This window comes from Eleutherodactylus coqui, chromosome 13 (assembly GCF_035609145.1).
Source record: "Eleutherodactylus coqui strain aEleCoq1 chromosome 13, aEleCoq1.hap1, whole genome shotgun sequence".
Classification (NCBI taxonomy): Eukaryota; Metazoa; Chordata; class Amphibia; order Anura; family Eleutherodactylidae; genus Eleutherodactylus; species Eleutherodactylus coqui.
In genome coordinates, this window is record NC_089849.1 from 32,738,212 (window position 1) to 32,858,328 (window position 120,117).

Consider the following 120,117-nt stretch of genomic DNA (forward strand, 5'->3'; position numbering starts at 1 on the left):
CTTGAATGCCCTACCAACAATGTCTGGGTGTGTTCCTGATGGAACAGAGGATGGTGTCCTGGAGATCTCCTCCCAGACTTGGATCAGGGCATCAGTGCGCTACCGGGCAGTTTGTGGCACTATTTGGTGGCGGGTGGGGAACATGAGGGCCAGTCAATAGCAGCAATACCTTCATCATCCATGAATTGCCTACACACTCTGGCCCAGGGGCATAAGCAAAGGCTTAGGGGTCCTGGTGCGAAGGTTTGGCTCAGGCCTCCCACCTGTACCGGCACCCATACCTAAACCGTGCTGCTTACAGCTGAACAACGAATTTACATACATGATCTAGCCCCGTGACATAAGCTTTTAAAACAGGACTTCTTGAATGTTCAAATGGGCTTATGAGCTGTCAGGCCTATGTGGGGGGGGGGGGGGTTTCTGAGGCTAGGCCTCGTACCCCTGCTGTGGTTTTAGCCCCAATCAGTGGGGCAACTTCGCTTGTGGCCGCCCAATGCGAATGTCACACAGGAACCGTGACAAGGAATGACACGTCAATTCTTTTTTTTCCACAGTACGGATTTCAAAATCTGCACCAAATAAACGGCGGCACGGATTTTCATAGCATTCGACAGAATGCTAAAAAGTTGCAGATTTCGTCGCGTAATCCATGCCCAGATTTGTTGCAAAATTCTGGCGTGTGAATGAGGCGCTAAATATTTTCCACACGCAAATCTATTAAGTAAAATCCGCAGCGAATGCACACCCTTACAACTCTGGTGCCACGTCAGGCCCTCGGCACCTTCATTCTACTGATCAATAGCAGTCCGTTTGTTAATAGTCACGCTTTGTTGAACTAAGGCTGGTTTCACACGGGCGATAAACTTGCGCAAGATTTGTCCTTTGCGAGACTCACAAATCTCGTGTGAATATGAACCCCATTCTTTTGAATGGAGTCCTATACATATGCGGTGCAGGAAAAAAATCATGGCATGACCTATGTTTTCGTGTTCCTTGGAAGCCATCGCCCATTGTATGTAATGGACCAGTAAAAGACATTGCACGCCGTGCAAGGTTTCCCACAATCACTTCGGGGGAGTAGTGATCCTCCGGCGCAGCTCGCAGCCATGGCAGAGGATTGCAGCGTGTCTCGCATTGTTCTTAACGGGGAGACCTTGCATCACACCACGTGCTTCTAGTATGTGGTGCGATCCTGCCGCTGGCCCCATTAAAACAATAGACGATGTGAGGGCACACCCAAAGATAGGACGTGCCGCGATATGTTTCACTCAGGTGTATGATCCCATTCTGTTCATATTCATCCAAGATTTGTGCGTCTCGCAACGTACGAATCTCGCACAATTTTTTCGGCCATTGTAAAGCTGCCTAAAGCATAGTACTAAGCATATGTGTACTGTCTGTATAGTATCTACATTCTATAACCGTATGTATAACCGTGCTGATGTGCAATTGTCATCACCCCAGAAGGTCACTCTCACACATGCCATCAGGAAAACGTCGTGACTTCACTTTCGTTTTCAGACGCAGGTTCCTGCGTCCGACAGTGTCTTACCGCACCCCATCATTGTGAGAAGGTGTGCTAAACAAGGTAATATAGAAAAGACAGTGCTTGAAAATCACGTTAGAAAAATACGCAAAAGTCGTATGTGAAAAGAACCCATTATTGTAAATGCCTTAACTTACATGTGCGAGAACGAAAAATCACAGCATGTCCTACTATACAGGAATCACCCATTAGTTCCTATGAGAGCGGGAAAAAAAAAAAAAAATCACATCACACTTGTAAACGCGACTGATATCACACTTACCTGTGTACAGGGGCATAACTAAAGGCTCAGGGGCCCAGGTGCAAAAGTTCAGCTTGGGCCCCCCACCCCAGCCTTCCCCATGCACATACATAAACCGTGCTGCATACAGCTGCAAAACGAATTTCTAGCCCCTTGGCATAATCTTTGCAAACATGACTCATTTCCTGCACTACATGAAATGTGCTTGTAGCCCCTTAGGCCACTCTCACACACCGCTTTTTACCACTATTAGCGCAGCGTCTCGAGCGACGTGCTAGCCGCAGTAAAAAGCTCCCATTGATTTTAACCCTTTCCAATCCACTGTCTGATGTGTAAAGACATTCTGACTGAAGGTTGCGCAGCTTCCGATGTCCGAAGACATCTGACAGGGTATTCTTACTGTATATTACTGGCCGCTCTGTTGTCAGGGGCCTCTCCAATGTTCAATACCGCAGTACTGTCTCTAGCCAGCAGATGGCGCCATTGTATAATGGCAGAGAGAGAAAACCTCCTAGGAAACACAGAATTCAAAATTGGATTGCAAATGGTTAATGGGGATACTCAGACCTGAGCTCGAATGCAGGGTTTCTAACTGTGCGATTTTCAAGAGCTGTCTGTTCTATTTTTGCGTTTTTACGTTTTTTAACGCACCTCCTCACCCATCACAATGATGGGGTGCATTAAAAAGTGCTGTCAAACACTGTACCATGCGCTCAAAAACGCTCCTCGAAATTGCGGTTGAAATGCCATGATTTCAAGCTACTTTTGAACCAGAATTACAAAAAAAAAACAAAACACATTATAAAACTGCATACAGTATTCAAAGACCACATGCGTTTTAAAGAAACTGCATACACTAGAAAAAACACGTGTTTTAATGCGTTTTTTTAATTGTGTGTAAAGGGAGATGTATAACTCATAGCAGGAGTGGAGTAGGAGTAGAGTAATTGATAGATGGGGGAGTGCACTGCCGGCCGGACCAATCATGAGGACTGCACACCGGGGAAATCTGCAGTCTGTAATTGGCTGCCGGCTCCCCAGGTAACAGCCCTCCCCACCCCCAGCATCACCCAAAACCGGCAATCTGTTCCGGGATAGGCAGGATTCACAACCAAGGGACCGCACTCTATGACGTTTATACGCCCTTATAGAGTATAACAAGCGATGCCATCTTGGCACTACCCTTTTAAAGAAAGAGAACATACAAGTTTTGGGAATATATTTTATTCTTTGTATAAAATAATCTCTCAGATATTATAATATCCAGTTCTGCAAAGCATCATATTGCCACTAAAACATTTCTCTTACAAAAGAGAGATAACAAAATGATACAAAAATGACGGATTTCAATTTATTCAAACTCATTCCAGATTCGAAAATGTCCTATTTTGTTGCAATCAGTTTAAAAATACTCCGCTTCCTCACATTCATAATTAAAAGGGGTTTATTCTCCAAGTCAATATATTAATTATATCTAAATATATTATTTTTAAAGCTTATTTACATATTTATTTAAAAAGCAAAGCACATTAGACTTAAAGGAACATTCCAGACTAAACAGAGTTATGCATAGCGGAGGGCAGGAGTGGGCGGAGCCTGATACAGGGCTTCTCTTTGGTGTTTTCTTGTCTCCTTGTATCATGCTCCACCCCCTTAGACCTTGCACTAGACATAACACAGTATATGTTTTGCCCGGTATTCCTTTAAAAATGAAGAAAAAAAAAAGCGGAAAAATTAGCTAAAATATAGAATAAGAAGTTGATAAAACAAAAAACAATGCCGCTTTCATAAACAGCGCCACTCTTGCCCATGGTCATGCCTGGTATTGCAGCACAGACCTCATTCATTTCCATGGCCTTGAGCTACGATACTAGAACGTCTAAAGACAAGACTGACACTCTTTCAGGAAGAAAGCAGCCATGTTTTCCTAATTTCATAAGGCTTCTTTAAGTTAAAGCAGTCTCAATAGAAAAGTAAAAGAGGAATAGAAAATTTGTAAAAATCTAATAAAACTGCAGATTTTTTTTTTTTAGTCACATTGAAATACAGTGCAAAGTTAAAAACAGATATTAAAAAAATTCACATTCAGAAAGTAGGTTGCATAGCTATGGAAGGAGAATGCCTTGAGGTTCTCAATACTTGTAGTACATGATCCCATGGGTTCTTTAAAAAAAATGGTCCTTTAGCAAAAGACTTTTCTTAAAATATGCTCTATATGATGGCAGCGTTATGTAGGTTCCTCCATATTTCTACACGTAGGGCTGAGTTAAATGGGCATCTGAACTTCGTTGTAGACATCTTGACCTTCTTCTTCCAGACTGACATTAGAGTCATCTGCATCCAGCTGAAAAGATATTAAGGGTTCAGTATGAGACCAGTACTAGTAGATACAAATATGGGTGTACATAAAGGCAAGGGAGTCCCATACCAACGTCTACAATGAGGCCTCATTGTGGTGCTAGTAACACCACCAACCTCTTGGGAAAGGAGGACTTGGTTCTTATCTGCCCCATGTCTTTTCCAGGACCCTTAGCTTAATTCCCTGCACCTCGCTTGCCACCACTGAAGGGTCTGTAGAGACGATCCATACACAGCTTCTCATCACCCAATAAAAGCCAGTCTGGTTCGGACCCTTTTTCTAGAGACCCCCAAGTCACCCACATGGGCTAAGTTTCATGGCCATGCTTAAACTATGGTTGAAGACCTAGAAAGTCCAGTTAGGTTAGAGTTACTCAGTTGCGTACCTATCTACGCAGCTTCCTCTCCATAGTGTAGCCTGTTGAGTCCTACTCCCTCACTACCCATCGCATTATTGAAAATTGGCACTCCTTGTTAAAGCTCATTGAGGACTAAGACACCCGGCCTTTACTAAAGGACTGAAGTTAAACAAGCTGCACTAAAATTTGCTTCACTGGTTGTTGGTTGTGCCTTCAAGAGATTGCTACATTGTTGTACTTGTAACTGTGTGTTACTACACTATGCACCCGTTATTTTCTGGAGCTTTATAGATTGTTCGAAGTGTTTTAACTCTGGTGGAAGAATATAAAAAGTTAAGTGCAGAAATGCAAAGACCTGGCTTCATCTCTCCTACCAGAGCTATAGGCCGCCAGGACATGAGGAATTCAACTTCTAAGATGAAGGCAAGGCTGCGCATGCATGGCTAAGGACTGAGCAGAACTTCCACCAGCTCGCCTCCCAAGGAATCCCATGCACATCCTGAATCAGTGCCTGAGGCGCCGTTCCACCAACATGAAGGTGGGATCCAATTCTGTGCGGTTGTAGCCAGCAACCATCTATCCCCCACTACCAAGTGGCAGTTGCTTCTATTTAAAAGATGCATACAAGCTCTTCACCCCAAAACTAGTGGCACTGTAAAAAGTATTCTTCATGACATAGGAGGCCTACATAAGCATCACAAGTATAAGCACACTATATGATTTGTGTTTAAAAATGGTAGAGGTTCAATAGATTTTGCTTATTATAGGACGTCGTCTTCAGTACTTACACATTTGAGCTCCAGGCTTGTGAAGATGTGAGGCAGGATGAACCTCCGGACTGGCACAGTGAGGATGAGGACAAATGGAAGAGCCAAAGAGGCAGGAGTGAACATGATAGCAAACAGAGCGATCAGGCAGATCATCTGCACCAGAGTGAATATATGCATACGCCAAGTCTTAACCTGCAGAGAAACATAAAGCCCATCATTTCTACTGCCTATACAATAGCCCGGTGCTCGGCATTACTATACTGATAGTGGTGGTGCTGCTGGGATCTCGACAAATTGCAGCCTATTACTAGGGTGCAACTTTTGCCAGTTTATTGATGAGGGACCCTTCTAATAAGAAGGAATGTAAAAAGAGAGGATAACCACTTTAACCCCTTAGCACCACAGGATAAATATGTGCAGTCCAGATGCGCAGGGTTAATATGGCATGGGCTCGGGAGCAGAGCCCACTCCATACACAGCAGGTGTCAACTGTCTTTAACAGCCGACAACCGGCCACGACAACCGTGGCATTAAAATGGCTCAATCAGATGTCCCAAACGGCCCCACTGTGATGAGATCACGAGGTGCTGTTAGGGTATTACGGCAGCTTGAGACCTTCTAGTGCTGCTATGTATTTCTACCTATTAAGACAGGCCACAGGCAGGTCTTAGCACAATTCCAGCAGAAATAATGAAGTACTGCAGTGCATGGTATAAGCAATCAAACGATCACAAGTTCAAGTCCCTTTAGGAAACTATAAAAAAAATTAAATTCAATATATGTGAAAGTTTTTTTTTTTAATGTAAAAAATAAAAGGACAGTAAAAGTAAAAGAAAATCTCTTTTCAAGCACATTTATAATAAAAATATAAAAACAAAAAAAATCCCAAAACATATTTGCTATTGCTACATCCATAAAAGTGTGATCTATCAAAATACTACATTATTTATCTTACGCGGCTACACAACTCCAGAATTGCACTTTTTTTGTTCAACCAGTTACCAAGAAAAAGTTTAGTAATAAGCATTTAAAAAGTCATGTATCCCAAAATGGTGCCACAAGTTGTTCCTCAAGAAACGAGCCCTCCACAACCCCATTGACGAAAAGATTTAAAAAAAAAAAGTTATGGCGGCAAAAAAAAAAACAACATAATTTTGATGTCATTGTAATGACACTAACCCACAGGATAAAGTTTTGTCATTTTTACCCGAATACATATATGCTGTAAAAATAAGACACCCCCTCCCCCCAAAAAAATTTGCTTTTTTTTCCATTTCATTCCACATAGAAATTTTAATAGTTTTCAGTACATTAAATAGTACCGCTCGTCCCACAGAAAAATACCGCCTACTCCCACAAAAAACAAGCTACAAAAAACAGAAAAATAAAAGAGTTATGATATTTTTGAAAGTGGGGAGGAAAAACCAAAAATGTAAAAAAATAGATGGCAGCATCCCCTTAAGGGATTATCCCAAGTTTTAAGGTATCCCCTATCCACATATCCTCCCCCCCCCCCCATATGAATAAGGTAACGGTCAAGCATGCCCACTATTGCTTCACTATGGTATTGTTATGTGCTGTACCCCGCTCTCTGGCAGCCTCAAAGATGAAAAGAGTGGCTGCACAATGCTTTGCCACTGATCCATTCATATAGAGGGACACAGGACTCAGCGATTGGACCCCCCACTGATCAGACACATATCCTCTACCCTGTGTATAGAGTAAAAGTTAAAATCATGGGACAACCCCTTTATTTTGCTTCAATGTTCCATTCACTATGAATGATGTCCAACCAGCTTTATTTTTAATCATCGCCTCCGTTCCCATTTCACGTCACGCTCCTCCCTTCATCTACTACCATGACCAATTCCAATCTCACGATTAGCCATGGCTAGAAGTGTAGCATGAAGATCCTGAGCTCCAATGCAAAAATCTGCAACAAAGCCCCAAAATACTATGAGACCTTCCACTAGAGAAACCTTCCAGCATCACTCACCCGTGTTACATAGGCTTCCTTAGGATGATATTTCGGTGGCATCAAGGCTAATAGGACGCGGTCGTACAGCTGAATTCCATTTAGTGAGGTGACACCCATGTAGAGGAAAATACCAAACAAGACAGCCAATGGAATGAGGGACAGAACTGGCTCCATGAATATGGAGGCACCTATAGAAAAAAAATACATATAGTTGAGAATTCCCTAGTGTGGCGACACTATCACAGCTCATTGGATATCACATTCATATATACTATCCTACCATATGTAATTGGACACCTGAGCAAGAATTAAAAGTAGTAATTATTTCTGTATGTTAATACTTAGTGGGGCTCCTCTGGCCCTAATGACATTGGATAATGTTCGTGGCATACTTTCAACTAATGTCTGATACAATTCGGCTAGTATCTCCCTCCATTCATCCTGCAAACGTCTGGTGAGTTCTCTCAAAGAAGATGTGTTGGCCCATCTACAATGGTGCAAGGAGCATAGTTATTTGACAGTTGAGTAATGGAAGAACATTCTATAAAGTGACGAATCACACTACCCCATCATCAAATGAGATGGACTACCTGGGTGTGGAGGATGCCTACAGAACAGCTTTGGCCTTAGTATGTTGTGTCAACAGTTAAGTACACAGGAGGTTCTGTTATGGTCTGGGGATATTTTATGTGGCATGGTCTCGGTCTGTTGCTTGTAGTGGCAAGAACCATGAACACGGAGGTGTAATTTGACCTTCTAGACAGTAATGTGCTGCCAACGATGTGACAATGCTCTGGGAATGGTCAGCCATACTTCCAACGGGACAACGCGCCTTGTGACAAATCCAACACTGTGTTACAATGGTTTGAGGCTATGGATGTTCCATGATTGGACCGGCTGCACAGAGTCCGACCTGAACCCTACTGAGCCTCTTTGGGATGAACTGGAACGTCGTGTTAGAAAATATGAACAGCGTCCATCATCTTTGAGAGAGCTCACCAAACATTTGCAGGATGAAAGAAGGGAAATACTGGCTGAAGTATATCAGACTTTAGTAGAAAATATGCCACAGAGAGTATCCAATGGCATTAGGCCCCAGTATAATTACTACTTTTGATTCTTGCTCAGGTGTCCTCTTACTTCTGGTAGCATATTGTATGATGCTGGTCTCACAATGTAGTATGGGATTTGGGGGGCAACAAGTTTGATATTTTTCTGAAGTGCTGGTGCCATCTTTCATACAAAAGTTATTTTCGTGTTCTATTACATTATGCAATTCTATATATGTAAATATGGCCTTCTTCCTCCATGCGCCTCATGCTCCATTTGTCCTTCCTTTCAAGGTCTGACTCATTTTTCTACATCCCTTCCCCCATCCCTGTCGCTGTAGATCCTCTATATCTGAATACCCCTAGGGTCAATGTCGGTTCATCTTGTTTGTTGTCAGAGGCGATGGAATGTGAGGACAGTAGGTCACACTTTGTAGCTATGGGCGGGATGTGATTTATGACATTATGAGGATGGTACAGAAAGCATGTCCGCAGTAACCCTATAAGAGAGTATAGAATATGTACAAGTTTTCCCGTTTGTACACAAGATTACACATTTCCATCATAGGCTTGCAGCTATGTACATAATGCAGGTCATTGATATCAAAACTGTCTTGGCAGCCAATCAGAATAATTCCACCATCCTAATCTAGGTATAGGATTATAGTGGCAACCATGACAGAGTTGTACCTAAACTTTTTTTACTTGAGGCTAAGATTTAGATTGCTGCCCTAGCCCTGTATCTAGATAACCTGGTCAAGGCTGAGCAGCTTGTTGGCACACCTCAACATCCAGCACCCGGGTCATGGGCTCCCAATGCTCAACCTTTGATGGTAAGGATACTTAGCAAGCTCAAAGGATTTCTAGTTGGCTGTAAAATCCCAGGCCCAACTCTGGGAAACCCGTTATAGCAGATCATTAAACAAAAGAATGGGAAAGGTCCACCAGAGTGAGAACTCGATGATATCCATACTCACACGGCACGCTGTGCCCCCCTGCTATTGGGGCCGCAGTCAAGCACTGCCATTCTGCATGCTCTACACGACATGCATGTTCCACTATTCGGTCACTCCTGTTTGCCTCTACTCTTAAACGGCCAGGGCGTGCTCCCTAAACATGTCCTCCACCAATTCCTATTCAGATCGCACTTTATTAGGCATCCTCACCATATGGAGGATGCTTAAGCAATCAGTCCCATCAGCCATTGTGGTAAAGCCTCAGTTTGTACATTCCAGTTCTGACCTTTGCCTGTGGTCCTGTCCTCCGCTGTGTATTCTGGACTTCGTTATTGCCTACTGTCTGGACCTTGTTCTTGCACCTATGCTGCCAGCCCTAACCATAGCCAGTTCTTTAGATGCGCACCTGTTCACACCATTAGGTACTGCATCTGGGCTATGTGTAGTGTTAGCAGCCACACTACCGGGACTATCTCATCTGGAGGAGTCAAGGCTAAAAACCAAGGTTCCCCCAAGTGCTGCCTACTCTGATAGAACTAACTCAAACCGGTGTGTGGCAAGACGGATCCACACCAGTCTGCTAATGTGTACACTACAAGGGTGCGTTCATACATGCAGGTTTTGTTCAGGTTTTTTCAATGTGGTTTTAGAAGCCAAAACCAGGTGAGGATCATAAAAGGAGAGAAAGAATAAAGGATGGATACAACTTCTCTCCTCTTGGATTCACTCCTGGTTTTGGCCTCAAAAGCTGGATGAAAAAAAAAACGCACCCTTATAGAGCAAATGGAAAGTCATTATCTCTTTGAGACAACCCATTAAATGTTACTATCACATGAGGTATCCACCCATCTTATAGTGAAAAACATTGCCTGAGCATTGCCTCACACGGGGTGGGTGGTAGCTATAGATGGTGCAGAGGTGGTAGTTGCACCTGTGTCCTGGTGCCCGAGGAGGTCCAAATGCTCCTCTGCCACATAAGACACCAGCATTATAAATGACACATGTAGGTGGGGGTGCTGTTACACACTTTGCATTTTTTGGCAAAGCAGCTTCAAGTTATACTTCTGATTTCAGCAAAACTGAGCAGAATACCTAAATATATAAAACATTATATAGTCTTATACATACCTACAAGTATAGCCACCAACAGACCACTCACTCGCTGTTCAATAACGCGCTCTATTTGAGGTTTTGTTCCCTTGGACATGACAGTAAGAGCATTGGCATGGCTGACTGTACGGACTGTGGTTGCACTGAGCCAGGGCATTCCAAACATTGCAGCAATCCCTCCCATGCCCACAATCAACAAAAGGTCCAAGTGGAATCCAGAACCTTTCACAGCTTTTCTTTCTGGTTTGCTGACGATCAGCCTGGAAGACAACCATAAGTCTGGATCTGAACATGTGCAATATATATGAAAAACATGGAAATTTACTCATGTGACACAAACCATAGATTCCTCCAAAGGTCCCCATACACCTTCCACAATTGTCAGATGAGCGCTCATTCATCCGACGGCGGTTTCCATCAGCTCCCACATACACATAAGCATTTGGTTTGGGACAAACGTTCATGTGTTTAAGGAGCCAAGAGAAGGTTCGTCACCACCATACACATTAGGGTGCTTTTACATGGGACGCAGAAGCCCAACAGGTCGTCCCAGCAATGATAATCCCTGTGCTTTTACAAAGGAATCATCATCGCTAGTGACTGGAGTGGGCAGTGGATCATTTTGGCCTGCCCGCCTCCATTCATAGTAAACAGGCAGTTGTTGATAGATGAACGACAGCCTGTTTACACGGGCCGATCGGTCATAAATGCAGAAACTGGACGACGAATTAATCTATAGTTTATCGGTCAGTCGTGCGTGCATTTAGACTGAACGATAATTGTTCAGATTCTTGCGGATTGTGGGAATCTGAATGATTTATTGGCCTGTGTAAAAGGGCACTTGGAGGGTCATCTGGATTTGCAGTTATTGGAAGTTCAGATGACTAATGTGTATGGGGTCTTAAAAGGACGAGCAACTAATCTGTAGACCGCTGCTTCAGGGTTGTTGCCCCTCATCACTACACAGCAAGAGAACTGGTTGACTAAATGAGATGCAAATTAGGAAGGGAGTACTTGTTCTCATTGAAGAGACACAGTGGGTAATAGAAACTTAATTTCAGGCAATGCTCCATGGGAAAAAGTGTGCAAAATAGCTCATCTGAGGCCTGAAAACAATCTGACCTCAGATGAGTTCCTCTTCCGTTTGGAGGGTGTCTCTGGTTTGAACCAGTTTGCATGGATTTATGTAAATATAATGAAATAGTTCTACAAGTAGTTACACTTACGTGGTAATCTGAGATTCCATAAAGATCAGAATAAAGACCAGCAATGCTGGGACTGCAGAGGCAAACATCATCCAGATAGGGAAAGGATTGGTGTCTGGCTGTAGGCCCATGGGTGAGATGAACCAACTACGGTTTGAAGGAAGGGAGACACTAAAACCTTTGGGGAGGACAAGTTTCTGGAAATTGATGGAATATGCGCAATTAGTGTTTATAAAGAAGTTATCTTAGTATAGTACCTATAGTATGTTAATAGGAATATACAGACCTTTGTGTATGTATCCTTGATAAAAAAGTCAGCTGTCACCATGATGAGAATTGCTATGGGGACACCAAAATCCCCAATGATACGACGGAGCTGTACAGAAAATATTACAGGTTAGGGGTGGAATGCATGTACAATGACTTCCATCTTGCAAATGTTAACCATAAGAAACTTTTTACTGCCGACTTACACAATCAGTACCCACCGCTGCCTTATTTTATATGAAAAACATGCTAATTAGCTCATATCAGCCAAACCAGAGACTCCTCCAAAAGGAAAAGCAACCCATCTGTAGACAGCCGATTTAGGGTTCTCGCCTCTCATCAATACAGAGCTGGGTACTCGCTACCTAGATCAGAAGCTTTAGATGCAACTCAGGGGTGCTGGTTCTCATTAAAGAGACCTAGTGGTTGTATGGAGACTTATTTTTTGCAAGCAATGCTTCATGGGTAAAATGTATACAAATTACCCCTATAGTATATAGAAGGGCTGCTATTCCTTTGAAGAAGTCTCTGCTTTGGTAGATATGCTAATTTGCATAATCCCCCCCCCCCCCCATGAAGCATTGCTGGAAAACAAGTCCTCATACACCCACTGGGTCTCTTCAATGAGAACCAATGGACTGACATCCACCCCCCCCCCCTTATATGGAAAACAAAATATCCTATCTATAGGCACAAACAATGGGGCATATTTAGTCTTGTAATGTCAGATTTCTGGTGTATGCCATAGTTTCAGCACTGAAAATCTGCGGCATTTACAGCAGCAGCAAAGTGGTTGAGATTTTGAAAATCTCAACCACATCTTGCAGAAACAAAATCCGTAGAAAATCCATGCCGAAACTGACCTACAGAGCCAATTTGCATCTGCAGCATGTCAATTATAGCAGCGGATTGGCGGTGCGGATTCAGTCTTTTCAAATGAGGGGGTGAATTCCACACCAAATCCCATGCTAAAATCCACACCACATTTTAGAATGTCCGCTGTAGACATTCCACAGCATATTCCGCCCTGTGTGAACATAGCCGTATATTTGTGTACTTTTCTGTCCCATAAAAAAAACAACGCTCGAGGTGTACCCTTTTTTTTACGTTACAGTCAATAGAAAACATAAAGCAGTACATATCAGAACAAATACATTTTTTTCTTATTTGAGAACAAAAAGTGTTCAACTACAAAACTTGATACAAATTAAAAATGTACATGCATGCTTAAAAATGAACGTTTGTATCCATCTTTTCATGTGTTTAATGTATTCGCTAAATGTGCATTAACCCTTTCCAATCCAATTTGTATCCTGATTTTCCTAGGTGGCTTACTCTTTCCTAGGGGGCTTACTCATTATACAACGGCGCTATCTGCTGGCTAAAGCCAGTACTGCATGAGGTGCCACGTTGGATAGGCTCCGACAGCAGAGAGGCTGGCAATATACAGTAAGAGAACCCAGACAGACGTCTTCCAACATCGGAGCTGTACAGCCTTAAATCATAATGTCTTCAGAGGTCAGACAGTGGATTGCAAAGGGTTAAAAACGAGATGTGAACAGCCCCTTACAAAAGAGTTAAAATCAAGTAGCGCCATACTCTCTTGTATCAGAATGGTCGATTTTCCCCAGTTTCCAGAGATCAGCCCATTATGGTTTTTTATCTATGGGACTCCTGAGTCGTGTTCACACGGGGCGGATTTGCTGCTGATTTTCTGCACAGAAAGTCTGCAGTATTTACAGTAGCAGGAATGTGAATGAGATTTTCAAAATCTTGTCCACACGCTATGAAAAGAAAATGTAAAAATCAGCTGCAGGAATGGACCTGGGTGTGGAGTTTAAAAGCTCACCCCTGCTCACTCCCGCAACTCTCACCTCTCTCCCCCGCCGGCACCCGAATCTTTAGAGACGAGCGGGCAGGTACTCGCATAAGGCACTACTCGCTCATTTCTAATTTCAATAAGTTTGTTCCCACTTTTTTTGCGTGCGAGTGTGCATGTTTTACTGTTGTGCGCATTTGCACAGCTAAGGTCCCCATGGAAGGGAGGCGGGTGTAAACGCACGCACAATGCGCAACAGGATGCACAATTCCATGAGAAAAAGAACACATTTGGAACTCATTAGGCTAAATAGCCATTTAAATCGGAGAATGGTTGTGTCTGGTGTGCAAAAAAAAACCATGCCCTGTGAGCGCAAAAAGTACATTAAAATACGCCGATATATGCACTGGGTCATGTGCAAAAACGCGTATACGTGCTTGAAGCCACCCTAAATTTGCAGCGTGTCAGTTTTAGCAGCAAATCAGCAGCGCGGATTCTAACTGTTCAAATGAGGGGCTAGAATTCCGCTTCTAAAACCATGTAAAAAATCCACCCCAAATGCTGCAGACTTTGCACTGCGGATCTGCTGCAGAATGTTCGCTGCGGACACTCTGCAGCAAATTCTGCCCCATGTGAACACAGGCTTATGTTTTTCCCTTTTATTTTAAGATCTTACATACTGAGCCTCATTTATCAAAACGGTTTAAAAGAAAAACTATGTTGCCCATAGCAACAAATGGTCGCTATGGGGAACAGTCAGTTTTGATAAAGGAGGCCCAGAACATGTTTTATACAATCCTACGGCAGAACAACTTTACCTTGCCAGGAAAAAAGCTGCTGTTCTTGAATTGACGCAGGAAATAGGCGATAAAGAAAGCTCCCGACATCAGCACCAGTGACAGCAGAGCCGTGTTTGGCTGGGGATAGTTTGCATCAAGCACAATTGATTCATTGTAGGTAGCCTTGAGAGGATGCGCTATGAAAATCTGAGAAGAACAATGAAAATCATCAATGCAATACACACTCTTAAAAGGGGTTGTCAGTAACAAATACCCCATTAGGGAGAGAAAGCTCCCATTCAAGACCCTCTTCTATTAGTCAAAACAGGAGCAGCTACTATACGCTATGGAGATACCCTTATAGTAGGGTGGTTTCACACCCACGCTCGGGGTTCTGCTATCCTGCTCCATTCGGGTAGCAGGAAAGGGGGAATCTGCGTGCCCAAACGGCTCCGTCAGAAGACAGAACCAAGCAGCACAGAATGGACCACATTAAAGGGGTTGTCCCGCGCCGAAACGGGTTTTTTTTTTTTAAACCCCCTCCCTCCCCCCGTTCGGCGCGAGACAACCCCGCTGCAGGGGTTAAAAAAACAACCCGCACAGCGCTTACCTGAATCCCGGCGGTCCGGCGTCTTCATACTCACCTGCTGAAGATGGCCGCCGGGATCCTCTGTCTCCATGGACCGCAGGGCTTCTGTGCGGTCCATTGCCGATTCCAGCCTCCTGATTGGCTGGAATCGGCACGTGACAGGGCGGAGCTACACGGAGCTACACGGAGCCCCATTCAGAAAAGAAGAAGACCCGGACTGCGCAAGCGCGGCTAATTTGGCCATCGGAGGGCGAAAATTAGTCGGCACCATGGAGACGAGGACGCCAGCAACGGAGCAGGTAAGTATAAAACTTTTTATAACTTCTGTATGGCTCATAATTAATGCACAATGTACATTACAAAGTGCATTAATATGGCCATACAGAAGTGTATAGACCCACTTGCTGCCTCGGGACAACCCCTTTAACTATAACAGGGTCCGTTCGGTTTCCAATCAGCTGCCGAGCTTTAAGATGGAAGAAAAAGTGATGAATGCAGCGCTTTTTCTTCTGTTATATTGAGCCGAATCTGCAGCGGAACCTCCGACTGGAGCTTCCAACACATATGTGAAACCACCCTTGGATGGACAACTCATTCGTTTCAATTGAAACTGTGCAATGCTTCATTTCACCTGTGGTGGCGCTGCAGGAGAATTGAACACTCACTGTCAGGCTTAACAATAGATTACTGCTGATCTGTGGGGGCCCCTGTGATCAGTTCAGTGGGGAACCTTGTAACAAAAAGTGATAGTCCAGAAATGAAACAAGCCGTTTATTTTTCAGGATTACATATTAAAACCTAATGTTAAAGTCACAGATACACTTATCCTCATAGGAAGTTCTTAAAGGGATATTTTGGGCACTTAATAGTTGATCGGTGGTGGTCCACCACTTGGGATCCACGCCAATCAGTTGATCCTCTGGCCGCTGTCAGTGCAGCCGAGTCGGGCATCCACATCATTGGTCAAAGCTAAAAGTGTAATAGACGGCCATTGAAATACATGGGAGCAATACTTTCTATTACACTTCCGGCTAGGATCCAGAAGTGAAATAGAAGGCATCACTCTCATTGATTTCAAAGAGAGTGAAGCCGTCTATTACACGTCTGGCTTTGACCACTGATACTGACAGTGGGCTGGAGAATAAGCCAATAGACTGGAATCCCAAGCGATGGACTCCACCGATTGACCATTGATGACCTATCCTCAGGTTAGGTAATCAATAGTAAATGCCATGAATACCCCTTTAATTATATAAGATATGCCAGAATATGGAAAACTTACAATAGTGTGGAAGTTTAGAAAAGAAATAGGTCTTCTTCACCTCCATCTGAGACATCAGAAGAAAAGAGCTTTGATTGAGAGACAGAGCTGAGTACGGCTTGGTCCATATTGCAGAACGATCAACACTCATGTTTTCTGTTGCAGCAAACTGCCTCCTAGTATAGGCTCCTGACTCTTAAGGTGCCCATATAGCTTTAACAACTGTTGGATGAACTAGTGTTTGTTCAATAGCGGTTTCCCCCAGGAACCCCATACACATAAATGTTCATCTCGGCCGAGTGTTCGTGTGTTTAGGGAGGTAAGCTGAAGCTAGACTGCTCTGACAGCAGCTTATCTTTCATGAAACAAAAGGATTAAAAGTCATCACCCCTAATCCTTCATTCTCTGGCATCATCTGTTGGGAGAAAGTCAAGTGGCCTCCATACACATTGGAGAGTCATCCAGCCCCCCCATTGTCGGTGAGTTTAGGCAACTAATCTCTAATATGCATTGGGGCTTTGAAGATGTTGAATTTACTTTGCAGGCCAATCATCGAACTAGTAATTAATGGTCAAACAGTCATTATCCAGTCTATGCCAACATGTAATTATTTCAGACAATAACAATTAGTTCAACTGGTCTGAAAGTTTGTAGAACTACTCTTGATTTGCTTTGGCTTGCCATCGTCTTTCATGCTTACCTTGGCCAAATTAGCAAATGTTTCATAGATAAAGATAAGTGAGATAAGAAAAGCAAAGATCTCCTGCGTGAATCGGGATATGAATCGAACCAGGAAGCTTCCTTCGAAGGCCACCACTATGATGACGATTAAAATCAACCAGAATCCAATCCATACACGTGCCACGATGTATTCTATGTCTTGGGTGTCACAGAACTGAAAGACAAGATAGTAAAGCTTTCTGTATAAAGGATGATATACACACACGTGTTTGGTAGGTATGTAGAGGATTTATAGTGTTGGCAGGTCGAAGAATATGACACCGAGAGATGGTGAAACCGGATCTGCTAGTTTTATTTTTGGCAACAGGTATTACTTTCTCAGTGCGAACGACAAGTGAAATCAGAACCTTCTGCAACGGAGTGTTACAAGGAGATATTTGTATTTACGAAAATATTAAACTTGGATCACAATTTAGATCCAGTGGATTACTTTTCAATACTAAACTACAGTAACACAGATCAGCTACAACATATAGACCAATTTGCGTTGAAGGAAGCATCACTCTAGCTATAATGATGGCCAGCTCTAACAGAAAAGAGAAATACAGTAATGTCTATGTTTTTCGCATTTCACAAACACCAGAAATTAGTAGAAAGGGTCCAAAGACTTGTCTAATTTCCTTCACTATCAAGGAGGCTGCATACTATTTAAAGGGGTATTCCAGTTGTATCAAGGGGATAACTAGCTGATCAGTGGTATTCCGACCTCTTGGACCTACACCAATCCTGAGAGTGGGGGTCTGGTCAGTCCTCAAATAAATAGAGTGGTGGCCTGTAGTATTTATTGATACTATTTTGGGTGTATATAACTCGTTTCCCCGAAAATAAGTCCTGTCCTAAAAATAAGCCCTATTCAGATTTTTCAGGATTTTTGGGGATGCTTGAAATGTAAGCTTTGCCCCGAAAATAAGCCCTAGTGGCATTACATATAGTAAAAAAGGCATACTTACCTAGCAGGCTACGTCCGGGTCCTCCTGCTGCTGTCTGGGTCCTGCAGTCCTCTTTCACCCACAGAAAATCACTTTCTGGTTATGGGATTCATAAATCCCACCTCCAGGAAGCGATGGCTCCGATTGGCTGAGCAGTGCTCGAGAACAAATCAATTAAGTGCTTGACGAACCAATGCGATGGCTGTGACTTGTTCATCCAGCGCTGAATTGATTGGTTCTTTGACTGATGCTCAGCCAATCACAGCCATCGTGTTGTGGAGACAGGATTTATGAATTGGCCAATCAATGCCACGGCTTAGCACGTCGGAGCTCCAGAGAGCAGCCTGCTAGTTAAGTATAATAAGACATCCCTGAAAATAAGACCTAGCACCTCTTTTGGGGCAAAAATTAATATAAGATAAAGTCTTGTTTCTGGAGAAACGAGGTATGAATTTTTGATTGCTTTTTATTCTATTTATTTTTTCTTGGAGTCAGAGTGACCAAAAAAAAAAGTGCAATTCTGGTATTGCATTTTTTTACAGCATTTTCCACGCAGGATTAATAATGTAATATTTTTTTTTTGGGGGGGGGGGGGCTTTTATAGAAGCAGAGATAATATTTTTTATTTTTTTTATGTGCTTCATAGGGAAGTCTATTTTTATTAAACTTCTTTTACATTTTCTTGTAATACTTCAATCGCTTATATAGTATAATGTAATACTATAGTATTGCATTATAATATATTCTGACTGGTGTTCTACTAAGCCAGCATTCCTAATACAGTAGGTGATCATTCATGGCAGCACTGGGGGTTTTCAGAAGGTCCCAGACTGCCATGAGACTGGTACGGCACCCTGTGATGTCATCACGGCGGGTTGGAGTTTGATTAATCAGAATCTTGATCACTACATTTAAATGCCACTGTAAGAATTGATTGCGAGATTTAAAGGGTAAACAGCCACAATTGGAGTTATCTCCGATCGTGACTATTGCAGTCAAGTGTTGGCTGTCAAAGATGGCCACCACCCAGTGTATGGAGCGGGCTATGCTCCCAAGCCGAGATATAAAAGTTTCAAGGATGTGTATTACAACTTACATTAAAAAAAGCATCTTCAAATACAAGGAGAGGTCCAGAAAATCCAAGAATGAGCAGAGGTTGAGCACCTATGATAGCAAAGAGAAAGCCTTGGGCGCATGTGGAGACCATCAGTTCGGGGACCCCCATCCAGTTCTGAGTCTTCTGAGCTAATATAGAAGTAAAGTGCATGTTAGAATTTGGTTGTTGTCTGAAATAGTCTGTGTACTCAAAAGCCTATACTGCTGGTTGGCCTTGTAGAGAAGCTCCAAACTACTTGAGGTTATAGAGGTTTTCTGCTTTGGACAACTGCTGTTCATAGGTCTTGTTAGTGTGTATAAATGTAATTGAGATGGTCCCCCTCTCTTTAGATTAGACAGACCGGAAAACACCTGCAACTCAAGCTAAGTACATAGCACCTCTATGCATTACATGGTCAGCCTGTGGACTACAACAGGCACCATGTAATACTTCATTACTCCTGTAGAGGCACTGTAGGGTAATTGTACATTTGCAACAGGGTATCTTTTTAACTAAGAATTAAACGCTTAATGACCTGTACATTCTTAAGGTGCTTTTAGAGGGAACGATTCTGTTCAAAAATCATTCAAAGTGAACGATAATCATTCGGTCTAAACACGAGCCAACGACTGAACAACAAGCGATAATCGTTTATTTTTCACTCTTCATTCATTTTATGCAGGCATAAAAATCATCGTTGGCTCGTTCATTTATCATTTGGTTTAAATACCAATCATTCAGCAGTTCTCATTCACTAATACAGAAAATGTGAAAGATTGAACGATTGTGAATGATTTCTCATTTGAACGAGCCAATGATGTATCAGCCTGTCTAAACCTACTGCACACGCGAATGAGCTAACGATGACATCATTCGCTCATTCAAACGACAAATTGGCTTGTCTAAAAGCACCCTTAATCTACAATATCTACTTTGCAATAACGGGTTCCTGATGTTGGTAGATACTTACCCATCAGACCACCAAATGTGATAGCAGGTGAGAGGGCAGCAAAGTAGATGAAGATGACAGCGGCCAGGCACTGTGCGTCAAGAGCATCTTTGTAATCGCTCAAATACTTAGAGTAACGTCTTTTTGCGTCACGCACAAGGCCTCCAAATGGCTTGCCGGTTCTTTGTAAAGGATCTTCAGGTGGTTCTGCTTTTGATTGTTCATCTATGAAATACAGTAAATGATAGATCAATAATAGACAACTTAAACCTCCTCCATTGGAAAGGTGACATGTATCCTCTGCTTAAAATAACACAACCCAGAAATGAAGAAGAAAAGTTTGCCACCATCTTTACAATAGACTGGCCAACTTAATTCATCACTTAGAAGGGAATTAGACATGTAGTAATGTCATATCTGCAATATGGGGCCCTTACCTTTGTGTCCATCTGGCGCCTCCTTGATTTCTTGATACCTCTTCCTCAGTAGGTTCTGTTGGACTGGTAGCAGCTCTTTAAGCAACTTCTCATTGGTAGAATCATTAGGAGGCAAGACTATACAACAGTCCAAGAACTCATCGAGGGATTTCAAGATCTCTTGGCGTCCACCAGCCAAGTACATGTCCGTTCGAAAGATCTAAGGAATCACAATTAGGAAACCAAGATCAGCAATGAGGAATAACTTGTACTTATCATGACCCAAACCAATTCATAGGGACAAGCGCAAGATATATATCTCATGTGTAGTATTACTTACTCTTTCAGCCATCATGCTGGACACTGCCTTTCCAATTTCTTGGTAGCTCTTGTAGCTCTCTTTAGGACCAATGATAAGGAAGAGGAACCTGATGGGCAGAGAAACCTCAAGGACTGACTCCAGGAGAACGGCTTCTTTCAGGCGTACAAAACCAAGAGTGGGAGTCTCCAAGAAATTAGCGCTACCTGGAGAGTGGAAGATAGTGAGAGAAGATTGGATAACTAACATGGAATGTTGGAAGGGTCCACAGAATAAGAATATTAGGAGAAGTATGGATTATAGGAACCTTGAAGAAGGAATGCTAATGTACAAATGGAAGGGGGTGAGGAAGAGAAAATCCACAATTAACCATATAATATACAAAAGTAGAAATGTCTACACATTCTAAAAGAAACCATCTAGATAGTTGTACTTACCCACCAGAACCAGAGAAGCTTCTGCATTTTCTGGTACTCGGTCTGAAAAATTTCCTTTGTGTGGTTCCTATTGAGTTTGAGGGTGCAAAGCAAACAATACATTCATCATAGAAAAAAAACACATAATACAAAACCACTATAATTTAACAAGAATGAAGAAGAATCAATGAGACAAAATACTACTGCCTACAACAGATTATATAATATGGAGGTCTGGAGGCACGTACATTACCTAGAGGCATATAATGTAAGCTGATGATAGAGTGGGTTCAGTGGCATATACAGAAGAGAGAAGTCTCCATTGTAGTACCAGCTTTTGCTAATCAAGACAGAATGTCCTAGAGATTCTTTCCCCCTCACAACCCTTTTTATGACTCTTGAGCCCATAGCCACCCAAAAGAATCCTCTGCTACATAAGACGACACCACCTGGCATATGGTCAATAGGGGGAATGATTACAGATGCTACATTGCAGCCCATGAGCTTCAATTTAAACCTTAGATTTAGGTGACCTTTTCTTACCTGTTCAGAAAGTGCCTTCATCTCTATTTGATGTAGAAGAGGTTGTCCACCTTCGGCGTCTTTATGTGATCGATCTTCACCTGGGTGGCTGTAATAATAAAGACTCCTGTTATCACTTATATATTCCTTTGAGCTTTATTTATACTTTAATGTTAATTAAGAAAACTATATTTAGGGGACTTTCTAGAGGTCATGGTTGGGAGATTCCATCAGCAGTCAGATATTTGACTTTAAATCAAGAGTTTGAGTTGAGTAGGACCATTATCTATTCCTTATGTCCAATATTTTAAGACCCTCCATGAAACACTGAGAAATTGCAATAGGAAAACGGTCCATTGTTACCTGTGTTGCAATAGAAGAGCCCTTAAGAGCTCTTCTCTATTGTCGGCTTTGACATGCCCTTCATAAATCAGCTGGTCAATGAGTTGGCTAGAGATTCCAGGTAAAGTTCTTTCGGCGAGGTCAAGAATCACAGTTCCTACAAATAAAGAAATGGTTAAGAGAGAGTACAATTCATTGTAGTCCAAAATTCTTCAGTGCTAGATAGGTCCTTACCATTTTTCACGGCCCGACGTAGCTCCAGAAGACTAGTGAAGGTGAGGTAGGAGAGATGAGGTTTCCCCCATTGCTTTTTATCATCCTGGAAGTCTTCTTCTGCCTTGAGCCAACGAGATGTCTCCACCCAGTGTAGTTCATTGGTATGGTCCATGAGCAACTCGTGTAACTCTACGTAGGTCTGATGGAAAGAGGAAGTCGAAAAGTTGGAGCATTCTGTATATAAAAAGGACTATACTAGTCAAAGATGCAAAGAAACTGGGGAGTCATGAAGTGAGGATAGATGGGCAACCAAGCAGTCATAGTAATATCATTTACCAAATTAGAGGTACAGCCCAGGAAATGACCTCAATGAATGCAGGTTTAAAAGAATTACAAAAAAACGTCCTAAAGAAGCTCTACGAAAACTGACGAGAAAAGTTGGAAGGACCAAGAATGAAGTTACGGACCCTTGTCTTATACATTGCAAACTTGTAGTTGCATCCACCTACAGATGTAGTAATGCTGATCTAGTCATTTGGCACAGCAGATTTTTTTTGCTATCAGGGGGTTTAATCTGTAGTTTTCCACAGCACATAAAGGAAACCTAATGGATTGTCGAAAAGTGCATAAAACATAAATTCGGCTCTGCTATATCTGAATTTTAAGACCTATAGGGCATTACACTAAGTTGTGGGCGATGCGTTCAGTGACTGTTTATTGTACACAGACTACATACCAAGCTTTTATAGCTGTATATAGACAATATATAGATAACTACTATAAACATCCCCATCAACTGTGTATATATAAACATGAATTGTCTATAAAAAGTCATTATGGCACACGCCGCACACACTTTAGCATTGAACTCCTTCCCCTCCAACTTGTCATGCATAGCTTACCCATAAAACCTTGAGGATCACGATAGGGTAATGGGGAAGAAGATCTCTCTCTCGCTTAATCCGGGAAACATTGTTAGGAAAGCCACCGCTTTAATGCAAGATTTCAAAAGTAGTGTTCGAAAAAGGAGGGAGGGGGCTGTTAAGTGTGCATGGATATTCTGGCCAAACCTGCTAAACCTGGCTAAAATGTGTGATAGTACAGGTGTGTTTGAGGTCAGAAACATAGTCATTCACTATGAAATTGCAAAATCATTGGTTGTCCACTTGGTACAATCGCTTTTTGTTAGAAAGGTCCCCCAAAATAAGCTGAACACATAGTCTCCTGCTGCCAAGACCCCCAGGGATCAGCAAGGGAACACAGTAGCAAGTGTTTAGCTTCCCTGCAGTGCCTCCATGGGAGAAATGAAGTATTGCATAATGCCTATTGAAAGCTTGCCGGGTCCGCCAGAGAGAGGAGCATTGATTTCTGCTCTGACTAAGGCCGCATGTTCAAGGGGGGGTGTCAGATTCCGTGTGCGGGAGCCCACAACGGAATTCGACCCTGTGCCCAGCTGGCATCCGCGTGTACCTGTATTTTCTTCTTTTCTGTACTGTGGATGTTCCACACGGCCCGCCATCGAACATGCGCAGTACAGATTTTTTTCAAACTCCTGCTTTTACCACGGAATCCATGGCCCATCCTTCAATGGAAGCCGTGCATGCAAAATACGCAGAAAAATGAAGCATACTGTGATTTTTAACCGCAATTGGTTTCTGCTTGTGTGCATGAAGAATTATTTTTGCATTGCATGCTATGGTCCCCGCTCTGAGTTCCACAAATCAAATCCGCCCGTGTGTATTTACCCTAACAGGCATTTCACTGCTTTAAAATTATACCGTGTTTCCCCGAAAATAAGACAGTGTCTTATTTTAATTTTTGTTCAAAAAGGTTGAACTTTTTTACATGTCTGGCTGCCTGGACACTATTTAAATTAACTTTTTTAATTAACTGTTAGCCCGGCTTAATTTTGGAGTAGGGCTTATATTTCAAGCATCCTAAAAAGCCTGAAAAATCATTTTGCATCCTCAAAAATTCTGGAAAATCACGCTATGTCTTATTTTCAGGGTATGTCTTATTTTCAGGGAAACGGGGTAGTTGGAAATGTGCTTTCAAAGTGAGGCAGCTCCTTTAACGGGTTGTACCAGGATCAAAAGTTATCCTCTTTCCACAAGATAGATCATGGGGCTCTCACCCCATGCTGATCATGAAGGGGTCTCACCACTTAGACTCCCATTGATTTCTACAATGCAAGTTCTGTGTCCCCCCTGCCTGTCACTGCAAGGTTGCTTCAAGCCCGCAGTGATGTCAGAATGAATGGAGGGCTAGCCAAACATACACTGCCACTGCTTTATTCATTTCAATGGGGCTGATGGAAAAACCTCGGCGATTGCCAATCGGCTATCTCCTGCAGTCCCACTGAAATTGAATGGAGCACCAGTGTGCTTGCATGACCGTCGCTCCATTCAGTCTCCTCCTCACTGCGGGGAATACAGCGACCCCACAGTGAGGAAAATGTGGGATATGAGAACCCCATTCTAAAAATCGGTGGGGGTCTCAGCAGTGAGTTTCCCACTAATCAGCAACTTATCTCCTATCCTGGTACAGCCTCTCTAAGGCTGGGACTACACCTAGACTTTATTTTTCCTATGGAGTAATCAAAACCTTAAAGGGGGTTTTACCAGAATGTCAAGTTATCCTCTACCACGGGATAGGGAATAACCTGCTGATCGGTGGAGGTCTCACCCGCTAAAGGGTATTTCTGTCACTCCCATTGCAATAAATGGAGGGAACGACCCCATGATGTGGCAACCACATGTGGCTGAAACCCTACCCACTCATGGCAACATGATCTTGTCACAACATGTAGTTACCGCATTGTCTAGTCGTACCTTTAGAGACTTGCTTGACTGCGACAATTTTGAAGTCATTTTTAAGCTACTCGATGTATATAGACAGAGATATCACAGCAAGGGATAAAAAGTCTAGCCCTAGCCTAAGGCTACTACCACACGGACGAATTTAAAGTGGCGCTCAATATTCTCAGGCGTAACTCGCATCGGACATCACATGTGTATCTACGCTAAGGAGCATGACGAGGTGACATGGGGAAATTGATATAATGACAAAATGGTCACATCCCATTCATCTAGGGCATTTCTACGTAGGACCAACCTGTCCCTTGGAAAGTTGGGTGACAAATATGGCGGCCATTACTGTACTGTCATTCAAACTTCCCAGGCTGCTGAATTTTTGGCTATCTCTCGATCTCATGTGCTAGCATAACTCGGCAGATTTGCCATTCAGCATAGTAGGAAATCTGAGTAACATCTTTTCTGGGAGCTGTAAAGCTGTGTTCATGTCTGCATAGGAATCTCCAATGTAGTCCTGTCCTAAAGTCTTGGGCAAAGTAGCACAGTATGCTGCATTATTCTGACCATGACAGTGCTGAACAGCATAACAGAAGCCAGAACGTCGCCATTATAGTCAATAGGGTCCATCCGTCATAGGACAGATCCAACTTTCTGTGATGGAACAGGACAACGAAAACCCAAATGCAGATGTGAACTCAGCCTTACTTGCAGTCATTCAGTTTTGCAAGAAACAGTTGTAAAATTCCATCAAACTATGTTTCTTTTACTACTTGATAGAAAAGGACGACTCAAGGACGTGTATCTACTGGAGAAGTTATTTTTATCGTACAGGGAGCTCTAAGGACGGGGGTGATGACATATCTGCTGCCCTCTATGAAAGTGTTGAATGTTCTTATTACAGGGACTATGGGGCACAAGCAGCACCCCATTTGTCTATGGGTTGAGTCTGCTATTGCAGCTCAGCCTCATTTATGTAAATGCTGCAATGCCAGACCCAGCCTGTGCACTAGGGTGGCGCTGTTATATATTTATTTTACATATGCACCTGAAAGATCAGGATAAATATTACAGATCTCTCCATCTACTTGTGTCACAGTGCAAACAATAGTGGAAGGATATATTGATCATTCCAGCACAGGCTATAATGATGTGAATGTAAGGACTTGCGCTAATTTGTATGATTGCCATAGGGTCTGATGGAAAGATGCACCAGAAATTGCACCAAAATCATAGCATATGCCAAAGGTTGGCACAACGGAACGAAGCATGCACACTGGGCACTTGTTGACTAGTTGATGCTCTGACCATAAAAAGGGCAATTTTCTGCTGCGCAGTGAGCTGAGATGATGCAGGGTCAAAGGACTAAGCAAGCTGAGGACAATGCTGCCTAATGCTAAGGAGAAGCAGCATCACAATGGCTGATGGAGGGCAATGCTGATGGTAGGAAAAGGAGATAGTGAATGGGCAATTGGGACTTTATCCAGTAGCAGAAGTACTGACTAACTTTGGTCAGTACCAGCTGGGAAGCACAGCGCAGCAAACTGTAAGTGGGGCCAGCCTCTGAGAAGGCTATGCATGTGCACAAAGTCAGGGAGTTCTAATAAACAGCCAGCAGGTCTGCTGCAACATCCAATGACTGTACTAGGAAGATCGAACTGTTAAGAGACCAGTTTTCGTCACTCAAGTCCCCGAGGATCATCATTGTATTAGTGAGTCGAGAACGCTCATTATTTCAGGACAGAGAGGTTCTGCTGGGAGAAAATAGAGCGACTTCTGTGTTATGTTTTGTAACCTGTATTCCTGTTAGATTATACTGAGATTAGGACAGGGTTATTGACATTGCTCATAAGGCTTTTCTGCGTTATAGTTATCGGCATAAAGTGTCTATATAAGTAAAGGTGAAAATGATCTCTGTTTTCAGTAAACACTTTACACTCTATTTACTGCATCGTATCTTGGTACTTCCACCACCCTCCCTCAGTCTGTGACATGAACATGGCCTAAAGGGTTAATTTCATGTGAAATTACCCAACACGGGGCACTGACCTTTTCCCCTTAGCATATTTATCTGGCATGAGATCAGGTTTGCTGTAGAACAGTGGCCTAATGAATGTAAACTGTTTAGCCAGTAACTCTAGGGTTGTCCACATGGTGCCCATTGCGCTATATTTCTCTAAACTACAATCAAAGGGACCTAATATTTCATTGCTTCAACAAGTTAAAGGGGTTTTCCCAGACGCAAACACTATTGATGACCCATCCTCAGGATCGACCACTCAACAATCTGAACAATCAGCTGAGTGGGCGCATGGTGATAGTGCTGCTACATACAAGATTTGGAGTGGAAGCAACTGCTCTGGCCCCTGTGTAGTGGCCAGCGCTTGTAACTGCAGGCTGGTGTCTCATTGAAATCAATGTAAGCGGCACTTGGAATTGCAATCACCGGCCACTAAGCGGGGATTGGAGCAGCTCTTTCCAATCCGACCACTATGTGTAATGACACTGACAGCATGTGCCTGCTCGGCTGATTGGACAGGGTTCAGAGCGACGGACCACAGCCGATAGGATTGGTCGTCAATACTTTAAGGCTAGATATTGATTGTGCATGTGCCACATTAGGAGCCACCAGTATTATATATAGTGCAGATATAGATGGGAGGAGGGGGTGGGGGCTTTGACAGATTTGGCTTTGGGGCTAAATGTTGACCTCAGCCAAAACTTGTTTCTACCACAAATTTTTTTGTTATATTTCCTGCTAAAGGCTGAAATCAATATGGAAGAGGGTTGGAGGGGGGGACTATTAAGACAACCCCTATTGTATAGTTGTCCAAGTGTCTGCACTCCCAGTGGTGTGGAGTTTATTTACCACTATACAGGGCCTTGCATTGGTGCCAAATTTAGGGAGAGAGGAGTTTTAAATCTTACTATATACCCCCTTCCCCCCCATAAAGGGCCATTTGCATCACGTTTATATCTACATCCTGACTTAGAACTAAAATGAAGAGCAAAGCTACAAGATATGGTCTCCGTTTCAGCAGGTTTCCGGCATTTGTGCCAGACAGAATAGAGATTTTGACTGTTCAGCACAACTGCCAGAAACTTAGTATAATGAGACCTCATTGGACTTTGTTGGACAAATGCAAGTCTGTAGTTTCATTCAGGATTTCGTTTCAATCTCGAAAAAGTAGATGTAGGTGTGGTGCGAGAGGCTACCAAGGCAGTATCACAATTACACAGATCACTGCCTCCAGCAAATGTAACATACTGTAAATGAGGCTAGCCTCAATCTGACAATAGGTATGCACAACAAGGAAAGGATTAAAGCCGGTTTGTTAGCACAGCTGCTATAGGAGATAGGGCTCCAATTGCAGACACAAACATCATACAAGTTTCTGATGCTCAAACCCGGGTTATGAATTGTGTTATTTAAAGGGACATTATACGTGAATACAGGAAGCAGTTTTTCTAAGGGACTGTATTGGAGTGTTAACCCCTAATGGTAGGCTTTGTCGCTGTGCCATATATTCCATCAGTGGACATTGTATGCTTATAATAGTCAAGGTTTATTGATCTTGTTCTTCTGGAATTATTCTACATTGCGCAGAAAGTATTATCAGGATCTAGTTAGCCGTAGTTCGCGACAGGTGATTCTAATTAAAAAAGGTTTAATGGCGTAGCCATTATTGCTATACTATTATTGTTAATTTCTATTTCTGTGTTAGTCTCTAAATATTGTAAACTTTGGTTACTCCGTCTGCTGCATCGTATCCTGAATCCTGCGCCGCATCACTATCCGTGACACAAGGTCACACTCACCTCCTACTGCTGTAACCCTTCTGATGGAACATAAGCTGCAACTTGAAAAGAGTTTTCAGGGACGTTGCTATTGATAACCTGTCCATTGAGTAGGTGTTCAACATCAGATCAGTGGGGATCCTACTCCACACACCCATGCTGATTAGCTGTTTGAAATGGCAGCGGTACTTGGCCGAGCACTATGGCCTCTTCCTTGGCCTGTGACGTCATGTACTGTCCACTGATGTAGGACAAATACCCTGAAACAGCTGTCTGTGCATGGAGTCTGGCTTTGCTTTTAATTCGCAGTCATTGTTACAAGGCTTGTATAAAGAGTCTAACTTTGGCTTGAAGGAATGCTGCCTTCTAATAGGTGGCACTGTAGAGGTATTATTCCATCTCCTTTATTGTCATGTTCATCAGTTATACTACCTTTCTGTTGCTCAGTCCCATTCAAGTGAATTGGACTGAGCTGCAATACCAGGCGCTGCCACTATGCAATTTACGACACAGCCTGGCGTACGAAGAGACCAAAGAACTAATCTGAATGCTGCAGCCGCTACAAACATTTGTTCAGCATGGGTGTCAGGATTAGGACCCCCGTCGATCTGATATTGATGCCCTACCCTAAGGCCTATAGACTTTAATGGGCGATTTTGGTCCATAAATACATATAAAAATAGTACATCACTGGATCATTTTTAGTTGACCTTGAACTTTTCTGTGCTCAGCCACAACTTTGGTGAAGGCAACTCAGTAGGTTAACCTGCAGTCCTATGGAGAAAGAACTATTCTCAAACCATCACTTGATTTGTTCCCAATGACAAACTCAGCTCTACTGCATCTCTACATTTCTACCAGAAAAAGTGACTTCTCTGGCGAAGAGCATTAACCCTTTCATAACTCAAATACTGTTGGCACCCATAGAAGTCAGGCAGCTAGCTCCGGTTCTTGACTGCAGATGAATGACTCTGCAAGGAGCTGTTTTATCTATAAACACAAGATGCCATTCCTGCACGCACCCTTCAAAGGTATCAAGGAGGGATGACTGAAAGGTTACAGTAATGTACAGAAGCATTACATGACAGTACAGATCGTATTGGCTATTACAATGAGATTACTATCGCAGATATACTGTAGCAGAGCAGAGTTTGGTAAATTATAAAATTCATACTTTCTGCAGCCACCACTAGGGAGAGCTGAGAAGCTTTTTGCTTAGCATTTTATAAATAGTATCCTTTGCTCCCCCCTAGTGGTAGCAGAAGATAGCCAGAATCTTGTCATTTAACTCTGTCAATGCAGGCCATTTGGGGCTCTATATTTTATATCAAAAGATGAATCCGCTCAGATTGCTGGACCTTTGCATGTTAAATATAATTGCAATCAATGGTGGACATTCACTTTAAAGGGGTTGTCCAGTTGAAAACTATTGGAATAGGCCATAAATAATAGATTAGCAGGGGTCTCCAGCTGGGACCCCCCGCTGATCAGGTGTTAGCCAGGGTGGTGCACTCATGTACTGAACTGATTTTTGCAGGAAGCAGACACCTCCATCACAACCAAAAGTTCCTACTAAAGTAAATGGAGACTTTGCCTGTAATACCAAGGCAGACCACTGCTATGGGAATGGAGCAATCTGCTTCCTGCAGAAATCAGTTCAGTGCATTGGCTTGTTGAACAGCTGATCCGTGTAGACTCCTGCCCATATACTATTGATAGCCTAATTCAAAGATAGTCTGGTTTACAAGTGGACAACCCCTTTAAGTTACAGACACAGTTATAGGTATCTACTGTAAGGGGATGCAGTTTTCTAAGCGTCTTACCTCGTCCACTCCACACTTGGGTGGGATGTTAGATGCAGCCTCAGGAGGGAAGAGATGGTCGGTAATGTCAGAGACTAAAAGAGACAGTTATATGATTATAGACATTTGCATCAAGACTATGAACAATCAAAGCCATATATAAAGCAATACACAAAATAGCATGTTGGAAACAGTAGTCCCACTGCCTTATGGGAGGTTAGCCATCAAGGTGACCTTTATGTATAATGGGCAATAAATGAAGGACTAGGACCCTCACCTGTTGGAAGAACAAGGGTCCAAAGACACTCTTGGCTGTATTCTTAAAGGGGCTATTTTCCCCAGGCTCTCCCATATACACACAAACATTTAGCTCGGATGAGTCTTTTGGGTGCTTAATGAGGTGGCGGATTATCTAACGGAGAACAAAAGGGTCCAGAACTGAAATTCAACATTCCCGATCCTTCTTTCTCCTGACATTATATGTCTGGAGCAAAGTTGAGCAACCTCCAATACATTAGAGAGTCATCTGACTGCTATTATTGGCAGGTTCGGATGACCAAAGACTCCACCATAGCTAATCACCTCTCTAGCTTATTTTACCGCTCTATGCGGCTGCCATGGCTTGCAAAGTGGGCATTATGGGATCAACGTTCTCCCAAAGGCATTCTGCCTTGACTTTGTAAAGTTGGAAGACCCCTTCAAAAAGACTTTCAGCCTATAAGCTCGGCTTAGAGACTCAAAGTAGCTGACCTACTGAGTCCGGGAATGTAGGTTTTATACTTACCTTCCCCATCGTTTCCCTATTATCAGCTCTCAAACCCGCTGCTGCAGTGCAATGAGTGGTGAACTAGATAGTCTTCCCATTCTAAATGTAGTGCACTGAGCAGCAGCTTTCAGTGCTGACACTGGGGGAAGGTAAGTACAATCTACATCTAGCCTATAAACTTAGCTTATATGGTTCAAAGTAGCTAACAGTCTCCTTAAAAGGGTCTTCCAACTTTACAGTCTCTTTAAAGCATTTTCCCCACTAATGGCATTTGTTCTCTAGAACGATAATTGCTGGGGATCTCCCCCGCTACTACTAGTAAAGTCTCTTGTTCCCACACCACTATGGAAAGGAGTTTGAATGGAGAGCTAGTCAAGTAGTGCACTGCCGCTTTTCACCATGGACGTTTGGTGAGGAGAAATAGTGGACTCGAGACCAAATTCCTCAGCAGACAGGATAGACTTTATGTTTAGTGTCCCTTTAAATTACATTGTCTCCATACTTATGTATTGGCACAATGCAAAAAATTGCAAAGTGCTCAAGCTTCTAAAGGAATGTCGAGACAACTTTAAAATTGGTCGATATTTATCCCATCTATGGTCATACTAGAGGGCAACCATGAATAAGATGGGGGAAAATAGTCACAGAATCTTTGAGAAGACCATCCCCTAGAAGACCACTTTTCTTGAGTGGTCATCTCAAAGAGATCTCACTGTACATATATGTTTCTTCAAACCCTCATCTTGTGTCCTATGAGCTATGACCATAGAAAGGCTTGACAAGAATTAGTGGATACCCCCAACTCACCTGTCCTGCATCCTCAAAGGAGATAGGACGAAGAAGACAAGGACGAAGACGACGAGGCGAAACTTTGCATCTTTTATTTGGTGACCCAACCCCAACTTCTACCAAGTCCTAACCAATCGGAGAACATCTCTAAGTTGTCCCAATAACCAAGTTATATTGGCATTCATCCAGCCAGTATTTACACTAAATTACTAAGCAATTCACTCCTGCTGACTGTAAACACTTAAAGGGAATGTGTCATCAGTAGATAACCTATGTAAATCAAGGGATTGTGGAATTTATTTTTTTTTAATTTTCTCAATCTATTTCAAAAAAGTAGTTTTCACTCTGGTCATTATGCCCAATAATCTGACACGTCCTTTTTTCATAAACATTACTTTTTTAGTATTTCTTTAATTATCACATGTAAAATCTGTGCACGCAAAGCACAGAGAATAGAACCCATTGATTTATGTGAGTGTGGTGAAAAGTAGGACCTGCACTTTGCGCAGCAAGGGTCCCACAGAAGTCTACGGGAGGTGCGCAAATACACAAGGGGAAGCGTGAAATACTGTGCGAAATGCAGCGAAAAGAACACATTTGGATCTCATTAAGCTAATTAGCCTTTTAATCCACGGAATCATCCTTTTAATCATCCTTCCTTGTTCATGCACAAATACATTGGGCCAGGGGCGTAACTAAAGGCTCAGGGGCCCTGATGCAAAACGTGAGCTGGGGCCCCCCTTTATCTGTATCTGTACCCGTACCCATACCTAAACCATGCTGCATAGAGACATAACTTAAAGCTTCTGGGCCCCAATGCAAAACCTGTAACAGAGCCCCCAACTATAATGCTTTATTCATAGGACTGGGCTTCCTATATGGAGAAGAGGGACCTTATGGGCCCCCTAAGGCTCCTGGGCCCGGGTGCAACCGCATCCCCTGCACCCTCTATAGTTACGCCCCTACGTTGGGCTGTAGTGAGCATTTTTGTGCATATGGTTGTCTGAATAAGCCCTAAGCCAAAGATCTGTACATAGATTTACCCCTTGTCCATGGGCAAAACCATGGGTGGAATTCCCAATGCGGATTCTAGATCAAGACATGACGTTTCACTTTTTCTCCTTCCGTGGACTTGAATCTGCAAGCGGAAAGATTCAGCACCGTATAGACTATGGCATGGTTTACCATCCAAATGAATGGGACGCTTAAATAGTATGGAAAAAATCTCCGCCGCGTGAACATACGGAGACTGAAATGCAAAAATAGGTCACGCTGTATTTTTAACCGCTGAACAACACAGGACATATAGTTACATCCTGTGCGTTTGGGGTTTGTTTTGAGGGCGATCGGGAGCCGATCCCGCTCCATACAATGCAGGTGCCGGCTGTTTCTCAACAGCAGCAGAGATCAGCGTGAATGCTGATCGCAGCTGTCAATCTTGTAAATGTCGCTGACAGTTCTGACATCGGCATTTAAATCCCCTGATCAGTTTTGCGGGGGCAAAACTGCCAAGGCCGATTGCCTATTAAGCCATGCCTTTGGTGTGGCTTGATAGATTGCCTGTCAGATTGCAGTATAATGTAATACTATGGTTGTACATCATTCTGCAGGAGTGATCAAACAATCGTGAGTTGAAGTCCCCTAAAAAAATTTTTTTATTAATTATTATAAAAAAATAAAAAAAGTTGTAAAAACTTTTAAAAACGAAAAAGGCCACGTCCTTAAGGGGTTAAAAATCAGCTGTGAAAAACGCAGCCATGTGAATAGATCCATAGATTTACATTAGCTCTGTATTACGGTCCCCAAAACACGGACTTGATAATATGAAGCTAAAATAGTCTCGCCTGAAATTGACCTTAGACAGACAATCTAACTAATCTAATAAGACTACCTTCACATCCCGGTTTGCCCGCGAGCACCGTCTTCAGTTTCCATTTTCTGCGTAGAACACGACATAGGGACGCAACCATAGTGTCTAAGCTCTTCGGTCCGGATTTCACTAAGTTTCTGTCCCTGTCAAACTTTTTAGCTGGATAGAAAAGTGCCGTCCAAAAGCGTCGTCCTCTGTGTTGTCCATCCAGTTAAAGAGACTGACAGGGACAGGACCTTATTGAGATGGGGACGAAAGAGGTCTCTCTCCTCACACATTGAACACTACGGTTTCGTCCCCTATGCAGTTTCCTGTATAGAAAAGAGAAACCCGAGAAGGAGGCAGCGCTGCAGGGAAAAACATCATGTGAAAGACGCCTTCCACGCAAACAGTTGTACCGTTCATGTCTTATTGAGTTGGGAGGGGTATGGTTTCTCCTCTTGGAGACGTATAGGCCATGCATGCTCCTCTGGGAAATGTGGTATGCACATGGGAGATGGTACAATGCCTCTGCAGTGCTACATAGTAGAAGGTCGCTTTCCTACAAGTCAACGTCCGACCTTTTAACAGATCTTGTAACATGACTGGGAACATAAGCCAAAGCCAGAGTCTTCTCCAGAAGGGAAGGATAACATGTACAGACAGCCATTTTGGCATTTTTGCCCTTCGTCGGGGTGTAATAGGTTTCTGGTTGAGAGGCCCATGACGCAAGTTGGGCATTGCATGGCCAAGAAGTCTTCTCAAGAAGAAACTCTACCCCTTCTGATCCACATCACAGGCCTCTCATCCAGTCAGAAACTCACTACAGCTAAAATCTAAGACTACATGGCAAATTTGGTTGCGATGCCGGTTGAGTGGCTATAGATCCCAGTATAGCCACATGACACTGCTAATGAATGCAAGTCAATGCAAGTCCATCAGGTTTGGATTTCTTCCAATCATTGGGTCATGGTTGCAGTAACTTGTGGCCCTATCCACCTTAGGGTGCATTCACATTAACGTATATCGGCTCGGTTTTCACGCCGAGCCGATATACGTTGTCCTCATCTGCATGGGGGGGGGGGGTGGAAGAGCCAGGAGCAGGAACTGAGCTCCCGCCCCCTCTCTGCCTCCTCTCCACCCCTCTGCACTATTTGCAATGAGAGGAGGCGGGACGAGGGCGGGTCTAAGCGACGAGAATTAGCCCCACCCCCGTCCTGCCTCTCCCCATTGCAAATAGTGCAGAGGGGTGGAGAGGAGGCAGAGAGGGGGCGGGAGCTCAGTTCCTGCTCCTGGCTCTTCCATCCTCCCCTCCTGCACACGAGGACGACGTATATCAGCTCGGCGTGAAAACCGAGCCTATATACGTTCATGTGAATCCACCCTTGAGGCCCTTTTGCACAGTCCAATTATCAGTCATACTTGTTTATTCGATCACTGGGCCATGCAAAATGGACAATGATCAACTCGTTTGTGGGCTGATCATTACTTTTTAACAAGCATAAAAATGGTCGGCTGTACATCTCCAGTGTCTGAATGGGGCAAAACACGGCCGGATCTATGGGGATGAATGCTGATAGTAACAATCTTTCCCCATACCAGCGATTCTAGACCCATGTAATAGGTATGTAAGAGCAAATCAGCACTTGTTGCCTCGGTCCGAGAATCAGACTGTGTACAAGGACTCATTCACACAGGTGTATTTTCTGTCCGCATTTTTATGTCCGGCTGCACACGGGCGGATTTGCATTGCGGAATCCAGAGCGGGCACCCGCCTCCGGATTCTGCAGCAAATACTGCCCATAACATGCTATTGAATATCGCTTTTTCCTCTACACGAGCGGAAATTAATTGTGATTTTCGGCTGGCGGAGGAAAAATTGCAGCATGTTCTGTTTTTGCACGGATTCCGTGCAGATGTCTTTCATTGAAGTTAATGGAAGCCGTCCGATCCGTGGCCCTTCCACAATGATATTGCAGAGGTTTAAAAAAATAAATAAAATCTGTACTGCACATGGCTGACGGCAAGTTGTGCGGAACATTGGCCGTACAGAGTAGATAAAAGAAAGGCAGGTACGTGCGGATGCCGGCTGGGCACAGGGTCAGATTCCGCATGTGCAGCCGACCTAAATTAGTGTGGTCAGACCATGCATTTTTTAGTACATCAAACAGAAAAAATATATATATATCACAAAATCATCTATAAAAATGTCTATGGGCTTATTCAGATGACCGTATATCGGCCAGGTATTCACGGCGTCCCTCTGTGCAGGTGGAGGAGGCTGGGAGAGCCGGGAGCAGCGCACTGAGCTCCCGCCCCCTCTCCGCCCCTTGGCACTATTTGCAATAGGAGGGGCATGGTGGGGTGGGGCTAAGTCAACCCAACTTAGCTCCGCCCCCACCCACCTCCTCTCATTGGAGGTGGGAGCTCAGTGCACTGCTTCCGGCTCTTCCAGCCTCTTCCCCCTGCAGAGAGGGACGCCGTATATCGGCTGGCGTGAATACCCGGCCCATATATGGTCGTCTGAATTAGACTGTGTAAAAAAAATATATAGTTATGTGAGTATTGACTGCAGTTTTTTTATACGTGTTGCCAGGAGACTAGAAAAAAAAGGGGACATCAATTAGGCCTTCTTGCATTTTTTTCCCCGCCCATTAAAATGCAGTGTACAGGAATGCAACACGGATGTGAGAAACACACATATGTATCAAAAACGCGCATATGTAGTGAAAACGGTTCACAACTTTCTCGTCCGTGTGAACGCCCCCTTGTGTGTTTGTGATATAGACAAGTGTCCCAGCCAGCCCATAGATGCCCATGACGCTCGGGTCGGGAGACCTGCGGTCAGGCCGGGACACTTGCTTGTCTTATAAATGCGGTTGGAATCCGCTTGTGCGTCACTGGCGTAATGTAGCAAAACAGCAGTTCACTGAGCGGCCTTCAGCAATGAAAGCGCTTTAAGCTGCAATCATTTGGAAACCGGAACTGATCTGCATTTTGGCGCGGTCGGTTTTCAGCTCCTATGTGAGCTCAGCTTTGGGGCTTATTCACACTAAAGCATTTGCGCTGAACATTAAGCATGCAAAATTTGCACTTGCAATGTGCAGTGAATAGAACCTATCCATTCAATGGGTTCGTTTACACGAGCGTATTTTCTGCGCGCATTTCATTTGTGCTAAAAAACATGCAGCATGCTCTACCATCATGTGTATTGCACACAGAAATAGCACATATTAAACTAATTAAACTTAATTGCCCATTGAAATCAATGGGAGCATGCCTGTGTTTTTTGCGCACATATGAGCAGAGAAACACAACGCCCATCGTGCTAATACGCAGTGTGTAAATACGCGTACGCCCATGTGAAGCCGGTCTAATGCATGTAGTGTTCAATGGTCAAAAATGACTTCTATAAAAATAGTCTTTAACACTTTTTTTCTGGTCATGTGGTTTAGGGCAGCTTCACACGGGCGGATGCACAAATTCGCAACGTACTCGTTTCGCAATGTAAACAAGGTTGATTTGCACGCGTGTCTGTGTAGTTTACTGTAATTTTTGGCGCATGCAGCAGATTTTCATATGTGTGCGAAACAACCCCCTGCCCTGATTTATATTTAGTCTAATTTAAAAACTATAGGGGATGCGGTTGCACTCGGGCCCAGGAGCCTTAGGGGGCCCATAAAGCCTCTCTTCTCCATATAGGGAGCCCATTACTATGAATAAAGCATTATACTTGGGGCCCCTGTTACAGGTTTTGCATTGGGACCCAGGAACTTCAAGTTACGCCTCTGCGTTAAGGGGTTAAGAGAAGTTGGGGGGCCCCAAGATAAACTTTGTACCCATGAGCCTTTAGCTACACCCCTGTGTAGGTGGTACAGACTGACAATGGTGGCCAGTCATAAATAGGAGCCCGTCAGAACGTGAAGCATGTGGATTCCAATGCAAGATCTGTATGGGTGCCCCCTACTTACAGTTTTCCATTTCTGATACTGTAGTCTTATATGGACCTTTTGGACTCCCTCAGGCTCCAGGACCCAGGTGTGACTACAACGTCTGCTCCTTAGTAATTACCTACCTGAAGCCATTGACCATTTATACTCCGAGTGCTCCATGCAAGGTTAGGTGCAAACTACCTGAGTCGTGACCGAGAGGCTCAGGAGCAATTCACATTGGACATCTATTCACCATTGTTTCGTGTGAAAAACCAGCAGTGTGCATAGCCTCATGGCCCTATAATGGGGCCCACACGCTGCCTGTGGATTTAGGGTGGACAGTATGCACAATTATGTGGAGCGCAACACATTGGCACCATGAATGAGGCTTATTTGTGCCATATTTTGTTGTAGATTTTGTGCATACAACCACGCCCCAGTTTAGACTAATGGATCCAAATGGGGGGTTTTCCCCCCATAGAATTGCACATCTCCTTGAGCGCCCCCCATAGACGACTATGGGGACGTTTTGGTGTGCAAATGCACACAAAAGTAGAGTATGCCACTTTTTTTTGTATGTGCGCAAAAAAAGGACATGTACACGAACCCATTGGAATCAGCGGATTGTACGCTCTGGGTATTGTGCATGCAAATCTTGCGTATGCAATAACGCGTGCAATTTCACCCGTGTGAATCCGCCATAACACAGACAGCACATGGCCCCAAATACACGAGTGTGCCATATTTGCGCTATGAACAAGGTTGATTTGCACGCGTGTCTGCACATTGTACTGTATTTTTATGCACATGCGGAGCCTGTTCATATCGCCAACACCCCCCCCCCCCCCCCTGATTTAAATGACTATAAAACCTAATATGGTCACGGTGTGCTTTTCCGGGTGGCGTATTGTGCATCCCGTTGTGAGCACATTTGCGCACCTCCCATAGGCGTTTATGTGGACCTTTGGTGCTCAAATACACAGGAAAATAGAGCCGGTTGTATTTTTTTGCATGCGCAAAAGAATCATTAATAAGAATGAACCCACGGATATCAATGGGCTCTCTTCTCTGCGTACTGTGAGCGCTAATTCGTTTGTCGGAAGTAGCCCTAAGGCTAAACTCATACGGGAGTGCAATATCGCGATCCCCAACATGTGATATCCCTGCGAGACGTGTTTATATCAGACGTGTATCTATGAGGTGTATATATATATATATACTACACCTAGATCTGATAACCGGGGGCAGCGTGGCTTCCCTTGGCTAGTAGCAATATTTGTCCTCCTGTTAAAGGATTGACATTCTCTATGTTTGCAATGTTTTATGTAAAATTGATCATATGGGATTTCTACATTCAGTATTTCCTGCGTCGCATACAGGGCTTATTAGTCTGATTCTGTGCCATTACTTAAATGATCTATAGGGGGCGCTGTTACATTTATGGAAGCAGTAGTTCTTTTGAATTGTGGAGCTCTGTATGGTCTAAGCCAGTGTTCCCCAACTCCAGTCCTCAGGGACCGCCAACAGGTCATGTTTTCAGGATTTCCTCAGTGTTGCACAGGTGATGTAATTATTGCCAGTGCCTCAGACATTGCCACATGTGTTCTTAGCATAGGGTATCCTGAAAACATGACCTGTTGGTGGTCCCTGAGGACTGGAGTTGGGGACCCCTGGTCTAAGCTGTGTAATGTTGTGCAGGTTGCTTTTCTTCTTCCTTCACAGCGATGCTGCAAGGTTAAAAAAATCGCTGCGTGCCCAATCTTTTCCCGTCCCTCGGAACGCATCGCCCTTTGCTTTCAATGGGAGAGTCAAACACCCTACATGCCGCGTGAGGGCGATGGGATGTTTCTCACAATTTAAGAGAAGTGATGCATGGAAAAATGCCTCGCATCCGCGCGTAAAACGCACACTGACAAGCACAATATCGGGCTGAGTTTCTTGGCCCAATGTCGCGCTCACCCGTGTGAACGTATTCTAAGGCTACATATATACACGGGCGAGCACGATATCAGGCCAAGAAGCCCAGCCCGATATCGTGCTTCTTAACGTGCCTTGCATGGCATTTTTATGGCAAAAACGTCCCCATCACTTCAGGAGCGATCCTCCGGCGCAGCTTTAAGCCAGGGCGCAGGATCGGAAAGTGTTTCCCATTGTTTTTAATGGGAAACCTCACAACGCACTCGCGTGAACCTCGGACGCCATGCGATGTGTTTTACTGTCCCATTGAAAACAATGCAAAAAGATAGAATCGCTACATGTACCGCACCGCAACACACAAATCTCACCCGTTTCTTGGCAGCGTAAAACCGGCCTAAGACTAACTTTACATTGGCCAGAGTGATACGGGGCCGTGAAGCTCGCCCCCATGTGAATTCCTCGAGGATGCGAGGCGTTTTCATGTAAAAACAACCTCTCATCACTTCAGAGAAGAAGCAATCATCCTGCCACGCGGTAGGAGGATCACAGAGCTTCTTCCATTGCTTTCAATGGGGACCTGGCGATGCTGCAGCTGGTCCAATTGATAACAATGAGCGGTGCGTTGCGAGAACGCGCAGGAAGACAGAAAATTTGTCTCTTGAATCACATGGCCGTACTGGAAAACATTGCTCATGTTTATGACCCCATTTAACCCTTTCCAATCCACTGTCTGACGTCTTCCTACATTCTGATTGAAGCTTGTACAGCTCCAATGTCAGCAGACGTCCGACAGGGTATTCTTACCATCTATTGCCAGCCACTCCGCTGTCGGAGCCTCTCTGGCGCACACACTGGCTTTAGCCAGAAGATGGCACCATTGTATAACAGCAAAAAGAGAAAGCCTTTTAGGAAACCCTGAATCCAAAATTGGATTGGAAAGGGTTAAAAGAATGGGTTTCAGAATTATGTGTCTCGTAAAACACAAATCTCGTGCGATTTATTTATTTATTTTTTTCACGCCAGTGTGAGGCCGGCCTAAGGCCTCTTTCACGCAAGCGCCTATCGGACGCCATTTTCACGGCCGGCCGATATATGCTACGATCTGATGCATTGGATTCCAATGCATCAGATCACATGGCCATATTCTCTCAGCGCGACAGCACCCGGCCAGGCCAATATAGCGCCGAGCGCTTTTACAACAGCCCGCAGAGATAGTCCTGGAACTATCTTTTGGGCCGGAATACATTGGCCGCTGCATGGGCTTCTATGGGAGCGTGACTGCTAAACTCCCTCCCTCCTTTGGCTGTTTGCAATGGGTGGGAGCGGGATGGGAACGGAGCTAAGTTCCGCCCCTCCCATTGCTGGCTGCGGACGAGGGGCGGGAGCTCAGCTTCACCCCCTCCCATTGCACACAGCCGGACGGGAGGAGAGAGGAGGTGAGCCGGCAAGGGGGAGGCCCAACGGCATTAGATTTGCACGCCTGTTCACGCGTTTTTCACAGCGCAAGCGGGCGCATGTGAAAGCGCCTACGGCTGTGTGAGAGAGTCCTAAGGGAGATGGCTTTGGCCGGCTTTACACGAGGTATGCGTATTTGTATGCTGCTGAGTTTTGCATATTGGTGAAATGTACAATGCATTTTTTGCTCGCAGATCGGCAAATTCTACTGTACGCCCACAAGACATGTTCATTGGCACTCAGTAAACAAAGGCACATTAATTGAAATGGCTAATTAGTCTTATTGAGTTCCAGATGTGTTCTTTTTCCAATGGAAGTACACATTGTTTTACAATTCTCCTTACGTTTTGCGTGCGCTTTCACACACCCCCTATGGACTTCAATGGGAACCCTTGGTGCGGAAATACACAGAAAAATGCTGTAAATGAGCTAATTGGTCTCTTAACGGAACCAAGCTGTATCGGATGGACCCCATTGACTATAATGGGAACCGTTCGGTTCCTGCACCTGTCTGACATTTTTACCGGGCAAAAAAAGTCCTGCATGCACGACTTTTTTGTCCAGCACTTCATGCCGGATCTGCACCGGAGACTCTGAATGGGTCTATGTATCATCTAATATAGCTAAAATCCTACTGAAATAGGAACCCAAAGGTAGATGAGACAACAGTGTTACAAGTAGTGGTATATACAGCTCAACTATGGACCTGGAACAAACTCCATCTACTAATACAACATTTGCCGACTAAACCTCTCAGAAGAGACTCAACCGAAACTCTGGACGTAGGACCAAATGATGAAAGCCACCTACTTCTTCTCTCACGATATCGTCCTCCCTGCCCTCTGTCTTCCATCTGCCTCCTCCTTTCCAGACTGTATGATCCGCGGATCCTCCAATCTGACTGTCTGAAAAACAGACTCACAGGAGGAGAGCAGATTGTAATATCTCGTTTTGGTGTTTTTGCCCCCTCCCCTTCTTTTATGACAGTGACCTATATCAGATCCAAAAATTTGGCCCAAATTAGCATTAAGGAACCATTCACTGTCATTAGTCAACAGAACGCCACTTTAGTATCCATTCAACAAGAGTTCTGTTAGTTTGCGCTATATTTGGGGGCTATCATAGCATAGTCCCCAGTGTGTGCAAAAATGCTATGTGAAGGATATCTGCGATTCATTAAAATCAATGGGGATTTTTCTGCATCTTAGCTTTTCCACTCTTATGGCGCTGATGTGAACTTTGATAGCTTCTTGCTGGAGGGACATTTTTCATACTAGTTTTAAAATGGCATGCAAACTCACCTAAGGAATTTGTAAAGTTTTGACTTCCTCTTCTCCGCTGGTTGACTTTCTCCTACACAAAGCAAAGACTATGCTATATTATGTCCTGATGCTGAGAACCAGTGACAGAAATATCCTATCGCTATGTTCTCAGATAACCCCCAAAGTCTAAAAGTCAAAGTGGGCGAACTACCATTTTGTGCGGATTGTGGTTAAGTCTAGTTCCACCAGACTTTGCTAGATAGTCAGCAGACGTAACATCAGGATATTGTAAGGCCTCTTGACTATCCCTTTACTGTTCTAATGTACTTTTCCATTCGCCTTTCTGCAGTGTAGAAAGGATATTGTTGTTGAGAAACTGTCATCAAATTGCTGTTGATGGATCTGATATTTGTCTCTATTCAGTCCATAATATTGTGTGTTGTATGTAAAAATGGGCCGTTACCACCAAAACGGAGATGGGTCACCAATATCAGATTGGTTGGGGTCTGATGCTTGGTACTCCAACTGATCAGCTGATTGAAGAGGCCACGGTGCTTGGTTGCTTTATCTCACTCAAGCACCATGGTTACTTCAGGCAGCTGATCAACTGGGGTTCCGAGAAGTAGACCCCCACCAATCTGATGTTGAAGACTTATCCAGAGGCTAGGTCATCAATATCCTGGTCCCAGAAAACCCTTGTAATACCCACAACAGGTCCCCATAGGTAAACCTATATAGATCTTTAATGATAAGACATCCCTTACATCCCTTTGCCACACACCAGTGACCATGGTACCTGACACCAGCCCTTGGGAGCGAATTTTAGCATTGTGTATAATAGGAGCCTATCTAGTAGTCACCATGTGGTGCAGATAATATGGTCCAACTTGATATTGGGCTGGAGGAAATAGCGGAGGACAGTACCTAGCAATCTCTGTCAGTCCAATGGAGATGAGTTGAGCAGCAGGCATGCATGATTGCCATTCCATTCTTGTAATCAGCTGGGGTTCCAGCAGTCTAAACTCACTTATCCTCTCTCTTGTGGATAAGGGGTAAGTATTAAACTTGATACAATTCCTTTAAAGAGTATCTGCATTTTTAACTAACTTTTGACATATCCTAGAAATATGTCAAATGTTTTGATCAGTAAGGGTCCCGCTGCTGACACCCCCACTGATTACTACAGCAAGGGGGCCGCAGCGCTTGAGCAATCTTCATGCATTTCAGCTCTTCCCAGCAGTGGAAGATGTTGCTCATTGAGGTCTTTAGCGCTTTCTCTAGACCTCTATGTGGGCCGTCTTTAGCTGCCAGAAGGAGCTGTAAAGCAGTGAGTACAGCTGAGGCGATCAGCAGGGGTCTTAGAAGCTGGACCCCACTGAACAAAACTTGTGACATGTCAAAAGTTTAAAGTGCAGTTACTCTTTAACCCTTTCCAAGCCACTGTCTGATGTCTTCCAACATTCTGATTGAAGCCTGTACAGCTCCGATGTCAGAAGACGTCCGTCAGGGTATTCTTGCTGTGTATTACTGGTTGCTCTGTTGTCTGGGGCCTCTCCGGCATGTCACATACTGCTGTACTGGCTCTAGCCAGCAGATGGCGCCAGTGTAAAATGGCAGAAAGAAAAAGCCCCCTAGGAAACCCTGAATCCAAAAGTGGATTGCAGAGGGTTAAATAAATGAATGCCTCAGACTTGAAGTCTGTGGGAATGGCACAGCAAGCTTGCTTGAGAATCTAGGAATCCCAGTTTTCCTGATAAGTGGGGGGTCCCACCTCTACAGCCTCCACCTATCAGATACTTGTCATGTCCTGTAAACATTTAAGGTGAGAAAGCCCTTTGAAGAACAAGGAAGGTTATGCTTAAAGTATATAGTAACCCTCTGAAAATGCCCTTACCTCCAGTTTCCAACAGCACACTGTCAGCAGATAGAGAGATGTAGTACAGTACTAGTTGCATGCAACCACCACTAGAGGGAGCTGAAAAGCCGACGAGCAAATTGGTACATTATACTCTAAAACATTTTGCCATAAACTCCCCCTAGTGGTGGCTGCCGGCAGCCATAACTTTATCATTTACCTATGTAGTGACTTAGGAGCTCTGTATTTGGAAACAGAGCTCCAATCATTGTAAAGATATATGAAAAAATGAATCGCCACAGAATGTTGGATATATTTAGATTTTAAAAAACTCATCAAGGACGGATGGCCACTTTATGTTCTTTTGCACGTAGTGTGCAACGTCTTCATTGGATTTCTGTATGAACAATATGTGATTTTTTTTTTTTTTTTTTTTTTTTTATTATTTTAAATGTCCTTGTTACTTACGGTCAGCACTGCCACTGCTTAGGGTTTCCTCTGGATCGTCAAAGCCTGAAGCGTCCAGGGCTGCTTCCAAGTCTTTATCATAGTTGAACTTGAAGAAAACAGCAGAATACAACGTGAGAACCAAACACTTTCTTATTACAATGGTTGCCCATATTACAGACTGGAGGCTGCGGTTGATATAGATCTAGAAGGGTAACAGATGACTATATGTGGATGTGAAATGGGCATGGGATAAAGCCTAGTTCACACTTGGCTATAGTGATGCACAGAGGCGTAACTTGTAGATCCTGGGTGCTACAGCAAAATTTGTAATACGACCCCTCCCCTGAATCTGCCATATGCCATTTAGACTACTGGTGTTACAGATGGCATGGGGTCCTGGGTGTGATTATAGTTACACTGCTGGTGGGGCAGGTATACGTTTTGGGAAATATGCCTTTTGCATGGCTGGCCTGAGTTGTGTGCAACCAGTGTAGTCACACAGGGTGCTGGCCAGAAGCTTATAGGGGTCACCAGGCGATTGTAGGCGGGGGCAACTGCCCCATTTAGGTCTACCCAGCTAGATGATCTTTTTCTGCGTGGCAGTGTAGATACAAATGAATCCTCCCCCTTCTGGCTATGACTTCTTCCCTCTGATGGCAGCCCATCGGCACCCCCATGACAAAATCACTTAGGTCTACTACTGTATTTATGTTCTGCGTTTGGTTTTGGTATTGTCTATGTCTTGAGCTTGGTTCTCGTGCTACACTTATGGTATGATCTTGGTTCTGTAACCTATGTTCTGAGCTTGGTTCTGGGGTTGTATTTATGGTATGAACTTCATTTCGCTGCTGTATTTATGTTATGAGTTTGGTTTTGGTATTGTGTCTATGTACTGAGCTTGGTTCTGGTGCTGTATTTATGGTAAGGGCTTGTTTCTGTTATTTATGTACTGAAGTTGATTCTGGGGCTGTATTTATGGTATGAGCTAGGTTCTGGTACTTATGTACTGAGGTTGGTTTTGGGGCTGTATCTATGGCATGGCTTGATAGAATGCGTGTCCGATTACTGTACAGTATGATGTAATGCTCTGGCATTACATCATACTACAGGACAATTATGTTTGTATCTAGCGAAGTTTGTAACTCGAACATTCGCAAGTAGGGGACTATCTGTGCTGAGTTCTGGGGCTGTATTTATGGTATGAGCGTGGTTGTAGCATTTATGTACTGAGGTTGGCTCTGGGGCTGTATTTATGGTATGAGCGTGGTTGTAGCATTTATGTACTGAGGTTGGTTCTGGGGCTGTATTTATGGTATGAGCGTGGTTGTAGCATTTATGTACTGAGGTTGATTCTGGGGCTGTATTTATAGTATGAACTTAATTTTGGTGCTGTATTCATCTTATGAGTTTGATTTTGGTATTGTGTCCATGTACTGAGCTTGGTTTTGGTCCTGTATTTATGGTATGAGCTTGTTTCTGCTATCTTATGTACTGAAGTTGGTTCTGGATCTGTATTTATGGTATCAGCTTGGTTCTGGTATTTATGTATGGAGGTTGGTTCTGGGGTTTGTATTTATGGTATGAACTTCGTTTTGCTGCTATGTTAATGTTATAAGTTTGGTTTTGGTATTGTGTCCATGTACTGAGATTGGTTCTTGGTCTGCATTTATGGTATGAGCTCAGCTGTAGTATTTATGTACTGAGGTTGGTTCTGGGGCTGCATTTATGGTATAAGCTCGGTTGTAGTATTTATGTACTGAGGTTGGTTCTGGGGCTGTATTTATGGTATGAGCTCGGTTGTAGTATTTATGTACTGAGGTTTGTTCTGGGGCTGCATTTATGGCATGAGCTCGGTTGTAGTATTTATGTACTGAGGTTGGTTCTGGGGCTGCATTTATGGTATGAACTTGGTGTAGTATTTATGTACTGAGGTTGGTTCTGGGGCTGTATTTATGGTATGAGCTCAGCTGTAGTATTTATGTACTGAGGTTGGTTCTGGGGCTGTATTTATGGTATGAGCTCAGCTGTAGTATTTATGTACTGAGGTTGGTTCTGGGGCTGTATTTATGGTATGAACTTGGTTGTAGTATTTATGTACTGAGGTTGGTTCTGGTGCTGCATTTATGGTATGAGCTTGGTTGTAGTATTTATGTACTGAGGTTGGTTCTGGGGCTGTATTTATGGTATGAGCTCAGCTGTAGTATTTATGTACTGAGGTTGGTTCTGGGGCTGCATTTATGGTATGAGCTTGGTTGTAGTATTTATGTACTGAGGTTGGTTCTGGGGCGGTATTTATGGTATGAACTTGGTTGTAGTATTTATGTACTGAGGTTGGTTCTGAGGTTGTATTTATGGTATGAACTTGGTTGTAGTATTTATGTACTGAGGTTGGTTCTGGGGCTGTATTTATGGTATGAGCTCAGCTGTAGTATTTATGTACTGAGGTTGGTTCTGGGGCTGCATTTATGGTATGAGCTTGGTTGTAGTATTTATGTACTGAGGTTGGTTCTGGGGCTGTATTTATGGTATGAGCTCAGCTGTAGTATTTATGTACTGAGGTTGGTTCTGGGGCTGCATTTATGGTATGAGCTTGGTTGTAGTATTTATGTACTGAGGTTGGTTCTGGGGCTGCATTTATGGTATGAGCTTGGTTGTAGTATTTATGTACTGAGGTTGGTTCTGGGGCTGTATTTATGGTATGAGCTCAGCTGTAGTATTTATGTACTGAGGTTGGTTCTGGGGCTGTATTTATGGTATGAGCTCAGCTGTAGTATTTATGTACTGAGGTTGGTTCTGGGGCTGCATTTATGGTATGAGCTTGGTTGTAGTATTTATGTACTGAGGTTGGTTCTGGGGCGGTATTTATGGTATGAACTTGGTTGTAGTATTTATGTACTGAGGTTGGTTCTGAGGTTGTATTTATGGTATGAACTTGGTTGTAGTATTTATGTACTGAGGTTGGTTCTGGGGCTGTATTTATGGTATGAGCTCAGCTGTAGTATTTATGTACTGAGGTTGGTTCTGGGTCTGCATTTATGGTATGAACTTGGTTGTAGTATTTATGTACTGAGGTTGGTTCTGGGGCTGTATTTATGGTATGAGCTCAGCTGTAGTATTTATGTACTGAGGTTGGTTCTGGGGCTGCATTTATGGTATAAGCTCGGTTGTAGTATTTATGTACTGAGGTTTGTTCTGGGGCTGCATTTATGGCATGAGCTCGGTTGTAGTATTTATGTACTGAGGTTGGTTCTGGGGCTGCATTTATGGTATGAACTTGGTGTAGTATTTATGTACTGAGGTTGGTTCTGGGGCTGTATTTATGGTATGAGCTCAGCTGTAGTATTTATGTACTGAGGTTGGTTCTGGGGCTGTATTTATGGTATGAGCTCAGCTGTAGTATTTATGTACTGAGGTTGGTTCTGGGGCTGTATTTATGGTATGAACTTGGTTGTAGTATTTATGTACTGAGGTTGGTTCTGGTGCTGCATTTATGGTATGAGCTTGGTTGTAGTATTTATGTACTGAGGTTGGCTCTGGGGCTGCATTTATGGTATGAGCTTGGTTGTAGTATTTATGTACTGAGGTTGGTTCTGGGGCTGTATTTATGGTATGAGCTCAGCTGTAGTATTTATGTACTGAGGTTGGTTCTGGGGCTGCATTTATGGTATGAGCTTGGTTGTAGTATTTATGTACTGAGGTTGGTTCTGGGGCTGCATTTATGGTATGAGCTTGGTTGTAGTATTTATGTACTGAGGTTGGTTCTGGGGCTGTATTTATGGTATGAGCTCAGCTGTTGTATTTATGTACTGAGGTTGGTTCTGAGGTTGTATTTATGGTATGAACTTGGTTGTAGTATTTATGTACTGAGGTTGGTTCTGGGGCTGTATTTATGGTATGAGCTCAGCTGTAGTATTTATGTACTGAGGTTGGTTCTGGGGCTGCATTTATGGTATGAGCTTGGTTGTAGTATTTATGTACTGAGGTTGGTTCTGGGGCGGTATTTATGGTATGAACTTGGTTGTAGTATTTATGTACTGAGGTTGGTTCTGAGGTTGTATTTATGGTATGAACTTGGTTGTAGTATTTATGTACTGAGGTTGGTTCTGGGGCTGTATTTATGGTATGAGCTCAGCTGTAGTATTTATGTACTGAGGTTGGTTCTGGGTCTGCATTTATGGTATGAACTTGGTTGTAGTATTTATGTACTGAGGTTGGTTCTGGGGCTGTATTTATGGTATGAGCTCAGCTGTAGTATTTATGTACTGAGGTTGGTTCTGGGGCTGCATTTATGGTATAAGCTCGGTTGTAGTATTTATGTACTGAGGTTGGTTCTGGGGCTGTATTTATGGTATGAGCTCGGTTGTAGTATTTATGTACTGAGGTTTGTTCTGGGGCTGCATTTATGGCATGAGCTCGGTTGTAGTATTTATGTACTGAGGTTGGTTCTGGGGCTGCATTTATGGTATGAACTTGGTGTAGTATTTATGTACTGAGGTTGGTTCTGGGGCTGTATTTATGGTATGAGCTCAGCTGTAGTATTTATGTACTGAGGTTGGTTCTGGGGCTGTATTTATGGTATGAGCTCAGCTGTAGTATTTATGTACTGAGGTTGGTTCTGGGGCTGTATTTATGGTATGAACTTGGTTGTAGTATTTATGTACTGAGGTTGGCTCTGGGGCTGCATTTATGGTATGAGCTTGGTTGTAGTATTTATGTACTGAGGTTGGTTCTGGGGCTGTATTTATGGTATGAGCTCAGCTGTAGTATTTATGTACTGAGGTTGGTTCTGGGGCTGCATTTATGGTATGAGCTTGGTTGTAGTATTTATGTACTGAGGTTGGTTCTGGGGCTGCATTTATGGTATGAGCTTGGTTGTAGTATTTATTTACTGAGGTTGGTTCTGGGGCTGTATTTATGGTATGAGCTCAGCTGTAGTATTTATGTACTGAGGTTGGTTCTGGGGCTGCATTTATGGTATGAGCTTGGTTGTAGTATTTATGTACTGAGGTTGGTTCTGGGGCGGTATTTATGGTATAAACTTGGTTGTAGTATTTATGTACTGAGGTTGGTTCTGAGGTTGTATTTATGGTATGAACTTGGTTGTAGTATTTATGTACTGAGGTTGGTTCTGGGGCTGTATTTATGGTATGAGCTCAGCTGTAGTATTTATGTACTGAGGTTGGTTCTGGGGCTGCATTTATGGTATGAGCTTGGTTGTAGTATTTATGTACTGAGGTTGGTTCTGGGGCTGTATTTATGGTATGAACTTGGTTGTAGTATTTATGTACTGAGGTTGGTTCTGGGGCTGTATTTATGGTATGAACTTGGTTGTAGTATTTATGTACTGAGGTTGGTTCTGGGGCTGCATTTATGGTATGAACTTGGTTGTAGTATTTATGTACTGAGGTTGGTTCTGAGGTTGTATTTATGGTATGAGCTTGGTTGTAGTATTTATGTACTGAGGTTGGTTCTGGGGCTGCATTTATGGTATGAGCTTGGTTGTAGTATTTATGTACTGAGGTTGGTTCTGGGGCTGTATTTATGGTATGAGCTCAGCTGTAGTATTTATGTACTGAGGTTGGTTCTGGGGCTGCATTTATGTTATGAACTTGGTGTAGTATTTATGTACTGAGGTTGGTTCTGGGGCTGCATTTATGGTATGAACTTGGTGTAGTATTTATGTACTGAGGTTGGTTCTGGGGCTGCATTTATGGTATGAACTTGGTTGTAGTATTTATGTACTGAGGTTCGTTCTGGGGGTTTACTTATGGTATGAACTTGGTTTTTGTACTGTACCTATTTACTGAGCTGTCCTGGTGTGGATATGCTGCTTTCTATACAAGCACAATACATACAGTCTGCCTCAGTACAATATATATGTTGTTCATTTCTTATGACAGGGGAGCCAAATAAAATTTCACACAGGGTGCTATCTAACCTAAGGCCAAAGAGATTGAAAAAGGGTGTTTATGAGGGTCCAGAGCCCGGTTGGATGTCCGGGAACCAGATGTCTCAAGGAGCTGAAGAAAAAAAGAGTGTAGATTTGTGTGAAAATCAATTTCACTAGGAAGATCACTTCTGATGTTCCCAGGTAGGCTCGCGGTGCCTTCTGGTAACACCAGCGCTTTTGGGTTTATTTTCTAGCCCCAAGAGTTATGTCTAACCCAGCTTGTCTGATGAAGGGGCCTACTCCGAAACGCGTGTCTTGTGGTTTTAAGTGACACAATAAAAAGAGAAGTTGGACAAATCTTATCACAAACCTGTTGAAATTCACTGGCTACCAGTATTGTTTCTCCATTTGATCTAACCTAAGGCCAGCATTGTGTGTTGTGATGAACAGTGAAGACCTGGCTTTTCTTACCTGTCCTTTAGCTGTCATGTTGTCCGCTGGTTACTTCCCTGGCTGCTCCAGTGTCCGGTGAGTGGTGAACATAACACAAGGACCGAGACCTATGCAGGGAAGATGGGGATATTAAGAAGCTGTATGCCTACTACATGTCTCCCAGATCTCTGTTAACCCTTTACGTAGGTGACCCTGGTACTACCACCTCTGATATGGTATGGGGTGATATACATATAGGTTGTGTGGCTATGATACTGATGCTAGGGCACAAACTTCAGATGATCCACTTTCAGTGTGTTACATGAAGCAGCAGATTTTCATCTGAAGGCTTTTCAGTTGCGTTTTTGACCTCTATTTGATCAATAATGTCATATTGATTCTCACAGAAGCTTGCTAGATATGACTTACTGGAAGACAACCTAAGGACCTTATTAGGGAAGATGCTTCTTAAAGGGTATGTGCACCTTGGAACCCCATTTATAGTTATAGAGCCAGTATTATTCTTCAGAGCAGCATTCACAATTCTGCTAGTTGTCATTGGAAGGCAGCTTCAAACACTGCATTTTTTTATTTTCTGGAAAAACACCATTGCAGTTTTTGATGCTGTTCCTTGAGTCAAAGCCAAAAGTAGATCCAGCAGTAAGAAGTAGAAGTTCTTGCCTTATTTTTTTTCTCATTCCTCTTGAATCTACTTCTGGAGTTGGCTCAAGGAACTCCATCAAAATCTGCTGTATGTGAAACAACCCACAAGGCTTGGCTGCTTTTCTTCAAAACACAGTGCCACGGCTGTCCACAGGTTGTGTGTTGTATTGCAGCTGTGACTTATTTACTTCAATAGAGCTGAGCTGCCACATAGAAAGTGATCTTCCTGCTTGTACCCTGCCACTCCGTCCACTATGGGAACCTGGGGTACGCCACTTTGCACATACTTGGCCACCATGTCATTCACTGCTATAGGGCTGATGGTAATAAGAAGCACAGCACCGCTGCATTTTCTAAGAGGACTCTGGGTACGCCATTCCCTTGATCCCTGGGAGACCCCAAGTGGTTGGACTGCCAGCAGTCATTCATTTGCCACCCATCCTAAGGCTATGTGATAAGTAATTTTGGTGAGATAACCCCTTTAACAGTTTTGCTGAGCTCCTGTAGGGCATCAGATTAGGCCCTATTCACATCTGGTTCTGTTCAGAGCTTCCAGCGCAGATCTGGCATGAAATCCCAGACGAAAAACTCATGCATGCCGGACAGGTGCAAGAACCAAACAGAACCCTATTATAGTCAATGGACTTCATTCGCCATGGCTTGGTTCCATTATTAGACTGATCTGTTTATCCAGGGGATTCCAGCTCCCATAACATAGCAGGAAAACGGAATCCCTAGCGCAGATGTACATTTAGTCTTATTCTGCAGCTCCTGGTGTAAAGACATCAATTCCCAGAATGTAACTGTCCAGAACAGGGTCTGTGCAGAAGACTCGGCAATGTTAAGAGATTCCAGCTCTGAGACCTGAAGAATTGTTAATGCAGCTTTGAAGTATAATACAGGCTGTCACTCGAGATCCAAGTAAGAAAAGTAACTCAACTCTCTCTGTAGAGTAATTCTTTAGGTAAATGTTGGCCAGTCCAGCTCATTTTTGGACCTAAAATACCCCAGATCCATAAGTCAACCCCTGTAGAAGCCTTAGAACTTGTAACCCCCCCCCCACAACCATTCCCGTCACTTCTACATTGGAGCCTCTCAGTTTTTTCATATTCTAAGGGACTCCTGATGTCATAAATATTTTTTTGGAAGATAACGCTTTTTCATAACTGTTTACTTCATATTCGCCCCTGAATGTCTCCCTCCGAGACCCCTCTGTTACATTTGATAAGACGTCCTAGTAACGGGGAACTCCCTACTACGTGACACCAAAGATAAGGATGGAAGAGGAATCCCCGCCACACCCAACACTCGTGTTCAGAAGAAACTCTCCTTCGTCACCATCTTCTATATCTAAACCCTCTTGCTGTAGTCTAATCCATGAGGTCATAGCCAACCACCTCCGCATCACCTTCTTTCAACCGTTTCTTGCTCTAAGACCTCTAACTCCCTTTATGTAGACCATGACATGCGCCTGTTTTATGTTGGTACACACTTCTTAGCCAAATCTAGGATAGGACTTAAAGGGATTGTACAGCATTAGAAAAACATGACTGTTTTCTTTTAGTCTGGTATTGCAGTTCAACTCTATATAAGTGAATGGGGCTGAGCTGCAGTACCAGACACAACCCAATGGACATGTGTGGTGTTGTTTCTGGAACAAAACAGTTATGTTTTTGTAATCTTGGTTAACCCCCCTTATATGGTTTGTCCACGATTATAGAAAATAGAAAGAGGTGTTTGTTTGTTTTTTCCGCAAATGGCTCCCCTAATGGGCAGTATCTGGTATTGCGGCGGTACATATAAAAAAAGGCTCATAAAAGAAGAGCAATTAAAGGAGTATTTCGGTTATAGGATGTTTTTTTTTTTAAGTTTTCACTTATCTACTGGATGGATGGAAACTGATAGGTCAATGGGGTTCCGACCACTGGGACTCCCGCAGATCCAGAAAACGGGGGTCCTGTTTCCCCCATCCTACCTGCTGCAGCTCCTGTATTTAGGAGCAGATTGAATGGAACGTAGGTCAAGTTTGCGAAGTGCCGTTCCATTCATTTTCAATGCGACTATTCGGTTATTTCTGTCAACCCCATTGAAATGAATGGAGCGACTGCTGTGCAAGTGCTACCTACACTCCATCCAGTGACATCATTGTGGGTGGTAGAAGCCACCCAGAAGTGAGGAGGACGGTTACTCCTGTTGTTGGGATCGGCGGGGGTCTCGGCAGTCAGACACCCATCAATCTATCGATTTTAAAAGAAAAATGTCCCGTAACCGGAATACCCCTTTAGTAATACAAATGACTCAAACCTGGAATAGCGCCATGCATGGACAGACCCTGGCTTCAGGGGTGCAATAAAAAAAATCTTGAAAAGGTAAAGTCCAGCATCGGAAAAGATCTAAAAAATTTTGGATTTTACCTTCTCCAATGCTGGACTTTCCCTTTTCAGGACTTTTATCTCCGGCCTTAAGCGGTGTTCATGTCTGATCCAAACATGTCCGATATGGGAACACTGCTCTGTATGAGGTGATCAGGATTACAGAAACAGGTGAGTGCGGCTTGGCTCTGAAGTTTCCATAACTCCTGTAGAAGTCAATGTTGCGCAATCAGCATAGCGCAGCAAACTATGCGGTCTCCCAACTTTTTACAAATTATTCTGCAGGCACAGTGGTATTTGCAGTCACAGAAATCGTCTCTAAAATCTGCATGTCTAGCTGCGGAAATCGATGCAGAATCGCCAGGAGAATTTCAATTACACATTAAAATCCAAATGTTAGTCATGCAGATTTTGGTGCAGAATTTTCTGCAGAACAGTAAATTGCATTGCATCCTGTGAATAATTCCGCTTGTGGGAAAGGTCCCTAACTGTTACTAATACAGCGTAGCTTATTCCCGTTGACTTCTATGGGAGCTATGGAAACTGCATAAGTAAGACTACTCGGCTGTTTCTGTCATCCCAGCCACCTCGTACACAAGGCCACAGGCAGTAGAGGCCAGGACAGGAGATAAGTCAGACTTTTCTAGCATACCCAGTGGATGCGCCATAAAAGTCTGAGATCACAATACACCTCTAAGACTGAGCCACAATACCAGACATGACCCGTAAGGAAGAGGGTGCATGGCAGGGAAAAAGCATATCGTTATAGAGTTCTGCAAAAACATAAGGCTACAATATGACACGATTCACACAACTATTATGGGAATTTGGAACTGAGCAACTGACTCCTTTGTAATAGAGAAAAGCACTATTTATGCAACTTAAAGGGATTTTCCAGGATTAAAAAAAATGCAGTTTTTTTTTTCCATTTAAATTAAAACAGTGCTACACCACTCCATAGAATGTGTGTGATATTGCAGGTTGGATCCGTTGAGCTAAGCTGCAATACCACACACATCCTGTGGACAAGTGTGGCGCTGTTTTTGGAAGAAACAGCTGTGTGTTTCTAAATCTGGACAAGCCCTTTAAAGCAACCCTCCGGGTCTGGGCAAACAAAGATGGCCGCACCAACTTCTCTGACTACCTGATGCACACTGTGTGTTCGTATGCATCATTAGTTTAAGACACTACACCTGTTTGATTAACCAGTGCTGCCTCCATTACCAGTCACATCAGCAGTCTAAAGTTCCATTTAGACAAGACGAATGTCGAGCAAACGATGCCCGACACTCGTCCCTGTGTGTCCTTGCTCCCGTGTAGTAGTGCTGGCGCACTTAAAGAGTGGCCAGCAGGGAGGTGGTGAGGTTGCAAGACATTTCTCTCCTCGCTCTCCCCCGCCCCTCTCCAGTGACATAACACAGCAGCCGTTCAATACTGAACGGCTGCTATTTACACTAAGCGATCAGCAATCTGCTCATCGTTCATTGTATATGCTGCATAAACGATTGATGATGAGCTGCTCTCTGATTGCTCAGTGTATATAGCAGCCGTTCAGTACTGAACACCCACTATGTTAAGTCAATGGTGAGGGGTGTTTGCCTGACATTCGTCGAGTCTAAATAGGCCTTTAGACTACCAATGCATACTAATGCACAGTGTCCATCAGTAGTCAGAGAAGCAGCACGGCCATCTTTGTTTGTCCGAACTGGAGGGTCGCCTTGAAGTTTCTGCAACAGATGCTGCTTTTGTGCGACATACAATAGTTGTTGTTGCACTGGTTTCAGTATAGTCTTGGAGACCTTTCACACAGGCTGAAATTAGGACACCGGATGCACCGCGAGCTGCGGTAAATGCTGCACCAAAATCCGCATGCTATCTGCAGATTTTGATGCAGAATTAAAAAATGGCTTATAATCTGCCTGCAATTCTGCATCAAAATTTGCAATTGGACCTGCAGATTTTGGCGTGGAATTCTGCAGTTATGGATTTGGGTGCATCCTAATTCCCGTTTATTGATCAAACAACCTAATGTGTTCAATTCCCTCTGATGTCTAAATAGATTAGACAAAGTATACATTTTATCTGCCCAATCTATCCATTTATGACCAACATATGAAGGCTAGGACTCCAACAGTCCATAAGGGAAACGTGGAACCGAGTTGGATGCAACCATCACTTTGCTACACTGAAGTGATCGTGAGAGTCCCTGTGATGGTACAACTCATGGGATGCCATTCTGTCACTGTGGAGCCCTAGCCCTAAAAAGCTGGGGCTATACACTGTCTTTATGTAAGTTGTATGCAACTTTTATAAAACTTTTTCTCATGTCTTAATGATATGTCACATGAGAACTGCATGGACCTCAATGTAGTCTATGGGCTTTTAGATGTCTGGGCACAGATTACAATTTTTACATGCCATAAAAATGTCAAATGAGGTATTAAAAGTGCAGTTGCCTTTTATTTGACATTTAAGGAGCTTTTGACTTGTCAAAAGTTTTGATCAGTGGGGGTGAAGATGTTGAGACCCTCACTGATCATTGAATGAAGGGACTACAGCGCTCGCCTGAGATGGCCAAAGGGGCACAGCGCTCGGGTGAGAGCTGATCAAAACTTTTGATGCATCAAAAGTTTTTAGTTTTTTTTAATATGGTTGCTCTTTAAGTTTTTCTCATCATGGTATCTAACATGCTAGATGTAAAGTTAAAGTTTGCTACATCTGTAATACCCCTGTCCTTCACTTTTGGTGCTTATGAAGTTTTGAAGGTATTGATTTGACTTGCAGCACCAATGGAGAACATTTAAATCTTCATTATTCTCTAGCACTCCAGAGTAATAACTCGTTACAACCGTACCATCCAGTCCCTACATATAAACCCGCCTGGATCTTAGCTGCTATCTACCAGGCGCAGACTTTGCACACCACCAGTATCTCTAATTCACTAAACCAAATCTAAGTGCAGTCAGCCCATTTGGGTGGAGAGAGGAGACCAATGGAGGATGGTTGCATCATTTGAATTAGAGCGGCAAACTTTGTCACTGACATATAATGTATAATAGGGCTATATGTTCTGGAGATATTCCATGTGGATCTATTCTAAACTGACTTCATCCCAGAAACCATCATGATATGCCAAAGACACTAGGAGTTTCCCAACATCAACATCTGACTATCGGATGAACCCAACTGCTGTGACCCCCACTAATGCCTAGAAATCAGCAGACATAGCACTCTATATGCTAGGTGTCATGAGCCCTAGTTTTAGACATTCTGGAGGTCCCAGACGTCAGCACCCCAACCTAATTCAATGGTGGGAAAGCCATTAACAAGTCATTATGTCTGGTACTAAAATAATTTGTTCTGACCAATGGAAATCCATGCAATTAGCTGGAGCTACTATCAGACAAGCTGTGAATATTCTTCATCGTTGTTGACTAACGTGACAATTTTTGGCTTTTTACGACATATCGGCCAAAAACCGCAGCAAGGAACAAGAATAATTGCAATTAATTGTTCAGCAGTCCACCAAGAAGCTTTCCCAGCTCTTGAGGTTCATTTACTTCTCAGGCAGAAATGTCTCAAGTTTTTGACTGAAAATATACAAATTCCACAGTCTACGACCATTTTTAAGCTTCTTTCAATTCATGGTGCACATCTAGCCCCAAACCCCATAGACCTTCTCATGCAGCCAATATTACTTCATTTTTAGGTACTATATTTTTATACTATCCCAAAAGTATGATCATTTATACCCCTAAATTTTTTGATCACTCAGTAACCCCAGTTGGAACCTACCTGGATAACCAGTCTTTGCAGGGTCCTGTCCCACTTCGGGTCTTGTTGTCCTGGGACCAACTGTTCTTCCAAATCCCTTAGTCACCGACGTCACCGAGCCTCCTCCCTCAGCCAAAAATGAGCCTTATCTCCCCATACACACGGTTCCCTCAAACCTCCACCTCTCTGCCCCTCCTCTTCTGCGCTATGTTCCCCAAAGCCCTCTACTTAAAAGTGAGGCACTATTAATATGTGGGGTTTTTTACAGGGACATACATAATTTTGAGGGGTTCTAGAGATCTTGTGGGACTGTTGTAGACTCACTAACCAACAGGGATCCCATATTTGATGGGAGATTAATGCAAGTTCTGCATCATCCTGTGATGTGCATTGTTGGGCTCCTATACTTAAATGCAGGCATAAAGCATCTCCTAAATTTATTTTTTAACGTCATGTCCTTAATTCGTTCCTTAAAATTCAACTTTCTCTACATAATTTTAATTCCATCTTCAAAATGTTTTTAGGAAATTTATATGTCTACTGTATATGAGATGAAAAATGCATCTGATTTCCAAGAACTGCTATTGCCCCTTAGAATTTGCCCCTCCTGGTTCAGTATTCATTCCGGCTTTCTCCACACACTTACACTCCATCTTCTGAGGCCTTGCAATGAAACAGAACTGAACCTTCAACATTTAGGATCGCTTTCTGCTACAACAGGCCATGAATTATAGATCTGGGCATTGTCTGTGATCACCTGTGCACACATCCTCCTCTGTACGCCCTGTAGGAATTATACAGAGCTGGATCACTTTCGAGACCATCTCACAAGTATTTTCAGTCCGTTAGATGATGATAATGAGGAGAACAAGCAATTGGACTCTTGACCAAAACAAACCTAATCTCCTACCTAAAGCACGAGTGGCCAGAATGAAGCTTAACTTTTACAAAAGATGGAAAAATGCAGACTGAAAAGGACAAGGGGGCAACCGGCAACATGAGGTATGGAGACAATGGGGCAACCAGAAACATGAGGTATGGAGACAATGAGGCAACCAGAAACATGAGGTATGGAGACAATGAGGCAACCAGAAACATGAGGTATGGAGACAATGAGGCAACCAGAAACATGAGGTATGGAGACAATGGGGCAACCAGAAACATGAGGTATGGAGACAATGGGGCAACCAGAAACATGAGGTATGGAGACAAGGGGGAAACTGGCAACATGAGGTATGGAGACAATGAAGCAACCACAAACATGAGGTATGGAGACAAGGGGGCAACTGGCAACATGAGGTATGGAGACAATGAAGCAACCACAAACATGATGTATGGAGACAAGGGGGCAACCGGCAACATGAGGTATGGAGACAATGGGGCAACCAGAAACATATGGTATGGAGACAAGGGGGAAACTGGCAACATGAGACAAGGGGGTAACCGGCAGCATGAGACATGGAGACAAGGGGGGTAACCGGCAGCATGAGGCATGGAGACAAGGGGGTAACCGGCAGCATGAGGCATGGAGACAAGGGGGTAACCGGCAGCATGAGGCATGGAGACAAGGGGGTAACCGGCAGCATGAGGCATGCAGACAAGGGGGTAACCGGCAGCATGAGGCATGCAGACAAGGGGGTAACCGGCAGCATGAGGCATGCAGACAAGGGGGTAACCGGCAGCATGAGGCATGCAGACAAGGGGGTAACCGGCAGCATGAGGCATGCAGACAAGGGGGTAACCGGCAGCATGAGGCATGCAGACAAGGGGGTAACCGGCAGCATGAGGCATGCAGACAAGGGGGTAACTGGCAACATGAGGCAGGGGGACAAGGGGGTAACCAGCAACATGAGGCAGGGGGACAACTGTCAACAACTGGCATGCAGAAAGTGAGGATGGTGTCCAGCAATGAGACAAGGGGGCAACCGGCAACAATAGGCATGAAAACAAGATGGAAACTGACAACCAGATGCATTCAGACAATGGGGATGAAGACAAGATGGGGACCAGCAACAAGAGGGAAGGTAGTAACAGCAACAAAAGACATAGCGATTAAGGGGCAACTAGAAGCAAGAGGCATGGAAATAATGAGGCTTGGGACCAGCAATGAGAAGGGAGGGGACAATCGGTAATAAGAGGCATGGATACAAGGGGGCAACTGGCAACACGAGGCATGGAGATAATGGGAACCAGCAGAAAAAGAGAAGGGGGTAACCAGCAACAATAGTCATGGAGACAAGCTGGCAACCGGCAACAAGCGGCATAGTGCAAATGGTGATCAGGGTAAACAACAAAAGGGATGTAGGCAACAAATGGCATGGAGACAAGCTGGCAACCGACAGCTAGCGGCATAGTGCAAATGGTGATCAGGACGAACAACAAAAGGGATGTAGGCAACAAGTGGCATGGAGACAATGGGGATGGGGACCAGCAATAAGAGGGACAGGAGTAACCAGCAACAAAAGGCATGGAGAAAAGGGAGCAATGTGACAGATGGAGACAAGGCGGACAACCAGCACCAGTTTTGATGGAGCGAGGATGACAAGCGGCAACAAGAGGCATGGAGACAAGGGGGCAATTATGGATTTCCTAAACATGCCATCAAGAAAACTAAATGTTCTAAAGAATTAGAAGGTCATACAGCCACCCAGAATCAAAACCATATTAGTTGGCCTTATATAAAGTTTTTTTTATTGTTCCATAGTATGCAGTACACAATACATTAACCCACAAAACCTCTATACTCTGTAAATACCAGATAAGATGAGGTCAGGTAAGTCGTCCTTCAATTAATCTGATGGCCTGGTCTCCAGGGTTAGTAATAAAAAATATGAACCAGGGATGTTTACCTTAAAATGAAGGGGGTGTACATGGGGGTAAAAACCAGACAATGGTTTACCAGTCTACTAACCAGGATCCTCCAGAGTCTCCTCATCGTCTCAGCTATCAGTTGACTGTAAGCTCTGCTGCTTAGGGCTTCCTCTCTGGCACGGGACGGTTCTTTTCTGTAGATGGTGCCAATTTTTGACATGTTTCTGCAGAGAATAATGTTTCTTGATGATAGTCATGCAGAGTCTTCCTATAGCGTGAACTAAAAAATGTTCTTGTAATGCAATCGCTATACACATCTGTGCAATATATAGATGATTCCTGATGTCAGCAACCCATTTTAGAAGCCTGAAATGTAAGGACTTATTGGAAAGGGGCGACAATATTCATGGTAAAACTAACTTCTCTGTATATACAGTAAATTAACAATACTATGCATACACCTCCAATTTAAATTGGTTCTGCATTGTTAGCAGGGTCTTCCAAAAATAAGCTTATCAAAAGGTTCTGCTGTTGGATCCCAAAGTGGTCAGCTGTAATCAATGGAGAAGCCCAATTGCACTTTTTCAGTTCACCTGCAGTGCCCCCACAGGGAAAATGAAGCATTACATAGTTCCTATTGAAATCCATGTCTGTCTTTGTGATGAATGGACATCTTGAGTCCTCCAGAGTGAGAGACTCTGTTAATGACCTGGACTGCACTTATAGGGTGCTGGTTATTATAGATGTCGTTGGGGGCACCCCCTTCTTCCTAATCTCAGAATATGGGGGCTAATCAAGGAATCTGCTTGCCACCCAAACTGGATGGCTGGGTGGTGGAGGTGAAGTGTAATGGCAGCCCTGGTAGTCATCAGCTTTCATTATCTTAAAAGTACTTGGGACGCCCTTTACATTCTGCTTCCCATATGGGTGACTAACGGGTCTTGTTCCTCTGTATGCCAGGGAGTGCCAACAGGCCATTGAACTAAATCTTTGCCCCAGGTAAGGGAAAGCCAAGCTACGACTCTGATACACAGCAATTCAACTTCCGATATAAATGGTGGCCACAGAAAAGTAGTCTGGCACCAAACGTTTGTGAGAGCTGTCTGAAAAAAAAAAATCTGTCCCTGTTGCCCATTTCTTATACTGCTGAAGCAAAATGAAAGCTGCGCTGTGATTGGTTGCCATGGGCAACAAGACAGATTTTCTTTTAGACAGCTTTCGTAAGAGAACAAGGGTCCCATGTCCTCTGTCCCCCTTGCTGCAGGGTTACTGTACCCACCTCCCTTGAGGAGTGGACTGAATGAAGCGTTGGTCGCGCAATCGCACTAGCGTTCCATTCACTTCCAATGGGACTACGTAGACATTTGAGTGGCACCCGCACAAGTATTTCTGTCGGCCCAACTGAATTAAATGAAGTGCTGACCATGCATGTGCGGCCAGCGCTACATTAAGAGTGACCTCCCTGTGGGGGGATAAGCGACCCCTGCAGTGACAACAGAGCGGGACACGGAAGTCCCATTGTCGGGAATGGCAGGGATCTCAGCATTGAGACCCCACTAATTAGTAAGTTTTCTATTCTGCTGATGGGGGATACCTTGAAATTCTGCGACAACCACTTTAATGGGGATAAGCTGCAATGCTATATACAGTCATAAGGGGTGCTGTTCCTGGAAACCAAAGCAGATCCTTTTTTAATATAGTACCAACCAATTAAAGGGGCTCTGTCAGCTCTAAATTTAAGGGCTCATAGTAGCTGAAGCACTAAATCCATTGATGTGATTATAAGTGCCTATTCTGCTGCTTACCCCCCCCCCCCCCCCAACTATGTGCTATCGAAGCTGCCACTCACTGCATCTAGCGCAATACATAGGCACATAGAAGGAGAGAACTAGGCACGTGCATAGAATGCATTCAGCGGCGGCTCTGACAGCAGGAGAATACTGGGGGAGGCAAGTATAAGGGCCCATTCACACAGGCGGAGTTACTGTTCGTGTGCTGTCCATACTTTACGGACTGCATACAAACCCATTCAAGTAAACTGGTATACAAGCGTTTTTACTTTTTTTTTGTATGCGGACAGAAAAAAAAAAGCCGCAGCATTTTTGTCCATATTCATGCACTAAAATTGCACATAAAAGTATATGTGAGCATAAAAAAAGAGGCGAACATGGATGTTACATGCATGTGTGCTGTGTTTTTTATACGCAGTGAAAGCCTGAGAAAAGTGATATCAACAGGATCGTTTAACGTTTAAATTTTTTTTTGCGTGCGTAAAAAACTGCCCCACGGATGGCACATGGATGTAAAAAACACAATGTATGCAACACCCACACAGTATGGGCTGCGTCAGATGAGCATATGCGCATGTATGCTCACCTTAGCGCGACGGATTTGCGTGCCTGTGTACTTTACTCTATGTATTTGCACAGGCACGGCATGTTCACATGGGTGGAGGACCCCCCCAATACTGATTTAAATGGCTATCATAAGCCTAATGAGGTCCTGGTGTAGGCTTTTCCCGGCGGGTTTGCATCCTGTTGCATGTTGCGTGCAGATACACATCACGGCCGCAAAACGGGGGAAAGCGAAAGCATTGATTTCAAATATGCGTGTATGAAACCAGCCTAAAGTCACCTTCACAGGAGAGTATGCTCATTTGTGCGTCCCTCAGCGCACGTTTTTTGCGCACTGAACGGGGCTTTTTTCGCTCACATATCGCTGTATTTTGCTGTGCTTTTCGCACCTGCAAGATACGTTCCTTTGCGTGCGGAAAAACAAAGACGCACCAATTGGAATGGCTAATTAGTCTAATTAGTTCTAGGTGTGTTCTTTTCCTAGCAGAATTCCGCAGCGTATCACGCATCTCCTTGCATATTGCACGCGCATTTGTGAACTCCCCATTGACTTCTGTGGGGACCTTTGTTGTGCAGAAAAGTGGAGAACGCTGCATTTATTTTTTTTTAGGGAGGGGGGGGGGGGGTTTGTACTGTTGAAATGCATGTGCAAAATCCAGAAATGTGGGCAAACCCATTGAAATCATTGGGCTCTATTCTCTGCGTATTGTGTGGGCAAATAATCCTGTGTGAAGCCGGCCATAGGCTTCACTCACATGAGCGCATAAATGGCGATTGTGTTAACGGCCGACCGATATACGGCATCTGAGGCATTGGTTTCCAATACATTTGTTCACACGGGCGAATATATGGCGCAGAAATACGTTGGGCCGTCAAAAATGGAACATACGTGATCGAAATACGGCCGGTGTATATACGGTGGTTAAAAAGATAGTTCTAGAACTATCTTTCGACTGATATACGGCGGCGGCGGCTCCCATGGACTCCTATGGGAGCTGGAAAAAAAGGGAGAAGGAGGCAGTTTATCAGCGTCCAATGCTGCGAAAAGCTTACAGGTGCCTCTATATGGGCATTGGATGGCATCCCCAGGATTTTTGCAGAATAAAGGTTTTCCAGGGTGTGGCGTATGTTTTCTCTAAAAGAAAACGTCACTTCCGGTCGTGTGAACGGGCGAGAAAACGCAGTCCATGATCGGGGAAAAACGGCCATTTATGCAATGGGCGAATGTGGTCAGTGAATATGGACAGAAAATTACCACCATGTGAATGGGCCCCTGAGGGACGTAGTATCCAGCTTGATTGTAAAACATTTCTTTTTCTTTGTGAGGGGGTCCACCCCTCATCTGTGTATACGCTGACATTGTGGAAAATGCTATATCCACCGCCTCCTGCTTCTTTCTATGCGTTGCTATTATACGGCTGCATCTGTCATTTGCTGATATTAACTCCGAGGGATCCAGCGCTGTTAGGTGACTAAGCTGTTTCTGCCTCTTCAGTATATTCCGCCCCTCCCTGCCATCATGCTGCATAGAAATCGCTAAAGCACATTCCCTGCAAACGCTTATGTACTGAAAGCAGATATAGATTCGAAGGGATTTCCTAGGACTATTATAATATTGATCACTTATCCTCAGAATGCAATCAGTATCTGATCAGTGGGGGTCCGCCACTCAGGATTCCCCATCAGCTATTTGAAGTGGTTGCAGCACTTGACTAAGCGCTGCGACCACTTTGTTGCATACCAGGCACAGTGCCGTGTGTTTCATAGTGGCTGTGCTTGGTATAGCATCTCAATCCCATTCACGTGAATGAGATTGAGCTGCTATCAGGCCATGTGACCGATAAACGTGACAACAGAGGCCTGAGAACAGGCCATGGCACTTACCCAAGCGTCATGGCCTCTTCAAACAGCTGATCGACTACCGATCTGATACTGATGACTTGACCAGAGAATAGGTCATCAATATCTAAGTACTGAAAAAACCCTTTTAAAGGGCTTCATCGCCTTACATACATGGGAGGCACTCATGCAGTATGGCCTAAATCAATATGCATTCTAATGCGATTAATAAATGCACTTGAAATGAGGTAAGAGGCATAACAGTACCTCAAAGTATTTCCAGCTTTCCAAAGTCTGAATTTCTATCACTGTGTTAGGGTAAACTTGGGTGTAAGCCAAACTTCATGCTGCTCTGCTAGCTAACACAATGAAACCCCGCAATGTGGATTTAGGGAAATATTGGTTCTCTTTGTGGAGAGCACCAAGTTGGCATCATGTAGGCCATGCAATGATTCATGGGGGAGAAATGTATGCAAATTAACTATTCTTCTGAGAAGAAGGAAGATTGTCTTTTAGAAGGGGCTTTCTAAGCCAGAAATGACCCCTGAAGAACGAGACTCCCAGTGATCCGATGTACTCTGTAGGAGATGTGAAGCAGATGCTCAATTTCCTTGCAGTGCCACTTCAGGGAAAATGAAGCATTAAAATGTGCTTTTTTAAACCAAAGCTCTAGTTTCAAGACAAAGTATACCCCCTACCCCTCCCCTTTTATTTTCTGCCCAAACTGGAGGATCTCTATAAATCAATGAGCTGTTGGTGTAATGCCTGAGTATACTGGGTCCTCCACTGGAAGAGGTCTTGGTAGCCACTCACCACTGACGAGGACCCTCAATGGCAGACTCAACTCAAAATCCCCTTATAAGATATTTGAAAATGAGTTTTCTAAACCAGAGAGCCTCTTTGTAGAATTATTTGCAGTATTGTGTCCTTCAAAGGGGGATGCTAAGGCCAATGAAAAAGTTAGAACAACACTACTTAAAAGGGCTGTATGAGATTACAGTTAAAAAGGAAATAGCGCCACTTTAGTTCATAGGCTGTGACTGGTATTGCAGAGTTCACTGAAATGGTTAAAAGCTGCAATACCAGTCACAGGCCACAGACAAGAGTGGTGCTGTTTTTTGAATCTCATCCTTCCGCTTTCCAAAAGCCCTCTGAAAAATGAGAGGTGGAATGTGATGCAAGAAGTCACTGCTCTATATTTCCCTTGCGCTCCTCTTGACAATTTCCTACATACTATACTGCATTTCCACTATGGAGCTCGATGTCTCTACTGCATCAGAAGAATCTAAACATATATTTTTTTTAATTTATATTCCTGTCTGGATTCTTTCTGTTAACTTGCAGCAAGACTTGAAAAAGAAAACCTTATTGCATAATACACAGATCAGTAATAGTCCTGGCAGGCTGGTGACTGTAATTGGTAAGTTCAAATTCTGCCCTAGAACTCCCGCTGGACGCCCCAAGCACTCTGCATGTAATGTTATCAGTCCCCCAGCAGCTGGTCCGAGGGAGTTATCCCCACCAGGCCTGACTGCAAAATTATCGAAGCAGTGACATGGCTTGTCTATGGTTACTGTTATTTACTAGGTTCATTATATCGATGCATCTAACTCCTCCTATTACCCCATATAACCTCTCCTATATCTCCTCCTATTACTCCATATACCCCCCTATATCTCCTCCTATAACTCCATATAACCCCCCTATATCTCCTCCTATTACTCCATATACCCCCCTATATCTCCTCCTATTACTCCATATAACCTCCCCTATATCTCCTCCTATTACTCCATATAACCCCCTATATCTCCTCCTATTACTCCATATACCCCCTATATCTCCTCCTATTACTCCATATACCCCCTATATCTCCTCCTATTACTCCATATAACCTCCCCTATATCTCCTCCTATTACTCCATATAACCCCCCTATATCTCCCCCTATTACTCCATATAACCCCCTATATCTCCTCCTATAACTCCATATAACCTCTCCTATATCTCCTCCTATTACTCCATATAACCCCCTATATCTCCTCCTATTACTCCATATAACCCCCTATATCTCCTCCTATTACTCCATATACCCCCTATATCTCCTCCTATTACTCCATATACCCCCTATATATCCTCCTATTACTCCATATACCCCCTATATCTCCTCCTATTACTCCATATAACCTCCCCTATATCTCCCCCTATAACTCCATATAACCTCTCCTATATCTCCTCCTATAACTCCATATAACTTTCCCTATATCTCTTCCTATTACTCCATATAACCCCCTATATTTCCCCCTTTACTCCATATAACCTCCCCTATATCTCCTCCTATTACTCCATATAACCTCCCCTATATCTTCTCCTATTACCCTATATAACCTCCCTTATATCTCCTCCTATTACTTTATATAACACTCTTATTACTTCATATAACCTCTGCCTATATCTCCTCCTATTACTTCATATAACCTCCCCCTATATCTCATCCCAATACTTCATATAAACTTCCCCTATATCTCCTCCTATTAGTCCATATTACCCCCTATATCTCTTCCTATTACTCCATATAACCTCCCCTATATCTCCTCCTATTAGTTCATATTACCCCCTATATCTCTTCCTATTACTCCATATAACATCCCCTATATGTCCTCCTATTACTGCATTTAATCCCCTATATCATCTTTTTATTACTGAATTTAACCCCCTATATCTCCTCCTATTAATATTTATAACCCCCTATAAGTCCTGCTATTACTTCATATAACACTTTATATGTCCTGCTATTACTCCATGTAATATCCTATATCTCCTCCTATTACTCCATTTAACCCCCTATATGTCCTCCTATTACTACTCCACATAGCCTCTCTGTATAATCAATGTATTGTTTATTGCCCGCTATTCCCCACTATTAACACTCCCATCATAGGTCATGTGGATTGGTGTAGCAGGATGTCCTATGTACAACGCCGTGCTCTTTCATTGCTCCATTGTCCTTCCCTCCATCAGTATACCCTCAGCTCCCCCTCCTCCTCTTGTCTTCCAGGTCTGGTGACGTCACTCAGCTTCAGCACCAGGGACAGCAGCCTCTCCCCATCCTTCTCAGCTCTGCTCCATCCATCCTGCTAGCCCATAGGAGGGGGCAGAGAGCCACAGGCCTGCAGGAGGAGGTGGGGAGGGGTCCTGGCTGGTAGGGGGAAGCCTGCAGGCCTGCTGGTGGTCCAGAGCAGTCCTTTGTGGGGATAGGGAGACGAGTTCTTCAGATTTGCATGGAACCAAGCTTCATTCAGTCGGCCATGGCTTTAGGCTTGCCATCCAAGAAAGCTTCTTCAAGGAACATTGCTGTGGAGAGGAAGAACCTTCTCACTGTGTGCAGGTTAGAGCTGGGGCTCATGGGGGCGCTGTACTATGGGTCATAATGCATTAATGTAAGGAGGATAGTGTTTTAGGAAAAGATAATTGGGAGGGGGGGGGGAAGGATGCAAAAATGGCTAATGGGATTCATAAGGCTGGACAGTGAATAGATAGTAGGAAATGTGGGGTTATGGGGATTCTACATCCAGCCTCTCTATGGTTTGTCTGCATCGGGAAAAATATGGAGAGAGGATAATAAAGAGTTAAAGCAACGTGGTTGTAATGATTTCCACCGGACCTTATCACTGATGGGAAGGATTGAGGCTCAACTGTCTATGGGAATGCATGTAAGATGGTCACAGGAAGTGATATCACAGCGAGAGATTGAGTGACTTAGTCACAAGCCGTGTGGCCGGATTTAGAATATGAGGATATTTATGGAGGGTGTGAAGAGAGGAAGTGGTCATTAACCATCACTGTGTTTGACTCCATTAACCGTATGCTGGCTCACGCACTGATGTCACTTCTGAGATATCCATCACCCGTGATTGCATTATTGGCGTACATAAAATTCCGTAAAATACAGTGAAGGTTCACCAAGGGTTAACCTGCATATTAATACACAACATACAGTCATTGACAAAAAAAAATAATGCACCAAGTAGTAGTTAATGGAATCAGATGAAACTTTCTATGTGTGATTGTAATAATTATATATATATATAGTGATTAGGATATTAGTGTGAAAGGATACATTTGTTGGAGGAAGCTATACAATACAAAGTAGGCTCTAGCACCCTGCATACTGCTGCCTCTAGTTTGGATACAATATGTGATATAGGCCAACATGGAGCCTCTATACCCTGTTGTACCGCCTCTAGCATGGATACGAGATGTGATATGGGCGAGCATGGAGGCTCTAGTACCCTGTCAGCCACCTCTAGCCTGGATACAAGATATGATATGGGCGGGCATGGAGGCTCTAGTACCCTGCCAGCCACCTCTAGCCTGGATACAAAATATGATACGGCGGGCATGGAGGCTCTAGAATCCTGTTGTACCCCCTCTAGCTTGGATACAATATGTGATACGGGCGAGCATGGATGCTCTAGTACCGTATCGTACCACCTCTGGCATGGATACAAGATATGATATGGGCAGGCATGGAGGCTCTAGTACCCTGTTGTACCGTTTCCAGCTTGGATACAAGATATGATATGGGCGGGCATGGAGGCTCTAGTACCCTGCCAGCCACCTCTAGCCTGGATACAAGATATGATACGGCGGGCATGGAGGCTCTAGAATCCTGTTGTACCCCCTCTAGCTTGGATACAATATGTGATACAGGTGGGCATGGATGCTCTAGTACCGTGTCGTACCACCTCTGGCTTGGATACAAGATATGATACGGGCAGGCATGGAGGCTCTAGTACCCTGTTGTACCATTTCCAGCTTGGATACAAGATATGATATGGGCAGGCATGGAGGCTCTAGTACCCTGTAGTACTGCCTCTAGCTTGGATACATGATGAGATACTGTAAGACATGGAAGCATACAGGTTCCATATGGTGTCCTGCAGCACGTTTGCCCTCAGTGTTACAACTGAGCCTCTAGATCCTACACACTCATAGGCCGCCGAAGCCAGCATCCCACCGGGTCCCATAAATACTCGATCAGCGATAAATTTGCCAACTGTGCAGGCCAAGGAAATGCGGCAACCTGGCAGGGGCATTCCTGGGAAACCCTTGTGTGTGCTGCAGAGCATTATCCTGCTGGAAGCCTCTTGGAAGCTGCCACAGGAAGAAGACATGTGGCCGCAGGATGTCCTGAACATATCGCTGAGCTGTCATTATCCCTCGTACCACTACTAGGGGTGACCAACTGTTATCCCACCAGACCATCACATCAGCAGGGGGGGGCAGTGTGCCACTCCACAGCAAAGCCAAGTTTGAAGCGCTCACCATGAGGCCTCCATATACGAACATGACCGTCATCTGTGTCCAAACCAAACCTAGATTTATCAGTTAATATAACATGGTTCCAGTGCACAGCAGTCCAAGTTTCTCGTTCACAACATTGGGGTATTAATGGCAGGGCACGTAATGGGCCCAATGACAACAAAGTTCCTTCTGCTAAGGGCCTGGAAATAGTCCAAGCAAAGACGAGTCTGTACCGATGGGATCACCAGTGTTTGGATGGTGGACAACAAAACTATTTGATCCACCAACAATCATGAGCAAATCTATCAATCTTCTCTACTGGTGATTGCCATGTGTGCATACCTTCACCGAACCACTGCTCCCCACACCTCCTAACAGCTTGGTCAGAATGGCCTAGGTAGCGGGCAAGTCTTCAAAACGACCAACGTTCTTCGGCTGTGTATATGTGATGGTTCATTTAAACTCATAGGGTGAAATTTATGTAGCTTTTAACATTAGTTTTCTGCTGTTTTAAAAAGTTTAATTTTTTAGCTTTTTTTGCTCTACATGAAGCTTTCAGAAAATGTGTATTCTCCACAGCCCATAGGATTTACTATAATTTACACCAGAAACTGGCCTAAATTATAGTGGAAATATACGGCAGATCATAGCTATGCAGATTTTATAGTCTGGTGCAAGGACTGGCTCGACATGTGCCAAATGTATTAAAGTGACCCTCCAGTTTTAGGACACAGTTCTGTCCCTGGACTGAAGGCTGGGGGAATATTACCTGCTGTCGTTCTTTTATGTCGATACTCCTCCAATCCACTGGTTCAGGATCTTGTTTTCTTCTGTCCAAGATGGCCACTGCAATTTTCTAGGTATTGTGCACTGTTCCCTGATTGGCCAGCACTGATTATGTGTGCAATATTGGCCAATCAGAAAGCAGGTATAATGCTTTCAAAGACTAACACTACCAATTCGCTGTAAGGACTTGGTAGTCTGAAAATTGCATCGGCCATTTTGAATAACTGAAAACAGTAGCCCTAACCAACGGATCAGAAGGGCAACAACACAGAAGACTGACAGCAACTAATATAACTGCCTTCTCTGGTTCCAGGACAAACGTTTGCCTTGAAACTGGGGGGTCACTTTAAGAGGCTTAAATACAGGGGTCCCCAACTCCAGTCCTCAGGGACCACCAACAGGTCATGTTTTCAGGATATCCTATAGTAAGAACACCTGTGGCAATGTCTGAGGCACCGACAATAATTACATCACCTGTGCAATACTGAGGAAATCCTGAAAACATGACCTGTTGGTGGTCCCTGAGGACTGGAGTTGGGGAACACTGTCCTAATATACCTCACTCTAGGGCACTTTTTATGTAGACCTTGGTCTAAAACTTTGATCTAAGTACATTTTACCCATAGTTTTTATGGCTTTTTTTGCCAAAGACTGCAGTGTAGTTCTATAGGACCCTGCTGGAATTATTTAAGGGGTTTTAGGGTTGAGGGCACAGTTATACCTTTAGGTGGCATTATTGTGGAATCTGTAACAAGTCTTAGTGTACGAGGGCCAGTGACTGATTCCCTTTAAAGGGGGTATCTGACTTCAGAAATTGATGGCATATTACTAGGATTTACCATCAATGTCTTTCTGGTGGCTGCTGGGAACTCCCACTGATTGCTAGAATGAAGTACCAGTAACGCTGCACCCTTCTTGCTGTCTTTAGAGATCATGGTCAGCCTCTTAAGTGAGAAAACCCCTTTAAATATTTCAATGACTCATGTTTGCTTCATCCTGATGATCTAATAATTTTGCTGCCATCACTCACTTGTTATTAACCCTATAATTGTATACCAGATTCTCAGTAAAGACCCTCCTGGAAAAATATACAGCAGAGCCGATTGATGACTCCTCAGAAGAATTTGTGAACTTTGCTGCAATTTTGGAACATATCTTGAGTCATCGCTTCAAAGGTGAGAACTGAGGAGATGCATGATGGGAGTCCAAGGGGGTAAAAAGAAGATGGGTCATTGTATTCCAATGGGCTGAAACTGATGCCTATACAAAAAAACAATATCGTACAGACTCTTTCAAGACTTGCAACCACCGAATTGGCAACTGTTGTCTTACTCGCATGCTGCTTTTTGCATATAAGTGCCACTTTTTAACTCTGTTTTTGGTAATGACTTTTTCTTGACATTTGCCACCCAAAGTTTGCATAAAAATCTTATGACGTTGACTGTTAGATCTGGCAAAACAGCAGAACTCTCGCTTCATGACCCGCCAATGGAAAAATGTTGCAAGCTACGTTGCAGCCATTGCACAAAACCTGACAAATCCTGTTTAAACTTTTTGCAATGTTTTCAAAGTCCTTTTTTGACCCCCCCCCCCTCCCCCCCCCATAGGTAAACATTTAAGTTGTGGCATGATGGTAGTTGGTTATGGAAATGCTGCATGTGTATAATTTTGTTGCCTCGTCGCAAGTGGTGGTATCGAGACACAGATTCAGGATACGATGCCACAAAAGGAATTACAAAAATATACAATATTTATTTATGAACAAACAAATGAAAATAGAAAATGGTATATTAACAAGTCAACTATTAACTTTTACCATAGATTCACCTATGGCTAACTGAATCCTAAGATCAATAATACTTTATGCGCAATACACAATAACTGTAACACTTTATGGACTATATCCATTACATCCGATAATTAATGAGGTCATAAGGCCGACTACAATGCATAACTTCACTCCCATATATCCAAGTACAATGTCTCTTTAAATAACTCAGTCCATAAGTCAGATTTGAGCACCTGGAATTATCACAATGTCAATATCCACAATGTCAGCCCTTCCTATAGCAGGCCTGCTAACTTATTGTTTCTAGCTGTGTGCACACTTAGTGTTTTAACTGAGGCCGACCTCACTTACAACTCAATGCCAATGAACTCCTCAATGTCCTACCTGATATTGATCCTTTGCTCTACAGCGCAATCCCGTGGTCTCTCTGGACTCCACATAGTTCTTTTCTCTGGATCCTAGTATTCACCTAAATAGTAGAGCAGCAGCTCTTTGAACAGTCCCTCTCGCAGCCCTGGTGTTCCCTGCAGGCCCTTGTACTCTGGATCTGCAGCGCTACTTTCAGTCCTTACTACCCTTTATTTTTATAGTTTCTCCTGTGTCTCTCCTGGCAGTACCCAACAGCACCTCAGCTCTATACTCAGTCCCTGAGCTTCTGCTGTAGCACAGCTGAAAGTGCTCCCTTTTTTTACATCAGGGCATCATTACACTAGAATGTTCCCAGTGAGCATGCTCAGTCCTTACTCTCTCCTTCATCATTTTAGGACCTTCCAACACAAGACCTCCTGACAGCCAATTCCAGCACAGCATATTGGAAGCAATATCTGGGTGCAGTTTTTTCAAATTGGCCACTTGAAGTTGCTACAACCCCAGGTTTCCCATCTTCATAGCAACTTAAAGGGGATGTCCGAGTTATGGAAACCCTTAATACCGGTTCCCTCATGCCTTAAATTTAAACAATCAGTGGTTGCTCACTTCTCTCCTGCCGTCTGCTCCGGTCTCCACTCTCTATTTAGAGGCAGCGGGGACGTCCCGTAAACCTGCTGTAGAAGCCAATGACAGCACTCAGCCATGATTACTGAACGCTGTAATTCACTGCTGCAGCTTGTTTGTAGATGGGCTCAGCATCTAAAGTGATGTCGCAGCAGAGACTGGAGCCAGTGGCGGAAGACAAATGAGGGAGTGTGGAGAGGTCAGTAACCGCTGATTTTTTTTATTTTTTATTTTATTTTTTTTATTTTAAGGCATAGGCTACCTGGTGACAGACATGTCCTTAAATATGACAACTCCTTAAGGAAGCCCCTTACAGCCTTGTGTGTAATATACAAGTTTATAGTGACCTATAAAGAATGTTGTACAGGTGACTTATTTCTTTTACCATAGGCCATGTTAGCTGGTTCAGCACAGATGGACAGAGAGGATTCTGGGATTATATCCGCATTGCTTGCAACAAAGTGCCCAATAACTGCATTAGTAGTATTGAGAATATGGAGAACATTAGCACATCAAGAGCAAAGGTTAGTACTTGTGTAATAATGTTATTGGGCATGATTAGGACCTGTCCTATGTAGATTGGACATTATTTTCTTAAGCAGTCTGAGTCGTCAGTGGTGTTCAGGAGATAGAAATGATGCTGCTAGATACAGTTCGCTTGCAGCTGCCATTGAAGATGAGTTTAAAGAGGTTATCCAGTTGTAAACTATTGATGTAATGGCGGAGGTCTGCCACTTGGGACTCAGTTGTTCACTTCACAAGTTTGCTTGTAAACTAAGCTGATTTCTGCAGGAAGCAGACAGCTCTGTTCTCACTACAGTGGCCAAGCTTGGTGTTGCAGCCCTCTGACATTCACTTCAATGGGAACTTTGCCTGTAATACCAAGGCTGTCCACCGCAGTGAGAACGAAGCTGTCTGCTTCCTGCAGAACTCAGCTTCGTTTACAAGTAAATTGGTGCAGTGAACAGCTACTTGATGGGGGTTCCAGATGGCAGACCTCCACCGATCTACAATTGATGGCCTATCCTAAGTAGAGGCCATCAATTTATATCTGGGCAACCCCTTTAAGGGCTTGCCACTTAAAAGTTTTATAGTGAGCTCCATAATACAACAGTATATAGTAGCTTATAAGCTTCCTCTAGTACTGGCTTCTGGCAGCCAGAAGTTTAATAATAAACTCCTATTAACACCTTTACACTGATTTTTTTTTTTTTTTAAGTTGTTAATTTTCTTCCTAAATACAAACTTTAAGCAAGTTTCTGAATAGCCTTCAAAATTTCCAACCATTTTTTGTTGTGTTATCTATGTAACTCTTTCACCTAATTGTCTAACCTGCAGACTTGGACATAGATTCCACAGCACATTGCTTGTGGCTGTGTCTACTGTCTGCTCGCTCCCTCTTTTATCTCTTAGGCCATATTTAAATGGCTGTTTGCAATTTGACCCGAGAAATTTGAGCACAGCGCTCATCGAACAGTACACACATACCTGTCTGTGTGCTGTCTAATATACACAGACCCTGCACACTGCATGTGCTATTGTCATCCATGAAAACAGATGATAATAAAACATACAGCGCAGCAATTTTTTTAAATTTATATTTTTCACATGGACTATCAGTCCATGTGAAATGCAGTCATGTAAATAACCTCATAAGTAATTATAGGGCTGTGCGCTATCCGTGAAATACATGGACAGCACATGGCCCAAATATATTGCTGTCTGACTGGGCCTTAGAGATGACAGCAAGGAGGGTGAAGAGTCTGTGCACATCAGATCAGAAAATTGAGAGGGGACAAAGCATCCAGGTATTCAGAAAGGGCAGATCACAAAAGATTCTAAGTAGGGAGGAAGGCCCAGACAAGACCATTTTCAACAGGAGTAGTAGAGTGAATCTCATGGGCTGTGTAAAAGTTTAGAAAGAAAGCAGAAACACACTTGGAAAAGTCTGCAGGGGGAAGAAAAGATCACTCCTCTGCATTAGTATGTGTCAGTATGAGGGAGAATAGGTTTCTTGTGGAATGTAGAAATAGAAAACCTTAGAGGAATTAAGCTGTACATATAGCAAACATCAGTGATGAGCGAACTTTTGAAAAAGTTTGGTTGTTCGACTCAACGAATTTTTGTTTGTTTGGTCGGACTTAGTTTGAAGCAAACTGGAACTTCACAGTTCCCCCTAAAATAGGTGGTGGTGGTCCAGTGACTCAGCGGTTAGAACTGTTGCCTTGCAACACTGGGGATCCAGGTTTAGATTGGAGCAACATCTGCATGGAGTTTGTATGTTCTCCCTATGTTTCATGATAATCACCTTTTATGTACATATTAAATAGTGCTTATTTGTCTCCGATATTATCCTTGGTCAGATTTGGACCCAGGACCCTAGTACTGCAAGGAAACCGTGATAATTTATTATAATTAACCCGACAAATGGCTATAAACACCACACTGAGATATTTATATTAACAGCTCAGAGATAAGAAAGATACAAATATCAGAACAGCCGATCCTGATATGATATATCGGTTAGTGCTATCTTCTCGCTGCCGGTACAAATAATGGTGTGCAAATTTATCACTGATGCATTGTGGTCCAGACACCTATTGGAGTTTGTTTGTGTAGTAGCCATGAGAGCTTCATGTTTATTGATTATTTGGTCTGCAAATGTACTGTGGCCGTCTAAGTGCATCATTTACAGGTGGTGTTGATTCTTTGTCCCACGTGACTGCGTGTTTTCCACCAGTGCATTGGAGTTCCCATGCATGAGCGTATTATTTTACCCTAATTAGGGCATAACCGATTTGCATTAGGGTATTCCAGGTAGGATCGCCCTTGTCAGAGCGGCTATTCCAGCTTTGATTTGGCAGGGCCCAGTGTATATATAGGGTTATATTTCGAGGCATGTATTTTCTATATTGTGCTCCCCTTTTTCCCTTCATAGTGAATTTGTATATTTATTTGGCAGTTCAGGAAGATTATTAATAATATTTTTAATTATTTAGAATAAAGGTTAATTTTTAATGGCAATCTTTCCATGACTTTATTGGATGTTGTCCCAGATCAGATTTTGTACCTAAGACCCCATCATTGCAATGCAACAGTGTAAACTGTGAGGTCCACCAACTTTTTTCCAGTGGGTTTGGCCAGGATAAACCACCTGAGGTTTGCTACAAAACAAACTTTTAGTAAAGTTCGACCCAAAACTGGGTTTGAATGGTTTGGTTTGCTCAACACTATCCAGCATGTATGGTCATGTCCAGAGGGACATGACCATGTGAGAAAAGTACGAAACTAGGAGCAGGTTGCAAAATCTATTGGGAAGGTTTGAAAATGAGTGAAGGAATAAAGATTGGAGCCTGAAACTCAATGCAACTGTTTTTAAACTCAAGGTTATATGAATGTATGTGGATTTGGAGCTCCATACCAGTAAGATGAAGCTCTGACTGTGATAAGGAAATTATGCAGCACACAGTGTTGGGTCTACAAGCTACATGATAACAGGTGGACGTTGACTTTCAGCAATTTCTGGATTATGTATGCTGTATTTTATTGTAGGGCCGGGCTTGGATCCGCCTGGCTCTTATGGAGAAGAGGCTCTCGGAGTACATAGTGACCGCGTTAAGAGACACCAGGACCACCAGGTGAGCAACAAACTCCATGTATAATAGACTTATGTACTCCTCTTTACAAAATTGACATGTTTGTTGTAAAGTTTTTAGAGTCCTTGCATCACTGTGTGTGCATGATATACATTTTTTCAAGTTGGAATTAAAGGGGTCGTGCCTAATGTGTCCTAAAGTAGTAGGGAACCTCCCCACTTCCATGGGACTGCCGGACATAGCCAAGCGCTTGAACTCTATATCAAGTGGTGCCATTGCAATCAATGGAGTGGTGGCACGCATGTGCGACAATGTTGCCCTCACTTTAGGACATGCCAGAAGTTGGACCCACACTAATCTGCTGGTTATCCCATATCCAGGACATAGACGGTAACTTTTTTCAAACATGGCACAACCCCTTTAAATAGTCTCGGACCTTTCTAAGTGTGTTTAAGGAATAAATCCACCATTAATCTCTATAATTCGGATGTATGACTCCCATCCTTCCCTAATACATAGTTGCAAGGATCCAAGAAGATGTGATTTGGGTTGCTGTATGTGGCATCCTTACAATGTAGCGCTAGCTACTGTATTTTCATTGTCCCTATGCCTTTGTTATCATAAAGATGGTCACCAGTGAGGTCCTAACGTCTCAGTGCCTATAACTTAATGATTTGCCCTTGCAACAATCCTAAAAAAAAGTCTTCACTGGTGACCTCCTGCTTCCTCCATGTCACAACCAGGCACAGGGACTGCAAAGCAGCTCTACAGTGTGAGGACCGCACATACAGCAGCCCAGATCTCAGCTTCCCAGTGCACCGATGTCTAATATGTTATAACTCTTCATTATGACTATACATTGGATTGTGACCATGGGTGCTCAAAAAGGCAAGTGATACTTACTTTTTACAGGAGGTTTTACGATGATGGAGCCATCTTACTACGTGAAGAGTCGTCGGTACTCACAGGGATGCTGATAGGATTGAGTGCCATTGACTTCAGGTGAAGGAAGCTTATAAATTTAATACATTCTTCCAATTCATTCTCCAGTTTAAGGAAATACAATGTCTATCTCTATCACATTTTTGCAGCTTTTGCTTGAAAGGGGAAGGAATTGATGGGAAGACCACGGCAGTCATAGATTACACCCCATACTTGAAGTTCACTCAGAGGTGAGTATAAAAAGATGTGTGCTCCATTCATAAAAGGAGACAACCCTCTTTGGGAGCCCGGAGCAGTCGGACCCTTACCGATTAGACACTTATTCCCTATCCTGTGTATAGGGGATAACTAAATCCTGGAACAACCCCTTCCTACTAGACCGCATTCTAAGAGTGTCTACAAGTGATTGTCCTCACTGTCTATAGCTTAGAGTTCCTTCAACTTAAACTTTACTCCAACCATGAGCTTCTTCTTGGTCCCACTTTTACTTGTCCTTCCCTTCGCAGCTATGATTACCTAAGTGAGGAGGAAGATCGAGAGAGTATGGGGGGCAGTAGCAGCGAGGACAGCTCCCCAGAACACCCCTACCTGCCACTTCTCACGGATGAGGAGAGCTGGTACAGCAAGTGGCGTAAGATGGAGCAGAAATTTCGTATTGTCTATGCACAAAAGGTAAGTGATATTTTATAATCGATTATCTGTTAAGAACCTAAAAAGTGCAAGAACATTAGTACCCGGTCAAACCTTCCCATCTGTAGGCGTAGCTACTACTATGGGGCATGGCAGCCGAGGTTAACCACTTGCACTCAGGTTTGGAGAATAGAAGAGCTTGAGATCAAGCCAAAGCAAATTAAATTATTTGTGACCAAGAAACAAAGGAAATAGACATAAGGGGCAGAGTAGAGACCAAAATAAGGGCAGACTTTTGTGTCCTAAGTTGGCTTGCTTGTCATACAGTGGGTCCCAATTCCAAATTCAGCTTGGTGCCCCCTGGTCTCCTGGCACATTTCTTGCTCTCACCAATGCAAAACGTGAGAAAACAAAATCTGAGTAGGCTGTTAGAAACACAGTTACACATGGTCGAATATATAACAGGTTGTCACATGAAGATGGCCACCTCCATATGCCCCATTAGGGCAGACTGATCCAAAAGGAAACAGGTGAACCCACCAATGGTCCTTGAGCCAGGAGTGGGCCACAAACGCCACACACACCTGCATAGCACGTATAGATAGGCAGTACATACAGCATCTCAACCAGCCTATATGTCCATATAATAAGCTGGCTATAACCTCTATCTATGTAGAGGCTGGCGGAGATTACATTTAGGTGTGTTGACAGACTGGTTATTATCTTCACCAAGGGGTCCATCTTCTTAACGCTGCAACGAGGGCTCCTATCGTCAATCATCCTGCAACTGCTTGCTGAACATAGATCTGAGAGGGCCACTAGTCCAAGGCAAGAGCTATTCAGCAGGCTACAGCGGGGGCCCCCAAGGCACAAGTAGTCTGGACCAAACACTAGGCAGAAGGTCTACTACTGAAAAAAAGTGTGTCCCGTCACCTGTTAGGGTCAATACCTGCTGGGGGTTGTAGTTCCCCCACAAATTGCTTTATTGAAGGGTTAGGTCACACGAAAACCACACTAACAATTCAGTTGTACCTCTAATCTGCATAGTATTCAAATTGACCATTAATGACTACATGAGTTTGCTGGTAAAATTGTTCACTTGCAAACCCCCGCAGCCGGTAAAAATATACTTGCACTCCAGTCCGACCCTGCATTTGGGCATATTCATATTGTAGAGTGGGGTCCCTTACTTTGTACCCCACTCTAGTAGTCCAAGTACAGAGCAACTAGGAAAGAGCAGCTGTCACTATGGCAGACTTGGCCCATTGTACGAATTTCTGGTTGCAAGGGAAATATATGACCACCCGCAAATCCTCTCAGCTGGCTGCTAGATGCTTCTGAAGCTGGAGTAGCAGTGATCAGCTGATGGCTAGACCGACTTTAATTACAATTTTTTATTATACTGGATTACTGTGCAATATATATATGGGCAAACTGCACTTCTCTGAAGACTAAGCACGATAGCTAATGTCTCTGAATAAGCAGGGAATGCTGGGAGATATGAGCTCAGTAGCTTGCAAATTTGAGAAAGCTTCCATAAAATAGTATTCTACGGTTTTCTATTTTTGTTCTATGGATTTATTTTTTTTTATTAATTAGAAGCCTGCCTCGTGCCGTCAATGGTCTTACTGGGAAACTGCCGATCTGATCTGTTACTTTTCTATCTCCTTATATGATCAATAGAGACTTAAGTTAATAAACTTAACTCAAATCAATGAGGAAAAGCTGCTGTAAAACCTGTGTTGTGATGACTGATTGCAGAGTTCCCTCCATGGCAGATGATCTAATGAGCTTGTTCTTTCATTACTGGAAGCATATCTGCAGATGAGGATGATGGCAGATATCTTCTTTTGTATAGGAGCATTGCAGCGGGAGCGGAGCGCCGGTCACGTCACTTGATTGTCCTTTTGTTTGCAATAAAGGAAGACCTTGGTGTAGAGTTGTTCCCTGGAAGAGGACTCTTGGACCTTTCATGCACTCTTTGTATAGGAGTAGTCAGTGATGCCACCTATACTATACTTGTGCCATAAAAGGTGGAACGAGATTTTTCGCATCTAGAATGATTATTCCATACCTAAAGCTGGCCAAACACAAGAGAAATTTTAGCCGAACCCACCGATATTGACTAGATCAGCCAACTGTTTTTGTCTTGTCAATCTGTTCAATGACAGACGTTTTAAGGAAAAGAAGGTTGAGATCTGATGGAATTTCGGATGCCCAATACTTTGTTCTGAGAGTATAGTCCACTCCTTGCATTGAATGAAACATGCGGGCTCAGCCAAGCCAACTGCATGCTTAGGGTAGAGTCAGTCGAACAAGCGTTGGAGCGACAACTATTTTATATGTGGCCAGCCTCAATGGAATCCGCTTGATTGATGTCCTATATCTGGGCAGCATGTTATAGAGCAGGAGACGCTGAGCAGATTGATATATAGATTTAATTCCTGCTCATTCTGAGCTTAGACGTCCAGTGGGTTGTCTTATCCCTTATTCTATAAGCATACAAGGAGCAGGAATTAAGAATGAAAATATTACTAGTTCTACTGAATTTTTCCTCCTAAAACGTTCTATCAATCTGCTCAGCTCCTACCGGTATTAGCTTACTCTGGAAATGAGTAGGATCCATCATGATTGGCTTTTTTGTGTGAACCTAAATGTATGATAATACTGTTGAAGCCCAGTCCACCATGTTTTATCTCCAACGTTTCTCCTTAGGGTTACCTGGAGGAGCTGGTCCGTTTGCGAGAGTCTCAGCTGAAGAATCTAGAAGCTGAGAATAAGAGGTTGACCCAGAGACTCAACGAGCAGGCAGAACAGAGTCTTCAGGAGAAGCACCAGCTGGAGGGAGTCATCCTCGAACTGCAGGAACAGCTGTGAGTGAGACGAAGCACATGGAACTCTCCGACATAGAACTCCTAGAGAGGAAAGTACCTCTATATCTACCCCTGAGTAGTGACTGGGGTAGATATAAGGATCAATCCCTACAATGACCACAGGTTTTGTTTCCTCTACCTTCTCGCACGGTGCTTTCCTTTTTACAAGCCATGTCAATCGGACATGTGGGCATATTTGTTGCAAACCCTGGTTGGCCATAGACCGCCGACTTGGCACAGACTCCTCTGTTGTTATTCCTGGTCGCAGGACATTTATGTGTCCACTCCAAGCAGAGACCTTTCATACGTGTGTACACTACAAGTTCCTAATATGGGCTTCAAAACTGTCCCTCATTGGAAACACCCTCATAAACCATCAGAAGGGAAAATCCACCCATAATAGGAAAGTGATGCCAGTTCTTCCCAGAAATGAAGTGGGAGGGTGTATAAATAACATAGCAATAGGCCATAATTGATATGGGGTCAGCAGTTGTGGAGGTCACAATATGCCATAAGTCCTATACACTAATGATGGAGGCAACATTTGCCAATCACTGCCAAACATATACCCATCATGCACTGTGGCATTTCATAACTAGTGCATTCTTTCCCTGTAATTCCAGCACTGGGCTACTCCCTTCTGAAAATGCCCCCATCAAACAGTTCAACTCAAGCATTGGGGCCCCTCTGGTAAACCAGTGGCCCTCCCTGGGCACCCTTAATGATAACGAGACATCTGTTAAGCCCTCGCTGTACAGGAGGTAAGACACACACCACAAGACATCTTTAGTCTGAACGTTCGTTTAGTCTGCACCATATTTCTCATGTCCTGATGTTAACTTATCACAAACTGACTCATTTAAACTAATCTTCCACTTTTTAACGTTGCGTCTTCTGTGGTTTTGTGGAAATGGTGAAGTCCATATCTGTGTGGAATCAAATCTTGCTTAGATGTTTTGTATTATAGGACAGCATTCATTTTTCAGGATTTCAAGACTACATGTTCCAATCATTGAGGGATATGGTATAGCTGTAAGATGTCGTAAATGTCTGGGACCCCACCTATTGGGAGAAGGGTATTCCATTATTCTTGTCATGCCAAGCTAAATGCACAATGGCAAGGAACGTTGAAAAAGGAGAAAGCAAAATCACTTTGTTTTGCTATTTTCGTAAACCCCCGTCAATTTTAAAGGGGTATTCTGGGTATTTAAGCCTGAGCAGTATTGATCACCTGTCCTCAGGATAGGTCATCAATAGTTGATCAGCAGAAGTCTTCAGCTGATCTCAGTCTCTGCACTCACTGCAACGGGACGGATGTTTACCAGTCTGTTCACATTGGTTTCAAAGTTGGAAGTGCAATAGAAGGCATAGTTCCCACTGAAATGAATGGCAGCTGTTGCACGTCTGGCTGCAACCCCCATGTAGACATATGGCCCTACTGCTATGAGTATGGGAGCTGTGTGGCAGTATGGCGGACCACTGATGCTCAACTGAGGAGAGGTCATCAGTACTGAAAGTACTTAATTGCCCTTTAATGGAGAGCACAACAGGCATGCCCAGCTTGCTTTTCTATTCTCCCCTTCCCCTCCCTTTCTTGTCCGCCATTGACTATTTTGCTTACCACAGTGGGGGGCATGAAGACCCTCCTGTTCTTCCATGCCATAGACCCCCAACTATTGTATGTATGTAAAAGATCTGCCATAAATATCTATAGTCAGTATATCCCTACATCAATTACTGCTAACGAGTTGGTGTTTTAACCCTTTACAATCCACTGTCTGACCTCTGAAGACATTATGATTTAAGGCCATACAGCTCCGATGTTGGAAAACGTCCATCGGGGTTCTCTTACTGTATATTGCTAGCCTCTCTGCTGTCGGAGCCTACCCAACGTGTCACCTCATGCAGTACTGGCTTTAGCCAGCAGATAGCGCCGTTGTATAATGGCAGAAAAAGAGTAAGCCCCCTAGGAAAACCAGGATACAAATTGGATTGCAAAGGGTTAAGATCCACTGGAGTTGTAAACCAACTTCAAGATCATGAACAAGAGGTTGCCATTGCCTGTCTTCGTTACCGCCTGCACTGAGTGTCTTGTCTACACCATTAGTCTGCAGTAAACCCCATTCATACTACTTTGTTCTCTTTAAGGCATATTAAGATGTTTACAGTTAAAAGGAATCATGGGAAATTTTTTAGGCTCAGTGACAAACATTTATGTATCCGTAATACAAATGGGTGTCCCGATCTAGTAGTCATCATATAGTACTCTTGCATGTCATCGGCCATGGAAAGTCGATGACATCTGGGATTTTTATGGCATATTCGTAGATTATGCCATAAAGGCCTCATAGACGTCGGTCGTGCCTCTGAGATCCGCTTCTGTCGCAAGTTCTGAGGCCAACCATGGATTAAGTGTAACAGAGAACTTTGCTGTTTCTGCAGTTCTTGAGCTATAGAAATAACGAAGCTCGCTGTGCTATGCTGTTTCCGTAATTCCAATTCACTTCTATTGGAGTTATGGAAACCACGTAAAACCTATTTGGCTGTTTCCATAACTTCTTACACTCCCAGCTGCATACAGCCAGTCTGGGTGTGGTCAGCCTAAAATCTTAAGATAGGTACAGGTCTCACCTCTGCAATTTGTACTTAGCTGAGAATACCCTTTTAAAGATTGTTCAAAGAGAACCCAATAGTAGGATGACCCGTGGAGACTGTTCGCTAGACCCAAAGAACATCATGAACTCTACCCCTTAAGTCATTCTTCTCATAGCTGACATTAGTATATTGGATTGGGTATCCTTAAAATGATCCAGCATTGCCCATTAAGTGAGAGAACGAACAGGGTTTTATAGGATTAGAAAAACCTGACTAATTTCTCCTACAGTGCTACTCCTATCCATGGGTTGTGTCTAGAATTGCCTATTTCTGCTGTCCAAGATGTTTATCTAATACACACTGTGGACTGCTCTCTGATGGACCAATGCTGATCACATGAGCAGCTCTGCCCCATATGAGAGTAGGCATATTGCATTAGTAGTCTAATACTATGGGGGAATAGGTAGTCTGAGGACTGAGTTGGCTATCTTGGACAGCTTAAAACAGGACTTGGAACTGGTGGATCGGAGGGACGGCAGATAACAACTGCAGGTAATATATCCCCGTCCCCTCTGGTCCCGGGACAGAATTTTGTTTAATCCCTTCTCTCATAGGATCCGTACATAGATAGTACATATAGGGGAAAACCCTATAAACTGTGAATCCTGAATGCCCACTGTCTGCATAGTAATAGTTGCCTCCTAATCTGATGATCTATACTATTGTCACCATTGTCTCTTCTCCGCAGACACAGCTACCTGAGCACAGAACATCTGTCAGCTGAGCTCAGCCTGAGCTCTGAATCCCAAAGGGGAGATGCAAAACAGGACGGGGAACCATGGGGTCCTATTGGTAAGAAGTGTTAGTCTCCCGAAAGGATGGAGTATGGACTCTATTGATTGATAGACAAAGTAATGTGGACAGGTATATACAGGAGTGTTACTATAGAGCAGTGTTCCTCAACCCATGGCTCTTTAGCTCACACCATGCCCTGATGGCCCATAGTTAGAGATCACTGTTGATAATAGGTACAATGCTTAGCAACATTTGTCACTACCTACTTGCAGTACCATTTTTGACCATGATCAGCCACAACAATTATATTTCATAGACTTCGATGTCATAGCACCCATCCCCCCAGTGTTAACTTTGTAATAGTTGTAAACTATTGATGGCCTATCTTCAGGATAGGTCATCAGTTGTGGGTTGGTCAGGTCTGTCCCCTGGGACCCTCATTGATCAGCTGTTCTCTGGGTTGGCGTACTTGTGCACTGAGCTGATTTCTGCAGGAACCAGACTGCTCCATTCCTATTGCAGTGGCCGTGCTTGGTATTGCAAACCAAGTTCTCATTCATTTCAATTGTATCTGTACCTTCAATACCAAACCTGGCCCCTACAGTAGGAATGGAGCTGTTTGCTGGTGCACTAGACTACCGGCCTGGTGAACAGCTGATTGGCAGGGAACTCTCAGGCGATAGACCCCACTCATCTGCTATTGATGAACTATCCTGAAGATAGGCCATCAATACTTTACAACTGGATAACCTCTTTAACTGGAAGAATAGTTGCATAATCTACTGTATATGCTGTTGCCTCTGGGGTCATTGTGTTTGACTTCTCTAACTTTTTGTCCTCAGGTAAGGACCCCACTCCATCCATGTTGGGCCTTTGTGGATCTTTGGCATCTATTCCCAGCTGTAAATCTTTGCCAAGCCTGAAATCCAATGAATGCCTTGTCAGTAATAGCAGTGAGACGAGTCCTACTGGGAGCCCCAGCTGAGAATTTTCTGCTAGACATTTCCAACCACATTACGTCCCGGCTGCAAGATAAGAAGCCCAGTAAAGTTCAATATGCCATTACCTGTTCCCATGTATATGCACGGGCTCAGCTAGGACTTCCAACCTTATCATGCCACTTTCTGAAAATGATTATTAATCCTATATGAAGGACCTATAGAATAGCACACGACTCTTAATCCACCACCCAACAGATGATGAGTAAATTCAAGGATGACCAGTTCTTCTCATCTTTCCTTGAGACCACTTGAGTCATGACAAATCACAACCTTGGAGACTCTTGAAACCCAACAATTTTATAAGTTTTGGCACTTCTTAGAGAGGCATCCAACACGATACAAGTGATCAAGCTCCATAACTTCATCCACCATTCGAAACCTTTTAGAAAATATTTGACCCAATATTCACCTCCTCACGCTCATGGACCAGCTGGAGACCTTCAACTCATGAACCCTACGAGGGCAGAAGTTGGCTCCATTCCTTTGTCTTCGTCATTCATCATGTTGTGTATGATACCACTGGTACAAAACTGTGCTTGTCATGGAAACTGCCTTTTCCAGAGGATGCTGTGCAACTCTGTCCAATAAACTGATAAACTGTGTGAGTCTGAAGTTAGTTGGTGTTTTGGGTTGAGAGGTTGAACCTAAGAAGGAGGATTATGGTCAGATATCCAAACCACTTGACACGATTATGGATGGGCCTCTTACATGGCAAAAGGAGCCATCCAGGAAGGCAAATGCTTACCTAATTCAGCCCAGGCCCAGCGGTGCCATCACCTCCACATCTGGCCGCTTCCAAAACTGTCACATGGTATGGACCTGTCATTTTTTGTGATCTCATGTCAGGGGCCTGACTTATTTTAATGACTAAAATAGCCCCCTTTTCTATTATGGCCAATGCATAGAAGGGGACTGGCTTAGTTAATAAAATGAGCCAGTCAGCTAGCCCGCTGGGATAATGCTACAGAAAACGGGAGGTCCATACCATGTGACTTGGTGTTGGAATTTGGCTAGATGTAGAGGCGACGGCATCACTAGAGCCAAACTAGATGGGGTAAGTATTTTCTTTCCTTGGAAAACCTCTTTAAAAGGAACCTGTCATCACTTTCCAGTATATTAAGGCCCAATGTCCATGGGCGGATTTGATTTGCGGAATCTGCACGGGTCACCCGCGCGGAAGATCAGCAATTCAAAGTGTCCATAGGGAAGCATTGTCATCAAAAACTGAATTTAGGCCCAGTGTCCACCTGCGGATTTTATTCGCAAAATCCGCGCGGATTTGAGACGCAGAAATCCACGTAGATCGCCGCCCATAAAAATGAATGGGGCTTCCGCAACTGATTTTAGGTCTGCGGATTTGATTTTATTGTATTTTTTTAGTATCCGTGTGGATTTAAAATCGCAGCATGCTCCATTTCATCGCGGATTTCGCTTCATTCATCTCTATGGGAAATTAGGATCCGCAGCGATCCGCAAATACACTTAAATGCATTTGCAGATCCGCTGCGGATTTGAAGGTTAAAGCAATTGGGGAGGTAGGGAAAAGGCTTGTAGGTGGAGTTGCAGATTTTTTTCAGCGCGGATGATCCGCAGTGCGTCTGCGCGGAAATACCCCACAATCCGCGATCACTCGCAAGCATTTAAAAATAATTTTTAAGAATTTTATAGATGATCCGCATTGCATCCGCAGCGGATGCACTGCGTGCCATGGACATTAGGTCCTGGCATCTGCTACTACGAGCGGTACGTCATCCACAAATAGCACACACAGTCTTTTCACTGACCAATGCATGCGCAGGTCATTTGTTCCTTTTTGTCGACAGCTTGCACCAGTTAGCAAACACAGAGTGCATGCATGAAATCTGCCATGATCTGTGGATGATGTACGGCTCCTATGAGCAGAGGGGCAGGTTAAGGGGGAGAACCTCCGCCAGCAGACAGTGCAGCCCGCCCACTGGACTGATCAGCGAGGTCCGGTGACTGGTAGGGATGGTACTAGTAATTATTAGGAAATTATAGCACCAGTGTTTCTGGTGGCACAATGCGCCACACAGCTCTGCTACATGGTACATTCATTATGATCTCCACACATCATACACACAGCACACTACACACACACTTCTACTACATCGGTCTTGATTACAACTCATTACACACACCGCTTTACTACATCATCCTGATTGCCACACAGCACATTACGCACACAGTTCTACTACATCCATCCTGACCCCACACATTACACACACCGCACATTACACAGACAGCTCTAGTACATCCTGATTCACACACAGCTCTGCTACATGGTACATCCATTATGATCCCCACACATCACACACAGCTCCACTACATCCATCTTGATTCCCACACATTACACAAACCGCTTTGCTGCATCCTGATTCACACCCATTACACACACAGCCTACTACATCCATCCTGACTCCACCCATCACACACAGCACATGACACACACAGCTCTGTAACAACCTGATTCACACACAGCTCTGTAACATGGTATATCCATTATCATCCCCACACATTACACACACAGCTCTACTACATCCTTCTTGATTCCCACACATTACACACACAGCTCTACTACATGGTACATCATGATCCCCACACATCACACACACAGTTCTACTACATCCATCCTTACCCCACACATCACACAAACAGCTCTGCTACATCCTGATTCACACACATCACACACACAGCTCTACTACATCTATCTTGATTTACACATGACACACAGCTCTGCTACATCCTGATTCACACACATCAAGCTCACAGATTTGCTACATCCACATTCATCCTGATTTCCACACATCACCAGACTCTTGGATACAGTGATGAGCCCCTGGTCATGTGATTCCTGACTCCACCCACACAGGTGATCACATGACAGTGATGTCATCACAGGTCCTGGTAGTATCTGCTGTCAGTTTATCCAGTATACACTACTTTCTACCAAACTACACAATGGTTCCTCCCACAAGTGACGTCACCGCAGATCCTTCAGCCCACCGGATCTCTGTGGTGGCAGTAGGTTGGTGTCTTCTGTCAGGACTGCCTAGTTATGTCTGAGATAATAGCGGTTTAGTTGTATTCTCATTTTGCTATTTTGGTCCTCCCCTTTTCAAGAGCCCCAACTGTGTTGCTCTTCTGTCGGTCGGACTTTGTGTTTTATATATGTTGTAGGACCTTCGATGACATCGCCAGGTGGCGGAGTGATGACGTCTACAGGGGCGGAGCATCAGAAGCACTCACATACTAATTGACAAGTGGTCATTAGCAGTTTGACTGCCTACAGATTCGCTGTAATGCAGGGTAGTGGCCTGCGGTGCTACCTTCCTGCTCGTGCATTGCTGTTTGTACGTTATTTCTATAGGGGCACGGACTGTTGAACCAACACATAGGGCAGTGATACATGGCTGTGTTTGCATGTGCAAAATACAAGAATAGAACCCATTGATTTCAATGGGTTCGTTTTCATAAGCCTGTTTTGCCCGTGCGCAGCAAAAGTGCCATAGAAATCAATGGGATGTGCGAAAATACGCAAGGGTAAGAGTGAAACACTGCGCCTTATTAGACTTAAATAGCCATTAAATTCTACGGAAAGGGGGTCATGCTCGTGTGAACTGGGCCTGTGAGCGCAAAACTTACAATAATATGTGCAGACACATGCCGATTAGGATCTTGTTCAGACCTCGATCGTGTGCAAATATTCTGCGGCGAGCGTATTTGCGCTAAAGCTCGTGTGACGCCGCCTTTAGATAAGGAAATGACAGACGCTGCAATTTTAATATTTGCTTCTATTCCTGGAAGTGCGCGCTGCGAGAAGTGATGCTGTAATAGTACATTATAAAGGCAGCTGTGTAAACATTCTGCAACGGTTGGAACAGCAGGGAGTTTACCTTCCGTGTTTCCCGCGGTTCTCGGCTGGTTCGCACTTACAAAAAGAACAGTTTGTGAAGTTTATTAGAGAGCCGTCAACTGTGTCATTTGCTAATCCAGTAGTATAATCCACTATAAAGTCACTTAACCCTCAGTCTGCCTCTGTAACTAATCGTAAAAGGTTAATCTGGCTTCGCATTACGTTTTTGCGTCCTGTGTGTAATTTTCCTTTAACCCCTTTCTGACGGCCAATACACCTTTATGCTGACCTCACAAGTGGGCTTTAAATGTGCACATACATCTTTATAAGCAGAGGCTTTGTTGACTTCTGCCAGCCAGACTCCTGCTATAACTACCAGGAACGGAGAAACCTCAGATCCTGGCAGTTTAACCCCTTTCATGCCACAATCAATAGCAACTGCAGCATGTAAGCAGATGACAGGGGGAGGGGGTCATTCTGTCTCCCATCAGCACCCTGCAATGTGATTGCAAAGTACCACTGGGTTCCCATAGCAGGCAGAAGCCTGACGAAGACCTCCATGTCTGCCATGTAATTCACCCTATTAGACCCCGCCTCTTGTGGACTCTAATAGGCTGCTGTCATAGGCTTCATAGAATGCACCACATAAATAATGCAGTGTACTACTCTAGAGATCGAACAATCGCAACTTCAAGTCCCCTTCAGGGATTAAAGTCAAAAAATTCAAGAAAGTTCAATTTAAGGAATTGCTTTTCCCCACAAAAAAAAAACCTTTTTAAATGGATAAAATACAAAAAAAGAGGGTAACCCCCCCCCCCCCAATATTGTAGGTATTACCGCCTGTGTAATGACACAGACAATTAAAATATTTTGTTATTTATCACGCATGTTGAACGTTGTAAAAAGTTTTAAAAAGTACACCGGAATTGTTATTTTTCTTTGGTTTGCTTCCCAAAAAATGTAATAAAACAGTCACATGCACCTCAAACTGGTACCAAAAACTACAACTCTTCCTACAAAAACAAAACCCTCACAGAGCTCGTTACCTGGAAAACTGAAAAGCTATGGGTCTTAGGGCTATTACAGACGACCGTATATCGGCACGGTTTTCACTCAGAGCCGATATACGGTGTCCTTGTCTGCAGGGGGAGGAGGATGGAAGAGCCAGGAGCAGGAACTGAGCTCCCGCCCCTTGCCACTATTTGCAATGGGAGGGGTGGGATGGGGGCAGAGCTAAGCAACGGTACTTAGCTCCGCCCCCATCTATTGCAAATAGCAAAGAGGGGGCGGGAGCTCAGTTCCTGCTCCTGGCTCTTCCATCCTCTCCCACTGCAGACAAGGACACCGTATATCGGCTCTGCATGAAAACCGAGCCGATATACGGTCGTCTGAAATAGCCCTTAGAATCATGCGTTGCAGGTTCATTTTTTTTCTTTAACCCCTTAAGGACACGGCCTATTTTGGACCTAAGCCGCAACAATTTTGGGGGATTTTCATCTCCTTTTTTCAAAAGCCATAACTTTGTGGACTGTCGATACGGCCGTATAAGGGCATGTATTTTGCGTGGCGAACTGTAGTTTTTATTGGCATCATTTTCAGGTAAATATACTATATTGTAAAACGTTTATTAATTTTATTTTGAGAGCAGGGAAAGAAAAACATCAATTTTGCTATTGTTTTTTTTTTTTTTTTACAGCGGTAATCATGCAGCATAAATGACACAATACATTTTTTCTGCGTGTCACTACGATTACAACGACCCCAAAAATCTTATTTTTTTTTAGGTTATTCCACTTCTCCACAATAAAAACCCTTGATTTGGAATTTTTTTTCTACAATCGCTGCATTCAAGGACCTATAACTTTATTTTCCCATGGACGGCGCTGTCAGGGCTTGTTTTTTGTGTGACGAGCTGTAGTTTTTATTGGTACCATTTTGGGGTACATACAGATTTTTTATCCCTTTTTAATGCGTTTGTTTGGTGGCAAAATGAAGAAAAAAAGCATTTTGCCTCAGTTATATTTTTTTTACCTTTTTTTGCCGTGCAGGATAAATAGTACGTTCTATTTTTTGTACAGGTGTTACGGATGCGATGATACCAAATATGTGGGATTTAACTATTTTTTTATACAAAAAGGTTTTTTTTTTGTAAATATGTTTTTACACTATTTTCTTTTTTTTTTTCTTACACTTTTTATATCCCTGTAGGGGACCTGATCCATAGCAGGTATGATAAATGCCTTATCGCTTGTAATAACGATCATAGGCAACGGCAAGCCGGAAAGCCAGTATCTGGTGTCCTGTTGCTACGGCAACCTATCGGCGGGTGAGTCCAACGCCGTCAGAGGGAGCGCCCTCCATCTGTAAACCCTTTACATGCTGCAATCTACTTAGATCGTGGAATGTAGGGGGTTAAAAGCGGAGATTAATGTTATTAATGATCTTGGGGAGTGCAGCAAGAGGCTGGCTCCCGCTACGGGATGGCGTGGGCTCTGCTCCTAATCCATCGCCATTCGTGGTTACGTTAAGTACCACGCTGCCATGACGTAACCTTACTTCGTATAGCATTACGGGGTTTAAAAATGTGCTTTTATTACGCAAAAGTAGTAAAAAAAAACAACAAAAAAACCCTATAAAGTTGGTATCGCAGATCTGATCCACATAAGAAAGTTATCGTGGTATTTTTACAGAACGGTGAACGCCCTAAAAACAAACCCCAAAAAGAATGGCAGGATTTCTGGGCGCTTTTTCTATCTGTCCTCCCCAAAAAAATGTAACAGTTTTACAACCTGTCGAGGCGCCATTAAAAAAAAATACAACTTGTCGCTTCATAAACAAGCCCTCATGCGGCTGCGCCGAGTTACGTCGCTTGCGATGGGATGATGAAAATCGCTCAGTTCCTAAAATACAAAATAGGCCGGTCACGAAGGGGTTAAGAAATAAGCAGGCGAATCCGGAGCCGGACGCCTCTGTGTGACATCCTGTTGCCGTAGACTGCGCCATCCTGTTCTTCAGCAGGACAATGAGACACGTGAGGGCTTTTTTTGTCGACAACACAAACGAAAACACGTTAAAGAGACACTTTTAATCGTGATGGAAGCTCTAGTGAAAACCCGAGGATCAGTTTGGGGCAAAAAAACCCCAAAACATTAAACAAGACATAAAAACATGACAAGAACAGATTCCAGCGGGGTGTCATCTTATCTAGAAAACACAAAATCTGCAAATTTGTTGCCAATAGCAACTAATCACAGCGCAGCTTTCATTTCTTCTACTGCTGAGGTAAAATGAAAGCTGCGCTGTGATTGGTTGCTATTTCTTCTACTGCTGAGGTAAAACGAAAGATGCACAGTGATTGGTTGCTATTTCTTCTACTGCTGGGGTAAATGAAAGCTGCGCTGTGATTGGTTGCTTTTTCTTCTACTGTTGAGGTAAATGAAAGCTGCGCTGTGATTGGTTGCTATTTCTTATACTGCTCGGGTAAAACGAAAGCTGTGCTGTGATGGGTTGCCATTTCTTCTGCTGCTGAGGTAAAACGAAAGCAGCGCTGTGATTGGTTGCCATTTCTTCTACTGCTGAGGTAAAACGAAAGCAGCGCTGTGATTGGTTGCCATTTCTTCTACTGCTGAGGTAAAACGAAAGCTGCGCTGTGATTGGCTGTTAGAGCCAGTTTTCATTTCTTACACAGCTGAGGTAAACTTATGTAGCAATTAATGACATTGATGAACATTTCAGCTAAAAGAAATCTTACAGAAGAGGATTGCTCAGAAGGTTGATGCGCTAAATGCGCAGCACCTCATAGTCACATTTTTGCCGAACGAATGATTTGGGATCGCTGCAAAATGGTGCAGTAACATCAGTTATTATGTAGGAGGAGGAAATAACTTTGAAAGCCCAATTTTCAATAACCAATTCATGCGCTTATAGCACCGTGCATATAGTATATTTAAGTAGAGCTGCAGTGTAAAGAATGGTGGACAGAGCAGTAGTCTTATATTGTGTTCCCCTATCGGCTAAACATGGCCAAGATGGGACCACAACTGTGGAGGGATTGGAATTCTGAAGCAGACAGACATTCTTAAACTGGCTCTGTGGTAACCATAACTACTACAGACGTTGGTGGGAGTGACGTGGTTTCCCTAACGGGGCAGATGTGGAAACAGCGTCACTCCCATCGACTTCTATGAAAGTTATAGAAAGAGCACAGTTAAGGGCGCTCGGCGCGTTCTGTAATCTCAACTAGCCCGGTGGCTATGCCATAAAGTCTGAGAGGGGATTACCCCTCTATTAACCTCTTGTGAGCCAAACAGTAACCATAGAGGGCATCCTATAGGAGGAGGACTGTATAGTGGAAGATGGATCTAATCTTTAAAGCGACCCTCCGCTTATAGACAAACATGGCCGCACTCCTTCTCCGACTACCTGATCCACACTGTACATTAGTATGCATCACTAATCCAAGACACACCTGCTCTGATTGGCCAGTGGTGCCCATGTGAGCAGCACTGGCCAATCAGAGCATCATGTAGTGTCTTGGACTGCTGATGCATACTAATGTACAGTGTGTACAAGGTAGTCAGAGAAGGAGTGCGGCCATGTTTGTCCAGGACCGGAGGGTCGCTTTAAAGGGGTTATCCAGGCAGCGGCCCCTGATGTCTGAGAAAAAGCGCTTCTCCTGTGTAGCAGGGGGGTTCGTAATTGCAGCACAACTCTCAATGTAATCAATGGGAGCTGCCTGTAATTACAAGCGCCTGCCACTACACAGGGGGCAGAGCAGTGCTTCTGCTCCGACCCTTGCAAGCTGCTGCCTGGAAACGCCCTTTAAGCTTTTGGACATACCTAGCAGGAAATGGTGTTTCCCAATCACAGAACTATATAAACGTGTTAGCCCCAAGAGCTTATGCTCTAATGTTGGCCATTAATATTATGCCTGAAGGCTCGGCTCACTCGAGCATGGAATGATAATGTCAGTGGCAAGATAGGGAACCAGCGGCTGCCAGACCCCTTGGCGTGACCCTGAAGTTCTATAGACTCATATAGGTGCCACAGTGCAGTTCGATCCACCAGAGAGGTTGTACCAGGCCGGGGGACTGGAGACCAAATTTTACAAGAAGACCACAGTCCCCATATTCATTCATACACGCAAAGTAGTCGGCGCCATATTCTTTTGAAAGTTCCGAAAAAATTTGTCTTTGCTGCCCATAGCAGCCAATCACAGCGCAGCTTTCATTTCTTATACTGCTAAGGTAAAACGAAAGCTGCGCTTGGTTACTATAGGCAACATTTCCACCAAAATCATAGATTCAAAACCCGCAGCGTCCGTGCAGACTGATGCAGTCAGGACCCATTGTGAAAACGTTGCGGATTCTTCTACGTGTAAACGTATAGTTTTCATAAGACTGTGCGGCCGGGCTACTTTTCCGCGACCCCTCCTATCTAATGCACTCAAGTGTTTGCGCACGCAGTTGAATAATGACGCCACACTGTGCTCCATGCATCCAATGCAGTTTATTACAGTGTATCCTGTGCCTACACAGCACCGCATCTCGTGCGTGAACGCCGGTGGAAGAAGACAGTGGTCCAACACCTTACACTGTGAGCGGAGGAGTGGTCCTCGCATCCAACTAACACAACGCCTGGCTACAGCTAATATAGCATTTGCTCCCATATAACCCAAGCGAGCATATATAACTTTCCCTTCTGTTTACTTCCTGCAGGAACGGCGCTCAGAAAGTAAAATGAAACAAAAGGAAAATCTGTTCCCTGAATCGGGTGAATATATTAAAATGTCTTAAAGGAGCAAATTCTACCTTAGCCAACGCCATAAGGAAAACCTACAACAGAAAGTAGACAATAAGATTGTGGGTTAATGTTAAAGGGGTAGTCCAATCACCGAAACTTCCACCCTATCCACAGGATGGGGGGTAAGTATCTGAGCGGTGGGGACCCGACCGCTCGGCCATCTCCGACGGTCCCACTGGAATGAGAGGAGCGGCATTGTGTATGCGTGACCACTACTCTATGGTATCAGCGACCATTCTTAGGATCGGTGGGGTCCCAGAGGTAGTATCTACACCCGATACTAAGGGGGACTTTTACACGGAGCGAGAAATCGTTCACCTAAGTGGCCACTGACACAGTTTGCTCATTCACTAGTGCAGCCAAGTTTTTTTTTTTTTTTTTACCGGATCGCTCAGTCATTCAGTTCAGTGAATGAAAAGGACTGAACGATAAGCGAACGAGCAAACGATGATTTTCATTCTTGCATGAAATGAACAATAAGCGAACAGATACTCCTCATTCATCAGGCGCCGTGTTTACACTGAACGATAATCGTTTCATGTAAAAGCACCTACACTCTCTATGCAGCTCCCTTAGCAGGACAGCCCTTTAATAGGCGTAGTCCAGGTACGGGGCGCTTTTTCAAGTATTCACCCATCCAGAGACTGGGTGAAAACTGATTGATTGGTGAAAATGGGATTTGTGGGGGTGCTAGCGCTTGGACCCCTACCATTGTCCTCACTTCTAGGTGGCTTCTCCCACCTACAGGGATATCCCTGAATGGAGCACAGGTCGGGCTTCTCCCTTTATTTCAATGGGTTGACGTAACTAGCTGAGCACTTTGTACTCCGCTATCTCCGGCAGACACATTAAAAATGAATGACGCAGCATCTGTCCTCTATTTAATCACCTCCTCAGTGCGAGGGCTGCAGCGAGGAGGATGGGGGGACGGGACCCCCTTTCTTGGATCAGTAGAGGGCCCAGTGGTCAGACCGTAGTGCTTTATCCGTTTTCAGCCATCCAATGGATAGGTGAAAATTTGAGAACATCCCATAACTGGAATACCCCTTTAAGTCAGCATCCCGTCCGGACACAGTAACACCACAGAGTAAAGCATCGTTCAGACGGATGCAATATGGTCACATTTTAGCGTCCACAATGCTGGGGCCTGAGCCTGGGTCTATTCCGAATTAGGATCAGTTTGCGGCGCGTTTACGTCTTTAGACTCATCGTCGCACCAGGACTGGCGGCCGTTATTATATCCATCTTAGGGATAGCCTTATATATATAAAAAAAAAAAATCCCAGTGGTGCCAAGATGGTCCAATCTATCCCAACTCCTACGCTTACCAACCACAGCCATGGGTTGTGGGATTGGTTTGATCGCCACCCATGATCATCTCGAAGGCCACTTTCACACTGCAGTTTTGCAATCCGTTTAACCCATGCACCAAAAAGGCTCGCGGGGCATAGTCAAATGGATCCAGGGGCTCCCATTCACTGCCCAGAACCTCCCTTTGGTCTACATGCGGCTGGTATCTATTGGGGATACTCTTTAGCGCCATTCCATCCAGACACATGCTTAAAAAACAACCCATATCCGTTAAGTGGCTAATAGTTAATAGCACCCATTTAACATATACACCATAAGCTTACCCTGACGTATCCATTAAACAGGTACCATTGGATCAAGGACACAATAAACGGATGCCTAACAGTAGCATCCATGCCCGAAAGTGATAATAGCATCCACTCATTTATAGAATGCCATTATATCCTATGGGTGACAGATGGCACCGTTAGACATCCATCACTGCCTCCGCTAAGTGTATACAGTGGGAGCTTTTCCTGATGCATACATTAAAAAGTAAGCCATTAACACAGTGTGACGAGCCTTACGGCTGCTTTAACCCATTCCTTGCCCGGTCACGGAACCTGGTGACGTGTTATATGTAGAAACTGCTCAGCAGTTTGCTCCTTTCTTTGCCGTATATGCCTGCAATGTTGGCCGTGAAAGGGTTAAATTTCACAAAAAGTTAAAGTTACAGTCGATTTTTGTTCCAGGAACCACCGATACGAATAAATGAGGGCGATTTATGACTCTACCATGCAAAATGAAGGTACATCGACACGCCCGTCATCCCTGCAAGGATCCTGGCATGACCGCAGCCCTACTGACTCAAAAGGTGAGCGTCGGAGGAATCGATGATGCAGCAAGTTTGGGTCAGTAGACCCGCCGTAGGGCCAGGACACTCTTGTGTATTACGGGCACATAGATGAGATGTAATATGCTGGTGTGAAAAAAGCCTTACAATTAATTGATCTTTGCTGGTCATAGTTCAGAAGTCCGCTGTGCGCCAAATATTCAATCAGTAGTGACCAATGTTACAAAACTAATGTTACAGATCATTTTCCGGACAAGTGAGAAGTTTCCTTTTGTCACCATAAGGGTAGGGCTACACAGTAATTTTGGCCGCACGACCAAAGATCGCAGTTTAGCCCTGCAATCTCCTAGTGGAAGTCAATGCAGTCCCGGTGTGGCTCACAAGTTTGCGGCAAATCTTAAGTCCAGCAAAGTTTCATTCTTTTGCCATCTGCAATCACATCAACTTGCAGGTTGCAGCTCAGCTTGCATTGACTTCTACTAATCTAGTAGATCACATGGTTATACTGCAATCGTTGGTTGTGTCGCCGTTGCATAATACCTTCCGCTTTGTTTATTCGACCTGGACTGAGATACAATGGAGAAGATAAAGGTCCATTTTGGGGGCCGAACCAGTAAACTGAAGAAAGGAAAGCAACAGTAGCAATCTCAAGCCGAGACCCATAATGGTCTTCTTGTGTAGGACACAAAGAGCAACCTCATGGGAAAACCAACAGGGACTCAACTTTGACCTAATGGCTTTTACGACTTGATGGCCCAAACTACTTGTACTTTCTAAAGCACTGCTCATGCTACTCAAGTGGTCACCGAGGATCCAAAAATCGACTGCAACTTTAGCTATGCATAGACAACAATACAATTCTATCCACAACGACTGCAACGGTACAGTACAAAAATAAAATTAAAAAAAAAAAAAAATGTCCAACTAGGATAGGAAAGAAGAGAAGGCGGTTGTGCAGGTCCCTCTCTTATTTTGCTACCTTCAAGCTGGGGCAGCAGCGGCTGAGGAAAACTTCCTACAGGTATATATAGGCACTTCGTAGGACATCTCAACGTATGTGTCGCTCCAGTGCCATCCACGACGGGACTAGGAGTTTGGTAGAGAGGTGACCAAGGAAGGAGCTTAGGGCATCAAATACAGCTATTCAATGTCAAGTCTAGTGTTTCAGTCTCTGATTTCCAAGTCTCCTTCTATAAACTTAACAGTCCAAGGTCTCTGCTGGTAGCCACTTCTCTCCAAAATACTTAGCTGCTGCATCTATTGTTCTACCACCACCCAATGTCTTCTTTTGCCTGGTCCTCCAGGCTTATCCATGCTTGGTTAAGCATCATCTACCTGACATTAACATATAGTGGTGGATCGTAGCCTCACAATTAAGTCCTGCGGCTTGTAGGCACCAGATTCCACCTACTGACCTTTAATGGCTTGAGGTTCTACTCTTTGATCCTCCATCGTCAACCGATGAGTAGACCGCTGATCAGACTAAAGTATCAAGTATGATCTTTGGTTTTGTACCACAATTTTCAAAAAGGACTACTAGTCAAGACGGCCATGAAATCCATCCAGGATCTCCCAAAAAAAAAAAAAAAAAAGACACTTGAAAAGGAAAGACAATTTGACAATAAGCCTTGGAGTTGTTCTTCGGTTCAAGCATTATTCCAAAAAGTTGATCTGAAGGCTTCAGATTTTCCGCTCGATAGAACATGGGCTTTATGGATTGCGAACCTTTGCACTAGTCAATGTCTGAAAGTTCTTCAGAGGACACTTGGTCGTAGGGCGTGACACGTCTCCGCTATTTTTGAGCCATGGAATAGAGCCTTATGGAAATATAAAAAAAAGTTGCATTGACATTTAATTCCTGCCCTGTAACTAAGAGCTGGGTGCATTTATTTATGGTCCTATGCAGCGACATCTATGTGGTCAGGGCATTAGCATCATCAGTGCTATTGCTCAAACGTAAAGGATGAAATGCATGTGACATGTTCACACATGCCGTGTGCTTAACGGGCCGTCAGATATAGCATGCGGTTAAGACTATCAGAGGTTGTCAGTTTACGAAGATCCTAGCTTATTAATAAATAACTACTCTCGGATCGTAGGTAGTTTGTGGTCCACAACGTCAGCCTTGCTATAAGGTCTGGATTTTCTAAGCCCAGGCTTAGGTGCTAGAAGTTAAGAGCTCGAGTTTGCTTGGTTGAGATTTTTTTCTTTAAAGACTTTGAAACTTTTCCTGGTTCCTGTTTTGGAAAAAAGTCTTGCCGAATTCATAAGAGCTGATCATGATGGCGCAGGCTGGGGCAACCTTGATGACCCGCGGCATGAACCCTGTGGAAGGAAGGATTGAAAAAAAAACGTCACGTGTGGAAGAAAGGAGGAGGAAAGTGGCGAGTTAGGGTTAGGTACATCACCTGCAAAAAGGCCACGAGCTCCAGATTCTGCTTTGATGGTGCGCATGGCCCCCCAGGTAGAGGATCGCTTTCGCCTTGATGCACCTAGGTAAATTGTGAAGGTTAAGATTGAAGGATGGCCTATCCTCAAGCTTAGGCCATCAATACCCAATCAGTAGAGGTTTGACTACACATACCCCTGCCAATCAGCTGTTTAGAGTCAGTGATGCTCGTGTGATTACTGGGTCTTTAGGGTCTATAACTGCGTATGATCCGGTATGCTGTACTTTTTAAAGTGGCCGTTTTGAGTACCGCAGCTTTGACATATTGAAGTGCATGTGTTGCACCCTTCCTTCCCCCATTTGTTGACTGGGATTATAAAAATGGGTCAATTGACCGGGATAATAAAAAGCACCAGTCCACAGTTACCCCTCAGCTATAACTACAAAGTGACCCTTAATATACACATCCACATACTCTACCAACTCCTTACCTAATTCCATGTCTCCAAGTTCAATCTGTCTGTGAGTTTTCACTACATCAAATGGCAGAGTGAGGATGGCTGCCACCTAAGACGCAGGAAGAGAAGACACTATAACATTGGACGAGCCCGCGGCCGTCGGGCAAGCAGAGCGCAGAATACACAAGAGCAGCAGGAAGCAATATAATCGGACGTCTCTGCTTATTTTTAGCAGGGTAATAATAAGAAATAGGAATACGGGGGAACCGATGAGCGCACAAAACATGACTGCAGAGGACTTACAGCTCCGGACAAGGCCCCTGATGTGAAGCTGATGACAAACTGAGTCTCTGAAGTCCCCCAAGTGTCACTGAGCTGCTTCTTCACCAACTCATAATTAAACCAGTAAAGAGCTAGAGAGATAAAAAAAAGGAGACGTTATATGGAGTAATAGGGGGAAGTTATATGGGGTAATAGGAGGAGATATAGGGAGGTTATACAGTGTTTCCATAAAAAATAAGGCCCTGTCTTATATTAGATTTTGCCCCAAAAGAGGCACTAGGTCTTATCATACTTCTGTAGCAGGCTCGGTCCAGCTCCCTCCCGCTGCTCTCCACAGCTGACACGCTTTCTGAAGTCCTCGGCCGCTCATACAACATCACTTCCTGGTTATGGGATTCATAAATTCCACCTCCAGGAAGCAATGGCTGCGATTGGTTCTTCGACCGCTACTCAGCCAATCACTGCAGCTCTGCATGAACCGACACGATGGCTGTGATTGGCTAAGTAGCAGTGGAAGAACCAATCAACAGCCATTGCGTTGTACAGGCAACATTTAGGAGTTGGCTGAGCTGTGGCCAATCACAGCCATCGCATTGATTAATCTAGCGCTGCATTGACTGGCTCAGCAGCAGTCGAAGAGCCAATCACAACAATTGTTTCCTGGAGGTGGGATTTATGAATCCTGTACCCAGGAAGTGGTGATGTACAAGTGGCTGAGGACTGCGGGAACTGTGCTGAAACTCTGGAGAGCAGCGGGAGGGACCTGTACCGAGCTTGCTAGGTAATGTATTTTTTGTTTAATGTAGTTTACCTAGGGCTTATTTTGGGGGAAGGAATTATATTTCAAGCCTCCTGGAAAATTAGGCTAGAGCTTATTTTCGGGGAAACACGGTGTGAAGTAAAAGGAGGAGATTATATGGCGATATATACGGGGCGGGGGGGGGGGGGGGGGGGTTGAATTAAGTAGTAACATGAGGTTATATGAAGTAATAGGAGGAGATATAGGAGAGGTTCTATGGGGTAATAGAAGGTTATATGGAGATATGGGGGAGTTATATGAAGTAATAGGAGGAGAAGGTTATAAGAGTAATAGGAAGTATGAGATAAAGGGGGTGGTTATATGGAGTAATGGGATTGGTCTTTCAGTATAATTACCTGAAAACGGGACATCCCTCAGCACAGTCGGTCCCCATCCCTTCCAAAGTGACAACCATCCGCCCTGAGAGACAGCAGAACGCAGACAAGCTCCTAGCTCCATGTACGAAAGCTGACGAGACTGTAGTTTAGTGCGAATCAACTCTAGAGGACTGATGACTGTAACGGCACCCACTGGCACAGAAGCGATATAAGAAGTTATCATACAAAACATCACAACAAATAAGAAATAGATGTGAAAAAAAATAAATAAATATGCAACTCACAGCGGGCAAGTGCGCCGGCAACGAGCGGGATGTGACTGCCGCCGTATCCCATGTTGTAACAGAGAAAGTCTTTCAGATGATCGTAACAGGTGAAATAGATAATGGTTGCAGGTACAGCCATCACCCTGCGGGGGGAGACAGAGAGCGTGTCACTTGGGGACAGGTTACCTGCAGAAAAACACTGAGCATCTGGTCCCCGGCGGGACGGAGCGGCTTTACTCGTTGCCAAGTATAATACAAATTGGATAACAAAGAGGCGAGATAAATGTGTTGTAATGAACACTTTGTATTACATAATGGTAACTAATTGCGTTCTGCATCCATCTTTGATGAGTCTTATCTATACAGATATGTGATTAATGACAAGTTACTTTGTTAATCGTTTGCTAAAATAAGTTACTTTGAGCAATGTGAATGAATAATATACGTGAAACCGTTGGAAGGAACCTATAGAAGATAACGGGCGCACCTCTCCACTATATACTGATCAGCCATTAACATTAAACCACTGACAGGTGAAGGGAATAGCACTGATCTACAATGGCGCCTATGAGGGGAATACATTAGGCAGCAAGTCATCAGTCAGTTCTTGAAGTTGATGTTCTGGAGGAAGGAAAAACAGGAGGTAGTAAGGATATGGGCGACTCTGATGAAGGCCAAGTCGTGATGTGTAGACAATTGGGTCGGAGCATCTCCAAAACAGCAGGTTTTGTGTGGCGATCCCACCATGTCCTAAAGGGGTCCAAGGAAGGACAACCGGTAATAAGTGACAGACTCATAGGCAACCAAGGGTCGTTGATGCATGCGGGGACCAGAGGCTACCGTCTAGTCATATCCCATAGTAAAAGTTTCAGAAAAAGTTCCTACTGCCTGTAATAGAAAGGTTTCGATCACAAAGGACATCGCAGCTTTGTGTATATGGGGCTGTGAAGCTGTGGACCGGTCAGCATGCCCAATTGATGTGTCAGCATCAGAACTGGACCATTGAGCTTTGGAAGAAGGCACCTAGTCTGATAAATCAGATTTTCCTTTATATCATGTGGATGGCCGACTGCCTCACTTACCTGGGGAAGAGATGGCAAGCCTGTGGAGGCAGCACAGAATTATAGAATGGTAGAGTTGGAAGGGACCTGCAGGGTCATCTGGTCCAACCTCCTCCTCAGTGCAGGATCACTGGAGGGGGATAATCACCTCACATGATCTAGACTCTATGCTTCTCTTAATACATCCCAGAATTGTGTTTGCCTTTTTTACTGCTGCATCACATTGTTGGCTCATGTTCAGTCTGTGATCTATTAGTATACCCAAGTCTTTTTCACATGTGCTGCTGCTTAGCCCAATTCCTCCCATTCTGTATGTGCTTCTTTCATTTTTCTTGCCCAGATGTAGGACTTTGCATGATTGGTAATGTTGCGCCATCACATGCATGTAACACTGACAAGTACCACCTAATCACTGCACAGACTAAGGGCCAGCTTCATGGCAGCGATATTCCCTAATGACAGTGGCTTATTAAAGCAAAAGAACTGTTCAGGAATGATTTGAGAAACATGGGAAAGGGAGCAAGGTGAGGACTTCTCCAGCTTTCATTACTCCGTGACCGTTTGGTTCTATGTTGGTCGTCCTGGGTCATATTTACAACTTGTAACAGTTTGCAGGTATTTGGGCATCAATTCTGTCAGTAGGGGAAATACATGAGCGATGTTATCTAATTCCCTGTCTAACACTGCACTGTGGAGTAACATGGTTTATAGGTTTGGCCCGAAGTCTGCCTTTAAGACCCAGTACTTACAGTGTAGGAGGGAGGCCGCTCCACAGTGATGTTAAACCTTCGTAACGTGTGATCTTCACAAACGCGTCCTGCAGAAGAAGAGAAAATTACCATCTCTATAATGTATAGACCAAGTCTAGATGTCTAAGTCACAATGACCCCCGTCTACCCAACTTTTGGCTTGACAAGTATATAAAAAAAACCCTAGTGCCCTTCCCCACCGAGCCCAAGGGGGGCACTAGTTCACACCATGCCAGCCGTGCTTCTTTACTGTGCCCTTGGATCTACACATACAGTCCGGGCAATGCAGGAAAGTGCAGGTCTATATCAAAGTATATAAGCGATCCCCACTTACGGTTTTCAGCACCATGTACCATATTATGCTACTTACCAGTGTGCCGTGGAAGTGGGTGGGTGCTCGATACCAGGTACTACAAGCTGTAGCATGCTGGCACACGAACAGATGATCCATTAGACCGTTACAGTACAGGAAACAGCGCCCTGGGTGGGTAATAGAGAGAAGCTGGGTAAGAGGGTGAGGTACGTGAAGAATAACGCACGGGGTATGATGAGAAGGCTGCATGTTAGTACATGGGCTGAAGCTTTTAAGTAGCTTTAGCGCACATGGCAAAAAGTGAGCAAGAGCTGGCACGTGGGCAATGGTGCCCTATCAGATGGATTCTAAAACATTAGTACATATAACTAATAATTCTCAGGGACAGCAGATGTAAAGGGGACAGTATAAAAAAAAGTCATAAATCTATAGACGAGATAAAAAGGAATCCTCCCACATCCAGGGGCAGAAGAGGAGCAGATCAAAAACCACCCAGCCCAAAATAGTAGCAGGTATCTGCAGGTACTAAAAGGACGACAGAGGCCAATGACATGCAGGACACAACGCCTCGCAGTCTATGTCCCAAGAGCAACAAAGACAACACAGAAATTTACACATCACCCAGGGCTATGGGGTCAGCGTTGTGTACTCACATGTGGGATGGCGCAAGGGGGGTGCCCGGGGAAGAGACTTGACAGACATTACTGCAACACAACAGGAATAAATGAGGAATCAGAACATGACTGTGTATGCCATTTGTATTCTGCAGCTACAAATACATACAGGAACACCAATAGCGGCAGGAGGGTCTCGTGCAGGACGGCTCAGCGTTATATAGGTACGCTACTGGCAGTGTGCATGCAGATTAGTAGTGAAAGGACAACTTACCCCCTAGAGCTAGTGCACATCAAGTGTTAATGCAAGGTGTGAACTAAAAGGATCACGCTGCGCAAAACTTATAACCTATGAAGGTTCTATACTAATGCGCATAATAATCCTCTACAGGGGGCAATCTGGGAGTTCAAGGGGTTGTTCCAAAAATTTAGCTTATCCCCAGGATAGGGGACAAGTGCCTGATCGGTGGGGGTCTTCATGCTAGAACCACCTCTGATCACGAGAAAGGAGGTCCCATATCCCTCTGTATGAATGAGGCAACAGATGCGCTGCTGCTCCAGTCATCAATACCCATTTAGGAACTTTAAAAAGGGATTTCTGGGACTCAGGATAGGTCATCAATAGTTGATCGGCCTCTTCTCAGGCATGTGACATCACAATAAGTGGTCACAAGGCTTAAGAGCAACTCAGTCCCATGCAAGCGAATGAAACCAAGCTGTAATACCAGGCACCGCCACTATACAAAGTAGATGCTGTGCCTTGTATGGAGTGAAGATACAGTGGCATTTCAAATGATCGGTGGGGATCCCGAGGGGATAGACCTCTGCTGATCAACTATTGATGACCTATCTTGATAGCTTTTCCTGCTCGCCGAAAAGAGCAGAAAAGCGGAACCCCAAGCACAGATGTGAAAGCACCCCTATAAAAGCAGTTGCCATGCCAAAGAAAACCCTGCTTGTTGTCAGGGAATTGAAAACACTTATTCACAACTAACTGAAAACCAGATGCAAATACACCGTAACAAGCCGCACACCTGCGTCACGATCAGGACAGGTTTTCAGTTCTCGATAGCAAACAAGGACATCCACCATTCATTCACAGCAAGCAGATATGCTGAAAACAGTGAGGCATTGAAACAAAGCAAGTTCGAAAGTTGCAGAACTTTACGTAAAATAACGATTAGATTTCCTTTATCTTTCTAAAGTGTAAAACTTTTGACAGGCAGAAGTACTGATCGCAGCGATGAACGGGCTCCGCAGAAAGTCTATGGAGTCCGCACAAGACAACAGCATAACAGGCACAGCACTCAACTCCAGCACTTCTGCCTGCTTGCTTTAGTGATCGTGGGGGTCTCAGCACCCGGACCCCCACTGATCAGAGCTTCTAGCATAACTATGAAGGGTCAAAAGTTTTCAAAAAGTTTGCTTAACATCAAGTACATATCAATCACGCAGTCACTACATTAATAATTCCCTGCACTGAAGGACGCGGCGGCGGGTGCCCGAAACAAGACACTGCTGAAGGGGTGGGGAACGTATAACGAGCATCTCCCATTAGTAAGCATGCGCAGCACATGTAGATTAGTGTGGGACCCTCCACGGAATCAGGGGGGACGTTACCTTTGGAGAATGGTTTCTTCTGCGACTGCAGTCGGATCTTCACAACGTCGAGCGGCGTCACTGCGGAGGAGACAGAAGGTGAGCTGCGGGCAATCACAGGGCACCGCCGTCATCACCACACGAAGAATCAATCATTACCAAAAAGCGAGGTGAGAAGAGCGCCGGTTCCTGAGGCCATTATTTGCTGCAGTGGGCTGATCCCACACCGGGGGGCGCTGCTGTCCTCCACTGCCATCCCTGCCATGTGTTATACTTCAGGGGGTATCTGGGGAGGCAATAAAAACCTTGGGTAATAAGTGAAAAAAATAGCAGCTAAAGCAGCAGAAAAGTAAATGTCCAACAAACTCCCGATGCTCCCCGTCCCTCCTTATCTCCCCGCACCCTGCCGCAGGCGTGCCGCCATTACACGGCCCTGATAACAGGGCTGACAATCTATAGGACGCCACTCACAAGTCACGCGTCCACCACTTACCTGGTGCCTGGTGGGTGGCTCACAGTCTCCCCCTGCTGGATGATAAACGATAAGCAGCATCTTCACAGTGACTGTCAGGAAACAACAGGATCATCGATGCAGGTTAATTGCTGTACAAACACATTACATAAAGAGTTGCGTGTGTAGGCGCGACACCATTATTACGCTCCGATGAGCGCTCACTCGTTCAATGAGTGATACAGAGCGATAATTATATACATCCATGTAGAAAGAATGCAAACAGTGGCCATTTTAAGATCACACTAATATATATATATATATATATATATATATATATACACATACACATACACATACACACACACACATATACACACTATACGTCCCATTCAAAATATCACATATCTGCTAAGTAAAACCCATTTTACGTCTCCCTATATCATCCCCCTTGTGTAATACTTACCTGGAAACCTCAATGGAAACAGATCTATGCTAACAGACCCTAATTTACAAGCAATCTGCAATTTAACTAACGGAGAACTACAACTCCCAGCACGCCCTGGCAGCGGACAGAGGGCAGGGCATGCTGGGAGTTGTAGTTTCACAGCAGCTAAGCGCTAACAAGGTGTTCTACAGCACGGGCTGTGCACAGAATATTAACAGGACACATGTGACACGGCAGGGATCATACATGATGTGAGTACAGACACACATTATACACGTTCATGTCTCACCTGCGGCCCCTTCCACACTGGGGTCCCCGGACCCGCCGTCTATGGACCCACATGCCGCCGTCCGCGGCTCGTTACTGGGCCAAACCGGTTTCTGATCACAACAACTTGTCAATCACGGCTAAGCCCCGCCCGCTAGGGCGGATATACGGAGATCCTAACGTGCGATAGGTAGAAGAGGGAGTCAATCAAATACAAGCCACGCCTACTTAGAGGTTTCAGCCATCCCTTGTTCCCAGCATGCACTGCGGGCGGTATAAAGGAAGCGGCTCCATATAGAGACGCGTCACCTTTCACCCAGTTTTCGTACAGTCTGTAGAGGAGGGGGAGCGTGAGGTGAAGGGAGGACAATATGTAGACGGCCATGAGCTGCATAGTGGTCCCCACAGACCCCTGGAAACATGGCCAGCCATAGGGAGCATTCACACCCCTATATATATATATATTCTTGACATCCTGTTTTCTCTTAATTTACACATGCCTAACGATTTTAATTGGCTGTTACAGCGCAAAATACGCACCGACAGAACGCGCTGAGGTTTTTTTCATGCAACTGAAAATCCCCGTGAAAAATCCGTAGCTGTGAATGACCCCGGTGATATCTGGGCTCTGGCCACTGCATATTAGGGCTCTCACCAGCGTAAGCCTCTTATAGGCCAAGGGGGGAACCACTATTAGGGCCTCAGATGACAAGACCGTTCATCTAATCACCACAACTCTCATCATTTACAGATCTGCCCGAGATGGAACTGCAGGACGGGTTTTGTAGCAAAACGACAACTCCTTCAGGTGCTTATTGGGTGCCAACAATCCCCATACACCATCTTGACGTGCATTTCCCGCTCTGTGTGCGAAAGGCACAATTAGGTCAGTGATGATATCAGTCCTGTGTATACTGATACGGGGCTGATCTCAACACTCACTCAATTGTGCCTTTTGCACACAGAGCGGGAAATGCACGTCAAGATAGTGTATGGGGATTGTTGGCACACAGTAGGCACCTGAAGAAGTTGTCGTTTTGCTACAAAACGCGGCATGCAGTTCCATCTCAGGCTGATATGTAAATGATGAGAGTTGTGATTAGATGAACGGTCTTGTCAGCTGAGACCTCCTTCCCTTGGCCTATAAAGGCTCTCGGAGGCTCCTTGTGTGTAGTGACCTCTTCTTCCACTTGTGTAGAGCTTGTTGACCACTAGACGCCTCTACGATGCAGAGAAGAGATTTCACCCCATTACCAGAGTCTGAGAGGGGCGCATTTATGGGATGTGAGAAGCTTGATGGTCGTATCCATGAATTGTCCCCCACCTGGCCGGTCTGACCAGAATGTTATGAGGTGTTGGGACCAGTGGATGTGTGAGGGCACACAAGGTGACCGGGCTCAGGATGCCCCGACAGACCACCAGTAGCGAGGAGCGTCTGACTAGACTGTTAGGGAGTATTGGGAACAGTGGATGAGGGCACACAAGGTGACCGGGCTCAGCACCCCCCAACAGACCTTCAGTAGAGAGGACTGTCTGACCAAACTGTTAGGGGGTGTTGGTGGGTGTGTGAGGGCACACAAGGTGACTGCGCTCAGGACACCCCCTACAGACCACTAGTAGAGAGGACTGTCTGACCAAACTTTTAGGGGGTGTTGGTGGGTGTGTGAGGGCACACAAGGTGACTGCGCTCAGGACACCCCCTACAGACCACTAGTAAAGAGGATCGTTTGACCAGACTGTTAGGTGGTGTTGGGACCAGTGGATGTGTGAGGGCATACAAGGTGACCAGGCTCAGGACGCCCCCTACAGACCACCAGTAGAGAGGAGCGTCTGACCAGACTGTTAGGAGGTGTTGGGACCAGTGGATGTGTGAGGGCACACAAGGTAACTGGGCTCAGGACCCCTGACAGACCACCAGTAGAGAGGAGCGTCTGACCAGACTGTTAGGGAGTATTGGAAACAGTGGATGAGGGCACACAAGGTGACCGGGCTCAGCACCCCCCAACAGACCACCAGTAGAGAGGACTGTCTGTCCAAACTTTTAGGGGGTGTTGGTGGGTGTGTGAGGGCACACAAGGTGACTGCGCTCAGGACACCCCCTACAGACCACTAGTAGAGAGGATCGTTTGACCAGACTGTTGGGAGGTGTTGGGACCAGTGGATGTGTGAGGGCATACAAGGTGGCCAGGCTCAGGACGCCCCCTACAGACCACCAGTAGAGAGGAGCGTCTGACCAGACTATTAGGAGGTGTTGGGACCAGTGGATGTGTGAGGGCACACAAGGTGACCGGGCTCAGGACCCCTGACAGACCACCAGTAGAGAGGATTGTCTGACCAGACTGTTAGGTGTTGGGACCAGTGGATGTGTGAGGGCACACAAGGTGACTGGGCTCAGCACCCCCCGACAGACCACCAGTAGCGTGGACCATATGATCATCAGACAAGCACCAGCAGCTTCAACTGTTTTGTGGTCTGCCATCCAGAGACAGGGGGCGCCATCATTACACCCTTGTGTCTGTTGGAAGCATTGTCAGGTACTTGGCTGAAGGACATTTAGGCTCACGGCGCCCATTACATGTACTTTCTTTGACACTCACCGTCATCTCCGTTTCTAGTGATGTCATGAATGATGAAAGTGAACACTATGGAGTGAAACAGGCTGGACTGTTTTCAGCAATGAATCTAAGTTTAGTTTGGGCACAGATGACAGGTGTGTTCGTGTCTGGAGATCTCGGGGTGAGCACCTCAATCCTGCCTTTGCTGTGGAGTGGCACACTGCCCCCTGCTGGTGTGATGCTCTGGGGGCCATCATATACGGCAGTCGGTCCCCCCTAGTAGTGGTACGAGGGACAATGACAGCTCAGCGATATGTTCAGGACATCCTGCAGCCACATGTGTGCCTCTCATGGCGGTTTCCAAGAGGCTTCTAGCAGGATAATGCTCGGCCGCACACACAAGGGGGTCACAGGAATGCCCCCACAACATTGTTCCACTTCTGTGAGATTTATCCCCAATAGAACCAACCTTATAATACAAATACAGATGTGTCCGTTCATGATTTTTTAAATCTGCGTCATAGAAAAAAGAAAGAGTTCTGCCGCACATTAAAGAGTCCGATCTACTTTGGAAAAATCTGACATTTGGCGTACCGTGTCTACAAGACCTGAGGCTATGTTCACATGTTGAGGAAATGCTGTGGAATCTCCACAGCAGAAATGGGTGTGAAGGGTTTGCAATATTTTACAGTACAACATTGTGGATGGGATTTCAGCACCTCATCACACGCTGTAGAAGACCGTCTGCTGTGTAAATGGGATTACAGAGCGGATTTTAGATCTGCAGCAAGTTCATTTATGCTACAGATTTCACACTGAAATCCAGGTCACAATCGACGCCAGTTTACTTTGATACAATGTCTTTGCAGAGAAATCCCACGCAGATCAGACAATTGCGCCATATGGGCCTGCAGATTTTGATGAGGATCCGCAGCAGAGAATCTGCAATGTGGGGAAGTTCACTAATAGCTACAGTGCTACAATTCATAGCTGCAGCACCCTCACTGGTAACGGTGCCAGCTCCACTCCAAGGTCAAATTGGCACCAAAACTGGCAGCTGCAAGAGAAGGCAGTTTCATTTTTTTTCTCTTGACATAGAGAAATAGCTTTACCCTCCCAGTTTTCCATCTAGGAACAAACACAGCGCCTCGTGGATGCACCATATGGCGACACATGGAGCACCTACAGCTCCGTAAGGGTCAAGCATTGCAGCCATAGTGTAGATTTTGCAGTGCTTTTTTGCAAAATTGTGCAATTTTACAAAAAGCGTAGCAAAAAATAAAAAACGCAATATGACTGCAGCATGTACATAGGTGTTAAGCCTGGGATCACACAGACAGTTTTCGGAGATCGTTTCTGGCCGCCCGCCTGCATTCACAGTTAACAGGCATTCAGAGATGAACAACTGCATGTTTGTACGGGCCGATCGCCGTTCGATTCTTACGCCTGCACAAATGGAACCACGATTGATAAGCGAGCGCATTATCATTCAGCGGTCTATGTGAACAATTGTCCATCTAAATACTCCATAGGCTGTTATGGGGCCGTATGCTGTCTGTGGCGTGAATATATGTCGGATTATAAGACGAGTGCTTTGTGCAACCGCATGGGACCCTAGTCTTCCAGGGGTCCATGGCCACCCAAGCCACTCCACCATCTTTATAGGCTGACAATAACTCCCAAAGGAGAAGCTGCGGGAGAGATGGAAGAGCAGGTTATGTATGGGATGTGCCGTGGCAAGGCTACAGTATCTGTAATACAAATTCTCCTGTATGGGTGACTGGGAGAGGGCTCTGACTTTGCTGGCACAGAGTGGCTGTAGGGGGTTATTGCCCCTCTCAGTGCCTTCCCAAAGAAATAGTGCCTCTCATTGTGCCCAGAAAGCACTACTGACCCATAAAGTAATAGTGCCCCAAAAGGTAATAATCCCCCAAAGTGCCCATGCCAAGAAATAATGACTCTTTTGTATACTCCACAGTAATACTGCCCTTCTTTATGCCCCCACGTAGTAATAATTCCCCTTTGCTTCTCCTTCAGAAGATAATAATGTCCACTTCATGGACTAGATAAATAATAAAGCTCCCTTAATGGAAATTAATAGAGCCCCTTATATGCCCCTACAAAGTAATATCACCCGTTCTTGGCACCCTATAAATAATAAAGCTCCCTCCATGCCCAAAACAAAGTAATAGAGCCCCTTCTGTGCTCTCACCAAAATAATGGAGCCCCCTGTCGGTGCTTTAGGCAGGCGACAGGTTACCTTTATGATGTAGCAGTGCAACATTGTGGCCTGAAGTTGCACTGCTGCATCATAATACAGCCCCATGTAGTGTATATTACAGTGTATATGACCCTCTTAGTTGTAGTCTCCATGTGATGACGGTGTACCTCTAACCAAAAGTGGGAACTAATCCTAGTGGATGAAAAAGAAGCCATAGGGTCTTCAATTCCGAGCGGAAATGCACGTATAGTCGTCACATAAGGTGTTAAATTCTCGACTCGATGTAACGAGATCCAATTGACGCGCATATTGACCTGCGCTCATTAAATTTTGTTTTACATGGTCCGAGAATCAGCTTATGGAGATGAACCATCTTAAATGTGATCGCTTATCCCTATAGGCCAGCGGTTCACACGGGGAGATGTACAGCTGCCAATCAGCAAGCATTTTTAAGCTGCTAAGAGTCACTGATCGGCCAATGGATGAGCGTTTGTTCATTCATTGGCTGATCAGTATCTGTTTTACACAACCCAAATCGGACTAACGAACATTTAGACAAAGATTTGTTCCCGATCATCCCGCCGCGTAAAAGAGCCTAAAGAATGTTATAGACCAGTGAATGCCGTGCATGCTTCTCCTGACAGGTGTTTGAAGAAAGTCTCCCCCTGCTGGATGAAAAGCAATAAGCAGTCTTTGAACATTTGCATTGATGCACATAAGGGTCCTTTTACATGGAGCAATTTGCCCTGGTAGACAAGTGCCAATCAACAATACTAGTGCTCATCTATCGGGCATTTACGCAAGGCAATTTAGATTAAGGGATAAGCAAGCATTTACTTGAATTCAGAGGCGTAACTTAATGCTTCTGGGCCCCAGTGCAAAATCTGTAACAGGGCCCCCAACTATAATGCTTTATTCATAATACTGGGCTCCTTATATGAAGAAGAGAGGCCTTATGGGCCCCCTAAGGCTGGGGTCACACGGGTCGTATTCCTGGAGGAAATCTCACGGTTTTGCCGCAGCGAAAACCCGCAAGATTCCCACTGGACAAGTGCAGCTTCAAAACCCGTGGCACTTAGCCGTGGATTTTGGAATGGCTTGGCCACATGTTTTTCTGTTGGAGCTGGCGCTCCCATAGAGAGGAGCGTGTGAGGTCCAGGAGATCCTGGATTTACGTCTGTGTCGGGGAACCTTACAATATTTGGTGGCCTGGAAGGGCTTTGGGCCGAAAGATCCTTCCTGGGTGGCCACACATGATGTTCATGCTCCAGTTTTGGTGCAGCGTTTACACTGTCTGTTTCCAGATAGGCCTGCTTATGGTGGCGGGGTCCCCCGTCAGACGGGGGGGAATGTTACCATGAGGCGACTGCCAGGGCCACGGGTGGTTGGTCGGTGCGGTGCGCGCACTAGTGGGTCCAGACGGCGACGAGCGCATGCGCGCCTGTGAGTGCAGCTCTATGCACGAGCCCCTGGTTATGGGATTCTGCTGGGAGGCGTCACCTCCCCCTCTCCGCGGAGGCTTCTGTTTATAAGGCTGGCAGTGAAGTCCATTCATTAACAGTTATTGGTTTCTGTTCAGTGTGCTAGCATCCTGCCTCTGGCAGTCTCCTGTTTGTCAGCTTTGGCTTTATCTGCCAGGTTATCCTATCTGCCTCGGTCTGCGTGTATTTCCTGTTGGTTCTCCATCTGCCCTTTCTGTCGGTATTCTACCCTGTTACATCTTAGTATGCCAGTCCCCCCTCTCGGTCCCTAGTGAGAGCAGGGACCGCCGCCCAGTTGCCCGCCTGGGATTAGCCAGGAGTGGGGGCAAGTAGGCAGGGACAGGGGTTGCGGGTAAGTTCTAGGGCAACCTAGGCTGGCGTATCATCGGGTAGGATACTGTAACAGCGTGCCTGCAGCGGTAAAAAAAAAATAGACATGCTGCGACCGGGGAATCAGCGCCGTAGCGCCGGCTTCTGCCGCAACGAATTGGCTGTCCCGTGTGAACAAAATTTTTAACAAATATCGTCTACATGGCTAGCTAATTTCCACGGCAAATCTGCCCTGTGTGAACCCAGCCTAGGGCTCCATGGCCCGGATGTAACTGCATCCCCTATAGTTATGCCCCTGATACTTAATCATTCGTTCCCATAGAGCTGTCATGGGTCGGCAGCACATCTCACATCTGCACATGTATGACCAGCATCCATCCAGTGGATGGGTGAAAATTGAAAAAACATCCTATAACTGGAATACCCCTTCTGTGTGATGTAAGGCTTATGAGAGATGATATGTAGTGGTATCTGTCAACCCTAGTGAAAGAGGGGGCCCTGGGTGCGAAAAGGGATTTAGTCAGGATCTGTGGATAGGGGTCTTACTTTGGCTTGCACCCTTCCCATGGGATGGCTGGGTACGGCTAGCGTTAGATGGGCTCTTTCCTCCTCCCAATGTGTTTTGGTACCTGGGTCGGGGTAAATGGGCCCGGGTACAGCCCTGCCATGAAGGGACAACGGTTTGTGGTGTAACAGAGAAGTAAAGCCGGCCATGATGCTGTGAACTTTTAGTCCGTGAACAACAAGTTTATGTTCTCTTACATGTCCGAGAATCTCAGTGCCAGGAACCTTGCAGAACATGGTAGGACACCAATGGTCACTTTTGTCACAGGGCACCAAACAGCTTGAATACCTGTAGTTGGCTTCCTAGATGTCAAGGTATTCACGACAACCGGGGTTACGTCCACACAACGGCCTATGGAGGCTCTCCGAGTTGAAGTGGCAGAACACATGTCCCAGGTGGCAGCGGAGGGACACGAGATCAGACACGGACATTTGCAGACTGACAACCGTCCGTCCCGACAGTGTTGGAGAAACCCTGACGCTTGAGATTCTCAGCAGCAGAACAAATCTCTTCAGGCCGGAAGTCAAACAACAAGTCAAATAAGTTTTAAAAATGTTTTATTAACCCTTTCCAATCCACTGTCTGACGTCTAAAGACATTCTGATTTGACGGCTGTACAGTTCCTATGTCGGAAGACGTCTGGCAGGGTATTCTTACTGTGGATAACTGGCCGCTCTCTTGTCAGGGGTCTCTCCAGCATGTCCCATACCACAGTACTGGCTCTAGCCAGCAGATGGCACCATTGTATAATGGCAGAAAGAAAGAGCCCCCTAGGAAACCATAAATGCAAAATTGGATTGCAAAGGGTTAAATATTAGAAAACAAAAAATTGTAAAAGTTTAATAAAAAAACTTTTTTCAGCCATCTCATCAAAAAATAAGAAAAACAAACTAAAAAGAAACTTGGTATCGCTGCGTTCACAAACGTCCAGCTTATTAAAATATCACATTACTAATTCTGCACAGTAAACACCGTCCGAAAGGAATATACGCAGTGCCAGAATTGCGCTGTTTTAATTACCCCGTATCCTAGAAAAAAATGGGAAAAAAAGCAATCCAAAACGGTACTAATCAAAAGTACAGGTCATGGTGCAAAAATGAGCCCTTAGGCTCGGTTCACACAGGGTGGATTTGCCGCGTAAATTCCGTCCGGAATTTCGCCACAGCAAATCCGCCTGCAACCGCTAATCCCAGGGTTAGCCAGCCATGTGGACGAGATTTCTCAGAAATCTCGTCCACACGGGACAGCAAATCCGTCGTGGCAAAGCCAGCAGAAGCCGGCGTTGCGGTGCGGATTCGCCGGCCGTAGCAAGTCCATTCTTTTTTTTTTTTCCCTGCGGCCGCACTCTCCTCTATGGGAGTGCCGGCCGCAACGGACAGGCGTGCGGCCAAGCTGCTTCAAAACCCGCGGCTAAGTGCCGGGAATACGCTGTGTGAGAACCCTGCCTTACACAGGGCAATCAACACAAAGTTAGGGGGTCAAAGGATGGCGACAGAAAGCAAATGTTCGTTTTTTAAAAAGTTTTCTTTTTTCAGTTTTACTACATAAAAAAACTATGTAAATTTGGTTTTACGGTAACTATACTGACCGAGAGAATAAAGATAACACATCATTTTTACTGCATCCTGAACGTCGTAAAAGCGAACACCCGCCAAAAATTGCGCAGTTGCTTTTTTTCTCCATTTCTCTCCACTTTAAATTTTTTAAAACGTTTTCAGCACATTAAATAGTACTTTAAATAATACACAACTTGTCTGGCAAAAAAACTGTCCCTCGTGTAGCTTTAAAAATAAAAGACCTCTGATTTTCTTAAGGAGTGGAGGAAAAAAAGGAAATTGGACTACATTCACACGAGCGCGAATCTTGCGTGAGTTCTGTGCGTTGCGAGACGCACAAAACTCGCGTGAATAAGAACTCCATTCTTTTGAACAGTCATACACATGAGTGATTATTTATCACAGCGAGGCTGCAAGGTAAAAGATCGCTGCCAGTCCTATTTTATCGCGTACCCTGGAACGTATCGTCCGTCATCCAATGGCGAGTGCAATGTGATGTTTCCCATTGAAATCGATGGGAAACACATGTCGATCCTCCGACGCACGTGAAACAAGCGCCGGAGAATAGCAATTTCAGAGAATTGATGCGAGGAGTTTTTGCATTAAAAACGCCTCACATACGCCGGTAACACGCACGTTGACAAGCGCCATGTTGGGCCGGGTTTCTCGGCCTGATAACGGGCTCACCCATGTGAATGAAGCCTGGGAAAACTAAAAGGGACTGCAGCAGGAAGGGGTTAAAGTGATTTTTAAGGGGAATACTATTGATGACGTATCCTCAGAATGGGTCATTAATTGTTTGTCAGGGGTCCGTCTGGCGCTGTTCGGTTCCGTACAGAGATGGAGCCATTCGGCCGCGAGGCTTTCTCTTTCTTGCTCCCCGAATGGAGCAGGAAAGAGGAATTCCCAACGCCGGTGTGAAACCACCCTTAGTGAGTCGTCTGGACCTGGCGTTATCAGTGGGTTTAGATGCCAAGGCTCTAATGTGTATGGGGGCCTTAAGGGGGGGTCAGATTTATGAGGTAAACTGCCTAGAAGAAAAACTGTCTTGGTTGCCCATAGCAACCAATCACAGAGCAGCTTTCATTTCTTACAGAACTCTTGGAAAATGAAAGCTGCTCTGTGATTGGTTGCTATGGGCAACAAAGACAGTTTTTCTTTTAGGCAGTTTTGTGTGAGCTGAGGTAGTATTCATTCCTGGTCATCTTCTGTGAGGTACATGTACGTCACAGAGGTGGGGGGCAGGCATTAAGGGGCTCAGGAACTGAGCCAGCCTGCTACATGTCTGCGCCATTGCTGCTGTTTGTAAACAGCTGTGATCATAGCTGAGGGTGGTGAACGACCAGTATAGGGAACGGTATTACTACTGGGGCCACCAGTACAGGGAATGCTATTACTACTGGGGCCACCAGTATAGGGGATGCTATTACTACTGGGGCCACTATTATAGAGGTCACTATCACTACTGGGGCCACCAGCATAGGGAACGCTATTACTACTGGGCCACCAGTATAGGGGTCACAATTACTACTGGGGCCAACAGTATAGGGGTCACTTTACTACTGGGGCCACCAGTATAGGGAACACTATTACTACTGGGGCCACCAATATACAGAGTCACTATTAATACTGGGACCACCAATATGGGGGATGCTATTACTACTGGGGCCACAATTGTAGGGATCACTATTACTACTGGGGCCATCAGTATAGGGAGCGCTATTACTACTGGGGCCAATATAGGGAGTCACTATTACTACTCGGGCCACTAATATAGGGAATGCTATTACTACAGGGGCCACAAATATAGGGAATGCTATTACTACTGCAGCCACTAATATAGGGGGTCACTATTACTACTGGGGCCACCAGTATAGGGAACACTATTACTACTGGGGCCACTAATATAGGGAACGCTATTACTACAGGGGCCACTAATATAGGGAACATTTTTTTTTAAATAGCCCTGTCCTTTTTATGATGGAGGTAAAAATCATATGTAGTGATAAGCCCCGCCCATAACCCCTCCCATGACCACACCTTCTCTCCCACTTTGGGTCTCCACGAGAAACTTTTGGTTCAAATAGGGCTCCATGGCTGAAAAAAGTTTGGGAAGCACTGCTTTAGGCTAATTTCCCATGGGCGAGTGCGATTTCGCGCTCGCCAACATGCGATATCCCCATAGATGCGAGGCGTTTTCGTGTTCAAACCGCCTCGCATCACTTCGGGGAAGTGTTGCCCATTGTTTTCAATGGGTAAACCTTGAATCGCACTGGCATGCATCTCGCACACCGTGTGATGCTGTGCATGCCCCCTTTAAAACAGTTGGCGACGCGAGGCGTTACGAGGGAACGCCCAAAGATAGGACATGCCGCAATTGTTCCCGCGCCGCGATGCAGGGAAAAAAACGCTAATCTGTATGACTCCATTCAAAGAAATGGGGTTCAAACTCATCCGAGATTTGTACATCTTGCAACGCACAAATCTTGCGTGCGTTTCTCGGCCGCGTGAAAACGACCTTACAATGGGACTTCAGTGCGGGCATCCAGTCTCTGTGGGAGCGTACTGCTGAGGCGGCCCGGAGGATGCTACCACGCCACTCCGGGCTCAGGTACAAACTCTGGACTCGGCTTCCACTGCGATCTGGAGAACCGCCTGCGCAAATGTAACATTATGCTTATAGGCCTGCCTGAGGGGGCCGAGGGGAAAACTCCTTCCGATTTCTTGGAATCACTCCTTAACCCCTTAAGGGCATGGCCTATTTTGGCAATAAGGTAAGGACGAGGAATTTCATCTCTACTTTTCAAAAGTCATAACTTCTTTATTTTTCCATCGTCATGGCGACACGTGGCCGTGTTTTTTGCGTAGTGAACTGTAGTTTTTATTGGTACCATTTCTGAGTATATTTAATGTTCTAAGCGGTTAAAGATTTCCTCTTTCTCTCGGTCCGCAGCAAAATAGATCATGCTGCGATTCTTTTTCCGCTCGCAGAAATCGCAATTCGATTTCACGAATGTGAAGAAAAAAGCGAGTTTACATAGCGTGCATTGAATGATATTTGTTGCAGATTCTCCGTGCGGACACCGGCCGGTGATTCCGCAGCAAAAATCTGTTCGTGTGCAGCCGGCCCTAATCATACCCGTACGATTACGACAAAACAAAAAATTGTAAAATATATATATATGAGTTATTTTTTATGGT

General features: G+C 44.4%; 3 protein-coding genes across 10 annotated transcripts; 1 reads left to right on the forward strand and 2 right to left on the reverse strand.

The window, feature by feature from the left end:
- Positions 1-2,995: 2,995 nt before the first annotated feature.
- On the reverse strand, positions 2,996-58,194 carry SLC4A1 (solute carrier family 4 member 1 (Diego blood group)). Of its 5 annotated transcripts, none has more exons than XM_066586573.1 (22): positions 58,071-58,194; positions 51,280-51,368; positions 44,937-45,024; positions 42,653-42,704; positions 42,162-42,256; positions 30,665-30,738; positions 22,252-22,432; positions 22,039-22,174; positions 21,697-21,784; positions 21,175-21,241; positions 20,759-20,943; positions 20,440-20,638; positions 20,024-20,227; positions 19,054-19,202; positions 16,988-17,182; positions 14,477-14,644; positions 11,859-11,948; positions 11,594-11,769; positions 10,386-10,627; positions 7,271-7,440; positions 5,293-5,466; positions 2,996-4,131 (listed from the first exon to the last, which is right to left on the reverse strand). In XM_066586573.1, the coding sequence occupies exons 2-22, from the start codon at positions 51,295-51,297 to the stop codon at positions 4,054-4,056; spliced, it is 2,829 nt and encodes a 942-aa protein (XP_066442670.1). In that variant the 5' UTR covers positions 51,298-51,368; positions 58,071-58,194; the 3' UTR covers positions 2,996-4,053. The 5 variants fall into 5 exon arrangements, with proteins under 5 accessions (XP_066442670.1, XP_066442669.1, XP_066442671.1 ...); XM_066586572.1 differs by having other exon boundaries at positions 42,162-42,268; XM_066586574.1 differs by lacking the exons at positions 42,162-42,256; positions 42,653-42,704.
- Positions 58,195-59,399: 1,205 nt separating this feature from the next.
- On the forward strand, positions 59,400-86,952 carry RUNDC3A (RUN domain containing 3A). 3 transcript variants are annotated; one of them, XM_066586751.1, is made up of 12 exons: positions 59,400-59,414; positions 68,107-68,436; positions 72,201-72,316; positions 74,314-74,447; positions 77,476-77,561; positions 78,432-78,521; positions 78,611-78,691; positions 78,968-79,133; positions 81,807-81,964; positions 82,588-82,725; positions 85,308-85,411; positions 86,197-86,952. In XM_066586751.1, exons 2-12 carry the CDS (start codon positions 68,330-68,332, stop codon positions 86,337-86,339), a joined length of 1,323 nt encoding a protein of 440 aa, XP_066442848.1. In that variant the 5' UTR covers positions 59,400-59,414; positions 68,107-68,329; the 3' UTR covers positions 86,340-86,952. The 3 variants fall into 3 exon arrangements, with proteins under 3 accessions (XP_066442848.1, XP_066442849.1, XP_066442847.1); XM_066586750.1 differs by lacking the exon at positions 59,400-59,414 and having other exon boundaries at positions 68,012-68,436; XM_066586752.1 differs by lacking the exons at positions 59,400-59,414; positions 82,588-82,725 and having other exon boundaries at positions 68,010-68,436.
- An 8,766-nt stretch (positions 86,953-95,718) lies between these two features.
- Positions 95,719-108,354, reverse strand: SLC25A39 (solute carrier family 25 member 39). 2 transcript variants are annotated; one of them, XM_066587252.1, is made up of 13 exons: positions 108,231-108,354; positions 107,536-107,606; positions 107,202-107,328; positions 107,064-107,123; positions 105,483-105,533; positions 104,887-104,996; positions 104,517-104,584; positions 102,725-102,849; positions 102,459-102,632; positions 101,325-101,434; positions 101,055-101,130; positions 100,583-100,666; positions 95,719-100,499 (listed from the first exon to the last, which is right to left on the reverse strand). In XM_066587252.1, the coding sequence occupies exons 3-13, from the start codon at positions 107,305-107,307 to the stop codon at positions 100,384-100,386; spliced, it is 1,080 nt and encodes a 359-aa protein (XP_066443349.1). In that variant the 5' UTR covers positions 107,308-107,328; positions 107,536-107,606; positions 108,231-108,354; the 3' UTR covers positions 95,719-100,383. The 2 variants fall into 2 exon arrangements, with proteins under 2 accessions (XP_066443349.1, XP_066443350.1); XM_066587253.1 differs by having other exon boundaries at positions 107,536-107,645; positions 108,231-108,305.
- Positions 108,355-120,117: the final 11,763 nt, after the last annotated feature.

What these genes read in the sequence shown, in the direction of transcription:
- SLC4A1 (XM_066586572.1), bottom strand. An exon ending in AAGCAGTGGCAGTGCTGACC is followed by an intron (nt 42,705 to 44,936) that starts GTAAGTAACAAG and finishes TGCTTTGTGTAG; the next exon opens with GAGAAAGTCAACCAGCGGAG. An exon ending in AAACTTTACAAATTCCTTAG is followed by an intron (nt 42,269 to 42,652) that starts GTGAGTTTGCAT and finishes TCCTCCTGTGAG; the next exon opens with TCTGTTTTTCAGACAGTCAG.
- RUNDC3A (XM_066586751.1), top strand. Translation starts at nt 68,330, where the DNA reads ATGGAACCAAGCTTCATTCAGTCGGCCATGGCTTTAGGCTTGCCATCC. An exon ending in AGAGACACCAGGACCACCAG is followed by an intron (nt 77,562 to 78,431) that starts GTGAGCAACAAA and finishes TACTTTTTACAG; the next exon opens with GAGGTTTTACGATGATGGAG. An exon ending in GGAACCATGGGGTCCTATTG is followed by an intron (nt 85,412 to 86,196) that starts GTAAGAAGTGTT and finishes TTTTGTCCTCAG; the next exon opens with GTAAGGACCCCACTCCATCC.
- SLC25A39 (XM_066587252.1), bottom strand. Translation starts at nt 107,307, where the DNA reads ATGGCAGGGATGGCAGTGGAGGACAGCAGCGCCCCCCGGTGTGGGATC. An exon ending in TCTTCTCACCTCGCTTTTTG is followed by an intron (nt 107,124 to 107,201) that starts GTAATGATTGAT and finishes TCTCCTCCGCAG; the next exon opens with TGACGCCGCTCGACGTTGTG. An exon ending in CCCACTTCCACGGCACACTG is followed by an intron (nt 104,585 to 104,886) that starts GTAAGTAGCATA and finishes CTTCTTCTGCAG; the next exon opens with GACGCGTTTGTGAAGATCAC.